Source organism: Exophiala oligosperma (assembly GCF_000835515.1).
Source record: "Exophiala oligosperma strain CBS 72588 unplaced genomic scaffold supercont1.1, whole genome shotgun sequence".
NCBI classification, from domain to species: Eukaryota; Fungi; Ascomycota; class Eurotiomycetes; order Chaetothyriales; family Herpotrichiellaceae; genus Exophiala; species Exophiala oligosperma.
The window spans coordinates 1,189,192-1,319,646 of record NW_015622818.1 but is presented as its reverse complement, the minus strand read 5'-3'; the positions used below and the strand labels follow the sequence as shown (position 1 = coordinate 1,319,646).

Genomic DNA, 130,455 nt, shown 5'->3' with positions numbered 1-130,455 from the left:
CCTTTCGTTGGTGGCATATGTCGCATGCTTTCCTCGATCTATTGACTGCCGACATCTCGCCAGCATGCTCCGGGAATGCCGAAGATGAATATCTAGACGAGCGAAGGGTACGACAAAAGCCGAAGATATTTCTCTAGCTCTCGACAACCTCCGCTAAACCCCGCAAGTGGCAATACCCGATTCAGCCGGGGAAGGAGATTTTGACCGTGTCATTACAACTGGTACGATATACGGTATCATCTAATACGCTGAATACCCACCTCAGCCATGAGGCTTCAATGCCCAGCTAGGCCGATCTACAGTCAATTTACTCTGTGGAATGATACCGTAGCCCTCTTCCTCATACGCTACTGACGAGTGCCGTTTATCTCCGACATTCATACAGGTACCATGTGTCCGTCTATGCTTTGAGCTGCCGAAATCTCCGGGGTACGGGGACCCCAGTGAGGGACATTATGCCGGACCGAATAGGTATTGTTATTAAGTGTATCCCTGATCCCAAAGCAATTTTTTCCTCCAGACGTGATTTCGTTGAACTCCCTTTACGTTCTGCTTTCGTGTCACAGTACTATGTCTTTCTCCAGGGAAGCTCGCGCTCACTTAGAGCAGGAGGGTGTGTACATTGGGGGCTGGAGTCTGCGCAATGTCCTCTTTCCTAGGCAAGAGACTTCAGAAAATCAGGGTATTGCCTTGTGACCATGCATAGACAGTCTCTAGCTAATCAGTCTGTAGCCAGTACGCAAGCCGTACTCGGGCAGATGCATGGCTTGGAAAGAGATTGGACAGCGGCACAAGAAAAGGCATTGGTTCGCAAGCTCGATTTACACATCATGATCCCTTGCTGTGAGTTGAGAACATTTCGACTGGTATAGTCCTCGCTGACCTGTCCTCTTGAAGGCATCATCTATGTCCTTGCTTACCTCGACCGTTCCAATCTTTCAAACGTCAAGATCCTCCAGAAGGACACACCTGATTCTTTCGAAGAGAGCCTGGGCCTCCAAGGCCTAGACTTCAACTGGGTAGGTCCAAATTGACACTCTTTCAGGGATGACACTCATGCTGTTACAGGCGGTGTCCATCAGTTACTTCACGCTCACGGCAATGCTCATACCTTCGGCATTATTGATGAAGAAGATATCGGCAAAACTATACTTTCCACTGTGCATGGTCATTTGTAAGTACCTCGTCTCTTAAGCGTCGGCATGGCACACTGATGTGATGGACTAGGGGGTATGATTGTAATGACCATGTCTGCTTGCAAAAGTGCCCCTGGCTTGTTCACTGCACGGTTCTTCCTTGGTCTCCCAGAGTCGGGTATTTGGCCTTGTGGAATCATGTATTTCTCGTTCTGGGTACGCTCTCATTAGCCCTCCCTGCCTCGACTTCGCGTGTGAAGGGTTTCCTAACATGCTGTCTTTACAGTATAAGCCCCATGAGCGCGCCCACCGCATCGGCGTTTTCTACAGTTCAAACTCCATCGCGCAAGCTATATCTGGAGTCCTCGCTGTGGGCATTGACAATGTGAGCAAGAGCTGCGGAGTGGAAATCCAAAAGCTGACCTTGTACCTATGATAGCTCAACGGACATCTCGGTCTCAAATCATGGCAATGGGTCTTCATCATCGAGGGAGCTCTTCCCATTGCACTGGCCATACCCATCTGGTGGGTTCTTCTCACTTTTCCGGAAGACTCCAAAAATTTGACCGATCGAGGTGAGACAGACCGCATTCGGTTACACCAATGCTGTCGGCACGTGCTTACATATAGCTACAGAACGACATATCGCAATCAACAGACTCGAGAGAGGTAGCACCCGCAAGACCGATGTCACATGGGATACAATGGCTTTCTTCAGGTACCTCAGGCAGACCCTCCGCTGCGAACGCCTTGTGGAGGAAAAAGGACAGTTACTGACAGGGGCAGAATCATGTTGCGTCCTTCGACCTACGCCTTTTTTTTCAGCTACATATGTATCGGAATAGCCGCTGTGGCACAGGCGACCTTTTTGCCTACGATATTGTATTCCGTATGTTCTCTTTGGAAGCCTTGACCCCATCCGCTGACACTCTGTCTCCTAGTTGATGAAATTTTCCGTTCAAAAGGCCAACCTCTACACCGCCATCATCAACATCGTGGCCGTTCCTATCTACTGGACGTTTCCACTGCATTCCGACTGGACCAAAGAGCGCATGTGGCATTATCTCATCCCCGTGGCGGCATCGATTCCGTGTTACGCCGTCTGGACTTATCAAGGTTACCACTCCGATACCAGCACAATCAGCAACATGTCTCTGTACGGGATGGCCTTTTTGGGACAGTTGCTACTCATGGCACAGCCTGTGATGCTCTCTTATCGCAGTTCCACCCTCTACGGGGCCGCTGAACAGGCGGTTGGAACTTCAGTGACCGTGGGAGCATTGTCCATTTCAAGTATCATCGCACCACAGGTGAGTCTGTTTTTTTTTTTTTTTTGACTCCGAGGTTTCCGAAGCCCTTCCACAAGAAGGAAAGATGCCCAGCTGCTTATTCTTGACTGCTACAGATGTATCCCAATAAAGACGCTCCGAACTATGTCCAGGGCTTCTCAGCTACTGTGGGTCTTCTGGCCGCAAGCCTTGTCATCTACGCCACCATCCCATTCTGGTTGCAACTGGAAGCTCGGCAGCGGAAACGAAAGACCGGGCATGCTCTGCCTCTGAGAAGCTTGGAGGACTCGGAGCACAGCGCCGTTTCTCCCGAGATGTTGCAACGAATGCGCGAGATGCAGGAGCTCGAGGTTCACCAGGGTCCAGAGGGGAAAGCGCCGATACAACAGCATGCCACGGAGGTTGAGTATTCTGTTCAAAACGTCTCGAGGGTGTGAAGTAATACGCTTTCGCTGTGAGTCAAAGTAGGTCGCTTCACAAAGAAAAGACCTTGAGGTAGAGATAGAAGCCATCCATGGTATTTCGATTGTTTTGATCTTCGGCGAGACGATACTTTGTGAGCTTCTAGAGTTTAAAATGTCCAATGTCTTAGTCGAGAAAAGAAAAGCACGAAGCCATTGATGTCTTGCTAGAATGAAAATGAATGTGGAACACAGTATATCCTTTATATAGATTGCCTAAGCATCACCTACAGAGGCAAAAACACCATAATGAGCACGACTTCTGCTACTGTTTAAAGCCAGTAAGCTCTAACCAGCACTACCCCACTCGAAAGTTCAAAGTAAGAGCCATGTGAGCTCACAACTTTGCTCTTACCGGTGGTTCGAGGTGATAAAATTGACAAAATTTCCTGAGACAGTCTGGATTTACAACAGTCGAGCTTATCGTCTTGGGCATCTGCCCTGTTGAGATGACCTCCTTGACCAAAGTTTCGACCTTTTTCCCGTTCGAGGTCATGGGGATTTCGTGGACCGCGAAGACGAAGCGTGGAACGTGCCTGGCGCTCAATCCTTGACGGATCGCGTTCTTGAGCGAAGCTTCAAGGGTCTCGGTGAAGAAATGTCCGTCGCGCATGACGACAAACAAAAAGACAGACTCATCACTATCGCGGCCTCGTCTCTTTCGACCCACACAGAGCGTGGTGGCGACCGTGTCGGTGAACGGCACAGCTTCCGTGATGGAATAGATTTCTGCCGAACCAAAACGTATACCTTGCGGGTTGAGTACGCCGTCACTAGTGGAGACCGGAGAGGTTGTGTTAGCATTTGGGCGTACGTGGATACAAAAACCAAAGAGGCAACAACGTACCTTCTCCCGTGGACCGTCCAGCCTTTCGTCGAAGGATTCACACTCGCCCAATCGTGTTGTGCCCAGCAGGGGAAATTGTATCGGCTGAAGTACGACGAATGGTATTTCTCGCCATTCTTGTCACCCCAAAAGTATACCGGCATCGACGGGAATGGTTTTCTGCAAATGAACTCTCCAGCTTCACCGGTTCCTTTGATCGAATGGCCATCAACGGGGTCTGCAATGTCCACGTCATGTCCGAGAATGGGCATCTGGATTTCTCCTGGGTACACCGGACCGGCGGGATCGGTGCCGCACCACGAAGTCACCAGGTCAGTTCCTCCCGTTACGCTGGTTAAGTGGACTCTCGAAGGAAAAACCCTGTAGAACCAGTGATACTGGTCGGCGGAGAGGTGTGAGCCGCCCGTCTGCACCATCCGGAGACTCGAAAGATCATACTCGGATCCGGGTCTGCAGCCTGTCGATTCGAGCTCCTTGAGGTATTTCGGAGAGACACCCCAATAGTTTACTTTATGATTCTGGACGATCCTGAGGAGGTGCTGAGGCTGTGGCCATGTCGGCGATCCATCGTACATGATGAGAGTGGTACCCATGGCCAGGTGGCCTACCATGATGTTCCAGAGTACCCACGACGTGCTCGAGTACTGGAATACCACTTCACCGGGTTTGAGAGAGTTGTGGAGCATCCCGATCTTCTTGTGTTGGAGAATGGCTGCGTGACTGTGCACGAGACATTTTGGTGGTCCCGAAGTCCCGCTGGAGTAAAGAATGTAGAGAGGTGTTGTGAATGGGAGTCTAGCGAATTCCAGCGAATCTGTGTCTTTGGACCTGCGAAGGAATTCTGATACTGGTTGGAAGGCCTCCAGATCACCTGTCGGAATGACGAATAGCATTGTTGTTGGGTCAAGCATTTTCATGATATCCGAGATCTTGCTCGTGTTGGACCGTTTTCGACCTTTGTAAGTCGAATGGCTATCAGCGAACAATATCGAGGGTTGCACTTGTTGTAGACGAGAAACACAACCCTGTAGGTATTAGTCAGTCAGTATATATGCAAGTGCGTAGACGGCGTGGATCTGCTAACATACCTCAAGTCCAAGGTCTGGGGCAATCGAAGTGAAAATGGCGCCAATACTCGCCGTGCCCAACAAGAGAGCAACAGACCAGACAGAGGTCGACACCAATGCGGCTACACGATCTCCTCGCTTGATTCCGCTTCTCAGCAGGGCGCTCCTCACTTTCCTAACGTTCTCGCGGAGTAGCGCCCACGACCAGACTTCGCCGTTGAGGCCCTGTCCTTCCCGCAGACCGACGAGAGCAGGGCCTTGCTGGTCAACGAGTGGTTGCGTCAACACGTTCTCTGCATAGTTGATGGTTGCCCCCTCAAAGAACGGCGGTACTTTCGAGATTGGCGTGTCAGGGTCGTACGCGCGATCGATCTCGACCGGCAACTCTGGCACCAGGCCAACATAGTCCCACAGATCGGACCAGAAAGCTTGTGGATCTGTAACACTCCATTCGTGAAGTTCATGAGAGTCTCTGAGATTCAGATGAAACTTGTCGTTGATGTGATTTCGGTAAATGTTCATGGGGATCTGATCTGCGGGCACATCCGGTTTCCATACCGGGTGAGGCCGCATTGAGTGTGTCTCGAATCGATCCTGCTTACAGGCAGTGTGCTCTGTTGTTGATGCCATGGCTCGAGTGTATCCTGTGGTCAACAACGTCAACCTCGAGGATCCTTGTCAGAAGAAAAGACTTACCTACTTGAAAGGCCAGGACTAACAAAGTAGGTCGAGGTTGAACTTGGGGTGGTGCAGAGACCCACCTTGATGTGCCGCATTACGCCGAAACAACCGAGACTGTCAGACACGATATCCCTTCATTCGCCGAGACAATGAGGAGAGTCTCGGTGTTCGGCGGCATAAAGGAATTAACTGTATTGCTTCTCCCATCGCCAGATGAAATCAGTGAAGATTTGTTCTACATAAGTGTCCGGGGACGATGCCTGGTACCGTGAGGTGCTAAGACAGACACTGCAACATGTCATCCCTCAAGCCTTCGACCGCTGACAACGGCTTCATCCTCACTCCAAAGCCGCTACAAAACCCTTTTACATCCGACGAGTCATATCAGCGCGTTCTGGAATGGTATCTTCCACGAGATGTCCTTGCAGCAATCAAGCCTCGCCTCGCCAAATTCGCGGAAGAAGCCGTCTCGGATGAGATCAACGAATTCATCTCAGACGCCGAGTCTCACCAGCCGCACTTCAAAAGTCGCAATGTATGGGGTGCTCGGTATCCATATGATCGTCTAGTGACGGCTCACGGGTGGAAGGAATTGGGTAAATGGGGATCCAGAAATGGGTAAGTGTGGTCTCAGATGCATCACTTAGGAAACGGCCAGGACTGATATTAGACTACAGGGTGATATCTCTTGGTTACGAGGAGGAGTTTAAGCAGTACCGGAGGATTGTTCAACATGCATTGTCAGTATTGAATTTGGTATATCCTGATAAACACCTTCTAACCATCTCTCAGCAACTACACATTCTCAGCATCTTCGGCGGTCTATTCGTGCCCTGTTTCCATGACCAGCGGGGCTGGGAGGCTGATCGGGAAACATCTAAACTCGGTCCCAAAAGATCATCCCTTCCATGAGTTGTATCGGCTCATCACCGCTCGAGAAGGGAACTGGATCTCATCACAGTGGATGACAGAGCGACCCGGCGGCAGCGATGTGCAGAACTCGGAAACCGTGGCCGTGTATTCTCCCTTACCGAGTAAGACTGGCAGATACGGCTCCGTCGAAGAAGGAGACTACCTCGTGTCGGGCTTCAAATTCTTCTCGTCGGCGACAGACTGCAACATGGCTTTCATGTTGGCCAAGACAGAATCCTCTGACCAGCTTAGTTTATTTGTTGCACCAACGAGAAGGACCGTCGTGGTCAATGGGAAGAAGCAGCAAGTGACCAACGGTGTGCGGATTCACCGTCTCAAAACCAAGATGGGCACGAAAGAACTTCCGACGGCAGAGTTGGAGCTTGAGAATGTCCGAGCACATCTGATCGGTCCCCTTGATAGGGGAATAGCAACAATTGCCCTCCTCCTCAACGTCACCAGAACCCACAATTTCATCACGGCGCTCTCATGCTGGCGTCGCGGTATGGCCATTGCAAAGAACTTTGCCAAAGCACGAAGCACTCTAAATCAGCCTCTGTGGACAATGCCGATGCATCTGCGCCTCCTGGCAAACATGGAAGTCAAGCAACGAGGTGCACTTCAGCTTGCCTTTTTCACCACGTCACTGCTCAGTTTTATCGACAACGGCTTCCCGGACGAACGAACCCAAAAGAATGGCGACTACGTCCCGCTACCGGATTCGCCTGAAAAGGCCGAGATTATTCTCAGGACTCTGACCGCGACTGCAAAGGCTGTGATTTGCAAGACCGGCACCCTCGCACTGCAAGAATGCCAGGAAGCCATGGGCGGTGTCGGGTACCTGGACGAGCCCGAGGAACCTGAATTCAACATCTCGCGCCTCATGCGCGACACCGCCGCCAACATGACCTGGGAAGGGACGACGAACGTGCTGAGTAGCGAGGTCGTCCGACACCTGTCGAACAAAGACGGACGTCATCTGAAGGTGTTTGGCGAATGGGTCCAGCAGGCGACGTCGCGAGTCAAGGATGCCGAGTTGAAGGACGCCCTCACACGAGCCTGGGCTGAATTTTTCCGTATGGTAGACAGCAATCGTGGAGACCTGGTGAGTGCTCTGGCAATAGGCCGACAACTCATGTTCAGCCTCGCATGGATCGTTTCCGGTGTCCTCCTGGCGCTTGATGCCGAGAGGGACAACGACGCCACCGCCTTCGAGATTGGTCGACGATGGGTCCTCGAGGGAGAAGGAAATATTGGGGAATTTCACCTACCAAACATTGTGAAGGTTCGTACGCGCATGTTGTCGGCCATCACGGTTCGGGACAGAATCAACTGGGATTGCCGACTGGTTTGGGGCGTGGACTTGCCCATAGACGCTGCGACGGGCTTTCGTGCTCCGAATGTCGATAGAATCCCAGCCAAGCTGTAAGGTACCTAAGAGTTTTGGTCGAGCAGCAAAGACTCGCGTACACGCATTGTGCTAGCTATATTCCGTGGATTTCCATGGTCAAGATCCATGTGGTACAATCGTTAATTTCTACCAAGTAGTTGGCGGCGGTGGTCCTTTACCACACTTGTTGTAATCACCCTTTCATGGTAACTCCAGGCTCCAGAGACACGTGTTCTGGTGGGCTATAGGGAACTGCGAGCTTTTTCAAGCTCTCCGAGTCTCAGACTGTTGATTGGTAAGAACTGTCGACCATTTCAAAGATGGGGGAAGATTGGCGCCTGTGGATTATTCGGTGACAACCCCCGAGGCTGCGCTAGTTATCAATACTCGAGGCTGTGATTACTCCCTACCCATACTATATATACTTGACTCCACAGATTAGAATAGATAAAGCAGCATCTCCACAAAAAGTTGTCCTTTACAGTGTCATGATACATCTCACAATGATTACGATCAGAAAAAAGTCACAACAGGTGGTTCACATGGACGACACCATATCTAATCTCAACAACGCAAGCGGATACCGTCATATCATGGATACTCGTCGCCTACGCAGTAAGTTATGGATCAATATCTGTACATGGGTATCCATAATGATACGGTATGTACTTAGGTAGGTAGCCAGTGACATATCACAACATCTAGACCTCGAAGCGACTCGTGATATAGACATACACAGACACGCATACCATCAGCGGACACGTTAGCAAAGTCAAGCGATTCCGATCCTAGTCCGAAAAGTCAGCCTTCAAACTCTGCATCCAGCATCCCAGAAATAACGACCAGCACACAAACCATGGCCGACCCCGACATTGCTATCCGTAACCTCCTCACCGCGTACGGGACCACACTCGAATCGGGAAATGTCGAAGATGCCGTGTCACTTTACACCGAGGACGGCGTGTTCATGGCACCAGGGTACTCACCCATGAGTGGGACGGAGGAATTACGTGCCGCGTACACTCGTGTGTTTTCGACCATCAGACTCAAGATCAACTTCGACATTGCTGAGATCGTCCGGGCGGGAGAGGACTGGGCGTTTGCGAGATCGACGGCTGAGGGACGAAAAGAATTCCTGAAGTTAGGTGGTGACGAATATCATAATAATCAAGAGTTGTTCATACTACGGAAAGTAAATGGAAAGTGGAAGATTGCGAGATACGCATTCTCGAGTATGAAGCCGATAGTATTGTAACGACGAGCATGGGTGATGTTCTCGCAAGGGAGGAGGAGTGGCAGCATTTGCGTTCCAAAGACCCAATGACCCTGGCCAGCACAAGAGGAATCTAATTCATTCACGGGGTGAAAGGGCTGAAGTTCACAATCTACTTGACCATACTGATAGTATATTGTAGCATTAAAAAGAAAAAGATGTTGGCAAGGTAACTCGTGGCAGACAGTCAGAGTTGAAGTCTACATCGAGTGCATGCAGCAAACGATTGGACTGAGCGTATGAAATGTCAAGGCCCATCAATCAATTAAACATGACCCCGAGTTACAGGCGAGCTAAGGGCGCCGTTCCTAGCAAGTTCTCAGCCTTTGGTGGGAAAGTATTGTGTACTGTACCCCTGGGTCTAGCTTCACCGTATTGAGAAAAGTATTCCGGCCGCCCATTGCTCCAAACTATCGAGTAGGGTAATAGTCTTATGTGATTACTTTGTTTATCACTGGAGAAGTCCGTATTGGCCAACAAGTCTCTCTTGTACTCCGTAGAATCCAAGAGCGATAGGGAGCACCGTATCTTCGTTCTACCCCATCTTTGATCCATCCTTGTCAGGCGCCCCACTCTTCAAACACTCGAGCTTCACCCATTCACCTCCCTCTCAAGGTGGAGTTGGACCTGCCTGGTTCTTTACACCTTTGACCCCAGATTTGATGATCACCGTCAAAGCCCGTGGCCTTCATCAAGCAATGCACGGTCAACGCGTATCTTTTTGAGAACCAAGCTCTCCAGGAGACTGCCATTGCCATTCCCAGTGACAGACTTGAACCTCCCCTTGCCTTCTCAAGGTCTATCAATATTGAATCGTCATCATCATCATCATGTCTGCTGCGGAAAAGAAGATGGATGAAGAGAACGGCATCGCTCCCGTCGAAGCCCCTGCCGACACTGAGATCGCCGGCGATATCAAAACCCTTGACGATGCCGCCAATCGAGAATTCTATGGCAACTCCATCACTGATTCGTACCGACTCAAGTCGGCGTTGGTCAGTCAGTGTATGGAGGAAATAGGAATGGGTCGTTACCAGTGGGAGCTATTCATCGTGACTGGTTTTGGTTGGATTACGGACAACTTGTGAGTTTTCCCGCAGCCGCCGCCGTCGCCCGCCCATCTGCAGAGGCAGGCGGACTGGGTGTGGAAGAAGAATAGAGACAGAAAGCCTGACATGAAGATACAAAAAGCTGGTCTCAAGGTATCGGGACGATTCAACCCGCTGTGAAACTCGAATTCACAGACATTACTCGAGTCAGCTTCAGTTCCATCGCCTACTATGTCGGCCTCATCTGCGGAGCGTCCTTCTGGGGTATCTCGGCCGATTTCATCGGGCGGAAGCCTGCTTTCAACGCCACCCTCCTCATCGGTGGCATCTTCGGCGTGGCCGTCGGTGGACTTGACCACTTTGTTGGGTTTTGTGTCATGTGGGCCATCCTTGGAACCGCGGCAGGAGGCAATGTCCCCGTCGATTCGATGATCTTTCTAGAATTTGTTCCTGGTTCGCATCAGCACCTCCTCACAGCTCTCTCGGCTTGGTGGAATCTGGGACAAGTGATCGTGGCCCTGGTCGGCTGGGTGTTTATCGCCAACTATAGTTGTCCTTCTGATTCCGAACCAGGGACATGCTCCAAGTCCGACAACATGGGATGGTAAGACGCTCCGGTTTGTTTTTTTCTTCCTTTTCAAAACCCCCGTCACATCACTCTGAGCACAGCACTAACAACCTCCTTCGACAGGCGATATGTCATGTTTACTCTCGGTGCCATGACGCTGGCCTTTGCGTTCATTCGAATCGTCGTCTTCAAGCTCCCCGAGTCTCCACGGTATCTGTTGTCCAAGAACCGCGACGCTGAGGCGGTCGAAGCGGTCAACTACGTGGCACGTCGCAACAAAAGACCAGAGCCTTTGACCTTGGAAATGTTCAGACAGATCGACCTCGACCTGGGCGTCGCTCTCAGCCCCGAGGAGATGGGCCAATCGCTCTCAAAGATGCAGATCCTCAAGGAAAACATCGCGGACTTCAAATCCGCCAACTTCAAGAGCCTCTTCGCCACCAGAAAGCTGGCTCGACACACCACCATCATCTGGCTCATCTGGTTGACCATCGGCATCGCCTACCCGTTGTACTTCAACTTCCTGCCGACCTATCTGGCCCAGAAATTCCAAACGAGCTCGTCTCTCGACAAGACCTACCGCGATTACTGTATCCAATCTGCCGTCGGCGTCGTGGGGCCTCTCTCCGCGGCTGTGATGGTGCAGACGCGACTTGGTCGTCGATACATGATGGCAATCTCCGCCATCATTACCGGGGTTTTCCTGTTTGCCTATACCGGTGCGAGAAATGCGGCCGCGAATCTTGCATTCTCATGCATCACTGGCCTGTGGGGTAATTTTGGTACGTTGACACCCACCATCCAGACACTGGCGCAGCATCTTCTTTTTTTTCTCCCTGAGAGAAATCCTTTACCTGAAACTCATGACTGACTCATTGCACAGAATATGCAATCATGTACGCCTTTACTCCCGAATCGTTCGCCGCACCAACTCGAGGTCTGGGCACAGGTCTCGCCGCCACACTTCTAAGATTCGGTGGCCTGGTTGCAAGTCTGATTGGTACCTATACCAACTTTACCGTGGTTCCAATATATGTGTCGGCGGGGATGTGGATGGCGGTTGGTTGTATCGCATTTGGACTGCCTTTCGAAACTCATCATCATGCTGCTGTTTGAGAGTGTAAGGTTCAATGGTCCGACTCGTGGCTTTTGCTGTCGTGCACCTGCATTTATTTTTGTACAAGGAGAGTGCTTGCTGTTCACTGCTAGCGGACGGTAGTTCGTCACCACTAGGGGTACAACAATCACCACGTAGGGAGTGTTTTTCCGTATGAAACTGTGATATAAAAGTACCTGGACACCGAAATTCTATATGCCGCTTTACCGTATTGCGCTTGCAGCTCGTGTTCACTGGCGTTAGTAGGAATTGGGTTCTAATCAGGAATTTTCTGAAAAGCATAGTATGATGGAGTTGCGGAACTTCTGTGTGCTTCGTAATGTCTGAGAAAATATGAGTACATACAACGTGCTAATAGTCCTGATTATTACCCTGGCTCCGGTTAAACCTTGTCAGATCCAATAAGTGCCGTTTTGATACATATTATCATATGTGTGTGTTCATCCCATGTCACACACACCTCCTAAGTCTTTGCAGCTTGGTATGTCAGGATGGTTCTTTGTCTCACTGCATCAATCGCCGGCGGACAGAACGCATCTTGACTTGATAGACAACAAACAACACCGTGGCGACAAAAGTCGATATCGCAATGGCAGGAAACAAGATTATTGCCGCCCAAGTCCATTGAGTTCGTGTGGCACCAATGCGGAAGAGCGACTGTGAAGGATGTTTCATGGCTTTGATGAAGGCGGCGTCATAAGAATGCCACGAAGAAGAACCGAAATGATGAAAAAGCGGGGTGGTCACGTTTCCGCTGAGATGGTGAAGATGGCGAGGTCCCCATAGAACCCGGAGAAGGGATCGGTTCGTCTTTGTGAAGAGGTGCATGGTTCTACAAGCAGGGACATCAACCTGGTCAGTCTGACGATTGGCCGTCACGAGGGGAGACAAGGGGGAATGGCATGAACGCACGAGAGAAAATGACAACCAGTGGAGAAGCTGATCGTCGCGTAAGGAAGGCCGAACCAGGAGACATCGTATTTGGGCAGATTGGCAATGACCTCTGCCAGGAACGGCATTTTTGGTTTCGATACGATGAAGCCATTGGATATTCCCGACGGGTAGGCAGCTGGCGCAACAAAGTCAAAGGCACGCAATGGCGTGAGAGGGCGAAGACACAGGAGGTCAAGGTCGAGGAAGATACCTGTTGCGGACTATCAGTCAACAAAGCAGTCCTTTGACCGGCGGTCTCTGTACCAAGATGAGAAGATTGAATAATACGTACCTCCGTAATGGTGAAGAATCATGTACCGCAGACTATCTGCCCGCTGGATATCGTAACGATAATTTTTCCAGGTCGGCCATACTCCAGGATACACGCGGCGGACAAATCTTTCGGCTCTTCCATTGTCCCAATACTCGAAGTTCCAATCCGGATGGACGGTCCTGCACGCGTGAGCTGCCAGAGCCCATGAAGGTCGCAGGTTGTCCTTTGATCCAATGAAGATGTTGTGGATGACGGCTGGCACAGGGTAGGTGATATTCTCAGGCGCTATTGCATTGTTGGAAGAAGACGTGGCAGCTGACGAAGACGAAGGCGAAGAAGTAGAAGAGCTATACTGCTCGAAGGTTACGTCGAAGTTGTCCCTGGCAGAGGAAAGGCGGAGGGAGGTGTTGCGGTTGAAGATTAGAGGCATCAATGAAAGTTTGACGCCGATCTGAATGTGGCGTTGAAAGAATAGGATGAAAAGAAAACACAGCGCGAGCAAGCGCACACGCCGACTTTTTGGTGTGTACATCGTTGTTCACCGACGACCCCTGCACGGATCAAAAACCTCAAGGATAGAAAGAAGCAGACAACAAATGGAACAATCAGGAAAACGGTCTCGCTCTGGAATAACCGAAGATGATTGTTCTCCTGCATCTTCCTTCCAGTAGAGACAGAGAGGAAGAGACTTGGAAGCAAGCAATGGAACCGAGTCACTGATCCGAGTTCCTGATGAGCTGCCGTCAGAGGCGCAAACGGGCACACGTCCTTACATGTTCCCTTGGGTTGGGGCAAAGTGAAGCCATTGGGGTCCGAGGGGTCCGACCATTGCATTCTTCGTATGTTAGGGGTACGGGATGCGTACGTGTTCTCGTATTCCGCTCGTATATTCTTCTCTTGTCGTACCCGTATTCGGTAATAGGGCCTTGGCCTAACCCAACACGGTGGTGGTAGCCTAGTGGTAGTCTAGCGCCAACTGATTGGCCCTCGGCTTTTAAGTTCATGCCAAGCTTTGATACCAAGCTTTTCTTCACCCCTGCTTATGATTTACAAGGTTTAATCTAGAACCCAGTACAGACTAGCACCAAGGAGTGTCAGTGTCTGGCCACGTAATCCTTGCAAAGACCCCCTTCGTGTTCAAAAATACCTACCTATAGCCACTCAGATGTGTGTCGTTAGCTCAAGCCATCTCCTCGGAGGGGACGACGTTTACACTTACCCCAAGGCTTCAAGAAAGTTCGAGACCAAGGGAGTGGGAAGAAGAATGTACGGTTGGACGGGACACAGACTCTTTTTTTCAGGTGACAGACCAAGAATAGTATCAATACGTGGCCTAGGGGAGATTGAAAAGCCAAAAAAATCAAACGCGTTAAAGATGACAAGCAAAAAGATTGCCTATTTGTTCCCCTTCGCCCCAAGGTGCCATGGGTGGTCTTGATGAGTGATTAACAGGGACGATGATGCCGAGATGATGGGTAGGATGGTTCTCTTCGGCCATGGGACGTCCGGGCGCCGCATTTCCACCTCGATCTCATCTATTCCACCCTTCAACACTCCCATTAATGTCTGAATAAGGGTCATAGTTTCGCGTTCAAGCATACACTTCTTGAAAGGATGACTGGGCATGTTCGCACGGAATGGGGAAAATCTCCGGAGTCTGCAGAGGTGCCTTTGGAATCTCTGTCTCCAGAACTGATGGGTGTGAAGCCCTCGTCTCCTCTGACCATAAGGGTCTCACAAGAGCCATGGCCACGCTTCGAGCGTGCTGGCTTCCTCCTCGACGCTTGCTCCTGCGGATATATATCGTAGGGACAGTCCAGACGTCACGGCGACCTCAACCACAACTGACTCGACCAATTACAGACTATGGATAGCGTCAAGCTGTGCTTTGTCCATACACAACAAGTTCATCTTGGACACGTGGAAATTCAGTAAGTGTCCCCTAACATGCCGTCTGATACTCCTCTGACTTGCACCCAGATTACCGTAAGCTCATGAGGCTCTGACCAGAGCAGTCTGCGTTTCAACGTCTCGAAGACTAATTCGCTTCAACAGCATGCTTGTTGACCACATGGCATCTAGCGTTTTCCGCTGTCATCACACATCTCATGTTATACCGTCGAATTTTACCGGGGGGTGACGAAGGCTCAGGCGTGACGAAACAAGCATACTCTACGACTATTCTCCCTGCAGCCTTGCTCCTCGGTCTCAGCATCATCTTTGGGAACAAGGCTTTCTTGTACCTCAACGTGCCTTCCATTCAAATGATCAAGGTGAGTCGGCTCGGTGACTTGTCTTGCCTCGGAGATCTAGAAAAAATTGACTAACTTGTGTGCAGACGTCCAGCCCTGCCGTGGTTCTGTTTGTCTCGTGGCTATTCAAGCTCAGTAGGCCTGGTATTCGAGTGCTGGTCCGCTTCGCCCTCCTCGTCATTGGCGGCACCATTACATCTGCGGGTGACGCTCATTTCAACATTGTTGGAGCCACATACCAAGTCTCGGCCATCTTCACACATGCGGTCCGATTGAATCTGATCCAACTCTTCGTCAAGTCTTCCGAGTCCCAAATGCACCCTCTCCGATTTTTACATTATCTCACCCCACCAGGAGCTCTGCTCACCGGTTTGGCCGCTTACGTGTTTGAACCTTCAGCATTCTCCGTCCATAACTTGGTCAAAGTGAGAGTGTATCATCTGATCCTCAACGCCGCCCTCGCCTTCACCGTGAACATTTCCATGTTTTTCCTGGTTTGTGTGCAGATCCTCGTGCTGAAGACTGTTGGCTGAGAAATTATAGATTGAAAGAACCTCAGCATTAACTGTCACCGTGTGCGGCATCCTGCGCGACATGGTGTTGATTCTGATATCAAAGATCGTATTTGGTACGTCAATCACCACTCAGCAGATCTTTGGTTATGTGATAGCTGTCATCGGATTGTTGGATCATTTTTTGGCAGCGAAATAGTCCACCTGTAGGAGGATCTCGGTCCATGATTATAATCGTAGTCCTAGAAAGGGGGGATGACGTGACAACACTTGCAGAATAAGCTGGGAGGGTATATATACCCGACTGGGATAGGTACAGACCCTGCAGCTAGCAACAACTTGGAGCCGTCATCGCTCTGTCAAAGAAGGGAGTAGAAAAAAGGAGGCAAACACCGAGGCAGAGAGCAGTTACTAAATACTCCCTATAGAGGTGGCTGGGTGTCAGTCAGTCACCGTGATAGAGCCTAGAAGGTCGATCCAATGCCGGTCTAAGTGTCTGGGAGTGGCCATAGTGTCCGTTTCACTCCGTCCTCGTATACTAAAATACCTTATACTCCTCCGTAAATACATACTAGTAATTTAGTGCCCACTGTGATATGTCTCATTGCCCTTGAATGTGGCCAACTTCACTTTCTTATTGTTTCCTCAATCTCACCTCACCATCATTGTCGTTGCCATTGCCTTAATCTCTTGTCTTTTTCTACTGTTTTAGCGACAAAACAGCTCATGTTAGAAGAAGCTATGGTGCTAACAACAAAGCCAGTCTGGCGATCTCGAATTCCTAGACTGTACAGGCGCAGGACATTACTTCTTCGCTTATTCGCCGCATATTTCATCGTTCTTCCCGTGGCACTGTGGCTGTTTCTGATCCTTACATCAGTTGCCAGATATCCTGTTCAACTACGAGACGCAGAAATGGTCTTGGTGGTAGTTGCCCATCCCGACGATGAATCCTTGTTCTTCGGTCCGACAATCTTAAGCTTGACCCAGCGCAGGGCTGCAGGCTTGGACACAGCATTGTTGGTTCTTTCTTCTGGTACATTGGCCCGTCTTCTCAAACCTTTCGCTCCTCCTAGGAGGCCCAAGAGGACTTCCCGCATCCATCCGCAATTCTCACATTTATCTGACAACAACTGACCTGCCCTACCGTGTTAGGAAATCACTATGGAAAGGGCGACATCCGTAAGAACGAAGTCAAAGGCGCCTGCGCCGTTTTGGGCATTCACAAAGACCACTGCGACGTCCTGGACATGCAAGACTTGCAGGATAATCCGGACCGCGCCTGGCCTCGTGAAACTGTCGGCGCAATCGTGAGAGAATATGTGTCCCGCTGGGATGCTGACGCTGTACGTTCTAAAAGCCCTGAGCACCACATCCAATACTCGTAACGAGATCGCTGATTAATTTCGACAGATAATCACCTTCGACGATGGAGGAGTTTCTGGGCATAAAAATCACATCGCAGTTAGCGACGGCATTCTGTACGCTCTGGCACCAAACAAATCAACCGACGCATCTTCTCGCTGACATGTGTTCTCAGGAAAATATTCTCACCTAGGAAGCCAAATATACCGGTCTACACATTGACAACAACCAATGTCGTGCGAAAATACAGTCTTCTAGGCGACCTGCCACTGACTTTCCTGAGACTGGCCATGGGCGGCATGTTTTCTGGACAAAATGGGCGTTCGGCTCTCTTCTTAAATTCATTTCCCCTGTGGTGTCGTGGAGTCGTGGCTTTTATGCGGCATTCTAGCCAAGTCAGCTGGGACAGGTACATCTACGTCGTCCTGAGTCGGTACATGTGGTTCAATGATTTGCGGCTAGCTCGAGGCCCGGATTGAGATTGAGTCCGCGTCTGCCACGAGCGTACAAAACACCTAGAACTATGCACCTTTCTTTTAGTTCTTTCGCTGATGTAATTCTATCTACGACAGTCAAGAGCAAGGATACATGATGGGAAAAGAACTTCAGCCTGCGGTCGCCGAGAGCTGTGGCACCTAATCGACCATCATAGAGATTACTGCTCCTCCTAGCAGACTCTCAAACCTGAAGGATCTAATACTGTCGCTAGAGCTATTAGCTCACCACACTGTTTGAGGTTATCACAGTTGAGGAAGGAGAGCACGCGCCGGTGCGCATGAGGATACTTTGCTCGGGTGACTATCAACGCTTACGCCTCGAAAACGCTGGCTCGCAACACGATCGAGTCGCGATCACAATCGCAAGCACGGAACTGGCTGCTCCATGTTTATGATCGTGAGGGCCGGCGCACTCTGTGGTGCTCTTGAAATCCGGAACAATTATGTCACACCAAGGGAATTTTGTACGAGCAGCTGGTGAATAAACAACATTCTCTCTTCCTCTTTCTCCATGCCCTACAGCACCACACTGCTCCTTTGTACCCCATTTCGAGGACTGTATTTGCCGGAGACCATTCCGTCAGAACTCACTAGAACCACATCACGAATCGCCCTTCATAAGGGCACAAATAATCTCCGGCGTGGCCGATGTTTGTGGGGGTCAGGAAGACTGGATGAAGAGCCCCCAGGTTTTTGGTCGATGAAGGGCCATTGGCGTTATTTGCTGACATAATGGAAACAACAGGGTCAACATCTGGGCTTAAAGTGGTAGCCTAATAGGCCAGTGGCCAGTTTATGCGACTATTTCGCCGACATCGATGGAACAGAGTACTACCCTATGACCAGACTACTGCCCGCAATGCCAATCATTGACCCCAGAGCCTAGGCTCCGACCGTCAAAAACAATGATGCCTTGAGCAGTTGAACGATGTGACACACTGAATCATAATATAAAGAGGAGAGAATACTAGCCATCCGACCACTGTCATCACCATCATTGACACAATACGTCTTTGGAAGTATACCTAGTACTGAAACAATGCCAACACTCACTGCCGACCTTCTTGCTGATCTTCAGACGCCCCATGATCTCACGATATCATCCTCAGGAGACTACGTCGCATACAACCTGCGGTCGGATTGGTGCAAAACCCCCAAGCGATGGATGTCTTCGATCTGGTTGGCAATCGTCGGCAATGAAAAGTCAGCTCGTCAATTGACATCTACGGAAAACCAATCTTTGTACGCGGCCTGCCAGTTCTCCCCCGTGGATAATTCAGTGCTTGCCGTCCTTACCGATAGAGGCAAGAAAGGGGAATCGTTCATTGGGATCAACTTGCTTCGTCTCGATAAGGATCTCGGAGCGGAAGAGATCGAATTTACCCCGTCTGGTTTGGAACAGGCCATCACCAAGTTTACCTGGAGCCCAGATGGTAGATACGTCGCCTATCTGAGTTCGGACGAGGAGAGCTCGGAGACAAAGTCTCGACATGAAAGAGGGGATGACGAGAAAGTGTATGGGGAGCACTGGGACTTGAATCGTCTCCGGATCATCGATGTTGCGTCTCGGAAGATCACGACGATTGTTTCAAAAGATTCACACATTTATGATCTGGCCTGGAGTCCCGATTCCACATCGATCGTGTATGCGGCAACGAAAACCCCCGAACTTGGTTCTCCGATGACGTACGGAAGTACTCTGGAAGTTGTCTCGTTGGCAGACAGGAACATCAGAGAATTCGTTCGCTTCCCGAATGGTCTTTCCGATCTTGGATGGAAGGGCAAATCTTTATGGTGGCGTTCGAATTACGACCTATCTCACCCCATGGGTCTAGGGTCAATGTGCGTCTACGGCATGGACTTTAACTCGAGTCAGTGGACCATGAAAGGATCCGGCAAGGACGACAGTGCCACGGGGTGGATGCTTGGTCCGTCAGTGCGGCATAGCTCCTCAGGTCTGTTCGTGGCAGTACAACATGGTTTGTCTGATGTTATCCATGAGTTACCAAACTGGAATATCGTTTACGAATCGCAAGAGAGAGACATTCGGTCTTGGGATGTATGGAAGAAGGATAACAATACCATGATCGCGTTAACCAAGAGCACATCGTCTAGCCCCGAAGAGGTCTATATCATCGTGGACGACAAAGAAGTCTGTCTCTCCGACCATGGCAGATTCATTCGAGAAGTTGGCGACATTGCTTCTGCAAAGACTATTCGTGCAACTGCACAGGATGGTACTGGGGTAGAGGGAGTTTTTGTCTTTCCATCGGACAAGAGATACAAGATGCCTCCAAGTGGATGGCCGACAGTGGTTCTTCCTCACGGCGGCCCTTCATGCAAAGTCGCCCATGGCTTTGACGTCTGCTTTGAGAATCTGGCTCCTTGGCTCACATACCATGGCTATGCCGTACTCTCACCAAACTACCGTGGCAGCACTGGTAGAGGTGAGAAATTCATATCGGATATGTTGGGACGTCCTGGGACCAAGGACTACAGTGATGTGATCGACACACTCCAATCCACCATCAATGAAGGACTGATTGACGCCGAGAGGGTCGGCATCTACGGCTGGTCCTACGGTGGTTGTCTCGCTTTCATGGCTGTGACTCGTGACCAGACGTTCCACTTTGCGGCAGCAGGCGCACTATGCGGTGGTACCGACTGGGATATTGGTGTGATGACCTCGGATACTCCTATATATGCCATCTCCCTTGGGGGCCGTGCGCCGTGGAATGTGACCCCCGATGATACCTGGAATCGCAACAGCAGCCCTGTTTGGCACATGACTACTAACAAGATCACGACGCCGGTGTTGATGTTGCAAGGTGAGGAGGATGACAGGGTACACATCACTCATGCACGTGCATTCCACCATGGTTGTCTTGCCCATGGGTACGAGTGCGAATATGTCGTCTATCCCAGAGAAGGGCATGGTATCCCACCTTGGGAAAGGGCTCATTATATCAATCGACTGGAGAGGTTACGCGATTGGTTTGCAAGGTACCTAGGCCAGACCGAAAGGATCTAGTTACATACCTGTGTGCCTTTGTGGTCACCCCTCAAGAGTCCCGCAGTATCACCGCGGATCGGCCTGTTTACAAAACAGCATGTTTGGTTCACCTCTATTCGTATCCATCAGAGTACCGTCATCCCGTGTGATTGCCAGTCATGTGAAAAGAAATCTCAAAGTCGGACATGTCCAACAACGAACCCCGCATAGCATATCAACCACCCAAAAGTTGTTGAAGATTGCACGATATAGCCAGTGATATACGTGCTTGCCGAACGACCCGTCGATCCCCTCATTGGAAAGTCCGAGATGAGTCGACGAGACTGAAGACTTTCTTTTAAGAATGTTTTGGTGTCAATTCCAATTCCATTGACTCACTCATCGATACTCGGATATGAACATACGCATCTGCAGAGTTTGACAGATTGAAACCCGATTCTTTTGCGATGGCTCCGAGCGCAACTTTACCTGCATCTTCTCACGACGACGTAGGATCCAATGCGATTGATGACCAGCCTGAAACCACGCAAACCAGAAACACCAAACCATTGACAAAGACCGGAACCTTGGATTCGACCTTTGAATTCGACGACGTCACTCCGGCCGTTGGACGAGAATATCCGACCGCCAACATCGTCGACGATTTTATGAATGCCTCCAACGCCGACGACCTGTTGCGTGACCTTGCCATCACCATCAGCGAACGGGGCGTCGTCTTTTTCCGCAAACAAGACAACCTGACCAACGACCTGCAAAAGACGTTGGTCCAAAGACTGGGCGAGTTGAGTGGGAAACCCTCGACGTCCACATTGCACGTCCACCCAATCCTCAACGGCACGGGCGAGTTTGGTCTCGAAGGGGACAACGAAGTCAGCACCATTTCTTCTTTGCAACGTAAAAAACTTTTCGGAGCCGAAGCCATCAACAAACGAAAGTACGACTCGGCCAGATGGCACAGTGACATTCAATTCGAGACTTGTCCTGCGGATTACACGAGTCTACGGTTGGTTCAGTTACCCAGGACAGGGGGGGACACTCTCTGGGCTTCCGGTTACGACATTTATGACCGTTTCAGTAAGCCCTACAAAAAGTTCTTCGAGGGTCTCACGGCGACTTTTGTGGGCGAGGGTTTCATCAAGGCAGCGGACGCGGGTAAAACCAAACTGTACGAACGACCGCGAGGATCGCCGGCCAACGTCGGGGGACACTTGTCAATGGTCCATCCAGTGGTTAGGACAAATCCAGTCACGGGCTGGAAGAGTGTTTATTCCATTGGATCTTTCCCCCACCGTATCAACGAGTTGACAAAGGAAGAAAGTGACGACCTGCTGAAGAAATTTCACGACACCATTGTCAACAATCATGATTTGCAAGTCAGGTTCAAGTGGAGGAATCCAAATGATTTAGGTGAGTTCAGAGCTTGATCGTTGTGACCACCGACCTGAGAACCGCACGCGATGCCGGTTGAGACTATAAGATTACGGGGATCCTGTTTTGCGTACGTGCATGCTTTGGTATCTATTCGCTGACAATTTACTTGACGGGATAGCAATCTGGGATAATCGTTCTGTATTCCACACGGCAACGTTTGATTACGAAGGACTAGGGGAAAGGTTTGGGAATCGTGTGGTGGGTATCGGGGAACGTCCATACTTCGATCCAAACAGTCAATCAAAGGCTGAAGCTCTCTCCTTGGATGGCTATGGTGAGTTGTAAAAGGGACGAGGACATTGGATCTGTGTTTAATGAGGATGATGGTGGTGGTGGTGGAGTGGTGTCATCATCATGGACATCGTGCATCTAGACCGCTGCTGCGCGTGAGGTGCGACTTGTCCAACCGGAGACCCTTTTTTTCTAGATAGCCTTGTTTAAAGCATACGACTTTTGAAAAAGTATATACACTTTGTGTTGTTGATCAACACGAATGTCCTCAAACCAGATTATTGTATGCTCAGCCCCAAAGTCTGAATTACCGCGCCGTAAGTCCCATCCACCCCGCCAGTCACAGAAGTTTGTAGGAACAAGAGGGGCGAATATACATTGACAGCCTTGGTACATTGTCGCTCATAACCCAGTGCTTAAAATGGTATTAGACTACCCATCAAGAACCCCTCCATCCACAACACTCCCCACCAAGGCTGAACCAAGGTTCTCAAGATCGCAGGACCGGGACAACTACCAGAAGCACCCCATGAGACTCCGAACAGGACGGCACCGATCATGAACCGCAAAGTGATACTGCTCAGAGAGGTCGTCGGTAGTTCATAACGCCTGTTGTATTTTGGAGGGCCTTTGCATTCGGGGGCGCTGTTTGGGGGTTCGGCGGTAGCGAAATTCCACCAGATGATGTTTGGGACGATAGCAAAGAGACCCACAAACCCCAAGGACGGGTCCCATGCGGTGATATCCAAAGGTCCAAAGGAGACGGAAAAGAAGGACAAGACCTTTACAGGATCGGCAAATCCTGACACCAACAAACCAAAGCCGAATGTGAACCCGACGAGTAATCGACTGGCTAGACCTGCAAGCTCGCTTTTGTTCGCAACGCGGAACACGATGCTCGGAATGAGATGTAGGCTGACGATTGATGCTGTTATCGCCAGGACGAGGTTGACGACCAAGTCTGAGTTCGGGTAGACGGGTGCGTAACAGTCGACACCGGCGGGACAGTTCGAGGACGAAAATTTGGTTGACGATGATGGCACCACATATTGGTGGGTGACATAGGCGACGACCATGAAGGTGAGTGTGGCAATCAGAGATCGAGCCGAGAGACGACTGACGCCGCACAACATGTGTCCTGAAGTACAACCATTGCAGCTCTATATTTTTTTTTCCGCCGCAAAAGGGGGTAATGAGTTAGTCTCGATGTTTTTCTTCTTTTTTTGTAGGTGTGTGTGCGACGTACCTTGGTTCCGTATCCAGTCAAAGTACCAAGTCCGACAATCCACAAAGAATCGTTCCAGTCTTGTTGAGGAACGTCATAGTGTGGTATGAGAGTTGGAAATATCGTCTTTGTAACAAACACGCTCAAGGCCATCCCTGCGATGAAGGCAGAGGTCTTGAACGTGGGGCCGGTCAGGATCCCCCGGAGTTGACCGGAGGCTCCGAGGACACACCCATTGTTGAAGAGGAGGGCGGTCGATGCTTGTTGGAGGAGAATCGCTCCCAGGGCCGACTCGACAGGTGTGAACATGGTGTGTGAGACGGTCGTATCTACAGTCTGTTGAGTATTTTCCGAAATGAAGGTTTGGTAGATTGAAAAATGGAGAGGGCTCTGCGCGTTTAAGATCGGGGACTAACTAGCCACCTGCTGAAGCTATCTTCGGGCTTTAGCTTTTACGTGATGTTGGCGTGACATTTTGTTTGGTACCTCTCAAGACCCCGAAGTGGGATTCATTTGCGGGCGGGTTGCTTGCCACTTTTGTGTGTAGGATAGGCGGTACATATTGGTGTCTCTGGAGTCGTGGTCGAAAGAGCCCAAGGATGATCTTGGAGGGTGATCTTCCACGACACTAGACATGTTTCCAAAGTCTTCGAAGGTTCGGGCCTTATCTGGAGGTCGTGAATGACGTGAAGATGCTTGAAAGCGAGGCTTGTCTTGACCAACATTAAGCGGTACCAACCACCGCTCATTCACCACCATCGCCGTCGCCAGCCTCGTCTCCACGTCAAAGTGTGCAGATTTATGCAGATCCGAAATGTAAACGGCAAACCCACCACACACAGTCAATATCTCTCCTTCGATCTCGTGGGTCTGCTTCAGGGCTAGTGAACCCAGTGCAGACGTCCTGGCCAAAGTCTATGGTACCTGTCCATCAAGGATCTTTTTTGGGTAAAGACAAAGACTGGCGTGGCTGATGTCGCTGTTGATCCAGTCTCATGTGGGCCGAACCACATGAAAGGGCAATTGTATGAAGCATGGTAGGGTAGGCTCAAGGTCGATAGCCATGTCGGGTATGAATGTCGGAACTCACTCTGTAAGTCAATCGATGAAGGACAATCCCTGCATGGTGACACCAGATGAGCACGTCGCTTGGGTGACCAACCTGCCCCTGTCAAGCGTCTGCCATCATCCATGTGGATGGGACGAGACCTTGCCTCACTGACAAATGTTGACTAGTATCCCTACGGCATTTTGACAGGCACACCCTTGAACAAAACAGCGAGTAGGTTTGGGATATGGGATTGCCAACAAACACTCACCGTGTGGAGGGATACTTACAAATGTACTCGGACTGTGTGTGGCAATGAACATGATGATAATATGAAGTTCAGTTATGCAGACATCATGTCGATTGGCAAGAATCGCCGGACCACTCGAGTGATTTCAAACCAACCGAAGGCTTCATCTAGACCTTCTTACTTCGAATTGGTGTGAACTGGTGTGGTCTGCACACAAAGTCCCAGATTGAAGGCCCAGAGACAAAAATGTCTGATGGTGGAAAGTAGTAACTTGGGACCACAATACGTACGGCTGAGACGGTGAGTCGGCGACGCTACACAGAGGATGAAAGAGCGGTTTTGAGATCACCAAGTATTTGCAAATACATAGTTATTCACTATTTCAGTTCCCATGTGACATTGGGTCAGCCGTATGTCAATCAGTGTAGCGGGTACCCGACCTGCCAGTGTGCCGTGGACTTTACTATCCCCCTTGGATGTGGAACTCGACATGAAATCCAGATCGTTCCACCCGGCTGTCTAGATCTGTCGATGGAGTTTAGTCATAATAACTCGGTGGTACAGTACGTAGGGTAGACGGTCGGCACTACACATACATGGTCTCGACTTCTCTCGAGTCACCCATCTCGGAACCAAGTTTATAGGTGCATACTCTTGTGACACCTGTTGACTTGACTGGCCCTGCCGTTAGCAATTGGGCACCTGCACAACAAAGCGTATTGGTGATGCGACAGGCAGCTCTGGTGTAACCGGCGTTGAAACTAGACCCAAGATAAGAGTAGATCCAAGTCACAAGTTCCTGGCTTGTCATGAAATTCAGGGCAGACGTCTACGAGCATACATATGGTACAGGTACAGGTCGTTCAGGCTCTTCTCCAGGAAACCACAAACCCCACTTACCAGTCAAATCTGTTTCTGCAAGACGGGCTGGGACAGTGGCAAAATCACAACATGCGTACTACTCGGACGAGTCTTGAGGGTGCGGAATTCAAGGCTCGATGAATCCCCCCAAAAATGCCATCGCTCATATCCTTCCGATAGGGGTGGTATATAATAGTATTCCTGTCATCTCGCACGTGCTGCTGCCAGGCAGACAAGGGCCATTGCTGATAAGTTATTACTAACAACGATGAGCAAACAGAAGGACAATCGTGGAGATCGATTTTCCAGTCATCAAAAGCGGTGGTGGCTTTCAGAAGCGAACCATCTGATGAACAACTCTAGTAACTAGTAGGCGTTTCACGTGAAGAAAGAAAACCCAAGTGGCCACAGCATCTACTTTAGCCTGTGATAAGATTTTAGGGACATCGAATCAACGACCTGACCTTCAAGAGATTCAGCTGTGGTGTAGCAAGCCACGAGGCTTTCCCCAGCAGCCCTCCAAAGAAAACCACAGCAGAGAGACACCGCCCAACGGCGGGGGCTTATTATGATTTGGACTAATTTTGGCGCTACAAGGCGGCAGGCAAATTCTGGAGACAATCCGAAGCATGATCGTACGTAAATGGTTCATCGTTCCCAAAGGAAAAGAAAACAGAAACAAAAGCAGGGGAAAGATTTCTGTCGGGAGTTTTGCCCATCCGTCCATTGCGAGCGCGATGGGCCGGTCGGCGGTACACGAACAGATTGCAAGTGTCTTGGCCTTAAGCGATTCGTTGGCCATGAAGTCGAATTATGATTGCACATTGCATACCAGTGCCTCTCATCGTTGCTGGTCGCGTGTAAGGTGACACGACTGAATGTGATATTGGAAGAAGAGTGAAGCTAGATGCAAAGCACCCTTCCTTCATCCCAGAAAGTGTAGGGTCTCTCTTCATCGGTCAGTCCATTGGAGAATCAATTCGTCTCCTGTACTTCGTACTGGGTACATGGTCTTCAGTTGAGGCCTCCGAGACATTTCATGTGTAGACCAACGACAAGACGTGGGCTCCTCCTCGTCGCTATCTTCTGCCTCTGTAGGTTGCACTGTACCCACAGCGGAATATTTAGCTGGAAATTCCGGCCCAGCTATCCGCATCAGAGCTGTGGTGGGATTCTTGATCGCCTCGTGAAGTTGTCATGTTGGCTTTGTGGATCTACAGTTGACAGCGGCAGCAGCAGTGACAGATGATTTGCGGCCAGGGTCGAAGTTCGAGGGGCGGACCTTGCCTGAAGAAAGTCGTCGCGAAGCTAGAATCAGGGGTTAGTGGACCTGCAGATTCCCGGCGAATCCCCCGATTTGGTTGTGGCAAGAAGCTCCAATCGCCCGGTGCTCAGGCTAGAATTTGACGATTCTCGCGTGTTGGATACGGTTTGGCCCACAGGTTTGTGCTACCAATATCCCCCGGAGCCAGCCCCATAGTTTCGTCTACGAGGTTCAAGATGCATGGCCTTCATTGGTAAGTGTTTCCGTTTTGGCCCAGGTAGGCAATAATGAAACCTGAAGACGACTCCCAAGCATCCCTCATCCAAGGATACACCCTGGAGGCTAGCCTCAACTGAAGTGAACGGCGCCAATGAACTCGTCTAGGACCCGGTTTTGAGAATCACTGGGACCACGACTGCAACTGGGATGCCGTCATTGACACGACTCGTTTTGGCACGGCCGGGACGCCTCGCAACCTCCAGTGCCTCACTGTCTCCCTGTGTTATTGTGTTCTTGACCGAGCCCAACCGTTTGACTCCGCTGCCATCCAGGGCACAGGCTTCGTTAGCATGAGAACGTGGTCGAAACCTTCCAGGTGCTCCAAGTCTCGACCAGGGCGCTAGTTCGTGGTGTAGGACAAACCAGACAAATTTCCATGTTGGCTGTGGGAGTCCGCGGGCAGAGATAAAGATATGGAGCCCCGTTTCGACGATTTGTCTCACCTGCGAGACGGGCTCGTTGTGTTCTCTCTCTCTCTCTCTGCCCTTCTCTCCGCGGCTGCGACTCTTCTTCCTGTGTGACGATTAAACGCTCCCGCGGGTGCGCAGGAGCACGAGATCAACCTCTCTCCTCCTGAGCTCTCACTGCATACTCAACCACTGTCATGGCGCCCAAGAAAGGAAAAGAGACGCTCCTGGAGCTCTGTACCATGGCGACCAACGTGGGAAACAGCATCTCGGTACGGATGCTGGAGTACCTGGGCACCGTCAAGCATCAGCCTCATGGATTCAAGGAGCTCGCCTGCGACTTTCTTGACATCTCCCGCATTCTGTGGTCCATTGAAGCGGGTCTGAATGAAGCGGGACGGTCGCAAACCAAGTTCCCTCAAGACATGGTCCAAGAGCTTGACAAGAAGTTCAGGCAAACCAACGACGACTTCATCGTGCTGAACCAGATGTTGACCAAGTTTCTGGAATACGAAAGAAAGGGACGCCTCGGTCGATTCCAGAGAGGGTGGCACAGCATGTTCTCGGATGATGAAATCCACAAGATCAGAGAATCTCTGGGGAAGAGCCGAGATGCCCTCAGGATGAGCGCGTTGGTCTTCAGGTGGTCGCTGGGAGATGCAAAAGCCGATGCCTCGGTCGGTATTGGGTATACAGGTCTTGCTGCTGTGCTCGAGCGCATGAATCCTGGCAAGATCCCGTCCATCAATTCATCGCCTCTACCACCTTCCCAGCAACAAAGTCATATTGGGCAAACGCCGCCTTCTTCTCAGGTTCCCGACCATCTGCCACCACTGCCTCCGATCTCGAGTGTAAGCGACAAGCACGCGAACTACTCGCTCTTTCCACGACTTGACGAAGACTTGAGCGCACTGGTCGGCCACAACGTGGATCCACGAACCAGCTCACTCGACCACCGCAACGGCGACGCCCACAGCATCCACAACAGCATCCACCGTAATGGTGACGTCCATAGTGTTCATCGCAATGGTGACACGCATAGCGTCAAGGCTCTCCCCAGTATTCGATCCAGCAAGTACACTGCAACTTCTGCAACCAGAGATCTTGGACCGCATTCAAGTGTAGAAACCGCCCCTACTGATGTCACGCTTGACGACCACCTCTCAGTCAAGACGGCAGACTCTTTCACACAAATCGAAGATATGATTTCTGAGATTGAGTTCAACGACAAACAATCACAAAAGGTCGTCCGCATCAAGGCTGATCCTTCTACCGTCCCTCGATGGACTCCCAAGCAAAACACTGGTGCTAACTCGGCGGCCCTGAAGAATGCCCTCGCCAGTGCGATTCAACAGAGAAAGCACAAGATGATTGAACAATTACTCGACTGTGGTGTTCCTCCGGACAGTGGAATCGATATGAATGTTCTTCGCGAAGCTGTCCTCAACCGCGATGCCGAAAGTGTTCGCCTCCTGCTACTTTTCGGCGCCGACCCTAACAGCGTTGACAAATCGTCCTCCACTGCACTCCTGGCTGCCATCGAGGCGTCCTTTGTCGACGGGACAAAGCTGCTACTCAAATACGGGGCTGATCCCAATCTGCCGGCCGGACCCAGCAATGAGGCGCCCATCGCAGCAGCCGTGGCTGAGACCAAAGTCGAGCTTGTGCAACTTCTGCTCACATACGGTGGCAATGCGAACCTCAACATTTCCGACGGCAATACTCTGCTCGACATGGCGGTCACAAAGACTTCGCCTCGACGTCTGACCGAGCTTCTCCTCATCTATGGATCTGACGCCAACGGCAAGAGCAATCGCGGCGAAACTCCACTCTTTGTCGCTATCCAAGCAGGCCGGATCGACCTGGTTCAACTCCTCTTGGACCATGGTGCGGACCCGAACCTACCAGGCCCCAAACACCCTCTTTGGCCAGCCACGTACCACCCCAAGGCCCTCCAACTCATGATTTCTCGCGGTGCCACATTCAAGCGATGTCCTGGCATTCTCGAACTCGCAACCTCGATCAATAACATCGAGTCCGTCACGATCCTCATCCGAGCCGGTGTCGACGTCAACGCGAAAAAGGATGGCGCTTACACGCCTCTCTGCACTGCGATTCGCGACAACCGCACCGAACTCGTTTCGCTGCTCCTTGCGTCCGGAGCCGACCCCAACGAACCCGCTGCTGAGTATCCCGCCTTCAAATGCGTCACGCACCACCGCACTCACCTCCTCCCTCAACTCGTCGCTGCCGGTTCCGACCTCCACAGGCCCAAGGGCATCATCGAAAAGGCCGTGGCGCACAACAACAAGGACGCGCTGATGTACCTGTTGGAGCAAGACGTCAGTGCCAACGATCGCACGCCCGAAGGGTACACTGCCCTGACCACGGCGATCCGGGACAATCGAGTCGACTTTGTGGACGTCTTGCTCGCGCACGGGGCCGACCCGGGAATCCGTGGCCAAGATTGGCCCATCTGCATGGCGGTGAAGCAGCCTGCCATCTTGAAGAAACTACTCCCCAAGGTGCACAACCCTCGTGCCATCAAGGGCGTGATGGAGATGGCGGTGACGGCCAACGAACTTGAGAGCATCAAGCTTCTCCTCGCCGCCGGCGTGAGCGTCGAGGACAAGAACGGAGGTGTGTTCTCCCCGCTGACCACGGCCATCCGCGAAGGTCGCAAGGAGATTGTCAAATTTCTGATCGACGAGGCCGGAGCCGACGTCAACGCCCCCGGTGAACATCTGCCCATCATCAAGGCCATCCGTCGGTTCCGCGGCGACACCGAGATGATCGAGATGCTCCTGGCTCGAGGCGCCGACATCAACCTCATGTACCGAGGGTGGAACGCCATCCTACAGGCCGTCGAGAATGGCGACGCCACCGTTTTGAAATGTCTGGTGGAACATGGAGGCAAGGTTGACCTCGAGGCCCAGGACGAATCTGGGAGGACCGTGATGGAAATCGTCGAGGAACGTGGTTGGGATGAGGCCGTTACGATTCTATTGGGTAATAAGGAACAGAAGAAGTAACTACGGTTGAGACTGACGAGGGTTTTTTGGGGTCTTGTTTCCTATGTTTTTTTTTGGATCTGTGTCATTGTCATTGATTGACCATGTTTCATGTACCATCAAATTTTAATGAGTTTTTGGTATGATTTTGTATGTATTGACTACTCGAGAAGCTAGCTGACATGTTTTGTTTCTGTCATGACAATGGAAATAAACAATAAAAGGTGAAGATAGAGTTGTTGATGGTTTGTACATACATGTTAAACGAGGTACAGTATCCAAGGCCCAGAGTAGCAGGAAATTTTTCATCCTCAGGCATCAAATGTCTTGTCGGTTGAGCAAAACACCACTGAATCGCTCAAAGAGGCAAGTCGGGTTACTGGATCGGGCATTCATGCAGGGATGCCTGGCCTAGAATTTTGGTTGTACAAAACCCTGGTTGACCTACGACAGTATTCGGAGTCTCGGAGGGGATCTCCAGCTATCGATGATGTAAACGATACTCGTGTCCGGACCAACTAAAAAAAAGTCATGACGATGTTCTCAACCCGTGATGCACTTCCGGGAAGAGTTCTAGGTAAGGTATGTAATTGGGAGGGAAAAGGTCGAAACCCACGGGGTCAGTCTGCTCTTGATTGAAAAAGGTGAGATGCACATGAGTGGAAACAATTCTTCTACCGACATCCACACACCAAGCAAACACCACTACATATATACATCACCACAGCACCAGAAACATCTCGCAACAATGGCATCAATACTAGGTCGAGGATCGACTGTCATGATGCGAGGATCTGTACAGACAAAGAAACAAATACCTAGGGTCGGAGACCTGAGGGTACCACGTCTACAACAACTACAACACGCACCACCCAAAAGGACCTACGCCGAAAAGGCTGCACCTTCTAGGCCAGAAGCACAGCATCAGAATAGTAGATTACCTTTGTAAGTTCTTCTTACTTGTCTTCACTTTCCTCACGCTCTGCTTTATCCCGTTCACCATCATCCGCCATCTTCATTTTGAGGGATCTAAAGGACTAACCCATACCTCCGTTGAATAGGTACGCCTTGGCGGCCGCCGTTTCCTTTGTCCCATTTTATTACATCTTCCATTCCAACAAAAGTTTCGGTTCGGAGAAGACAAAAATTCAACAGGCGAGGAGGGAAAAGGGGACCGAGTACGAGTTTCGAGACCCGAGAGACAGTCCCATCAAGACGCTAGAGCAACAGAAAAAGGCAGAGGAGAATAAGACAAAGTGAGGCATTACACCAGCAATCACGCAGGCTCACGCTCCAGCCCTAAATTCAAGTACCATGCGGACGTGAGTGGACGGGAAAACAAGGAACGAAGAAGGGGAAATGTTAGGTTGGGTTGAGAGACAAGCCGCAAGCACGATCGAAGATCCCAAGAACAGCAATAGTCAGGAACGTCGGATATTTGTACATACCGGCATCATCATATTCCAAGGTTGTCAAAAGTCAATGGAACGTCGTTTCAAAGACTTCATACACCAGTCGTGGCCATGACCGTCACAGCAATCAAAAACCACATCCCTGAACTCATAGCAACAATCGTCGCACTGCTATCGTTGTCATCGTTACCACTCTCATTTCCCCCATTACCATTACCACTACCACTTCCGTTACCACTTTCATTACCTGCAGTCGCCAAGCCTGGAAACTGACCGAGCGTATAATTATCGACCAGAATATATTTTGAAATCAAGGCCGACCCGTCAATTATACTCTGTAGTTGCTCGTCTGTACAACTGGAGCTTGAAGCAAGTGAATAACAAATATGCTCCTTGGTTTCGTGAGGAGTGTCTTTGATCGACCAAGTGTCAGGCAACTCTATGGTCGCAAAGGAATCGTTCTTCGCCGTATCTTCCTGGCCCGTCGCAATGTCAAGGTTGAAGAGCGCACGGCGCAAAATTTCATACGCAGTCTCTGGTTGATACGCAGGAACTTCGTGACCGGCCTGGAAGACACGCGAGAAGCTAAAGTTACCAAACTGTCTGACCATACCGCCGACATAACTCGAGTTGACGCTGATGTTGGCATACCCTGCGGCTGCAAAGTCAGAGGCGTGCGAGTAGTTGACGGCCAGCGAAACGGCTTCTCCCCCGATCCAATTGCACGCGTAGTCACGATCACCATACACCAAAGCAACTTTGATCCCATTGTCGATCAAGTACGAGAGATCTTTCAGGTATCCTCCTCGAGGATAATATCCAGTATCTTGAAAAGCATAATATGGCGCATTGCCTCCCGGATTCGTATAATTGAGAGGAACTCCCAATGCCACCTGCACATGTGGCTGATTGAGATAGCCGATGTGTAATTCGGTGGGAAAGGGTCAGGGTCGATGGCCGCAATGTCATAATAATTTCGGCCCGAGTACTCGACATAAGGACCTTCCATATCCCAAGTGGCATCGTTGGCTTCTGCGCAAGCATCGTTAACGGTCGAATTGTTGCCCTGGTTTCCAGGGTCTCCCTCGGCAGCCAGAGCTCTGCACGTCTCAATGAGTACTTGTACACCACCAGGCTCGGTGAAGCTTTTCATGGCTGCGTCATAGACACTTTGGTTGATCGTTTTGATGCCATAGGTATTGTTGAGCGCCATGTGAGGATAGCTAGGTTCTTGGACAAGAGTGTCAATACATCCATTGATGATGCCAAGGGTATCAAGGTGAATCTCGTACGTCTCACCGACGTCGGTCCAAGTACCATTTGCGATTTTTCAATTTTGTTCTTCGAAGAACGCAGCAAATGCTGGTCCATAATGCCCACCATAACTTTCTGTCCAGATGCTGACCCGGCCATCGTTAGGTTTATATTTAGGGAACGTCTGAAACCAGACTTGGGCCATATGCCACAGCGTTCTAGCAGAGTTTGTGGTTCCGTTGGCACTCGAGTTCAGGAGCTGTGACGGGAATGTTCCCACGAGAAACGTGCTGTTCTGTTTAGGAACTCCGCTGGTGAAGTCATCCACGATAACGTCGCCACTGGGATTAAGCAAGTCTTGTGTGCCATTGACAAGGACGTCGTAACTTAATCCCACCTGATTTGGCTGATCGATATAAAGCCTAGACATGGTCAGCGACGAAGAGTCATGCAAGATGAGACGGCACCCACATATTCACCTCATTGTTCCAGGAGTATGGATTTAGTGCTGTTGAATTGGAGTCATAATTGATATTGCATGGTCCTGTAGCATGAATGAGCAAGCCATAGATAAGTGAGGAGATCCTCCCTTGAAGAGACCGTTTTCCTGCAAAAGGCCGATCATGGAGGAACTTCCAGGGCCACCATTCATCCATATCGACAGTGGCGCATTTGCGGGATCTTTTCTTGATTCGAAGAACCAGAAGAAGGTGTTGATGGTATAGTTCTGGAAGACACCCAAATCGTCTACAACCCCTGGTGGCAGGCGTACATAGCCAGCATATGACTTGACGCCAGGAGTTGCTTCACAGATTCCATGCTGGAAGTCATCATGTCAGTGCAGTGAATAGACCATTGATGTAGTGCGTACCTCTTTGAACGAAATTGACACTCCATCCTGGGTTTTCGACTTGACTACTGTCACACCTTCAGGTGTTGGTGGAAAGAATTGAGCAGAACCCAATCCTACCAATGTCAGCAACAAACATTTGGTGGACAACCTCATATTGTTTCGTTTAAAGAATGGAAATGGGACGAGAAGTCAAAGATCATCGGCGCCTTGAGGGCGAATGCTGCCTGTGCCAACCTTATCTTCAATCTCTCTGTCTGGTCAGATCCGTGGGCTTTTCAAGTGAGACGGCGCGTTGCGATAAATAGCGATCCTACCATAACGCTTTCGTGAGATTCTTATCGCTGGTTGGAAGGGCTGTCTTGCTCGGGAATCAGATACATAATTACTCTCTGATACACGGGAATCGTCGACAGCGCTTCTTCCAAATATGCCAACGGAGGCTTTCGCCTGTTTGGATCGGCGGACATCGTTTCAGTCATGGGCACAGACAATTAGAGGGCACTTATTATAAAGCGTCGTCGTAGCTGTGAGAGTGAATACGGGACAAGGTTGAAAAGAATCGAGAACAGATGGTGGTATCAGCCCCAAAGTCTGTGAATTGCTGGCAGTCTTGGCTCTATTTAGGTGCCAATTCCATCAATCAAAGCCCTAACTCGACAACTATGGCGGAGACGTAGAGAACTACCTACTCTCAATCTAGTTCTCAAGAGTAATACGTTCTTCCCTCCAAGATATAGGCGACGAGAGGCAACGACCAGCTGAGATTCCCAAGGCCAGCAAGGCACAAAGTGAGTGACATGACTTTGTGAGTACCAAGACTAGTGTAGTTCTAGGACTTCGTTGAGCCTCCGCAGAGCCCAGTGAGCTTGACCATCACTACTGCCCGACCATAACGCCGTGGTGATGGTCAGGATATTTGCCTTGCAATTGTTGCGCTGCAGAGTTCGCCGTATCGTGCGGAAAGGAACCTCAAACCAACTCTTTCCATCTTCCAGACCATTCTACAAGGCTTGAGATGCATTGGAAGATGCATGCCGGTGTGAGTATCCCGAGAAAGGAACACAACAAAACGCATTCTCATCAGAGGCCCATGCGGGAGCATGCGCAGGGTTGACAGCAGTTGATGGCCAAGGCAGCAATCAACACCAACAAGGCAAACATGCAGACAAGCAGACAAACAAGATGCAGTCCCTCTTGCATACTCAAATAGTCCTACTTACCACTGCTACTTCTCCTTATTCCTTCTCATCATACCACAGCAGTCTCAGAATTTTTGCCAACAGGCAGACAGAAACAGATCAACAACCACAAACAACACATCCCACCTTCCAGTCACGAAATCAGCCCAGAATCGTTTCATCAAAATGTGCGGTCCTTCTGAAGAAACGATTTTTCAAAGCCTCCAAAACGTGGCCCAACCCGAAGATATCATACGAGCAATCATCGCCGGCCGCAGCCTCGAGGAAGTCAGTCACGACCTCGGCATACCAGCATGGCAAATTACCCTCCGCATCGCCAACTTTGGTTCCCACGCTGTTCAGCTCGCCGCGTTCCGTTGTGAGGACCCCATCGGCGGCGCCTGCGAGGTCCACAGCCCCGGTATAGTCCATTTCAACGAAAATCAGAGCAAGCTCGTTGCAATTCAGGCCATGGCGGGCATGATGGTCGGTATGGGGTACCCATGGGCATTGTTGATGGTTGAATGCAAGTGCGCAAGAGTCACGCTGAGATGGACGAAGACAAGGACAGTACCTGCGAAGACGAAGATCGGGATAGGGGTGCATCTGCGAAGAGCAAAAAGGCGGCCAAGGAACATGGGGCAAATGGTGCAAAGAACGAAGAAAAGGGAAAGGGAGCAACCGTCGCTGGTGAGGAAGCGGGTGTGAAGGAAAGTGGCGAATGCTGCAACTGCTGCTGAAGAGAAAAAAATCACCCACCAAGACCGAGAAGTCCCCAGCAACAGGCAAAGCCAATTCCAGTAAGCACGCTCGTGCCTCACCAGCCTGAGCTTCATCAACCCCAAGCAGAGATTAGGCACTGAATCGAGCATGCAAACAGCACTCGGCTCACCGCTTGATGGCGAAAGAGGAATGTGATGTAACTAGAATGTCAGAAACCGGAGCCGTGGAATTGTGTGTTATGTATTCATCATAGAGCCTGTATGTTCAATCAAAATGAAAGATCCCTGATCAATCTGTTTCTGGCTCCATAAATACCAAAAATGTGAGTCGTATATGTACACAAGCAGTCATACCAATATCATCAATGGGAGAGGTACCAGACCATTCAAGCAGTGGACTTTCGTCGATTAAAAGCTTTCTTCAGTCTATTTCCTGTACTCTCTTTTGCCGGCGCATCCACGACTTGGACGGTCCGGCCCTCTTGGACAGTGTCCAATCGAGCGACAGTGGCTCTTCGAGATGTTGGAGCCTTGCCACCTTGATTGCCCAGAATCTCATCGACTGTCTTTCTCCCGTAGAAGCCGTGCAATTGTTCCGTAGATTGATAATACTTCTTCTCTTCCGCCCATTCATGCAAGGCTTGTAGGTAGGCTTCTCGGGATGAGAAACCACGATAGCCTTGATCTGCAACGAGGGTATCGATCGAAGACGCGGAGAAAACGCTTGCAGGGCGAGAAGGTCGAGGAGGTGGGACGGATTTGATGGAAGGCATTGTTGCTCGGGTAGGTAAGTGACTCGTGAACAGTGCGGTCGATCTTGCGCTTGTCAAAAGGCTTGTCAAGGTTGTGCAAAGAGTACTAGTATGGCTAGAACTAGTTTGTATTCCTAGGACTCTTTCGTGAAATGGTGCTTGCTAAAGGTGTGTAACTTTAGACACATCCATCCATATGTACTTTACATACATACCTACATGGATCCGTCATAAGTCCGTACCCGGCAGCCGAGCCTGGTATGGTGATGTATGCCCATTATCAAGCCTGGTCAGAGAGGTGATGGAAATTGTGCCAGTATATTTGCTGGTATGAAGCACGTGGGTGGGATGGACGAACGACCAAGACCTCGGAGCATTAAAATGCACGAGAAGAGAGCTGTACTCCGCACTAATCCTATACGGTAGAATATAAGTCTGAAAATGCATCATCAAATCACGTGCAGTAACTAGTGGTGCTATCTCGGATCCAGCTCTTCCAGCTTCTGGCCAGGCACAAAGACACGCCACTGGTCAGTCCACACTCGGCACGGGTCAGATCATCTTCAAAATCTCATCTTCCACTTCATGCCCCTTGAAGCCCCGAGTGATGCCACCACCCCAGCTGGCCAATTAGACCTTCCCAACCAACCCACCTCCAATCAAAGAAAAGTCCCTGACCGTCTATCGCATCTTGAATTTATTCTTCCCTCTCGTCCTCTACATCCCCTGCTTCTCAACCTCACCTACGAGCTTTCTCTCACTGTTCATTCTTTTCCGGAGGTCGAACAAGCAAAACACACTCATTGTAAGGCCGTCTTGGGCAGAGTTTTCCCGGCAAGATGTATGAATCCCGCATCCTCCTATCGCATCCGTCTGTACCGTTGCTAACAACAATTCCCCCTCCAGGAATTCTACCTACGCCACCCCCGTCACTTATGGCGACTATTTCAACGACATTTCACAATATAATGTCCACCTCAATGTGTTCGAAAAGGCGTGGGCAGCGTGGTACGCCTACATGCAGAACGACGTCCTCGCCACCGGCATCATGTCCTTCGCAATGCACGAGCTTGTCTACTTTGGTCGGTGTGTACCGTTCATGATCATGGACAAGATCCCCTACTTCCGCAGATATAAGATCCAGGGCGTAAGTTGAATACCACAGACACATAACCACAAACACCCGGCTAATATTATGACAATAGCAAAAAATGCCGACCCTTTCCGAACAATGGCAATGCGCCAAACTCGTCCTCCTCTCTCATTTTACCGTCGAATTGCCACAAATCTGGCTCTTCCACCCGATGGCACAATACTTTGGTCTCTCGACTTCGGTTCCATTCCCTCACTGGACCAAGATGGCATGGCAAATTGCTTTGTTCTTCGTCCTCGAAGATGCCTGGCATTATTGGTTTCACCGACTTCTGCACACTCCTCGTCTGTACAAGATGATTCACAAGCTCCACCACCAGTACAGCGCACCTTTCGGTCTTGCTGCTGAATATGCTTCCCCTATCGAGACCATGATCCTGGCTTTCGGCACTGTCGGCATTCCCATTGTCTTCTGCGCCATTTTCAAAGATCTCCACATCATGACAATGTACCTCTGGATTGTTGGCCGTCTGTTCCAGGCAATCGACGCTCACTCTGGTTACGAATTCCCCTGGAGCTTGCACCACTTCCTTCCATTCTGGGCTGGTGCCGACCACCACGATGTCCACCACGAGAAATTCCTCGGAAACTACGCCAGCTCATTCCGATGGTGGGATGCTATGATGGCCACCGAGGCCGGTAGTGCTTCAGCCCCGAAGACCAGGGAACAGAAGGCTGCTGTTGCGAAAAAAGTTGAATAAATTTTGCTTTGCCACAAAGACAACCGAATCATCCTTGATTCTGTCAAGACGCAGCTCTTCGACCGGCTTCGTTGTATATATTTGGTCGAAACAGAAGAAATGCCTGAGAGCGTGTCAAAAAAAGGGTTGCATAAGCGGGCGTTCTTCGTGTGGTTTGGGGTTTCTTAGACTGAGGATCAGGGACCGGGTTTTGGCATAGCGTTGAATTAGCCTAGCATGCTTGCTGGCTTTTTAATGAGGAAATACATATTATTATTCTCGTCCACTTTTCGCCAGATCATGACTTTGCATTTTCACAACCGCAGTTGTCTAGGGCTTCCAGGATCTTTTGCCGGTTTTCGAATATAGAAGCTTTGCGGCTGAGTTTTACGCGTTCTGATATTTCATTCGAACCTTGTCCGGGCACTGATCCCACGACAGGCCTCGTCACGTCAATCTCTGAGAGTACCTCATTGATCTTCGCGGCCAGCCTCGTATCTCGAACACTCAGTCCTCGCGGACTATGTGTCGTACACGTGACGGTCAAGCAATTGTTCAACTGCCCTTGACCGTTGTCGCCCTCGCCGACTCGAGCGATGTGAGGGTGGTGGTTCATCTTGTCCGCTTCCTCCATGATGGCCTTTTCGACCCTGTCACGTTCCTCTGGCGACGTCAAGGCAAGGTGTCTATGGATGGCGTCTCCCAGGGGGTCAAGGACCCAGTGGCTCGTGCCAAACGATGTCGACGGCGCTGTGGCATTCCTCGTACCGGCCTTGTCCGACAGTAACGACGCAAGTGCCGCTGTGAGTTTGTCGGTCTTTGCTTTTGGCGTAGGGTGGAACTGCTGTGTGATTTCGGAACCATCCTTCAAGCGAAATGTGATCTTCTGACGATCATTCGAGATGGTGATTGGGTTTTCCATTGTAGCCGCCAAAGATAAATGGCGAAGAGGCTGGCCCAAAACCATTGAGTGTCCTCTGAAAATAAGGCCTGGTCTTATGCTGCTCGTCCACGTCGATAGGGGATGAACATGATTGCGGCCACTCCTACTCGTATCCAGACTCCGTAGCAATACTCTGTAACATCCTGACATTGGTGTGATGGTTGAGAATGACATTGGTCGGGCTTTCTTTTCTATGATCCATAAAACAACTAAAACAATTCGTCAAGAACAAGATCGTAAGGCTCCGTACCGTATTGAACTAGGAGCTTCGAGGGTCAATAAAGTCGTTCGATTACCTACATACAACAATCCCAGGTTTCCATCATGGAGGATTGGAGCATGGAGTGCTCGCATCAGTCTAAGCTCTACCAGAGAAAGTTCAAGGACGATCCTCCGGCAAGGCCACCAATAGGATTGGCGGCCTTTTCTCAGCCCTACTGTACGTACCTCTTAAGTCCAGGGAGCTTTCTCGAATTTATTTCTTCGATGATCAATTGGTGTTACTGCGTAAATCATCCCACAAGGTGCTTATTCAACTGAATCGTTGCTAGTACGCGTATGTCCTCCGTACCAGCCATCGACGATTCGTCTCCCAGGCTTTGTTTAACTACATTTTACCGGAGGAACCATGACACCCGTTCCCGTATTCCACGCGTCCAACCAAGAAAGTCTACAAGTACGTCCGGACTACAGCAGGATGACTCCAAAAGACAACCAAATGAATCAGATTGGTCATGATCACCATGTCGGCCTTGTACGTGCCCGATTCCCTCCCTTATTAGTCGCAAGGCTGGGTCGGATCCTAGTGCCTTTTTCTGCCTTGCTTTAAATACCTGAAACGCCAAACGTTGGAGGCCTCATACGGAGTAGCCAAGTACGCACCTTGCTCCCTCAGGTACAGTTATCTCAACTACCCACGGAGAAGAACTCAGCCCCCAGAATGGAGGAAAGGCCAACCCTCCGGTCAAACCTCTAACAGGTTTGTACCAGTGCCAGTCAGTATAAGCCACCCCGGGGAGGAGTTTTCGCCAAAATGCAAGGTACCCGACTCGCCGGGGGCCAATTGAGTACTTCGTCTTGATTTTTGCGTGGGGAACAATATGAAGCACGCTCTATTACTCCGTACTACGGAGCAAACTTGTAAGTACATCACTAGAGCACTTGGTGTCAACAAAACAAAGAGGGTGTGGTTTTTTGGGATATCCTTGTCTTTGCCCTCCATATCGTTCATCCTACGGCCTTCCTCGTGTGTCATTTCCTTCCTTTTTGCTTCCTTTTGGAGTTTCTTCGTCTCCTTTTTGGCGTGTATCAGGTTCCTTTTTGTTACTTCCCGTCTTGTTTTCCAAAGCAACGAAAGAATTCTAGCTTGGAGTTTTCGGCGCATTCGTCAAACACGGCGGATACACTTTGTGCCTGGCACAGATGTGCTTGATGTTGTTGTTGTTGTTGTATACCTCGAACAGAAACATCAGCAAAGACGACACAGACTCGAACAGGCGCTTGAAGATGCTCCCTGTCGAGATCTTGCTGTTTCTTTCATTGACGCCGATCACTGCCCATGTAATACCAATACCTTTCCGATCTCGAGATCTTCCGGCTCCAGTCCTACCAGGTCCAGGTACTCCTCTAGAAAGTGTCGCAAACAGTCTTCTTAGCGCCGCGACCTCGACAGATGGACTGTTCACCATCGGACCCGAAGCAACTACCCTGGCTTCTAGTCCTGACCCCCTTAAGACAGGGCCAACTTCAAGCCAGAAGACGACGGGCACTCGATTTGGAACTGATCATGCCACGGCAACAGGCACAGCGACGGGGACAGCAGCGACAAAATCTTCTTCTTCAGGAAGCGATACGGATCCAGAAGGGTCCAGCTCCATCGGCACACGAACAGGATCGGCCGCCGCGCAAAGCACTCTCCCTGGACCGAGTTCGGGTTCAGGTTCAGGTTCAGGATCAACAACCACAAACTCAGCCAATCCCACCACGACCGGCGACAGCAGGTCTTCCGGCAATGGCAATAATGGCGGCGAAGGCGGCTCGTCATCTACTTCGGGCTCAGACCCCAACTCGACTGACCCATCATCATCGAACCCGAATTCCTCTTCAGACCCTTCTTCTCCGTCATCATCGTCGACGAACCATGGCAAAACCACGAACCTATCAACCGGCGAAGTCGTCGTCGCAGTCATTCTCCCCGTCTTCGGTCTGCTAGTGGCTCTGTTTCTCCTTTTACGGTTTTGCCCGCCTTTCAACAAAAAGTACCGGGAATGGCGTCAAAAGCGTCTCAACCGGTCAGCGTACCGCCGAGCGCTTAACGACCCCCTCATGTCGTTTCACCCGCGGAGTCGGATACCGAGACCTTTCAGTTTCGGCTTCTCGACGCCCTCCACAACCCAGCAAATCGAGAGCAGACCCTTGAACGGTGCCGCGGCGGCAAGAACCAATGACTCTGGAAGTCGAAGCCAACGTCAAAATAACAAAACCAATGGGTCCACGGGTGGTGCGATCGGTGTCGCTGTGCCCATGCCCGTGTCGGGAAAGTCGAGGCACGGGCATAATAGGAGCATCAGTCACGCGAGGACCATGAGTAGTATATCGGAAGAGAGCGAGGGGCTGTACGAGGATGCGAGGAGTGAACGTGGACAATCTCCTGAGAGGAATCGTGATGAGACCAGGGATGGGGATGGTGGCGGGGATTGATCGCTGAGGACGAACATGAGATCCATAATGTCAGTGATTTTGTACCGAACCATGTCTGGTGTTTTTCTAGTCTTGTCCTTTTTGAGCGAGTGCGTTTCTGGCGTGAGTCAGTATTATTGTTATTATTATATTGGCTGTTTAAACCTGGAGAGATTCGTTCTCGCTTCTTCCCTTCAAGACGAATACATCAAAGGCCTGGCATGTGTATCAGAGTGTTCTCATCAGCATATCAAGGGGGTGCTTGATACGAGTACATGGTATAATTTCAATGTCTTGATACAGTTCACTGTATATCTACTCGTGGTGATAGTTCGGGTTATGATTCGACCACAAGTTGGTGGGAACTTTTTTGTGGTCTTGGGACAATGCAGTTCGCCGTCATTGTCCGATAGATCTTGATACTTCAAATATTTTTGTACTTTGATTTCAATATCCCCCTATAGCGTACCGCGTAACAAAGATACCTATAATTCGACCCGGACAGACTGGTCATCTCTTGTCCATACTAGGAGAGGCCAACAGACAAGCAAGCCTCCTCAACATTTATCCAACAACCATCATATTTGTTTGGACATTTCACAGGGAAAGAGTAAAACAACTCGAAATCACTTCGACTAAGTCTAAACCCATATCTATACCTACAAAATCCAAAAAATGTCATCCACAACAACAGGTGTGGACATCGACCTCGACCTCCTCCGGGACCATTTGGTTTCCATCGCACTCAGAGCGGGACGCATGATCACGGATGCCCGGCCGAGCACCAGCTCCAGCAACACCAAAAAGAACAGCGCCGACCTGGTCACCGAGACCGACCAGGCCGTCGAGGCCTTCATCTCGTCCGAGCTGCGCACCCTGTACCCGGGGTTCTCCTTCATGGGAGAAGAGACGTACCAACCCGGTCAGAAACTTGGGCCGGAACCGACGTTCGTCGTCGACCCGATCGACGGCACCACCAACTTTGTACACCGGTTTCCTTATGTTTCCGTGTCGTTGGGGTTCGCGATCGACAGGACCCCCAGCGTGGGTGTCGTGTATAACCCATTCACCGGCCGATTGTACACTGGCGTCAAGGGCAAAGGGAGTTTTGTGTTTGACGTTCCTGCCGGTCACCCCCAAGAACGACGACAGCCCCCGAGTCGCGACCAAGGTACGAAACTGCCCACGAAAGAACTCACCGCCCTGGGTGGCCTCGACGAGTGTGTCGTGGCCATCGAGTTCGGGAGCGACCGGTCGGGACGGAATTGGAAGACCAAGACCGACACGTGGGCTCGCCTGGGCCGGAGCAAGGAGGACGGGGGCGCCATGGTGCACAGCGCCCGGGCGTTGGGGAGCGCGGCCTTGAACCTCTGCGGCGTCGCCGAGGGGGTGCTGGACGCGTACTGGGAGGGCGGATGTTGGGCGTGGGACGTCTGCGCTGGGTGGGTGATCCTGACCGAGGCGGGAGGTGTCATCGTCGACGGGAACCCGAGTGGACGGTTCGACATCCCCGTCACCCACCGAAAGTATCTCGCCGTAAAAGGGGCCAAGGACGGGGAGGGCCAAAAGGAGTTGGTCAAGGAATTTTGGAGCCATATCGAAGGTGAGATGGTGTACGAGCACTGAACCAGAACCGCCATCCCCTCCACGTTGGGGTCACAGAGTATCACATGGGTTGGGCACCGCCCTGGGTTGGATCTGATACAGACTTGGAAAATTGGAACGAGAAAATCAAGTGGGAGTGAGACAGCATAGCATTGCCTGGCAGTACCACAGCGATACAGGAAGAAAATAGAGCCATAGAAATCAACATTACATCAACGACAACAGGGAGCTCTTTTGAACTTTGAACAAGTCGTGTTGTGTCTACCAAGGCCTCGTCCCTAGAGGAGTGAAAAGGCTATCCTGTAAACGGCGCATCTTCAACATTCGGATATGTTGTATCACTTTGACGCCGGGTATGCCTGCCATCTTGAAACCAGAAGGACTTCTATCCTTGCCCGACCCCAAGTTTGATAACATTACATTTTGTCGCTATGCAGAAACATGAATGACGAGAAGATGGATATGAGAAACCATCTACTTCCACAGTTTGCCCAGCGAGACTTCCTTGTCGTCGTGCTTGTTGAGTACTTTGGCCGTGGCAAGATCGAAATCTTCCTGGGTGACATGAATCCTTCGTTCTCGCAAGGCGAACATGCCTGCTTCTGTGCAGACACCCTTGAGTTCAGCGCCTGAACATCCATTCATCTTCTCTGCAATCTTCTTCAAGTCGATCCCTCTGGTCAAGTTCATGCTTCTTGAGTGGATTCTCAAAATATCGGCTCTGGCTTCGACCGTTGGCGGGGGGAATTCGATCTTTCGGTCGATGCGACCAGGCCGGAGTAACTGTCGCATGAGAATCAGTATGCATATGTCACGATGGGAGTTCTTGTACTTACTGCAGGATCTAGAATATCCAGTCGGTTAGTGGCCATGATAACTTTGATGTTTTTGGTAGGCTCGAAACCATCCAGCTGATTCAGCAATTCCAACATGGTTCTCTGTACTTCTGAATCACCTCCACTGCTTCCCTCAACACGGCTGGAACCTATACTGTCGATTTCGTCCATGAATATGATGCTAGGGGCCTGTTCTCTTGCCATGACGAAAAGTTCTCGGACCATTCGACTGCCTTCGCCGATATATTTCTGCACCAACTCGGACCCAGATACTCTGATGAATTTGCAATTGGAGTGATGCGCCACAGCACGAGCCAGGAGGGTCTTTCCGGTTCCAGGAGGACCGTAGAGTAGAACACCTTTCGGTTGGGCGATACCTAAGGATTCGAATAGTTCTGGATGGTTTAAACCAAGCTCGATGACCTCTTTGATTTCCTTGATCTGTTGATCCAGTCCACCGATCATGTCATATGTACTGTCCGGCACTTTCTCGACCATCATGAGCGACACTAGAGGATCGACCGATGAGGGGAGCATTTTCTCGAGCTTGTAGGAATCCGAGAGCAAGGAAACACGTTTTCCGACCGTCAGCTTGGAGATATCGACATTGTCTGCGATGTCGACGACTAAAATCCTGTCAGCTAAGGTGGTACCAGCGAAACAATCGACACTAACCATATTTGCCTTCTGGATGTACTTTGACCAGTACTTTTTTGGTGCCCATTACTTTCACGACCTCTCCGACATATGATCCTGGCTGTTGAAGAAGCCCCAGCTCTTCTCGTAATAGCCGTACTCTTGAGTTGTAGTCATTTCGCTGAGCTTCTAGTCTTCGGAGGACGGCTTGACCTTGGATGATTTCAAGCTTGAGTGATTCGATTTTGTTGTGATAAAAGTTGTCAAGAGCCATGATGTTTCAAGACGCGGACTCGGGTGATACGAAGAGGTATTGTCAGGATGGAGGGCGGTAGGAACAATGAGTGCGGTCGTTGATGGCGAGGGAGGAAATAGACACATTGGCCGCGTTTACAAAACGCAGCCTTGGGAACAGCCTCGTTGGCGCAGCTGCGGCGAGGCTGAGAGTGACTTACATAAGCCGATGCTTCTCTTGCAGACTTCGGGTTTTTAGGCGAGGACAAGGGCCCTTGGCGCCCTCTGTGACCCTCATGCAACCCTCCTGGAACCCGTCGATAGGCACTAACCGTACCGCCTGACATGCCCTATTGGCTTCACTTTAGGCATGCTCAAGGTCACGCTCGGGCACTGGTGTCCCACTACTTCATCTTTGCCATCTTTGGTCTTATTACAAGAACAGCGCAACACCGAACATCACTGCATAAGAAACGTATTACAACCGCTATTTGGTAAGGAATGGAGCTCAAGATAATGCGGTACGGGTACTCGGATGATAGAGACCTTTAGATAACACACTTCTACATGTCTGGTAACCTAGCTACCTACATAGGTACACTTCAGCTGGTGTCATCCTCTCTAGTGGGTGTAGGGCAGCCTGGGTGAGCCACCCCGGACCATCTCCGTCTCCATATCCATCAACAAGTGGGCCGGAGCTGCAGGCTTTTTGTGTACATTTCATGCATCATCTGTTTCTTCTGACTTGCTGATATCCTTCGCACGTGCCTCGATTGACGTGTTGTCGCTGGTTCTTCGCCGCCAGTTCAACTCCCCACAGCGCCATCGTCGCCATTACTCCTCATACCTTTCCTACCGATAGATCAACTGACTATATCTGTATCTTTATGATTATCTGATGTGCTGCAGGCCTGTCTCAGGCATTCATTTGCCTTGCTTGGACCTCGTGCCCTCGATTCGTCTCTCTCGGCCTGCCGCCTAACTCAGTACATCAGAACATCCAGTATGTCTGGAAGCGAGACACCTCTGAGGAGCCCAGCGAAAAGCCCAGTGCTCCGGTCTGTTCCAGACACGCAAGCTGAACCCACGGGCGGTTCACTTGCCCCGGACACCATTAGAAGGGACTATGGTAATTGGCAACACATAGAATTCTGCAGTGACATCTAACAGAACTGCAGGCACTCTCGGCAACGTACAGGCTACTGCCAGCCAGCGACCTCTCACTTCCCGAGTCGACGATGTCTCCGACTTCCCACCCCTTTCTCCTCAATTGACGAGACCCAAGAAACCGCCAACGATGCGAAGGTCGTCCACTCGAGCGGGAAAATTACTGCCTCACCGTGGGGAGCAATTCTCGGTTGACGACGACCCGTCAGAGGTTGAAGAGGCGAATAGTATGCAAGTTACACCCAGCATATCTCGACAACAGTCTACTGTTCGTCGAAGAACTCACCCAGCGCCTCTAGCACGTGTCGATTCTGCAGAAGAGGAACCCGAAGAGACCACCCCAGAGGAGCCTGTCGAGGCCGACCCCGAAGAGCCTGCAAATGATCCCGAAGCTGGGAATCTGGGGGACAATGAAGAGGAAGAGCTGAGTGATGCAGAGAGCTTCACTTTACGGGATAGACAATTAGCTATCAATCAAACCCACCCCTTTGGTATCAGAATATGGAAGCCTGCCTTATACAAGAAAGGGAGATCTGTCGAGAAAGCTGCGGAAGAGGACATCCATTCATCTCCGAGCCAGATCGTAAGTCCGTGGCTATGGTTCTTCAATTGCCTCTGGACTGTTTTCTTTGGCTGGTGGTTAGCTGTCACCGCGGCCATTGCAGCCCTTGCTTGCTTCATCTTCGCCTTCGACCCTAGTGCGGCTGCGTACGGCAGAGTGTTCTTGGAATTGTCCAACTATCTCTTCTGGCCCTTTGGGAAGTTTGTCAAACTTGTTCAAGACGAGAATTATGTGGAAGAAGACGAAGGCGAAGGCCGAAGCATCAGCGAATACGAACGATGGCAGAGTGGTGATCTTGAATATGGTCGACTCATGTTCGGTCCAACGCTCACTCATTCAGGCTCAATTGTCGGTCGACATCGGAACAGCATAGACTCTGCAAGTGAGACCGACAGTCTCCTGGCTCGAAGTGGTAGAAGTGACCGACAAAATACCACCATGTCTAACAAAAAGCGTCGTCTTTTCGGTCGTGGTCAGTGGACCCTGGGCCGAGTTATTTTCTTCGTCGTCTATTATTTCTATGTGGCGCCCCTCCTGCTTCTCGCCTCTGGTATCTGCTGGCTGATGGTCTTCTGGATCCCTATGGGCCGAGTTACACTCATCCTGTTCTCCAATTTACGAAAACGGCCTCTTGCACTCAAGTTCCATCGCGATGTCTCGACTGCTAGAAGCTCAACCAAGCCATCATCGATCCTTCTATGCACCTATCGTGCGGTCGGCATCAAATACTGGAAATACACTGTCGACGGGACCAACATCTTCCTCATCAATTTTCTCGCTGTGGTGGTCTTCGTCATTCTGGACTATTTCGTCCTGAAGGTGGCCTTGGGAATCAACTTCTGGCTTACCAGTCCGGCCCTGACGTTCACGCTCGCATTGATCTCCATCATTCCTTTGGCATATTTCATTGGGCAAGCAGTAGCATCGATATCTGCACAATCCTCAATGGGAATGGGGGCTGCTGTCAATGCATTCTTTTCCACTGTCGTCGAGGTTTATCTATATTGCATCGCGCTCAACGAAGGTAAAGGGGCACTGGTGGAAGGTAGTATCATTGGCAGCATTTTCGCTGGCATTCTACTCCTTCCTGGACTCTCCATGTGTTTTGGTGCCATTAAGCGAAAGACTCAACGTTTCAATGTCAGATCTGCTGGCGCCACGTCCACTATGCTACTATTTGCGACAATTGCAGCCTTTGGGCCGACGCTCTTTTACAAAATATATGGCAGCCACGAATTGATTTGCAGGTCATGCACAAACGATGACTTGGACCCGAGAGACTGTCGACAATGTTATTTCCGGCAACTTCCAGCCATCACAGACGAGTTCTACGTGAAGGCAGTCCGACCATACTGTTGGATGGCAGCTATCTTTTTGTTCTCCTCTTACATCATTGGGCTACTCTTCACTCTAAGAACACACGCTGCCATTATTTGGAGCACAGATCCAGAGGAGAAGAAGGCACCTCCTGGTGGGCAAGCTACGGATGTCAGTCCCCTGGACACCCGGCATCCCAGTGTGGTCAATTCGCAGTTTCTGAACAATCCAAACGGCTATGTACCGAGGACAGCGATCCGCGAGTCACAACTCTACAAGCGAATCCTAGGACAGTCACTTCGCTCGGCTGGTCTTCCATCTGAAAGTGATGCTCAAAATGAACGCGAGCGTCCAGTCACGCCCAAGTCAGTTCGCCATGCACGCCTTGGCGACCAAAGCGACCTCCCACACCTTGTACCACCTAAATCAAGCCATGGGACGGATCTGGCCGCAAGTCCTGAAAGTCTACCATTTGTACCTTCCTTGTCTGAAGAAGACAACAATAATTTGGTCCGACAGGTTGCAGAGATTGCAGCCACCGCAGCCACCGTTGCCGCAAGAGACGCGGTTAATCACCCACGAACTGCGGCCTACCAGGCAACTCATGCATACAAATTGGACACTGTTAAAATTCAAAGACCGAGCGTCAGCCGGAAGACAACTGTGACTGACCAAGACGCCTTTGCCACACCTGCTCTTGAGCATGCCGCTCCACATGGAGGAGCTGAAACTGGAGAACCAGGTGGACATGACGCACCAAATTGGAGTCGAACCAAATCGTCCGTCATCCTGTTGACCGCGACTGTGGCATATGCGATCGTCGCCGAAATCCTGGTCGATACGGTAGACGTCGTTCTTGAGTCAGTCGACATTGATGAGAAATTCCTCGGTATAACTCTGTTCGCGCTGGTACCCAACACCACCGAGTTCCTGAACGCCATTTCCTTTGCTATGAACGGAAACATTGCATTGAGCATGGAAATTGGCTCGGCATATGCACTGCAAGTTTGCTTGCTGCAAATCCCAGCGTTGGTGCTATTCTCAGCGGTACATGGTCGGTTCATCGATGCTGGCGATCTCATTGATCACACCTTCAACCTCATCTTTCCGCAGTGGGATATGGTGACTGTTATCCTGTGCGTGTTCTTGTTGAGTTATATGTCAGGTGAAGGGAAGAGCAACTACTTCAAAGGTAGTATCCTGGTCATGACATATCTTGTGGTCGTGATGGGATACTATTTCAGTGGGTTCACGACGCTCACGATCATGGAAGCAAACGCCTGGCAATCTGGTGGTCCCGGCCCCATGGGTGTTTCTAGTGTTAGACCGGCTCGTGAACTGTGAGCAGGGCAAAGGTCGGGTACCATACACAAGATCTTCACAGGTTTCCATGGACATAGCACCGAATAGATAGACATCGAGCGAGGGCGTTTGGTTCAACGAGGGCTTATCAAGGGTTCCCATGGGAACGAGGCTACAGGATTATAATTAGGATGGTTGGGTACGGTGCATGGCATCACATAGGAGTGAGTGTTGCATATTATTCTTATCAATACATGTTTTATTCAATCCTAGTCTTGAACATGCTTGTGATATAATTAGCTGTTGTATAATACCTGAGTAGATCTTCACTCAGCCTTCTTTGGACTGTCCCAAAGAGGAATTAGTTCTCTCTTGGACTTTCCACAAAAGGAATAGTCAACTATCATTCTCACCGTCTCTGGTCTTGTGCCTCGTCCACCATCGACCTCTTCCTTCTACTTGTCACTCATTATTTTCCCCATCCTTGTCTTTATATCAAGTCCCCTTTTAGGGAGCGAGGGGCTTCCTGAGGGGCTGTTATGTGACAAACCATGGCTTCAGATTTGACTCCTCTGTCACCATCAGAGTCAACACCACCGCAGCCCTCGACCACCACCATGTCCGTCGTCACCACGGCCTTGTCGACACTGACACCGACGGATATATTTGAGCCATCGTCATCGTCGTCACTACTGGACTTGTTCTCCAACGGCCTCATCCTGGATCACATCGTCCGCTACCTCCCGATCCGGGTGATTTTCGCACTGTGCCAGACCTGCCAGGAGTTGAGGTCGATCCTGTTGTCCACGCCCAGCGTCTTTCGGTACGCCGACGTGTCGCGGAGCCGTGGCGCCTGGGTCGTCATCCACCAACACAGCCCGCAGCAGGGGTTCGGCATCGACAACGGAGGCAACCGGTGGCGCAACGTACGCATGGACGAGGCCCTGACCGAGGACGACTTTTACTCAGGCCCCTTGAGGGGGGTGCTCTCCAAGCTCGGGAGGTTCAAGGTCCTCGCCAACGTGCAGACTCTCGTCATGGACAAGCTCGCCTCCGTGACCAACGACCTTTTGCACGAACTCGTCACGTCCCCGGACTACCACGTCCGCCTGCTCAGCGTCAGGGGTTGCCTGAACCTCAACGAGACCAAACTCCAACAACTCCTCCGGCACATCTGTCGACCCTCGCGGCCCGAAGGTACGCCTCGCCTCCAGGGCTTGTACGTGTTCCAACCTCCCCCGCGGGTTTCCCCGTCCTCCTCTTCTCCCTCACCACACACCGCCACCGCTGTAGACCACGCCGGCGACCACCGAGCCGTGCGGAACGAATCCGGCCCTCCTCCCTTCGGGTTCGCCGGCCACCTGGTCGTGAACGAGCCCAAGTCCAGCTTCGACCCGGGCGGGGATTACTGTCTGTGGTACGAGCCCAATGGCCAGGCCATCGTCACGGGCCACATGCGGCGGAGCTCGTGGGAGGAGACCCTCGCCGCGTGCTCGGGCGTCGTCAACTTTGACGCCGTCCTCTGCACGCACATGCACGCCGACATGAACGCCGTCCTCCACCCGGCCTCGAGGGAGTACCTGGACGACAACAAGCCCGGGGTCCCGCCCCTCGCGAGCGTCGCCCTGGGCCCGTCGGGGTGCGCAGGGTGCGGCCGCGCGCCGCCCGGGACGCCGGTCTGGGGGAGGTCCTCGCCGAGGGAGTTTCCCCTCCTCTGGCCTCCTCCGTGGTCAGGCAACCTCGTCGATGCCGTCCGTCCGCCGCCGCCGCCGCCGTTGCACCTCCACCACGACCCGGACAACGCCGACACCGACGGTGATAGCCATACCGAGCAGCCACTTCCGCCGCAGAGATTGATCGCCTCGTGCGCCTGGTGTCTCACCAATCGGTACTGCGAGAATTGTCACAGATGGTGGTGCAAGGATTGCTTTAACCCGTCGTCATCATCGTCGTCGTCATCGGAGACGAGGACGACCGAGCCAAACACAAAACCGAAAGCACAACCGAAAACAGAATCGGAATCAGAACCTGACTATTATACAACGGTAAGTAATACAATCGACTACCCTCAAACCAACTAAAGAATGGTTGTCCCCTTTTTCCCCTTCTTCTTCCTCCTCCTCCTCCTCCTTTTCCTCTCTCGGTTCTATCTCTTGGTGGTACCCGAGCAAAAAACGACACTAGGATCTCTTTCAGATGATCAAAACTCTCACACATTGTTTCGGTTTCCTTACAGGACCCTCGACGACGACGACAACCACACATGCCCATCCCCAAGGGCAGCCCCGCCGTCCAGCGAGACTGTTACGAATGTGGTCGACTGTGTGGCCTTTGCGCCCCTTTATCCAGGAGGACATGCAAACGTTGCAAGAGCGTGTATTGTGTGGATCACAACACGGGATGTGATGAGACGAATGTACGTATATTGCACACACACACACACACACAAATACCCGACACCCAACACCCTAAAACGTCTTCGACTCAAATCGTCTTGTCGAAGTACTTTTAACTTTCGGGTTACCTTCGCTGACATGGCTCCTTTATACACAACAATATAAAGTGCGATTGGTGTATGTTTCGTGGTGGACGAAGATACAGAGACCTTTACTGAGAGAGAGAGGAACAGAGAAAGAGAAGGCCTAGCGAGACGACGGAGCAGGTTGTTGAAACAGCAAAACAAACACCGATTCATCGATTCAAGCTTACAAAAGTATCAAGCTTGCGCCACTGAGAGTTCGCCGAATTGAGAAGTTTTGTCAGATGATTACGATGGCGAATTGTGTTTCAAACAAGGAAACGAAGACCATAAAAGAGACAAGTTCAGCCATCACGGGAGATGACTTTTGTATTCGAGATACCCACAAAATATGTCTCTTTCTACTCGGCTGTTTCGCTGTTCCCTGTCTTCTGTTTTCGCCGTGCTTGAATCCCAGGACTCCTTCCGTTCATAGCAAGACCTAATTTTCTGGTAGGTCACCATCCAGTAAACTCCCTGATCCACGATGCTATCAACCTTTGACCCCAGTAAACTTTCCCATGATCCGGCAACACACACGCACGGATGTCACGAATGTTACATCCTAGCTCCTTGTTGCGTTCATCACCAGTTTGTCAATCTGACTCTCACGACCTTGTCTCAATTTGCATTTATTCTGTCAGTACTTTGATTTTTGCCGCTATCTCATGGGTCAGTCAGATCTGAGATTCAACTCATGACAATTGTGGCGCCTACCTTGGATATCAAAACTATCACTCCACTTTCTCTCTTGGTTCTTCTTTATGGTCTCCGGTCAAAGGCTCGCGAGAAGATACTGGCTCGCGGATCTCGAGATTGTTGGTCAGCTTCCAAGTCCTGAGGGCGTGCTGCTGGTGGTTCTTCGTGACTTCTGCGAGTTGCGATCAATCCATTCGCATAAAAGTAGCCTGGGGTTCCATCCCTAAGCCGGTAAATCGAGCGAAATGACCGTAGCCAGCCAAATCTGTGCACATGATCTCGTGTATCACTTGCAGCAAGAGCAGCAGAGTCTGGAGGGCTGCCCTCAGATCTTATTGCCCGTTCTCTTGTACCAGGTCGTGTAATCGTTATATTGTCGTCACCTGGAGGCATTGGAGCCTGGCGTGGATTCAAATAGGCATTGAGGAAGGTGTTGGCCGAAAGTCCTGGCGCAGGACGTGGAGGCGAAACAACTGGACGTGCGCTGGGCGCCCTCGCCATGGGCTGATTGCTTGCTGGTCGACGTGGCGGTGTATTCCCTGCGATTCTGGCCCCATTGCCGAAAAAGTCCTCCCAAAATTGAACGTTGCGTTCAGCCTCTCGCAGCTCATCTGGTACAGACCTGGCACTGTTTCGTTGCCCCCGAGAGTTGTCACCCTGCCATAGTCGTTGGAGCCTATGGGGCAACTCTTGCAATTGTCTCCGGAGGTCTCTGCCAGCTTCAGCCGCTGGCTGTTCAGGCACCGTGGCCTGAGGCGGTCGATCTCGTTGTGGCGAGGGAACATTGATGGTGGCATAAAAGCGTGCCTCGCTACGTGCAAGGTCGCCACCAGAAGCATCTTCCCTGGTTGCTTGCGCCATCACGCGGTGCCGGTTTTGCTCTTCAGGCGTGAGCCTGAGGTGTTGGTCTGCAAAGGTGGCCACTCGGGCCGCATTACCAATGTATGGCTGTCTGAAATTGCGTCTGACTCGGACGCGATGACCACCCATGGTTTGCGTTGGCGAGCACTTGCACATGCCAATGACTGGCCACTTTCGTCCACACAAGATACAGAAAGACTGGCCACACACACATGGCATCTTTGGACAGCCATCTTCCCGTTCACAGAGGGTGCCACATGCTGGGCATCGTTTATATCCTCGCTGTTCGATCAACTCACGATCAGCAGCGGACATCTGTTCATTTGGTGCCGGGCAGTGATGCTGGTCAGCACCTTGCTTGCAACCCTTGCACGTGTCTTGACCGCAGTCGTGACACTTGACAAACTGTCCCTGGGCTTGCTGCAGTCTCTGCGTGTTGATGTAAGCAGAGCAGTACTTATTGGCACAGAAGAACTGACTGCGATCGGAGTATTGCTCGACCACGGCGTTGAAACCTTCAATAACATCAGGGTCCAGATGCTCTTGTACAGCCTCGACATCGAGGGCATGGAAGCAGCATCGTGGAGGAAATTGGCTGATGATCCGTGTGGAAGAGGTGATATGGTGGTTTAGACAAATTCTGCAGATGCTGTGTTCACATGGAAGCAAGATAAGACCTTCCGTCGACTCGTCGAAGCAAAAGACGCAGCCATGAAAGTCTACATTCTGTGCCATATTATAGTTGATAGGGGCTTGAAGATATCTTCGAATGTATGCTGTGTAGCCAGGGCTCGTGCGAATTATTCTGTGAGCTGGTGCGGCCATCTCATGTGTATCGTTGCGTTCAATTTGAATTAGAGCAGTAACAGCTCCAATATCATCTCTTAAATCTCTCTGACGATCTTGATAAGTCACCTGAAGATTTGGGATCCGCACCTGAGTCGTCTCTCCAGTAGCAAAGTCGATCAAATCTTGCGCGACTTCTCGAGACATGGTGTCTAGCCGAGTGAGTACGACAGTCTGTGGATGCAATCCTGGATCTCTGGGAGCATGAGAGAAATCATGAGCATATTGAGTGTCCTGATGATTGGTACGGTGGGGAGATACCATGCTGCCGATATCCAATGCTATCGAAGTGTTCTCTTGGTCAGATGTCATGTTGTGAACAGTAGATCCTGCCAATGAATTCACAGAATCAGATGCCATGCCATCACCAATGGGTTCTGTCAATGTCTCCATTCGTTCAGATACCATACTGTTGGCAGTGTGAACTGATGACGGGTCAGAAGTCTCCAAGGGGGCATTCTCTTGGTCAGATACCACGTTTTTAGCATCGCCGTCCCTCGATGTCTCCTCATGGTCAGGTGCCATGTCGAGGGCACCAATGCCTATCGATGATGGACCTGGAGCCTCGGAACGTTTTTTCTCTAGATCAGATGGTCCAGTGGTATGGGCAGCAGTGCTTGCCAATTCATTCTCTTGAGCAGATGACATGTTGCTGACAGAAGTTTCTGGCGGCGACGAGTCCGGCATCTCGAAAGGATTGCTCTTTGATTCAGATGCCATACTGTCGGGTATCTTGATAGAGGAAGGAGATAGAGGTCTTGGAGGACGAGATAGACGTGAGAGAGGTGGTTTTCCTCCGCAGGAGGGAAGTGAGTTTGTGGGATTTGATTATGAGGTGTCAATTCAATGTCAAGAACTGATGGATGGTTGGTTTGCTTCGAAAAGCGAAGGACTTGGGCACTTCTATCGATAGTACAATAGGATAGCCGTGGAGATAGAGATAGAGGGGGATGAAATCAAAGAGAAAACCCTCTCAATCACGATGAGTATGATGATGAAAGAGATGGAGGACTTGTCAATGATAGAGGAGGGAAATGAAGTGTGTGGAAGATGAGAGAGGGACAAAAGCAAATCCTTTTTTTGCTGGTCTTGCGTGGAAGAGAATTAACAACCAAATTCGCCGAGCCATGAATAGGGCAAGTGTTGATACCTTTGCATCAGTGTGAGAAGCCAATATCTCCCATTCACAAGACAATCGCAGCCTCGGGGCCACATTGATTGACAAATACCTTTCTGTTTTGAGTCGATGTTGTTGCAAGACTGTCTTCGGACGAGAAGATCTGTTGCTTCACGATTCAGTCATCTTTCTCACCTTCATCCTCCTCCTTCGGTGCGGGCGCCCTCCTGTCTGCTCCCTCATTCTCCCTCGTCACCTCCTCCTGCTTGACTTGGGACGACAAGGTATTGTATGACACATCATACTGCAGTAACAAGAACAATGACCTGGATAGAAGGGTCTCACAGCCTCCATTGTCTCGATCTTCTCCACGACTTCTTCTTCGGACGATAACGCATGAATGTGTCTCGTCAAACCACCACTATACACTGGCAGTCAGAAGGAAGGACTTGGACCAGGAGCACCCAGGATCCATTTCACAATCGCCGTGCAGCGTATCTTTGATAAAGCCAGGTAGGTTCACTTGTCACATCTGAGGGCATCAGACCAGTGCGTGGGATCGTCTCGAATCTTTTCGAACCACAGCCACGAGGAAAGTCTAGCTGGCATTGTACCTGAGTCCCTTGGCACCATGACCAGCAGCTCCACGTCACCACTGGGTTCGGAACAGTTATTTTTTATATATTCTTTCCCGATGGGACAAGATTTGAGTTGCATGTCTGTCCGAGAATGTTGAAGCAAGAAAGATGGTCGTCGGCCGGCTAAACATCGGATGTTGCATTGTTGTGAAGATCCTTCGGCCTCAACAACAGCAGCGACCAGGGTGAAAGAAAGGCCGCCTTTGTCATCACAAAGGCTGAGCACATACTGCCATTGTATGATTGTCAAAGAAAATATATCCTAGAGAAGGACTGAGATGTGTCGGTATAGTCGTAACTACTCGGTGGAAGGGGAACATGGACAGAGGTTCCAGTTTTGAAAGATGGCCCCTTGGACATATACTCGCCGTCAAAGGGATTTTCCCAGAACCAGGCGTCTTGGATCGAAAGGCCCAGCTAGCAAGCAATGCGAACCGTATGGTCGGCGAGCGACCAGGGCACGAGGAGGCAAACATGGCCATCGTTCACCCTACTGAGGACAAAGACACGACACATTGAAAGCGAGTGGTGAATGAATATGCAAGAGCAGCAAAAAAACTACGAAGCCGGCAGTGATAATGACGAAGGCCACAAGGCTGGTCGATGGGAAGCTGGACAAGCTGTGAATTTGTGCTGCTGGGTTGATTTTCAGACCGACTTCTTGATGATTTTCTACAAGCCCATTGCTTTTTCGTTTTCTGCTGCTGCTCTCCCATCACAGCCTTCATCCATTCACCAGCTTCTTCCACCATCTACCACCTCGTCGCTGATTGCGATCTCCCCGCGCGTTCCCCGTCGTCCAGATACTGGCATCATTCAGGTCGAAACTTGGACACCGACCATCTCCTGCTTCCCCTGTCATCTTTAGCCAGCTACTTCACTACACCATCCGAAATGGCCACCAAGGACACTCCAAACACTACGGACAAGATGTCAAACCTCTTTGAGGCATCATCTGAGGTACCTTGCCCTTCGTTTTGTCTCCCGTTGATGTGTGTCGCATCACTGACGATATCTTGTAGGCAACATCAGCGAGTACTTCGCCCAATGAAAGCTTCACGACCAACACCGATCCGTCTGGATCCAGTACTCCTCTGTCCTCCCTCACCGATCTCGCCCTGACCCAATTTGAGCCGACGGGCACTGAAGTGAACGATGGCACCCTGAAGTTGAACAAAACCCTCGATCACAAGTTGTCCAACTACCTTGAGTCGGAGACCATTGACAATGCGAAAGAAATCACGAAGGAGCTTCCACCGGCGTACAAGCGTCGATTCGCGTTTGACTGTGCATTCGGCTTCACCGGATCCTTTGACGAACCGGAGGCACCACCAAAGACCAAGGGGGCGTTCCTGGACGCTCTGATCGCCGAGATGGATCTGGTCGGAAAGGTGCAGGCCGGACTGCAAGCTTACCAACACGCCATCAATTCACGCAAGCACCACACTTTCCAACCCGACTTCCTCATCGGTCAGAACACGGCCACCATCATCACCCTCGACCAGCTCGATCAAATCTCGGCTCACCTCGAGGAAGTCAAGGAGGAGGTGGACAGGATGGAACGGGACGACGCGGACATCAAGGACGAGCTCTTTGACGCGTTCCGTCACGCTCAACCGTGGGTCGCGAGGACCAGGGCCATCCTCGTCCACTCGCACGTCTTTTACAAGATCAACTTTGTCCTTGCCAGTGACAAGAATGCGACCAAGGCTTAGACAGGAATCGGGACATGAGCATGACGCGGTGTGATTGTTGATACTGCGGAATAGATGGAATCATGGTTGATGCAAGGACACACAATGAGGCTCGGGAATTGGATGAAATGTATTTGGAACCACGGAAAAGATCGATCGATCAAATTGCAAACCCATCATAACAGACCGCCACTTGACTCCCACTTGGTGCCTATTGTAGGTAGGTAGACAGACAGACAGACAGAATCCTGCCACGCTGGCAATGGCAATGGCACGTTGTGCGTTGTACTCTCTAAAATGATATGGTATCCTCCCGTGGTCCCCATATTATGGCCACATTACACTCGCGCAAAGCCAAGTCAAAACAAGACCACCAATGCAGGTCGTTATTCCTTCGCTCCTTCGGTAAAGCATGACGAATTGAGAAGACGAGGTTCAAAGGATTTTCAAAAACAAAAACGGAAAAAAAAAGAAAACGGGTGCCCAAATAGTGATTTCGGAGACCGTCGTTCCCGAACATGCATGAGTTAGTTAGTACTGTACCCGAAATGCCTAGTTCATGTGCCGGGTGTTGGCCAGCGTAAAGCCTTCTCTATCATGACTTGGCCAAGGTACGGAGTACCCAAGGGGGCCGATTCGAAGGATTTCTTAGCAATACATTTGTGTTCACCGGTTTTTTCTCTTTTTGGGATGCATGGACGGGTCTGGATGGACGTTTGGAGACTTCAAGGATTTAATACTGCGTTGTCGTTGACTCAGTCTTTGTCCGCCGTGCAAGAATTTTTTGGGTCTGTACACTACTCGGTAGTACATCTCCATGAGAAGAGATGATGAAAGAAAAGTGTTTGATTAAATCTGACCATTTGGAATGGACAAGAGGAAGTGACGGTGACGGGTGATAAACATGGCTCAGGTCCCCACCAAACTGTACAGTGGCGTCTGACCTTTACGAGTAGTATTGTAGGAGGCTCAAGAAAATCAAGGGTCGATGGTGCCCGTAAACACCCTTCCTTGGATCATGATCTACCTTGGATCATTGACAGATGATGGGGATCACCCACTGTATGTAATAAATCAGGCATATTGTACCACCAGCACATGCCCCGAGGGGTTGGATCGAGGGGGTATGAACGACAAGTAAAAATAACAATTAAACAGTCTCTACATCCTTGTCTTATTATATGCCTCGCCGTCTGTTGTCTACAAGTCATTGTGACGAACAAAACTCGCTTCCAGCATCTCTCTCTCTCTCTCTCTCTCTCACTCTCACTCTCTCACACACACTCTCTCTCTTTCTCTCATCGCCCACCGCCCATTGTCGCCATCGAGTCCCCATCTCCCCTTCTGTTCGGTTGGGAATAGGATAGAATGGTTTAGTTAGTTGGTAGTGGTATTTTCCCTTCACCGCCAGATTGTGTGAATCATCAATCACCAATGATCCTCGTATCGTACAAGTCCCGTGGGTCAAGGGAGTTTCCTAAAATGCGCCACCATCACCATTTTCTGTGATTCTGTTTCGATTTCCTTCGAACCACTTGTTACCTTTTTGTACAGCAAGACACTAAAAGAAGAAGCCCCCAAAAAGTGTCCCGTCCGCGCACGTACATACACCACACCACCACCACACGGCACGGGCGCCTTTACTTCTGATCCAGCAGCGGGCCGTCACTTTACCGTTCACACCTTTTTTTCTACCTTTCTATTCGGTGACAGTCCCGTGCGGTGGTGGGTGGTGGGTGCGGAATAAATGGAAACAACAACAACAAAAAAAAAGAAGAATTCGGTGAGGCACTGAAGGGGGGTTTATTTGATTGGATTTTGATGGTGCTTCTCAATCTTTATTTCATAGAGTTCGTGAGCCCGACAGCACTTACAATCACACTGCCCCGTCACTCGATATCACCCATTTTCTTCTTTGTGTCAAAAAATGTCGTGTCGTCACAGAGATGAACACCCCCCTCCCCCCTAAAAACCACCCGTCATCTCCCAAGTTGGAAGGGGGGACCTATGTACACGATATGCAGAATATAGCACATGCAGTAGTCACTTTGTCTAGGGTGATTTTAGTACGACCCAACTCAGCAGGTCGCAGGGACAGTTCACTCGATGACCCTCCGAGGCACATACCTTACATAGAACCACCTACCTGACTTGATTGTAACAGGACCGTATCGTTACCGACGAAGAAATTCCAAGAAAATGAGGGGCGCCCTGGGTGGGTACTGGTTTTGTTTACTCGGGTAAGAGTGGTTCAGTCATTTACTGCAAGTCGTAGAGGGGTAAGATTGCGTTCTTGGGTTCGAACGAGGGGGGAGGAGGAGGAGGAGGAGGAGGAGGAGGGAAAACGAAACGAAACGAAACGGACAAGGCAAAGCAAGGGAGGAAAGGAGGGGCAAAAATGTAAATAGCCACGTAACAAGATGGTTTCTTTCTGTGTATATATAAACATGACCGTCTTTCGATTTTCCATTTCACAACCCTTTCTTTCTCCCTCTCTCTTCTCTTCCCGTACACAAAAACACACAATAACCCAACTTGCCAGACTTTTTTACCCGTCTTGACTCCAACTCCAATTCTTTTTCGACACACACACACATCACCCTTCACCTACCAACACAACAGAACCAAAAAAAAATGGCTGACGAGGCTACCAAGCAAAAGCTCAGAGCTACCTTTGACAAGCTCACCCCAGAAGACTTTGCTTCCGTCGCCGGTAACAAGGACGCCCTCGCCGACAAGGTGGCCGAGAAGTACTCCATCTCAAAGGACGAGGCCGTCAAGCAGGTCAACGAGGCCTTTGCCAAATAAAATCAACACGACTTCAACTCCCCCCCCCCCCCCCCCCCCCCCCCCCCGGGCCTATTTCCCCCCCCCCCCCCCCGCCCCCCCAAAAAAGGGTGCTGTACCTTTTTTGTTCCCCCCCTTTTTTTTCCAGTCAAGGTCACATCACCTTTCGTCCCAACCCAACCACACACCTCCTCACTTTACTACCGAACATCCCCCAACGACTCACGAGGCCACACCCCAAAATGTCACCGAAAAGTCCGAGTTTCAAACAGAGACATGTCATTCGTTCTTTCGAAGAGCCGGTGAAATGGAAGAGGTTTTGAAGGGAAGCATGGAAACAAAACAACACAAACCTCCCTCTTTCTCTCGACAAGAGGATAGGTCTTATCAGGTGGACACTTTGTCTCTCGTGTGTGTGTGTGTGTGTGTGTGTGTGTGTGTGTGTGTGTGTGTGTGTGTGTGTGTGCGGTTTGGAATCCGAGGACGATCGTGGGGAGTGATGAGTTGGATGGGAGGGGGGAGGGGGGAGGAGGTCGACGAGACTGAGACGACTTTGGGGAAAATGATCGGGAAAATTGTCCCATAGCGAAAGGAGTCCTCCTCAAATACAATCAGTTTTATATCTATGCACCATCTCGGAAAAAAGAGTCACAACTACCCGAGTCAGCATTGATCATTTCTGGCTGTGACAAGAGAGTATGTTATGTCGTCGTTGTCCCGGAACACCACCTCTGAATCGACCAACGTCTACTTGCGATCCTCGTGGAAACCAAAGCCCGCCGCCCCTCCTTTCTCTCTCCCTCGCCTCTCCTGACTGTGATGTAATCTCGGCTCCCTCGCTTTCAACTTTTTGGCTAGCTCTTTATATGCCTCTTCTCGTCGCTACCTACTCCATAGACGTCTATTCTCTTTGACACACCATCGTTTCCTCGAAAGATGTTCACCGAGGAGAAGGGGGAAAAAAAAGAGTACCTACATCTGTACGGAATATTATAGCCGTCTACTATCCCCTTGTATACATACACATTGGTTTTTCCACTTACCTTGTGGTACAGTTGTCGAACCTCATCGTTCCTTCGGGGTGGCATGAATTGTTCTCCCTAGAAACCCCCCAGAACAAAAAGTGGGTTTTCCTATCATATACACTTTTCATACAAAGGCTTTGTCTTGGCCCAACCCAACGCGCCCTCACTCTCTCTGGCTCTCTCCGTGGTCTATTTCCTCATAGTTGCTCTAACTGTCAATCCTGTGAAAGGGAGCAAAAGAGCTCTTACAAGGTAGGGTAAGGAAAGAAGCCTTCACTTTCGTATTCTCACAATAGAGCACAGTTACAGGAGCAAGAAAGTGTCTCTTCCTCCACAACGACGTCGTCGTCCCCCCCAAAAATTCCTAGACATCTTCTTCATCGTCCAGTCCATCCCCGAGTAATTCGTCATCCTCCACCACCTGAGAGTAGTCCTGCCCACGTCGAGCGAACGCATCCCTCGACCGGTACGGCGCGCCGTATCCGGCACTGGCACCTCGCCCGAGTCCAAATCGTCCGCCGCCGCCGCCACCACCGACTGGCATGTATCCCTTTGCACTTCTCCAGATACTTATGACGAGCAAAGGCGTCGCCTTGACCACGGCCACTATCCCCGACACAATGGCCACAGGGACGCTGATCCAAGGCGACTCGCCCGGTGCGGTCGAGGCGGCCATACTTTCACCCAGTCTGATTTGGCCAAAGCCGCCGAAGCCGGCTGTCCATTTCGTATACACCCAGTAACCAATTCCTGCCGCCGCTGCAAGCGGGACGGTGATGGCGAAGAAGAGAGCAGCCCCACCGATACCATGCTTCTTCTTGTACTCTTCTTCGTGGCCCTTGCAAGGTTTGCTCTCGACCTTATCTAGTTCTTGTCCGCCTTGACACGTCGTAAGAGGAATTCGTCTGTAACCGGTGGGATACCAAAACTCGACCTGATCCGGGTTCTTGCGGCAATTTTCTGCATGGTCAGGTGGATCGAAGCCCGGCACCAGAGCGCACGTTCCGTCCGCTTTGGGCTGGAAGTTGTAGTCGCACTCGAAATCTTGTCGCGTACAGCTACAGTTTTGAGCGATGTTGTGGATGTGGGTGATCATCTTGCCGTTATAGCACTGCGCATCTGTACGCTTGCGGTGGTATTGAGCCACATGACCAAAAAGGCAGTTGGAATCTTGCATGGGGTGCTTTGGCTCCCAAAGACTGTAGTCCTCGTTCTCGGGCTTCTGCTCATCGAGCTCACAAGGTCTCTGGCGTTCCTTGAGGCCACTGAAATCCACGGCAACCGTGAAGATACCTCGCTTGGCATTGCTGCCGACCTCGCGACCCCAGAGGAGGAAGTTGAGAGAATTGTCCGATGGAACGGTGGTGATGGCGTCAATTTGCATCTCGACGTTGGGTGAAAATTCAAACTCTTTCCACGACTGGCCCTCGTCCAAAGTGTAGTAAAGACTCTTCGTCGGTTGAGATTCCTTGACAATGACGATGATACTACCTTGATCACCATATTCCCACATGTAGCTTCCCTTCATCACAGAAGACCATGTAATGCCAGCATCGCGCGTGATGAATGTGTCGGTCTTCTCATCGTCTTTCCTCAGCAGCCGATCTCCAACGTTGCCCACAGCCATCATCAAACCAACTGCACTAGGGCTGGAGAAAGTTGCAGACTTGTCCGATCGTTCGGTGTAGCTGTGGATATGTAATGAGCACTTGTCAGTGGCTTTGTTGTCTGCCTTGACACATTTGTAGTCATTCCCTAGGGCGTCCTTCTTGGGCGGTGGGAGTAGTGTCCACTCTGCACCATCGTTGTGCGTGATCATGGACTTCAGTTTCTTCTTTCCACCGTCGTTGACCTCATCAAGATTGGACACTACATTTGTCATTGCCACACCTTCAAGACCTTGCATCTTCTCAAAGTCAACATACCCTTCGGTGTCTCTGTTGACAGCGTCGAGTGTGAAAACGTAGGACGTGCCGTTGCTGTTTGACTTGATTATGGCACCATACTCTCGGTCGGGAAGCGCATTGACAGTAACATGCAAGAAGACGGCGTGGGTTGAACTATCCAGCACGGTATATGCTTGCTGATGAGCAACTTGGAAGTTCTTGGGGAACTCGGCCGGGGCGAAAGTATGTCCATCAACACTGGCATCGACTTTGAGACCTTGGCTGTCCTCGGTCTTTGCCGCAACGATGATAAATTCAGACATTGTTGCAAAGTCTAGAATGTCAGGGAAGTGAACCTCTGACTTGCCGAAAAAGTTCTCGCTGGACAACAGCATCAGGGCCTTTTCTGGATCTTCGTCCTGATACTGTTCACAGTATATGAGTTGATCAGAATCCGGTCGACTCTCTCGTGTGATAAATTCACATTTCCTTGCATATCGAACCATGGTCTCCCAATTGTCGCCACGGTCTTTTGAGAAGAAGATGTTGGTATGATCGTCCTTGCCAACAGACCCGGACCAGAGCAGCCAATCTTTGTATTCCGGGTGGAATCTTAGCGTTGGTAGCCTCAAGGTGCTCGGCCGTTCCGGTGCCTCAAATTTGTCGAATCTGTCTCCTCTATCGATGGTATAATGCACCGTCTTGGAGCCCGTTAGGAAAAAGACCACATCGTGATGATTAGGGTTGGGAGCAATTGCTGTGATGGGCTCTCCTTTCAGAATCCGCTCCCAAGTTCTCCCGTGGTCGTGCGTCAGGAAAATATGTTGTTCACTTGTACGCATGATGAGGGTCTCATCGCTTCCAGTGGCCTTGTCGGCTCGCTCAAGGTAGTACCATTCAGAGAATCGATCAGCATCGAAGTTGGTCTTTTCGATCTCGATATCGCCACTGGCCGGCTTCTTGCTTGTGTCAGAGCAGGGTCTCTCGACCTCTTTGTCCAGTTGTTCTCCTCCATCATGGATGCACTCATTCCCCGGTATTAAGCGCCAACCGGAAGGACCCTTGAACGTATCCTTATCACCTTTACACTCGCCTTTCGGTACCGGGATTGGAGCAGCAGGCAGACATTTAGTGCGATCATCTGCATCCCGGAGGAAGTTGTAATCGCATTCAAAGTCCGCCATGGTGCATTTGCAGGGTTCGAATTCAGGTACAGGGTCTTTGAACTCCTCATCGACGAAGCACTCCGCTTCTGCCTTTCTACGGCGGTAGAATTGCTTGTGTCCCATGACGCATGTCGGCTTTCCATCCTCATCAACGCGAGCCGGCCATCGCTCAAAGTCTGATTCCTTGCAGGTGCGCTCATGTAGGCCGTCAAAGTCAATTTTGAATATCAACCATTCCGTCTTGGAACCAGATCCTTTTGAGCCCAGAAGAGAAAATTTGAGGGTGGTAGAGTCGGAAAGAGTAGTCAGGAATTTCACGCGCACCTTTTCTCCTAGGTCCGCCTTTTTCCACGTCTTACCATGATCAAGAGAGTATCTGATGTGACTCGTGGCATCTTCATCGTCGACAGCCACGATGACGGCACCTTGATTGCCAAACTCATATAGGTGCGCACCGTCCAGCCCTTTGTACCAGGTGACACCTGCATCGTCCGAGACATAAAGGTCACCATCGTTGTATGGCTTTAGGAACTTGCCAGTGTTACCCACGCCCATGACAATACCAGGGGCCGGGCTGGAAAACACTCTCCCGCCTTGTTTTGCATCGGTCACGGAATGCAAGTTGAGTCTCTTGTCTTTGACCTTCAGATCCTGGAACGTTCGTCCATCATCAAAACTTATTTGTGAATAGATGTTCTTCTCAACAAGAATGGAATTCTGGACCTCTTTGAAGTTCTCCACCACATTGACAAGTACGATACCTTGTATGTTTGAAACCTTTTCGAAATCCACTCGTCCGTAGATATTTCGATTCGTGTGATCAATGTTACGGGTAAAGTAGGTTCCGTTCGAATTCGAGGTGAACAGGTAACCGATAGGGTTTGCAGGCCTTGAGTCGAGGACGTCGACTTGCATGCTGTAGTTTGTGCTTTCGAGGATGGTGTAGGCATCCTCGTTGATGCGATGCTGGCCGAACTCTGCACGATGCCATTGTGATCCATCTTTGGTGACATAGAGAGCGAGCTCATCGGTACCTGCAGACTTTGCAGCTGCAACCAAGAATCCCTTGACAGAGGCCATACTAATAATACCAGTGACGGCTCGGCCATGGTCGAGGGCCGGCTCGATTTCGTCTTCGTCAAAGAAGGTGTCCGACACAAGGAGCCGGTTGTCTTTGGGCCATGGAGAGTATAAGCCCTCGACAATACAAAAGACTCGGTTCTGAAGCTCGACAGCAACGTCTTCCGCGAATTCGGGGGTTCCTAGCGCCCATTGGCACCCTCTCGTCTGACTGCTCATCTTCTTGACCGTCTTGAAATCGTCCTCTGTCACCAAGGCGACCTCGGAGCAGGAAAGACCCGCGCACTGCTCGCCGTTCCAGATGACTCGTTTCGCATCTTGGCCGTGAAAGCTGAGAGGTGATGGGCGGAAGAGCGCAAGGCTGGCGCCATTGGTGTTGAACTCCCTCCATGTTTCACCCTGGTCGGTCGTTATCCAGTGTTCAGATCCCAGGCCGAGGATGTACGCGCGCTGATTGTCCCAAGGGTGGGATACCAGATCCCAAGCATTCCCAGATTGGCCGCCTCCTTTGACCTCCTTCCAGGTCTCACCCGCATCCGCACTCCGCCAGATGGTGTTAGCATCTCGGTCTTGGGCAAGGATTATATCGCTATCGTCAAAGTAGAATACATTTTCGAGGGCATGCTCGAATTTGGTGGAGGAAATGGTAGGGCCATCCTTTTTGGCTTGTGCAGGCTGCGACGAGGAGAGGACAAGGAGAAGGGCTAACGACGAGGCGACGGCTCGCCGACAGAAGGACCGGAGTATCATCTTTGTTTACCACATTGAGCGGGATTAGATGAGCGATGTGATAAATCCAAAGACAAGAACAATTGGCGAAATGAAATGGACAAGCTGTTGTTTCGAGTTGTGCCTGTTGCCAAATGGATCTCGACACACGGCATTAAGTTATTAGCACAGCATTAATATTATTCGGGGCCAGAAAAGTTGCGCGGCTCGTCAAGTCAGCGGCCGCAGTCGTTAGCGTGCGTCATCTGCCAATTATTGGAACGCGTATCAGAGAACATGCCATATGGTGGCCTGGTGAGGCCGATGAACCTATTACAGTCTCTCTGTCCAGCCATAAGGTACCTTGATAAGAACTTATACCAGGAGATAGTACAGAATATCTTGCACGGGCAGATGGTCAGTACTGTACCTACTCTGTTCGCTCTTTTATGAAAGTCACACATTCCTCACCAACATCACCAGCCAAATCACAATTGCAGACAATACAGTAATAGCTACCTTAGTATTTTGGATACATCGCCTTCATCATTTGCTCGTACACCAAGAGTCTAGACTTTCTACCACTTGACCATTATGAACAATAGTGTCATTGAGACACTCTGATGAGAAGAAACTGCTCTGTGTTGCTGCCCATACTCGTGTTCTATCTTCACACCTGGGCCTCCTGTAGCTGAATACTAAAATTACGCCCCCTATCTTCCCAGTAACCTGGTGGACCTGAAAAGGCTTCCACGTTCACCCATCATTATCCCCGTAAACTCCTTCGCTCAATGACAAGTCTGACGCACTCATGCGCTTGCCGGCGCTTCATGCAATTCGACAGCCGAACAACAAACAATCAAGGATATCAATGCTTATCTCATTCTCAGTCTTCTGAAGAACCTCTTCATTTTCGATTCTGAAGGCGGTAACGTGTCCCAGATGGATACCGGGCTAGGCTGTGCCACGAGTTCAGGTCGCTCCAACGGTATGGCATTGATGTTATTCCGATGCTCTTGCTGGGGTTCATCAGGAGAACGTAAGTCTGGTCGTGTCAATGTCATGCGCAGTGTCATTTCTCTGTCCGTTGTGGATCCACGAGCATATGTCTCTGCTCGTCTCCGCATGAAGGACGGTCTTCGCAGGCTGATGCCGCCATCTCCGTCGGTACTGAGCTTGGTAGAAGGGGGAGGAGGGGGAGCTCGGTGCATGTGGAACACGGCTTCTTCTGGAGTTCTTGGGTCAAACAAGGTGTCAGGATGGTCATCTTCATTATCACTGTCACCCCCGGACAATGACGGTGTGTCGTCGTGGAAGAAGGTCCGGTTTGGCTCGTGTCTGGGGTGAGGGCTTGTCATCGGTCGCATGCAATCCCAGCGGTTTCTCTCTTCAACCGAGGGGAACCCGAACTCGATGGCCTCGTCAAACTTTTGTGGAGAGGCAAGGTATACTCTCAGCTTCATACGTGCCGCAGGATCCTGGTAGTGAGTTGCTCGAGGATCAAGCGAGGATAATGATGTTTGAGACCGGAGGTGTTTGAGAGAAAAGGACGGGGATTTAATGCTCGAGGCCTTGGAGGGAAGGGCAGGCGCTTCTGAGCTTGAGTCAAAGATTGGCCGGGCAGAGGATGTTGACGCTCGACCACGTCGTATCGAAAGACTTGACAATGATGCAGTGCGCTTTTGAAGAGTGGTACGCTTCACGGGCTCTGATATCGAAGCTGTCCTTCGGTTGGTCTCGGCGATGGCTGCATGATAGTCGTCAATCTTCAGGTCGAGGTCTGGTTCGTCTTCTAGCCACCGAAAGCCCTCTGTCGAGTATTCACCCATATCCACGGCTGAATCTACCTCCTCTTCGCATTTAGAATCTTCCTCAACCACGATTGTGTCTTCGTCAGAGGCCCGACGTTGGAAGTTTGGGAGGTGGGAGGGATGCGAACTGCGCCGGCGGAGGGTTTCGTCGGCAGCGTCTAGGATGAACGAGGTCCTCTCTCGCGCGTAGAAAGAGCACTCTTCTGGCGAAAACAATCTTCTCTGGACCGCTGGTGGAAGTGAGGAGAACCAAAGAGCAGTGGGTTGACTGAGGTGGTTTCTCAACCTCGTGGCCGACAACTTTCTCTTGCGCAATTTGTTTCCGCTTAACAGCAAGCCCGGCTGTACCAGCGTGTCGGTTAGGACTGTGAGATTGAGGCAATCGAGGCTGGAAGGTTTTGTAGCAGACCAGAATGCCTTCGAAGGGAGGATCGACAACCGAGAAGGAGGAGGTGAAAGACTGCTGGCATTATTGGCATCTTGAGCTAGTCTGAGACGTTCTAAACTGCTAAAATACTGGTGCAACAGACACGTTAGCGGAGGGCCCTGGAGCATCAGCGATCGACAGAGGTAGTCAAACGGTTGCGGGAAACGAGAGTGGCATGGGCGCATGCTTGACTGGTCGGACAGGCACAAAGGCAGCTTAGTGGTGGAGATCGCCAACTAGCCGCATGCTGGTGCCCCTGGATTCGGCACGGTCCAGGAAAGTCGGCAGGGTCACGGGTGCCTAGGGTATCTAGGGTACGTAGGGGAATGGGCATGTCAAGCCTATTCAGGCAGGGAGCAACACGCCTAAACCCCCTACAGTACCCCCATGGCAAGACTGGGTGGCCCGAGTCGACCTCCGAACTGGACCTGCATTCCACACCGTCGCTGTTATGACGTGGACCCGGTTGCCATGCCACACGTTGACGGATGGATTTTCGCACGGACAAGGCAGACTTCCAGTTTTGCCAGTGGAGAAGGGGGAAGGATCTATGCTGACGGCCGACATATTCCTCAAGGGATGAGGAGGGAAAGGATGCTGACGCGGGCAGGGGACCTGTGCGGGAGGAACCCCATGTCCGCCGAACAGGTGAAGAGACAGAGACCGAAGGATTGGACTCACCTTTCGTCGGAGAGCGGGCGGCAATGACTCGTAAGCCACGTCGTCTTTGCTGTAGGCATGAGAATTGCGTCGAGAACTCGGCATGTCGGAGATGATTATTGGTGGTAACGAGTCAATAAAACACAAGGGCTAACACCAATTGGGGCACCCTCGCATGGCTTTTTGTTTCTTGTTCGCTAGGACGCTCCTTTGGCGATTGACTGGCTGCAATTTAAGCGCCTTCGGTAAAAAAGACGCCTCTCAGGGAAAGAGGGACTGATTGTTGGTCTGATGAGTGGTCGGCGTAGTGTAGGTGTAGGTGTGTGTGTGTGTGGCAATATGTACCTAAGGAAGGAGGCCCTAGTGGTACTTCGTCGTATCGCCTGGCTTAGTTTTGGGAGTGGGTAGTTGGGAGGCAAACATAGGAGCTCGTAGGGGATTTGAAGGGAATATTAGAAATCAGTCGCAGTCCGTATACTCGCGGTCGTGCTATAAAGACAATGTAATAAGAAAAGAAAGGGCCGTGCGAGAAGTAAAGGAATGAAAGGAGTGAAGTGAGAGACACTTGTAGTTGGCAGTGCTAGACAAGATGCCGGTGCTGTCATGCGATATATGTACGGAGTACAGTATGGAGTACAGCATCTACCTAACGTACATACGGACATGCCAGGGGGAGGATGATGCTACGGATACTCCGTACAGTCATGAATTAACGGATTGAAGCCTGCCATCTCCATCGCAGAGATTAAAAAGAAAGTACGGAGTACGATTACATGGGTTGGGCCTGGCAAGCACTCTTCAGTTCCTTTGTGGCGCATCACTTCGTCGCCTGGCTGCATGCTCCTGTGGTTCCTTCAACAGTACACTATTCGTCGACTTTGAAACGGTTCAGGGCATAGCTGTTCATGTTCTTCGGATGGCGTCGTGTGGTTCTCGTCGAGTTCATGCCGACGCGCGACATCCCCGCCGTATCCCTGCCGAGGAGGCGGACCAGGGTTAGCAAATGAACTGGTCTGGAACCACAGTGGCTGCCCATCTTCGGCTGCTGAGTTCTGGACCACTTGTTTATCGAGGTCCTGCCTAAAAATCAGGTTCACAACGACAACAACCACCGCATCACAGCAAACACGGTTGTGGTACAAGAACAGCATCTGCATTGAAGATCTTTGAGGAGGTGGCAGGCAGATCGGACCTGTCACTCTATCAGTGGTGCATTTCATCAGGGGAATTTTGACAGCGCCATGGCGTCTGCTTTGTCCCTGGGGCTTGCAGTCGGGCTTCCTCCGAACTTGTACCTGCATTACTAGGATGGTGCTTATTTTGTCTCTACAAGACATCCATGGCTGAGTGTACCTACATAGGTATGCAACGCGTCGGTCTCATCGATAGATGTGACAAGTGCCCCGGCTATACTCCGTGGTAGACGTAGGAATTGACCGTAAACGTGCGAGCGACTTGTTATTCCCCGGGCTCATGATATGAAGTCCGAAGGGGGGTATCTCATTGGATATCTCTACCGATTGACGTGAGACAGTCCCCCGTTCCAACGGTTGTGCGACGGTCTGGAAGAACAGTCTGACCCTGTCGGTACAATTCCCGCAGACCCAAATGAGAGCCACGGGTTCAATGTCGGACTGCTACTGATTGGCAACTCTCTTGGGCTGCGTGCCACCACATTTCAGGTCGCAACTGTCCTTGCGATACGGGATACACCACGAATGGTGAGCATCGACTGGCAGATTAGGGCTCACCTTTGACATACATATGCAGGGGTTCCCATCCGGATTACTGCCTGACCCTGTGCCCTATATTTACGTATCATGCAGCCTACTATACTCGCTCAATCTCAGGAGACAATAAACCATTGCTGATGCCGCTGTCACCTGCAATAGGTACTGCAGTAATGCATTGATAGTGTGAGATATCTTGACTTGGCGGACCTCGGTACCAAGTACGGATGTCGACTCACGAACAAATTATGGATTCGCCCTTGTCTCGGATGCCTGCCTAGAATCCCGCTGCGATGTTGCAAAGAACACCAGTTTGTAGGTCAGCAGGATCTGGCATGTCCGTACAGTACTCGTACTCGTATGCAGCATGGGCATCTCAGCTGAGTCAGGCCCAGGTCGCTGCGAGCATTCTCACCGACGGGAGGTGATCAAACTCCAAAGCCACGTCTCATGTCGAAATAAGGAGGACCAGCCGACTGAAGCAGCCCTTGTAACATTTCGCTTTCTTCACTTCCCCATGGCCTAGCTTATAGATGACCATGTCGAAATCAATCCCATCGATTATTTGGCGAAGCTGAAGCATCGAAACTGCGAAGACAAAAATAAAAATAAAAAAGACTGCAACGGTGGGAATCGCATCGTGTCCCTAGTTGCCGAACACGAGGAGCTCAGCCTCAGCCTCGACCACGAGCTGTTACTCTACTGACGAGTCTTGGGTTCTGGTCGCTTTTGGTGTGTAGCTGAAGGGAAGAAAAAGAGTGACGACGATCCCTGCTAATCTGGTGAATCGTCATCATGTCTCTCGGTTGGTGGGCACAGGACCAATGGGTGGTGTGAAGAGCGGCAACAGGGGCGTCTCGTGGTGTCTTGGGGGGGTGCCCTGGTGCCCGTCGAGGCCTGGCGCAGTCCCCAGTCCCCGGGACAGTCCAATGTCCAGTCTCCCTGAAGCCCCCCAATCTTCAGCAACTTGACCTCATCTCGTTAGTCGCCGCCACTAACGCCTAATTTGGGAGCTAAGGTTTCTGGTCGTCGCGCAACACGCATCTTTTTTTGCTCAGCGTCAACACTGCCCGCCGCCATCGCCTGAGACTCCTGAGGATATTTTTGGTCATAAACACCTTCGTTTGGGTTGTATATAGGAATTTTCTTGTACTCCGTACCAGTAGTACTGTATATTATTATACGATCGCTACCGCCGCGCAACTTTGTGTGTCCAACTCAATCCAGTCTCTAGACGCGTCCACATTCCTCCCACTCAACATGCGCTTCTTCTCCACCGCAGTCGCAGCGCTTTGCGCAGCTGTCGTTGCAGCTCAGAACAACGCCATCAGCGTCCCTGGAGGCCAAAGCACTCTCGACGTCACAGCTGGTAAGCCTCTTACCATCGACTGGACCAATCCCTCGAGCGGAACCGTCACGATCAAGCTGCAACAAGACCCCATTACCCCTAATGGTGGTATTACACTCGCTTGTAAGTTCATCACTGGATCCCAAATACACTGGGATCAAGAAGCACTCACTCACCTGTCCTACAGCTGGCGTACCTGCGTCCGATGGCACCGCGACTCTCGATATCCCCCCGGCCAACGAAGTGAACTCCCACCTTTATACCATTGAAATCATCGACGACACCGATGCCTCCAACATCAACTTCTCCCCCAACTTCGGTATCGAAGGTGCCACCGGCACTGGAGTTGCATCTGCTTCGACCGCATCGAGCACCGGCACCGCTAGTACAGGATCTCTGACGGCTTCTGCCAGCAATTCTACCAGCACCGCTTCCTCGACCGGCTCAACTGAATCCTCCGCAGCCACGACCTCGGGCTCGAGCTCAAGTTCTGAATCGTCGTCAGCAAGCGCAACCTCATCCTCATCCTCACGCAGCTCGGCCACATCGTCATCTGCCTCTCCCAGCCAGACAACCACTGCTCCAGACTCCAACAGCGGTGCAACTGGCCTCAAAGTGCAAAGCGGTCTCCTCGCCATGGTCGTCGGAGCCATTGCAGTCTTGTAAATGCAACAATATTCTCACATTTTGTCCTTCCAACATGTCAAAAATACCCCTGAATGATCTCAAGACCATTATTCCGAGTCCCAAAAAAATCCCTTGTTTATATAATGTTTCTTCAGTTCATTGTACGTCTTGATCGGTATGCTGTCACACTTCCTCACTGTACGTGTGCCAGACTTTGCTCCTTCTGTGGATTCATTTTTGCACATGTTTGATTTCAATCTCGGGCAGTGTCAACCTCGTAGCATGACACGGAAATCGAGGAAGAGGGGGACATTCTGCGATATACGTTGTGGTCTCTTTTTTGTTGCAAGACGCAGCAATCAGGCTGCTAGAGGCATAGCGACGGTGGTCTTGTTGGATCTATCTCGGTTTTCCTTGGAATATCTGTATTGCAGGCAGCATATGTAGGTGAATAAACTAGCTCCCATTTCGAGTTGTTCTGAACCTGCTTCCGGGGCTGATGACGCTTGGTCCTTTGTTATACTGACCGATATCCCGTGTTGATGAGAGGATCCAGACTGATGGACTTTCACATCAAGCTTGACACAATTGTTGAGGCAATGGAAAAACAAGGTAGGCTTTGCGGGAAACCAAGTCAAAACACCCCAAGGGCACTGATTTGTATGTCTGGAGCAAGTACAGGGAACAGAGGTTCCAATTGTCACGACCACCTGGAATGCATCACTTGGCCACCAAACACATGGACCAGTTGTCATAGTCACACCGTTGCGGTTTTCCTTGGTCATCATCAAAACACTCATGTTTTGTTTATCAACAGGCGCCGTATCACAAAACTTGCGCCAGGGGCTCTCTTTCTTCTTCGAACCCGGACCGATTCGTTATCTTGCGTACAAAGGAGGTCGAATCATTCCAGGCGCCGTGTCATACGCCCACCTAGTTGGAGAACTCTGCATCAAGCATCGACTGGCTCGGGTGCAGCAGGCGATATCTCAAGCTTGTCCCCTTGCGAGTACTCGGTGCGACAAGCGATGCGAGCCGTACATGGCGCACAGCGACACAAACGATTCATGTGTGAGTCACAACTGTCCTGCCGGGCGGTTGAGACAATCTCCACTGAAATCCCTGGTCATCACCCAGAGCGAGACAGGTGTACACGTCTTTCAAGTTCGACAGCGCATGTTCATTTCTACAGACTCGACTTACACCTTAGCGCCCTAAAACTTCCCAACCCCACAGGAATTCATGCACATCATTTCAGCATCTAGATCAAACGGGTAATTGGAGACCTTGACCCATGTGACGAGAAAGTGAAACAACAATACTTGTTATCTTCACGAACGAGCTTTTTACTCAGCGGCATCAAAAGGATCGGATCCGAAGCCGACCACTTCTTCGGTCGCCATCCATCCCTGTACGCCGTCATGCAGCACTTTGCAAGGATTTGGAAATAGCCGAACGGGCAAGCAGGCGGACAAGCAAGGAAGTCAACCGAGCTTCTTCCTCGTTGTTGTTGTTGCCACCACCGGTCCTCCCACATGCCCAACTGCAGTTGTAGTGTGGTCGACGGGGACTGCGGGTCCGACTGGAGAAGAATGAAGAACAGCGTCAACCAAAACCCCCAACAACTACTGACGAAGTGTCTCGCCACCGGACCTTTCGACTACATCGACCGTGTCGACCCGAAACGAAGGAGTCTTAATAGGAAGGTGCACAATCTGCCGTGGTAGTCAAATGGACATGGCCAGTTCCGTAAGGAGTAGGCCCATAGTTCTTTTACTGCGCGAGCTTTGTGGGAACACATCCCACAAAATCACACAAGGCTGGGTATTGTAGGTTGGTCTAAGGTAGGTTGGTCTAAGGTAGGTTGGTCTAAGGTAGGTTGGTCTAAGGTAGGTTGGTCTAAGGTAGGTTGGTCTAAGGTAGGTAGGTAGCATTGCACTTTTAAGCCAATGTCTACCATCCAGAGGAACGAGGTTTGGAACCGTACTGCGTAAGGCCCCTTGTACATTCAAATCTTGTAGTCGTTTAACCATGGATCATCGAGGAGCTCACGAGCAGTAAGCCGGTCATTTGGATCCCATCGCAACATTGACCTGATAAAGTTGAGAAACTGCTCCTTCTTTTCGCCTTCCAACCGCTCTTCTCTAGCATCGAGTGATAGTTTGTCGCTTAGGTCAAATCCGGTTATCAGGCGGCCTGTTTGGAACAAAAAGTTGAAAAATCTCAGCAATTCAATTCGCACCAAACAAACAGACAGGCAATTAAAAAACAAAAGAACCCTACCTGATCGGTCAAAATACTTCCAGCTTGTCTCGCTCTTTTCTAAAAATTCTCGAGGGGGCGGGCCAAGGTATGCTGCCATTTCTGAGGTGTGATATTTATTTGAAAGCTTGTTCGTGGCGGGATCGTAAGCATCGAACAGATGTTTGTCGTAGAAGAGATCCAGATCTAAAAGCAGAGACTTGGTAAGCAACTTGTTATTTGATTCAACGTTACACAGGATATACCATACCATGGCGCCAACGTTCCAAATGTCAACTGGGTAGTTCCAGTCCATGTCCAACAAGACCTCCGGTGCTCTGTAAATCTCTGGTTGAATATCGTCGTCGGCATTTCCCCCTTCGAATCGGGCCAGCCCAAAGTCGCTCAAGACGGGAAGTCCGATCGCTTTTGGCCTGTCTATGAGCCGAGAGTGATAAATCGTGCGGTCCGGATAGATATTTCGAGGGCTAGGGTTGGCCATCTCGTTTGCCTCAAAAGCTTGCAGAACCGAATCGTCGTCGAGACCAAGCATAATGTTGCTTGCTTTGATATCTACGTATACATCAGCTTGAGACTCAATTTTGGTGTAGAAAAACTGTAGGCTATCTTCCATACCTGTATGCACCAGGTGACATTCACTGTGCAGATAGTCTATCGCTCGAAGGACACAAGAAAGCACCTGTCTGAGGAGCTCTTCCGTGAGTTTGTGCCTGCTGTGTCGGTATTGTAACATCCCGAGACTTTGCCAAAGAGGACGGTGCACGAGACATTGGTATGCATTGCCATCGGGTCCTTCGGCCTCGAAGCTATCAAGGCACGTTCGAACATATTTCCGTCCTGGATGGTCAGATTCAATTGTGTTTAGGTATTTGTAGGTTGTCACCTCGTGCTCCGAGGTCGAACTCAGACCTCGGGCATAGATCTTGAGGACGACATAGTTTTGTTTCCTATATGTTCGACAGGTGTGGTTAGGCTAGGCGTTCTTTCATCTTTTTTTTTACCCAAGGAGAAGAAAACAAACTCCAAATCCCTGGCGAGCCAAACCGTCGAACCGGCACCAAATCCGAGCTTCCCAACAACCCTGTACCTTGAAGCGAGAACCTCACCAATGTAGACTGGGTAAAAGTTCGAACGGCTGTAGAATGGTAAAGTCTCCTCCTCGATTTTTCTGACGTTAACTTCTTGTTTGTCTTCTTCCCTAATTTGGGAATAGCTTCTTCTGAGTTGGGAAGAGCACCACCGTAGACGCTTCCGTGGCGAACATTTCATAGAGAGTGGGGTCTGGCGGCACCATCGTGTAGTCGCCCTCTGCATGAGGGTTCGGGTTCTGCGGTCGTTGCGTGCCTTGAAACTACAAAAAGTATTAGTCAATGTTTCTTTCCGAATTCAGTTCACGGACGAGGGCCCGGGCCGAACAAAGGCCGCTGTTTCCTCCCTTGATGTGAATCTTCCCTTGTACAGTATGTACTGAAGTACCCCTCCCGTATTTCTCCGGGGTCGGAATGTTGGAATGCGGGTGAAATCGTAGTTTCACCTTTACGAGTACGAGTACGAGTATGGAGAGCAGGTGGGTCATCAGGTGACATGACATCATACACGTTTCGCCCTTCTTGCATCACACCTTTTTGTCGCCGGAACATCACCTCAACCTCCCTGTTTGTGTCACGGAAGTAACTGTATGTACTGTATTAGATACGTACGGAGTCGTTCGTACGAATCGTAAAGTACCGAGTACAGTAGATTGGTACGAGTATCAGTACAACCAACGCCACCACGACGGATTCGGAGAGAAAGACGACTTTACCGGCCTCCATTGACAATATTGATCTTTGATCCGTCTCTCGTGTTGTTGCCCTTTTCACCTTTGACCAAGTACCAGGCCAAGGTAAAGACCTCACAAGGTATCCGAGTACGAGTACTATTGTGTATGTACACCGACACTTTTACAACCTCACGCGCGGCACACACGAGAGAAACCTCGCTTCCTTTTCCCCATCCTGTCAAAGAGCTGTCAACCTACATCTGAGATGTCAAAAGACGTCAAAAAAAAGATGGTACAGACAAATCGTTCTGGTTGGATGAGAACAATACTATAACGTGATTCATTGTACTCGTGGCTGTACAATAACCTCACATACCGATGTCAATTGACGTTTTTATGACGACTTCCCATTGTCATTCTCAAAAGAACAACACACTTTCTCTGTTGGCCCCCTCCCCCCCTTTTTCCCTCTTCCCCGTCCGCCCCCAAGATCGTAACCACCTGGGTACAAAATCTAACTATTACCCCGGATTCGAAATTGGGATCTTGTAGCATTGACCACCACCACCACCACCACGTCAAAGTCACGTACCTCTTTTTCCTGAGCACGGATATACTCGTACTGTACTACGTACCGGGTACTCGACAGGACAACTCTATGTCATTCCGTCGTCATCGTTCATGTACTATCAGCATATTTTTACCAAGTACAGATATCTCCTGGAAAATCCTTACGTAACCTTTTACAGAGGGTCGACGAGCCTTCTTTTTCTTTTTAACCTGGTGGTTGATCAATATGTATAATTGCCAGTACGGAATAAATCGGTGGGGAACATGTAGACGTCCTCCGTAGAGCATACCACTCATCCTAGGCCTTAACCACCACAACCGATAAACTTCAATCAACCTTGAAAAAGTGACTCCCTGCGCTTCTATATGGACGCCGTCTATATCTGCTGGGAATGTTGTCAGATCATCCACCCCTCAAGCAACCTGTCCCTAACCCTTCCATCATATATACAGCTGATGCCCTCCCACAAGTCAGGTGTCTACCATTCCGAGTACCGACAAAACCCATAGGATATGTGACTTTTTCCCGCCCAGATTCATGAGGCTGCATTGCCATGTTGCAGGACATCTTTGAATAGAAGTGACGCGTAATGAGCCCTCACTTGAAAAACATGCAGTAAACCTCCAAAAAAGCGCCCACGCTATGTATCGTGCCCAAACAGCAAAATAAACATTCCACCTGGCTGGTCGTTATATTCAGCGCCGATTCCATCCCACATTCCAGACCACATGCGCAATATCTCTGAACGTATTCACCGCGTACATTGCCTGTCCGAAGAGCGTATTGTTCATCACCGCCTCTTCGTCATTCTCATCATAGGGCATAAACATGCCAGACTCCGTTCGTCTCATATGTGGATGGTCGTTATTCTCGTCATCATCGTCATCGTAGGGGGACCTGTCTCCCCCTAAAGATGACTGAGGCTGCCATGGTTCATCATTAATTTCGGGATCATCGTCAATTAAGAAGTTTTGGTAAGGCTTGGAAGGTCTGAGAGTCTCTTGGGACGGCGAAGGGGACAACTTTCGGCCACTGGGCCATAATCCAACCTGGCCATTGGCTCCCTCCTTGGGTTCAGGGGTGTCACTCCGATATTTCAATGTAGTCGACGGAAGCGGTACTATTGTCTTGGAGTCATTGCTGAAGCTGCCACGAGGGGTTGCCCTATTGCTAGCACTGCCTGACATTCGAGATGGAGCCATCATTAAGCCAAAGTCGTCGTCGTCATCTTCTTCTTCAAAGCTCGCTGCTTCGTCTTCATCGGATTTGTCATCCTCTTCAGAGTCGACCGCCTGTACTTGTCGTACTTCCTCGTCGAAGAGAACGTGCTTGCACTCGGATGGAGTCGGGATATCTCCAAATCCAAATGACGATCGAGGTCCGGTGAAGCCAGGCGTTTCCTGTTCGGCAGGGGTGGTAATTACCGAGCTAGTGGGATACCGAGGCAAAGTGAACTCTGAATTGCCTCTTCTAAGGATAGGGCGACTATGGCCAGGACTCGCTTGCTGAATCCTTATGATGTCGCTGGCCCTTTGAAGGAGAGACTGTTGCGACCTAGACCTTTCGAGGATGGCAGCTGAAGCCGACTTCTTCTTAAGAATCGGCTTCTTGGAGATGAACGAGGATGAATGTGACAACCGGCTGGGTGGAGGGGATGTCTGTTCCGTGGACGGCGATGTACTTCGGATGGTCTGTAACGGACCGTACAACCAGGTCACATCACAATCCTTGAGCCAATTGAGCGTCTCAGGCGAGATTGTTTTGAGGCGATTCTTGGCCTTCATCCACGACCTCCACGAGGCATTTTCCAGCCGGGTGCCATTCGTTAATGACCGCCTCCGGTGAGAGACATAGCTCCATGACTTCCAGATATCCTCTTCCTTCCACTCGTGTGACAAATAGTCCACGTGCCTTGTAGGCTCAGGCTTCACAGCATGGTCGTCCTTGGTCTTGGTCGGCAGTGATAAGTCGTCGTCAGTAGGGGCAGGACTGGGCACTTGTGATGTGATGTCCTCTTGTTCTGCCGGGCTTTGGTAGGACTTGTGCGGTATGAGGGAGTTTTCAAAGGCAGGAAATGCCATGTCATCCTCTTCCGTAATGTCGTCCTCAACAGTATCTCTCTCCAACGAAAGGCAGCTGGCCGGCGTCGAAGAGTAGGAATCCCGCCTGGACGAACTCGTGTATGTCAGCTGAGGGGAAGACGGTGCGGTTGAGGGTGTAGAATCTGGAAACATCCTGGAAAAGTCATGAGGCGAGTAAGAGGGAGTCTGCTTGGATGTTGTCTCGCCGTAGGATAGAGACTTGTTCACAGCCTCAAGATCTGAATATGAGGCTGATTGGAGGGGGCTGGATGAGAAAGGTGAGGCTCCTGGGAGAGGAGCCTGCAGGATTGTAGTCATGAGAAGCGACTCATGGGTTGCAATTCTTGCAATTCGAGATGTCGAGGTCGGAAAAAAGTGCTCAAGGAGCAGGACAACCGCGACTATGGAGGATTGGGGGCGCCGTGGCTAGAGATAGGTGAGCTATGTTGTGTTTGTCTGTGTAGTGCCGTGTTTGGCCTATTCCCAAAATCCCGTCTTGCTTGTCTACTTGGTTACAATATGAGAATGCAGGTGCCCAAGGATGTGCGACAAGATACCGGCTTGTGACGAGGTGGGGGATTTTGAGGAAACGCCGGCGGTCGAAGATTTTCCAATGATCTGCGCTCGGGGGAGTCTAAGGTAGCGATCGAGGATCGTGGACTCTGGGAGGATGTGAGGGTGAAAAGGGACGAGATTATACTCGTAGGAACGTAACGACTGGCAGGATTGATCTGTGGGAGAGAAAGGCGGAGTGGAGGTGGTGGTTTGGGATCGAGAAGCGGGTGGAGGTTTGTGGTGCAGATGCTTCTACTGTAATGCGGTGGAGTCACTGAGGAGGGAGGGATCGAGGGAGGAGAAGGAGGAGGATGAGGAGGAAGAGGCGCCGAGCACGAAAACGCGAGAAAATCCAATCCCAAAAAGATGATGGCAAGAGGAGCCGCTTCCCGAACGGCCGTGCAGGAAAAGCACAGACGGAAAATCTCTCTGCACTGCAAGCTACTGCTCGGGGACCCTGGATGAGGTGAATTAGCTGCATGCTTCCATCCTCGTAGGCGAACCTGTCAATCCAGGGCTCGTGGGATTCAATCGACTTCTTTCTCGCTTGGCAAGCGTGGGGAGAGGGTGAAAAAAAGTTGTGGCGTTGATGCAGGCCACACTAAGAACTAAGAACAGGCCTGGATGGACGGCTACGGGTCGAGGCAAATACTAGTACCGAGTATGGAGTTCCTCGTAACGATGGCGTTAGAACACTCCTTACTAGCGGGTGCACTGTCGACGTAACAATTGTAAGCTGAGACAATGATGGACCCTGCCCAGGTGGTTGATGTGAGACGTATGTGTGTGTGTGCACGGAAAGGAAGAGACGGAAACAATAACAGGTACTCCGTACACAATGTATTATGGATTCGGCAGGGAAATAAACCATCGTCGTCATCAAGTTGGCTGGGAGCGAGAAAATCAGCGAGACAAAAATTCGTGGCGAAGATTGCCATCCAGAGACAAGACAAAAATCAATCAAATAATATTGATAGTTAGTGATGCTGATGCAGATGCAGATGATGCCACATCCCTGGTTGTATTTTTCTTGACAGGAGGCGGGCAACAGAGTACCTCCTTATTACTGTACATACAGTACTCGCGTCCCCGTAGGGTGAGCATGATATATCACGTCTGACCATATTGTTGCTGCCTTGCCTAGGTATTACGGTACCCAATGCCACAATCTATTCAATCAAATTACACCGTCAGGCAAAACATCCCATTGGCATTTTATGGCCCCAGGCGCCTGCGATTAACCAAGCGTTAGGGGCATCGTCATGCTCCATAGGCACAGTCGATCATGCCTAGAAGGCTCGAAACACAGGCCGTTGTTCGTTGCAGCAAAGGCCAGAACTCGCGGGGAGCACCGCCAATAGTTCTTTGCTTCCAGCGCCGTCGAGTAACTCGGTATCGGTACCCAAAAGGACAGACTCCATGCCCAAAAATTGCGAAAATCAAACACACCACCAGTTTCTTCACCAAACATACCCTACCTACCAAGGTACTTATCGCTTTTGAGCGTTTGAAGGATCACCAAGACATGCAAAAGAGCCTAGAATAGCAAATACTCCCGGATTCACCCTCCTACTGGCAAGCGTTGCACATGCAAGTCACCCTTGCTGCTCGTAATCACCAGCCTTTCTAACTCGTCCTTCGCCATGCATCCCACGTTTACTATCCAACCCTGCACGCCACAAATAGCCTTGGATTCGACAGCCTTTGCCCCGTAATTGTTTACGAATAGATGCTTCTCATGTTGCATTCGAAAGCTGTCAACTCGATCAAAGAGTATCCGTAGAGGTAAGTTTAACTACCAAGGCTCCGGACGGCCATGGCTCAGTTTCCTCGATATGACCATGTGTGTCGCATCGGTCTGTTGTTCACCGAAAGTCAAGATCTCCGCCGCGAGTATCCTCTGATCCATCAGTCAATCGCGCTTGAGCATGACCCTCGCCCTTCATCCGTCGCAGGATAGATACTCGTATCCACGAAAATTTCCTCCTTATCCACCCGGATGGCATGCCACTCTGCATCGCAACCTGAGCCACAGTCGCCCTCGCCACCCGAAACTTTCCTTGCCAATGAACAGTTCCTTGTGTCGGAAAGCTCCTGGCTCGCGAGCCCGTGTTCTAATCTCAGGCCACGGAACACAAGCATAAGATTACTGGATATCGTTCGCCGTCCAACGACGCAGTTGGTGGTGTGGACACGACGCTCTCAAGAAGAGTCTACTGCAGACCGTGCATCGTCATCACAACGGCGCATAGGGATGGAAATCTACTTTTGCAGTCAAGAGAATGCCCATGGCTGTGCGGAGCTGTGGCTTCAATAGATGAGCCTCCCTTGTCCACCTCATGCACATGCTGTCTTAGAGTTTTGTCCCGTGCAATCACCTGCACGGCAGTGCCATCGTGCCGTGATCCTTGATAACGTGCTCGAACTGGAGGCCCTGCTGCACTGTTATCATCCGTGCTATCCTGGTGAGAGGATGGCTCAGCGGCGGGTTCAAGGCTGCAGTGTTCGTCAGCGTCGAACCAGCAATCCTTCTCCGTTGAGCCTGACTGGCCAACACGGGCGTCAACTGTAACTTGACCTGATGCAGGGAAGTCCACTATGCTTGCCAGCCTGGCATTGTGTGGATAACGAGGCCCGAAAATGTCAAGCACATGTTGGAACCTATTTACTATGCATATCAATAGCAAAACGTGCCCCGCTGATAAGACCCAAAGCCTGCCCGTGGGCGGGAGATCGGCCCTGATGACACGGGGATATCATGGTGCGGCAGCTATCTCTGCACGTATGAGTGCTGATCCAATGCGGACATCGCTATCGTTGACGTGCACGATAACGCAGCGGTTATTGTTGTACATGAGTACATGCATCGAGCCATCTCCTAGCTTCTTGGCTCAAGACAGAGAGTAAACAACAACATGCAAGACGTAGGTCAACAACGGCTACAATCACGGCTGGCAGCAAGCCGTGTTGATGCTGTCTGGAATGCTTTCCTGGGACCTCACAATGAGCAACTCTCTTTCAGACCACCAAAACAGTCGTTCCCGGGGTCCTCGTTTCTCAGCTTACCAAACTTTATATCTAGGTAAGAGACTAGCTTTCCCGACGGATTTAGTCTCCGGATTACAACTCCTCTTAAGCGTGTTGAAGGGATCTGTCCATCGTAAGATGGACATTCATTTTATTGAGATTGCAAACTTAGGTAACGTCTATCTTGGATTGGATCAATGAAATCTAGCTCCTGCTGCAATCGTGTGCAAGAACAGGCATACCGGAACACACATCTCTGTGGCCACGGGCGATACAATCATGATTTCTTTGCTCAGATAGGTAATTCTAGAGTCGAGTGTTGGTCGTTGATCGACTACCATAGCTTGCTCACTGCACGATTGTCACACAAACAACTCTCAACAAAAGACCACGGTGACAGGAAGTTTGGCAGGTTCTGATTGACAGCGAAGCAGACGATCCGCTCTCAATGCACTCCACTAACTCCCCTGCCATGATATCTCCATCACCCGTCAACTCATCGTAGACGATCTGGCCTTGGTCCGTAAGCTGTATGCGAAAGACCAAACCCTGACTAGCACCGGCAACCACGGGACGAAGTTTACCATAGGAGCGTGCGCACAAGGAAATGGCAGTCGCCAACGGTCGATCGCGGTGGTTCGAGTATAGACGTCGACTTCCAAGCTCGTTGCGCCCCAGAGTTTGCCAATGTCGCCGCTCAACTGTCATGGAAACTGATGCGATGGGTCGAAAGTATGATCCCCATGCAACGGCCAGTGTTAAGCGATGGCTCGCAATATGTTTGTTGAAAGATCAGAATACGAGCTTGCTAGGTAAGTCAGTTTGTACTAGTGACGATATGAGCGTCGTGGTATCCCTGAAACCTGAGCTGTGCCGACAATGGCCAAATGGAAGCGACGAATGATGGACCTCTTCGGGCATTCGAGGGAGTCAAAACATTGATGTTCTGTCACCCCCGCTCTTTGGGCTGTCGGCGCGTAGATGGCTGGGCTCCAGGGTAGCGAGCATACAGCTGAGACAGCTGTGGGATGATACGAAGCTGGGTCGGTCGACATCTTCACATGCTGGTGAGCAGGTTAATCAAACTGGCCCATATCGGCCCACCATCGTCGTTGTAACGTGATGTCAGGGAGACGAAAAGACTTAGGTACATACCTGTGGATGAAGGTGCATGGTCGAGACTCGACGAGCACAGTGGACCTTGACACAACTTTGAGACCGAGTTTCCAAAAGCATTTGCAGCCATGTCCTCCGGAATTCCCCGTGGATGTTCCCCATCTTCACGCAGGATAGACAGCATCAATGAGCAGAGCAATCAAGGTTGGATAACACGGGGTTAAGCCTCTCCCCAGAAGGGGGCGGAGGATATGGGCAGTAAGACCACTCGCAGATGCAATACGCACACCATGCTCGCAAGTGAGGGGAACCTTGATAGATGATGACAGAGAAGCCTTGTACACAGCGCAGAGCGACACGAGGTTGTTTTGCTGTCCGAGGGGGAGAGGCACTGTCTCAACCGTCCTTACTGGAAAGGAGACCTTGTTGACCACCCTCCGGCGTTCCCACCCTACACTGGCGAGACTTCCCTCTCTGTTCTAGACTCGGCAGCCCTCATCCTGGTGCCATTCCTCCCTTGTCGTGCGTGATGCCCAATGTGTTCTCTGCGCATTGCACGTGAAAATATGCAAGTCACTTCGTGTTAGTCAGAAGCGGAAGCGAAACCAAAGTCGGTTGCGTCCAGCCGACATTTTCCCGGAGAGAGAGGGGCTTGGCAGGCGACTTCACCGGCCTCGCCACATGCGCAGTTGAACACAAGTCTACGGCGAATTGTGAGCGGAGGTCGAGAGTACGCTGGACGACCGACGACAGCCACATGAAACCATACCCTACACGCGGCTTGACACTTTCCAGGGGTGTTACTTGATCAGACATAATCAATTCAGGCTATTGTGCCCACAATGTCGGCAGAGGTCGCAGAGCATCCCTCTGGCCCTCCGGCGCGGCACGTTGTCTATTGCGGAGGTATGCATTTGCTGTGCGTGCCTGAGACTCTGATACTGGTGGCTAACATGGCGTACGGATAGTGTGCAGTCTCCCACCAGAGGTATGGCATTTCCATCGCGAGTTGGGGAACAGACGCTAATATTGTGGACGGGCAGTATTGCGAATTTGGCGGCACGGTGAAAAAGTGCGAGGAATGGCTGCACAAGAACCACCCTGATATGCACCAGAAGTTGTACTCGGAAGGTTCGTGGCTCAACGGCCCCAAAGACGACTACGGTACTGACCAAGCGAAAAGAGGCATTAAGCGCGAATCTTTCTGCCCTGTCGGTCGAAGCACAGAAACGAGCGGAGAAGGATGCGGCGAAAAAGACAGCAAAGGCTGCAGCGGCCGAACAGCGCGAGGCAGAGAGAAAGGCGGAAGCAGTGGTGCTGATCAAACGGGTTGAGCGGAACAAGAGAAAATATGTCACGGTGGTATCGGGACTCGAAGACCACGGCCTTGACCTGAAAAAGGTGGCCAAAGAGTTGGGAAAGAAATTTGCAACAGGGAGTAGTGTAACAAAGACAGCCAGCGGCGGAGAAGAAATCACAGTACAGGGGGATGTTAGTGATGATCTTTATGACTGGTTGACCGAGAAATACCCCGCGATACCTGAGGACAATATCGACATGAAGGACGAGACGAAGAAGAAGGGAGGCAATTAACCATTTTCGGGTGTGATATGACCAATACCGATGTCAACGGCCCAAGTGATTATATACCACCTGTTTGAAGTGAAGGCTGGAAATACTTTTATGAAAGTGCCAATAAGAGAATTGGATCCCATACGGAGTACTTCAGACGAGCAGAGATCATGTCTCTGGTTTATCTTCACTTCACCTCGCATTTCATCTTGCAGGATACATATCATGAATTACTGCCTAATCATATCTCGTCGACTTCGTCTGCGTCGCTTCATTCAGTCACGTTGATTTTCCGTCCACTTGGTTAGGTCAGAAGAGATGGCTTCAAGTGAGTCTGTTTTGGAAGAAGACGCCGACTGGGTATCGTACAACAGCACTTCATCTAGCAGTGATGACTCTCGAGACACGACATTGCTCCCGACGTCGACAAGCACTCACACGAGCAAAAGTGACAGAAGTTCCTTGTTGACGTCATACTGCAAGGAGCGTCGGCGAGCATCGGCCAAGTCGACGACACCCTTCAATTTCTCCACGCGAAACGCCAACAGCGGCATTAGCCGAATTACTGGGCTCTTTAGGCATGGGACCAGCACGAGTAACCGTACGAGTTTGACCATTAGGCACTCAGGGACGCCCGCCGACGCCCCCAGGTACAGCATCGAGGGCTCCCCAAACAGTGCTCGCGGGAGACTTAGCAGCAGACCCTGGCCGTTCCTGGCACACAATTTGACCTGGAACAGCCACGCTCCAACACACACCTCTCTCCCTCCACCTCCTCACTCCTCTTCAAAACGACCCTCGGCACAATGCGATCCAGGACAGAGGCCTCTAAAGTCGTCTCGACATGACAGAGTCCAAGAGACGGAGGAAGAAAACCCGCTGCACCCTGCCCCTGCCCTGATCAGCACGCCCCTTCTACCTCGAGCGCATGTCCAGGCCGATCTATTCACCATGGACATTCCCAACCAAGCGCAGAGCCCGAATCTGTCGAATCTCCTGACCGGCCTCTTTAGCCATGAAGATGCCAGTCGAAAGATGGCGGCATTCAAGCTGCAGTCGCTGATCAACGACCCGTCCTTCGCCGAACACTTTGTCGTCTCGGGCGGTCTTCCTCGACTGCGCAGTCTGATTCTCGAGAGCAATGGAAACACGTTGGCGTACAGCTTGGCGAGCTTCGCTCGGCTACTGGAAGTCGACCAGGGATGGGAGGCCGTCAACGATCAAGTGGTAGAAAAGGCAAGACGCCCGCCATACATACAAGAGGGAGCGAAAACGAAGAACTGACAGCAGCAGGTCGTGGAGTTGGTCGTATGTCAGCCGTTGGTGAACATTCTGCGAGGCGCCATGGCGATCTTGGTCTCGGTCGTGTCGCGGCCGTACCATGCGGACCGATCATCACAAACCAGCACGTCGAATAACAGCACGGGGGGCTTCCAGGCCCTCAAGCCCGCGATTGCGGTTTATCCACAGTTCTTGGAAATGCTGGTGACAAGGTTATCATCCGCGGATCATGCTCTGTGCGCGAATGCGCTACAGCTGATCAACTCGCTAATGAGAGATGCTATAACGAATGACAACGAGACGGAGTGGCCGAAGTTTATAAAACGTATCCAAGATCTTGGGGTCATCAAGGCTGTCTATGTGCTCATGCAGAGTTCGGCCTTGCAGGACTTGGCTCATCCGCTGCTGGAATTCCAGGCTCTTACTAAAATCCTACTTAGGAGATGGAGGGATGTACCAGTTGACCTGGTGAAGCCGGAACACAGACGAACGATCAAGGCCATTCACCTGTCAAGCAACCCCGAGAAGCCGTCAGAGAATGACGAATCAAACGGAGAGTCCAAGCCGAAGCACAACCCGCACAAGTGGCGGCGACTAGGATTCTCTTGCGAGAACCCTGAGCCAGACTTTGCTGACATAGGATTCCTTGGAATGATGGACCTGTCCGACTATGTGCGCAAACACCAGGATGAGTTTCAGAACATCCTGCTTGAGCAGGCGGTAAGCCCTGAGGAAAAACGATGTCCGTTAGCTCGGGCGAGCTTGCTCTTGACAGCAATTCTGTTCGAGCATTTTGAGGTGGACAAGATGGATCTGGAAGACTCCAAGAGCTATCTGGCTTTAGAAAGCCGAACAAACGTCGACAAAGTCTTCAAACCTCTGCTTTTACACTGGAGTAGGCTTCATGTTGCCGGTCTACATGCATTTCTACGGTTGTGGAAGGCCACAGGAGCCGAAGCAGACGACTTTGTCAAGATTACCGAGTTGGTCCGGATATTGGTCGAGAGTGTGGTTGGTGGAGCCGATCGCACGAAAGGAATCGAAGAAATCGAAAAGGAGATGGCAGCTTTTGAGTATAGGAAACTCCGAGAACTTCAGATGGAATTGTTGGAGTTGACTTACGACGACGTTTGGGGCCAACATCTTCGTGGTGTGAAGGAAGAATTGCAGACGGAGGCTCTACAATTCGTCAAAGAACAAAGGATACGATGTTTGCTTGTCGGAGCATGGTTTCCTCATGGTGGTAACTATTCTGATCAGGAGACCGGAGGTCCGGTCACTGCGGACAGTCTTCTCCAGAACTCGTCGCATGGCTACCGTTTTATCAGGCTCTCTGAAAACCGTAAGTACCTGCACTGGGGGACCTTTGACGAGAAAGAGGAGGAGGCACCTGCTATTTCAAGTCTGCGAGACAAGATCGATCTGTCGATTGTGTCTTCGGTCGTGTCCAACGTGACAGCCAATGACCGGTCTTCGATCGCATCAGATTCGACCTTGAAGGAGTTGACACACGACAAGTTCACCACGACAAAGGTCACTATTCATGGCTTTTTGCCAAAGTCACGCGGTGGACATTCTCGAGCCTCTTCGAAAGCTTCCTCGGGCCGGAGTGTGAGCAAAGAGACTGTTCTGCTCACGTTCCAGCCGAACAGTCATGCTGTGGCTTCTGAATGGTTAGATGGTCTGCTCATGCTGCTCGATCAACAACCCATCACCGCCGAAACCAACAGATTGATCCACATGATGAGTGACTATGGATTGAAAGTTCGGCTACTGAATGTCCGCTTCAATGATGAGGAGGGGATTGTTGAAGGCATGGATGGAATGGACGGCCCTGAAATTCCTAGCAGAGAAGGACTGGATGAAGAATATTTCTATGAGATTTGAGTTAAAGTCGCGTACAGCTTGCACCCTCACGAGAAAGGGGTTCAACTGGTATGAAGATGAGAGATTCCGACCAATCTGATGGTGTACAGGCATCTAGGTTGTCGTCAAGAGGAGAAGGGGCTGCCTCTACCATGTTTGTGGTCAAATCAGCGAAAGGTGTCATGATGAGTACTGGATTTTTCAAATTTCTTTATTAGCACGACCTACGGATACACCGTGAGATACCCCCTGCTTGTTATAGGACAATTCAATCCGATTGAGATTTCAAGAGGTAACACTGTTACGCCACATGTTCTTTGGCCTGTCAGGTTTACAATGTCTATTATGATGGTGTCCACTGAAAGGGGAAGCCCATGCCCAGCACGTGCGCAGACTGAAGCCTGTATTTGGTGCTTTTGCAGCCGAGAGAATCTCAAGCCCATCAATCATTTCCACTTTCTCGCCGCCTCTCGCTTTTTCTCCATGGCGACAAATTGCCATTCGATCGTCTCCTACTGGATGCTAAGAGGCCAATGAAATCGGATGAGAAGCACAGTAGCGATACACTGGAAGCTGCCCTCGTGCTCAAATCTGACGGTTTGGATGTCTGCCAACTGGGAATCTAGATCCGAACGAGATCGATTCTTGGACCAAGAAACCACAGCAAAGATGTAAAGTCAGACGATCTACTGTCTTCCGTACTACAGCCTCCAATGGGCTGAATAAGCCTGGGCCTAGTTGTCTTGTGGGCAAAGTGAACGGACTACACTACGTACTATCCCCACTGGCGTTATCGAAGCCTGTTTGTCGGACCTGCTCTGTATGGGGCAGCACACGAACGACCCATGTTCCCAATGGCAGCCTCGGTGGCGCGTGTACCCTGTGGCAGGAGCGCTGATATAGCTGATGGATCCCGGCCGACGCTGGAGCACCCTTATTCCTCCTCCGTCTCTCCTTGTGGCTTTTGACGTTTATTGACACAACTTGAACAGTGTCCCAGGAAGACGAGGAGCAAAAGAAGAGAAAACATGTCTGAAGACCCGAAGAAGATCATATCCGACGATGTAGAGGCCGGCGATCGATTTCATGGAGAGGCCACGACCAAACATGAACACGACGACAACCCGAACCTCGACCACCATGGCCTGGCGCATCGCGTGCGCAACAGTATGTCCGTTCAGACCCTCGACAATGACACGAAGGAGGGTCAGATCTTTTCGATGAATGACGTCGATCCAGCTCTCGATGCGAAAATGAGGCTGGTCAACAATGTAGGAATTTTGCACTCGGACACCAGCATCGAAGGCACAGATCATGTACTGACGAGTTTCGATTGCTAGGCCATCGATGAGATCGGCTGGACAAACATGCATCTCAAGTTGTTCTTCTTGAACGGCTTCGGGTATGCCGCTGACTCTCTGATCCTACTCCTACAGTCTGTCACGGCAGGGCAAGCGGCGTTGGAGTTCCAGCCGAGTTTTTCAAAGGGACTTACCGTCGCCGCGTACACTGGCATGCTGGTGGGAGCGTTGTTTTGGGGCCTGAGTGCGTACTACAACTACCGACCAGTCGCCGTTGTGCGAGTTGCGATCGAGCAAGGGGGAGTGTATGGCGAAGCTGACTGGGAAACGATATAGGTGCCGATGTGATCGGAAGACGGTTCGCGTTCAATGTATCGCTCTTTACTTGTTCGGTCTTCGCCATTTGCGCGGGTGCAGCTCCGAACTGGATCGTCCTAGGCTTGTTCACCAGCCTCGCGGCGTTCGGATCTGGAGGTAATTTGATCCTGGACACGACCGTGTTTTTGGAATTCTTGCCTGGTGACAAGCAGTGGTTGCTTACTCTCATGGCATGTTGGTGGGGCCTTGCTCCAGTGGTTGCAGCGGCTTTTGCCTGGCCTTTCTTATCCATTGATCGGTACTATTGTAAAGATGCAGCCACTTGCACTTACGATAACAATATGGTGGGTAGCCTCCGAGCTTGACCTCCTAAGGATGACCCGGGGAGGGGTGACGTTCTAACAATCAGTAACAGGGATGGCGATATGTCTGGTACTCGAATGGGGCTTTGGTTTTTGTGCTCAGTATCCTCCGAGTGACGGTCATTCGACTCAAGGAAACACCCAAATATTTGCTCGCGAAAGGTCAGGACCAAGAGGTTGTGGACACGTTCAAGGCCATTGCGACAAAGTACAACAGGCCATGCTCCTTGACCATTCACGAGCTCGATGAATGCGGTCCAATCAAGTCGACTTATGGCAAGACGAGGTATGGGTTTTCGGAGTTCATGGCACATCTTCGAGGCTTGTTTGCGACGAAGAAGCTTGGGTTTTCGACCTTTTTGATCTGGTTGTCTTGGACACTGATCGGTGAGCTGTTTTGGCATTTTCTGTGCATGGACGATTGTGCAATGTGTTAATGCGATGTAACAGGTCTTGCTTATCCCCTGTTCTATGTCTTTTTGCCTGATTTCCTCAAGAGTAGAGGCGCCGACACCGGTGAAAGTAGCCCTTACTATGTCTGGCGAGATTATATGATCACGAACGTCGTGGGAATCTTCGGTCCTGTCGCCGCAGGATTCATGTGCAACTGGGAATATTTGGGTCGAAGATATACCATGGTCATCGGAGCGTTGCTGTCCATGGCCTTCTTCTTTGCCTATTCGGCGGTACGAACAGCAGCCCAAAACCTGGGATTTACCTGTGCCATTTACTTTACCGTCAACATCTATTATGGTACGCTTTACGCGTACACTCCCGAGGTGAGATTAAAAGTGCGTGTACTCGAGGCATGCGGAGGCTGATCTCTTGTTTTTCAGAGTCTCCCGTCCGCACATCGTGCGACCGGAAACGGGATTGCTGTCGGCTGCAACAGAGTCATGGGCCTTATCAGTGCATTCGTCGCAACATATGCAAATACTGCGACCAGTGCTCCCATTTACATCTGCGCTGCACTGTATATCGCAATGGTAGGTCAAGTCAAGTGCTCGTCTGTGAAGGGGTTTGTAGCACTGACAATTTTACCCCTTAGGTGATCGTGGCGATCATGATGCCTTTTGAACCCTATGGTAAACGATCCATGTGACGGGGAGGCATGCACAAGAGCAAGCTTGTATCTTGGGAGCTGAACGTGATAGCTCTTCTCATGCCCTTCTAAGAGTATCAGTACTCTTGAACGTCTCGTACTCTCGCTTAGATATATACCGAATCAGTACCCGGTTTCTCCACGGCGGAAGTCACCGCCTGTCCAGGGGCATCGAGCACCACTCGGACCTCTCTCCTCACACACTATCATTCGCCGTTGATATGAACGACCTTCCCAAACCGGCAATGGAAGATCGTTCGGCATATTTCTCTGACCAACGACACGACGGTTGAGTACGAGTGACTCCGTGTCTCCAGGGAATTGATCGACATACTATCTCGCCTCTCGTCATCGCACATCTCCACACAGACCTCGTGCAACCAAACCTGCCACTTGGGCGATAACCACGCCGGAGTCTGTGTGTCCTTGCATCCTGATTCGAAGCACAGTTATCACTCCTGTTGTCCGACGAATGTCCCTCCTCCGGGGGAGCTTATCCTTACCCTTGTCGTTCCTCAATGCAACCACAACAACCAACTACCCTGAATATGGTTCGCGGGGTGGCGACCATTGGCGACTTCAATCGTTCGAGATAGCAATAATGTGCGGTGAGAGCTCCGTCATTCCGTGACGTTTGACTTGTCCTTTCGGTTATCTTCATGCAGCGGCTTTCTTGAACCTACTGTTGCACAAACATATGTACAAGAGATAAGTCGCTTAACAAGGACGGATAGTCTCTTGACCTTGTAATAAGCACCTCGGCCCTTTTCTCTCTGTGTGTGTGCACACTTCCACCATCGAAGGTCATTCCCATCGAACTCGTTGTCAAACCAGAACTGCGGCACGCCACGTGTCAAAACGCAGTTCAGGTTAACTTCCAAGCGAACATGGCCGACTTTCAAGAAGATATCAAAGCTGTCCCCGTCCAGAACCTTCCTGGTGTCCGCTCTGTGTCGCCGGTTGACGAGAAACGTGGATCCACCGCCTCAACCGCCGCGGCGGCCCAAAAGATCCTCGAGCACGGTCAAGATGCCGACGAGGCAATGAAGGCGTACGCTTCCGGCGAAGTCGTCGAGGTCACCGAAGCCGATAACAAGCGACTCTTGCGCATCATCGACTGGCATCTAATGCCCCTGCTGTGTCTCATTTACGGTCTGAATTATCTCGACAAGACAACCTTGTCCTACGCCAGCATAATGGGCATCAAAAAGGACATCAATCTCCAGGGCGACGATTACCAATGGCTCGGTAGCATGTTTTACTTTGGCTACCTGGCATGGGAGTATCCCACGAATCGACTCCTTCAGAGACTGCCACTGGCAAAGTATTCCGCGTTTTGTGTCGTCGCTTGGGGAGCCGTTTTGGCGTTATTCGCCACCGTTTCCAATTTTGGAGGAGCTGTTGCTATCCGATGTAAGTTCTTCTTTGGGGTTGGCTAAACCAACATGATACTTGTCATTGGTGCTGTTGTCGTTGACAAAAACGCTAACGTATGTTGTCATTATCTCGACAGTCTTCCTGGGCGTCTTCGAAGCTGCCGTCACACCGGGATTCGCATTGTTCACTTCTCAATGGTACACCAAGAAAGAACAAGGCACTCGGACCGGAATATGGTTCAGTTTCAACGGGTTCGGACAAATCTTTGGAGGTCTCGTCGCGTACGGCATCGCCGTCGGTGCCCGCAAGCATGGTACCGCCATCGCACCTTGGAAGATCGTCTTCTTGGTCAATGGATGCTTGACCGCCTTTCTGGGCATCATTTTCTTCTTCGTGATGCCGGACAATCAACTCAACGCACGCTGGCTGAAGCCCAAGGATCGGGTGTTGGCCATTGAACGAGTCCGGGTCAATCAGCAAGGCATCGGTAACAAACATTTCAAGTTGTATCAGTTGAAAGAGGCGCTCCTGGACCCATTGACTTGGGCATTTGTGTTTTATGCGGTCAGTTTCTTTTTTGACTGAACGAGTTCTGGTCTTCTCGGCTGATGATATTCATGAACAGTTGACAGCCGATATTCCAAACGGCGGAATCAGCAATTTCTTCTCGCAATTGGTAGGTGTTGTTCCCGTGGCAACAAACACCCCTTGTCGCCTGCCATGGCCTGCCGTGGTCTGCAGAGTGTTGAGAAAAGTATTCTGACTAGTGACAAACTTGCACAGATCGTTTCGTTCGGTTACACCGCCGAAGAGTCCCTGTTGTACGGCACGCCAGGTGGAGCCGTCGAGGTCGTCTCCCTCATGTTTTGTGGGTGGTTGGGCGACAAACTCGGACAACGCATCTTGGTCTCGATGAGCGGGTTGACCATTGCACTCCTCGGGATGATCCTCATCGTGGCTCTGCCGCTGGACAACAATTCTGGTCGCCTGGCGGGCTATTATCTCACTCAGGCCTCGCCGACCCCCTTTGTCGCCTTGCTCAGTTTGATCGCCACCAATGTCGCCGGGTACACCAAAAAGACCACCGTTGCGGCATTGTATTTGATCGGATACTGCGTCGGTAATATTGTAAGTACTTTTTTTCTCTTGGGGACAAGGGATATCGACAAAATTCCCTCTAGAGCATGCATTTGTTGACTCTTTTTTCTTGCGCGCTCGTCCACACGCACAGATCGGTCCACAAACTTTCAGACCAAAAGATGCACCGAGATACGAACCCGCCGAGATCACAATCATCGTCTGTTGGGGTCTGTGTTTGATTGACCTCGCCTTCATCTGGTGGTATTGTAGACGTCAGAACAAGCTCAAGGCCAGAATCAGGTCGGAACCGGGTTATGTCAAGTTGGAAAACCAAGAGTGAGTTTTTCCGGCTTTTTCTTCTTTCTGTTCTCGAGTGGCAACAAAACAAAAGAAAAAAGGACTGACGTTTTGACCCTGTTTGATAGATGGCTCGATTTGACCGACAAGGAGAACCCCGAGTTCACTTATAGCTTGTGAGAATGAAACGGTTTGGTACGGAGATGGAGTACTACGAGTATCGTTGATATTCGAGATTGTCCACGTCAGGAGTCAAGATATTCTTTTGATATTGCAGCGGCTACCAATTTGCCTCTATTTCCGAGTAAGAGGTTGTTGTTGCATGGGACCACGCCGAGTATCCAGATCAATCTAAAGGTTAGATGTCTATCTGAGATTGGAACGCCTTGATTCATTGGTAATCAAAGCTAAGCTACTTTCCCCCTTTCACCATTTCTCCTCTTTTCCATTCCAAGTCGAATTTCCTCCCATTCCGCGCCAGAAATGTACTTCTTCATCAAGGGATTCATCCCCCGTAATCTTGCAATCGCCACACACAAGGTCTGAAATTGATATGGGATCCACCATCGTAACGGACCCAAGAACCAAGCAGAAGGGAACCAAATCATTGCCGTTGCCGATGCGTGTCTGTTTGATGTGACCGTCAGTTTAAGGAGCTCTTATACAGTATGGACATCCTCTTTTCTTTTCTTGGTGATCCACCGCTGAATTTGATTGATGCTGCATGTTGGGCCTTTTGGAGGGAAACGGGTAAAGAAGAAGAGGAAAGGGGGGGGGAGAAAGAAACAACATACTGAATAAGCATGACTTGCAAAATACTCAACCGTTCCTTCCCCTCGGCCACATCACTCACGTACATCAACAGGTTCTGAAAAAACAACCGGTCCATCTTGTCGTCCATGTCGTTTGGGTTTGGATGAGCCCACAGCAGGATCGTCGTGTCTTCTTGCGGGTTCGGGTCGGGCCAAAACGTATGGGGCGTCCAGGGGTCCATGGTGTGTGGTGCGTTCTCACCCGTCGTGGATGGCGTGTGGATCGTGTCGATGGTCAAGTAGGTCGACGTCGTCCCCACGGAACCACTGAGGACGCTGAAGGATTCGTATTGTTGGAAATGTATGTGTAGAGGGGGTGACTTCGTTCACGAGTGAGTCAGTAAGTGGAATAGGTGAGTCCTTTTGTGAGCACGCGCTTGGAGCCATGAAATGGTGTTAGAGTTAACCGGGCGAGGAAGGGAGGAAGAGGAGAGGGTAGTAGAAGGGATATGACGAACCTGACTATGACCTTTACCGAGTTTACACATGGGATGGTCGTGTTTGTATGTGGCGCGCATTAGGACACTGTATGATGTATAATTAGCAACAAAGGTATCAACCGATGAAACGAACGGTGAGTGTGGGTGTGTGCGTGTGAGTGACTGAGAGATGTCGAGCTTCGAGGGATTTGGAGGAAGAGGTAAACAAACTGACGAAGCATTCCTCGAGGGCTTCGGCTTCAGAAACTCCAATATGAATGATCCATGATATAAAGAGTATGGTCCACCTATGACGGGTTCTGGATCTGGATCTCCTGCTCCCGCCGCCATGTCAAGTTTTGCCGGGGAGGCCGTACTCGTGTTGTTGTATCAAGACTTGTTCGGATGTACGGTATGATACAACCAAAGAAAGGCTGCCGCTGAAAAGGGGTTGGGTTTGGGTTAACTCACCTGGGCAGTAGTACACTGGACGTACTGCAACTATATATGTCTTACCAAGTTTGGGCCCCTCTGGATGGATATCGGTCCATCCTTCGGCAGCGTCACTCATCCAACGTAGAGTCGTGTAGTACCACTTTAACATTACTCATCGCTTCGTCGCTCTTTGTCCGGCATGGCAGAAGTTCGACCCCAAAGTGTCCTCTAAATGGTCAAGCACGAGTAGACCAAGTGGCTCCTTTCGTGCTTACGAACTTTACCTAAGTGCCCTCCTATACCTTAACATGGTGTGGCGTGGTAAAAGGTCACAGAACGGTCCAGACTAGTTCGGGCTTTCGGTGTCCCAATGTTGCCAATGAATAGCTTGTAATTAATCGGGGGCCGTGTTGTAATGTGGCTATACTCCAGAACTTCGGTGAGTGTGAGTGAGTGTAAACACGTGTTCAACAAAGAGGGAATGTGGTACGGAGTAACAAGGAAGCAACTTACGGTTATGCATCGAGTACTTCTTCAGAACAAGTACTAAGCACTTACGACTACAAAGGTAGGTCAAGTAACCAACACTTGTTCAAGTACTCTGGAGGTCCCCTTTGGGGTTTACTGCTGACCGATGACTGTGGTATCCGCCATCTGGGGCTTATGGCACGGACATACGCCGTTCAAGATGCTACGAACAAGACACTAAAATAAATGCGATGGGTATGTCCAAGCGAGTGATTTATCCAGCACCCGTGAACTTTGGGGAACTGGACAGCTGAAAAAGGACCAGAGGAATAAAAATTGATATTGCAAATGGACATCTCAACACACCTGTACTCCACCTCCATGAAAATGACATCTCGATTTCTAGTGAAGAAGTAAAGTAAATATCAAACCCCACAGACCTACTCAATTTCAAGCATCAATCTTGCCATCTCATCCACGGTCCCCTCAACTTGATCAATTGACAACATATCATTCGGAGCAAATACTCCAATACCAAGATATCCATCGGTGACCTTCGCTTCAATGTCGATAGCAGGCTGAATTAAAAGTCAGCCTTTTTTTGGGTGCAGAGAATCAAAACAAACAGCAGGACACTTACCAAACACCAATTCACTACCTCTCGCGATGCAGGACCATCTCCATCACCATCCACAAACGGAGAAGGACTGCCCAATTCCGGCAAGCTATCCCTTCCTCCCGAGTCGACATTGGCGTGCGTCACTCGGACTTGCCGGTTGACTCCTTGGGCATTGCTGTCCACATCCCCAGGCTCCTCGTCGTCGTCCTCGCCAGGTAACGACAAGAAGTTGACATAGGTATCAACCCTGGTACCTGTCCATTCGGATATTTCTCTCATGCTCACACCGGAATTTTCCATGCTCGTGATATTGGCAAGATCATTTTGCACTTGTTTCGCGATTTCAACAGTTGTCGTTCCAGCGTCAAATTGAACTCTCAGGGGGACAATGTTGAAAGTCGGTGCAACAAGATTGGCTATCACTTCGACGTCCAGTGATCGATTTGCAAGATAAACACCCACGATCACATCCGAAGGTGCATTGGTCTTGATTTTGTCTTCTTCAGATCCCACGCAAATCCTAGTGTATATCCTGGCGTACGCGGCGAAGAATAGTGCTTGAAGGCTGACACCGTGGTGTTTGAGTCTGTCAGTCAGCTGAGCAACCTGCAAGACACGAGGGTTGAATCTCTCGGTTCGGGAAGAATCGAACGTGCCTCTCCCCACGAGAGGAGGACGCGAAACAATGTCCAGATAACCGCTCCAGAACTTCCTTGCTCTTTCCCGGCCCGTAATAGTCTTGATGACAAAGTCCGACAAACTGTCACGAATCCGAACCTGGAGGTTCGGATTTCGGCACAATCTCTCTAGCTCGGTGGCCATGAGTTGAAAACTCACAGCATCATAGAGGGCGTGATGAATCCGAAGAGTGAGGAGCGACCCACCACCATGCTTCTTCACATCCAACGTCCAAGGAAAGCTATAATTGCGTCGCACCTCCTTTCTGACAACAATCTGCCAAGTTCTCACATGACCATCATGGTTGTAATTCCCGAATATAGTCCTCAAAATCGGCATTCGGTCAGTCAGAACCTGAAAAGCGTCCAACACGGTTTCAGGCATGACCTCGGAGACTTCCAACCAGAATGTTGGGTAGAACAATCTGCCTTGACTTGCGTTCCACATGTCGAGCATGAAAATCTGTCCAGCAGTGCATGGTATGATCTCTTCAATGTCTATCGAGGGTATACCAACAGAACTGCGGACGGCATGTAATTCCTCGTCACTTGTTCGTGTATCAGACGGCATGTCAGATGGCCGTGTACCTCCATTTGTCGCACGTTGCACTGTCGCCGCCATGGCCTCGATAGTTTGAGCTTTGACGATCTCGCTGACTGCGAGTTTGATCCCTTCTTTTCTGAAAACGCTCGAGAGCTTGATCGCGCTGACACTGTCCAGGCCAAGATGGAATATTCCGGTGCTCTTCGTGATCAACTTGAGATCAGTGTTTGATACTTTGGCCAGAACCACCCTCAGTGTTGTTTCTATTGGACTCCAGGTCACTTCATTGCCATCGTTCTTCGCATCGTGGGTCTCGACCGGAGCTGGGTTGCCGTTGTGTAGCTTGAACACATCCTTGATCTTTGGGAGCCCACAGATGGAGACGCCTTCAGCATTTCTCTCGAGCATAGCCAAGTCTGGACGCAACATGAGTGTCGACAGTATTTTGTCGAGCAACTCCAAAATATTGTCAGCTGCGATCTTGTTGGCCACATGTTTCTGGAAGGCCACTGTCCATGTTATTCCCTGACCTTGACCTTCGAGCTCGATGTTTACAGGATAAGGCGGATTGATCGAGATATCAGTACCTTCGATCTCGTCGTACAACTGTTCGGTTGCGTCAACAGCGTCTGGTAATTTCTGAAATGTAAAGAGCGTGTCGAATACTTCTCCTCCCGCTCCTTGTTGTCGGGCGTATTGCAGGGTCTTGCGCAAGGGAAAATGTTGGTGTTCTAAAATTTGTACAGCCGTGTCATGTACTCTTTTCACAAACTGTGTTTTGGTATCACTCTCCTCAATTGTCTGGCGGAAGAGCACAGTGTTGAAAGTTGGGAACATGAGGCGTGCCGAATCGTCAGTCGTGCGTCCAGATAAAACAAGTCCGAAACATACGTCAAGTTGAGAAGTATAATATGCCAGAGCAATTGTACAGCAAGCAAGACCGAGAGATTGCAAAGTAATACCTTGCTTTTTGCAGAATTCCAGGGTATCACCCTGACTTATCTTCGATACTCTCTGTAACAAAAGGCTGGGGTTTGCTCGGTCCCGACTGTTGATGCTGTGTCGGATCAAGGTTGAACGTGTCCCTGACGCCCTCTTCTGCCAAAATGAGTGACTTTCTGGGCTTTTTGAGCTCTCCAAAACCCGTTCTAGATGCCGTTCAATAGCCACAATCTTAGTCGGCATGGTCTGTCGAGACCGATAACTGTTGAGAATCTCCTGGTGCAAGAGGTGCAACGACCATGCATCGTACAGTGCATGTGGCAGGGCGATTACAATGAATGGGACCTTGTCCTCGTCGATGACAATTCGGACATTGGTGCGTTGATCGCTGATTGCTCGACTCGTGGCATCGTTTCTAAGGTTCTGAATGATCCGCCACAGATCCTGGTTCTGCACAATTTCCACATTCACATGTTCCTCCAACACAAACTGGAAGAATGTAGCATTGTCAACTGGTGACTCATCAAGGGCGAAACGAGTCCTCAATATCGGCTGTTGTCTCGACACGTTTATCCAAGTCTCGACCAATCGATTGATGTCGACATCGGCTCTCACCTTCAGGGCCATCATGTTTAGATACTTCGAAGACTCTACCAGGAGCCCTTCCTGCAATGGCGTCACAGGTAAGCTGGTCTGTACGTTGCGTAGATTAACTCCTTGAAGGTCCAATATTCGCCGATACCGGTCTTTCTGCGAATCCAGGGATCCTGCCGATGGATTTGAGGATCCAGAGAATGGGTCTTGTGTTCCATCCTGCAGGTGTTCAGCAATGCCAGCAACCGTTGGAAATCGCATGATGGCGCTGACTGCGATCTTGAGCCCGGTGTTTCTTAGACGAGTAGCCAATTTCATGGCTTCGATGCTGTCTAGGCCCAGCTCAAAAATGGTAGGCCTCTCGAGACGGATCATCTCCTCCTCGACAGAAGCCATCTCTGCAAGCTGATGACGAATCAATTGTTGTGTCCTGTTCATGTTTTCGTCTCCGCCAGTCCTTTGAGGATCTGCCAATTCCTTGCTTCTTGTGGCTGTAGACAATGCGTCTCGTTGTTTTGGTTGGCAGAAGATATTGGGAAGCACATGGTTTACGCTCTCAAGGCTTTGCACTGTCTCGATGAAGCTGTTGAGAATCTCTTGGGTCTCAATCTCGTTGAGGTATTCCGGTTTTGCAACGATGGAAATGTTGAAGATTGTTTCCCTTTGGGTCACCTCGACATTAAGGGGATAATCTGGTCTGTTGTCTTCAGTAAGTTCTATCCATAGTTTCCCTTCATCTTGAGTTTGTCGAGGCGCCTGAAAGACAAACAAGTTGTCGAACAAGCTGAATCTTGGATCTTCTCTCAGATAATGCGTAATCCTGCGTAGAGGCGTACTCTGATATTGCATCACTTCTGCGTTCAGATTGTGACAGGCTCTGACGAGGTCGCCGAGGGTAGAACCCTCTGAAAGAGTGCTGACAGCGAAAGGAACCGTGTTGAACATGGGCCCAATCACATCTTCGAAGGTTCCACTGACGGTCGACCTTCCTGATAGTACAACACCCATCGAGGGTGGACTTTTGAAAGTCTTGTGTAAAGTGTACAGCCATGAAGCTTGGAAGAGCGCTGACGACGTGACGTTGTACTTTTGGGATAATTGTTGTATGATTCCCAGAGACACTTGAGCATCAATATGAACGAGTTTGCTTGAAGACTCATTGGCAGAATGCCTTTGATGAAGTCTCAGCGGCTCGAAATTGGACAACCTTGACCGCCAGAATTTCTCTGCATCCAACATATGACAAAGCGGACCGCTAGCCAGAGATTCGTAGAAATTCTTGGGATTTTCCTTTGAACCATGGTAGAGACTGGTGACATAATTCAGTAGCAGTGGAAGACTAATTCCATCGTAAAGCCCGTGGAATATCTGCAACACCATTTGTTGTGTCCTGGCAAGATCGACCAAGTCAACCTTCCATGGCGGTGTGGCCCCAAAGGAGTCCCAGTCTTGGGAAATCGGAGTGACAGAGGCATTTGCACCCGAATTTGCCTTTCGGTCATGATACAGGATTTTCATGTTTGGACACGTTCGAACAACCACTTGTGCGTACCCATCAGTCGTCGAGACAAAACATGTTCTTAAAATCGAAACCGATCGACATGCTGATAACCATGCTTGTCTGAGACGCTCAATGTCAACCCTTGAGTTCAGTTGGAACCGGAAGCATGTGAGATAGGTATTGTCCTCGAGCTCATTGCGGACGACCCTGGATACCATACCTTCTTGCAAGGGCGTGCAAGGCGCAATGGATTCGATCTCGTCATCCCTAATTCTGAGCGCTTCACAAATTCTTCGGAGATGAGTTTGAGAGAATGCTTCGATGCGCTTTTGTACCACTGATACCACCTCACTTTGCTCCACCGACGGTTTCTCATGGATAGCAAGAGCTAGGTCTGAGACTGTCTGGTGGCGTAGAATGTTAGCCACGTGTGCATTCTGATAGCCCTTCCTCTTCAAGGATCGAGAAAGGCCAATAGCAGAAACAGAGTCCAGGCCAAGCTCGAAGAGCCTGGAGGTTGGCTTTATCATCGATTCTGAAACTCGTAAGAAGTTAGAGAGGATTTTCACTGCTTCACCAAGCAATGCCGAGCTTTCAGGGGCAACTGCCTCCACGCCAGTCGATGGAGAAGGCCGCCCCTGAGACAAATTAGCCTCGTACATTGCTTTTAGAGCCTTACTGTCAACCTTGTTGTTCACAGAAAGTGGAATGAAATCGACCGCCAAAAACCCGTTTGGCACCATGTAGCCGGGAAGCTTGTCGGAACAACGTTCTTGTATTTTGTTGGCTAAAGTCTCGGCTTGCTCGGTCCATTGGACTTCTGGCTTTGAATTTTGAGAATGTCGCTGTCCGGTTGAGAAGAAGGTGACAAGTTGTTCCCTCTGCTGAATGGGATGCTTCAATACCATAGTTACCACATCCTTGATGCTCGTGTCTGCATTCATTGCAACATGGTTGATCTCGCCTATTTCAAGTCTCTGGCCTCGAAGCTTGACTTGATCATCGATCCTGCCCAGGAACTCGAAACTATTGTCATGCAGAATACGGACTAAATCACCTGTTCGGTATACTCTCGTCTTGAAATCATTCAGAACCACAAACTTTTCGGCTGTGAGTTCAGGTCTATTGAGATAGCCTTTGCCCACCAGAGGTCCGGAGAGGCAAAGCTCGCCGACGGCTCCTCGAAGTACAGGCCTCTGTGAATTGGGCTCAAGGACGAATGAGCCCACATTGTCCCATTGTTGGCCAATATTGGTGGGTTTTGCGTTGATGGGAACATTTTGATGTACAGTGCAACCAATGGTCACTTCACTTGGCCCGTAGAAATTGTAAAGACATCCAACATCACCCCAAATTTCCAGGATGTCTCGTGTAACTTGCTCGCCACCAACAATGAAGACACCCTTGCAAAGACTAGGCACATCTTCAGGGGTCAGTAATCGTGCAAGGCTAGGGGTAAGATCGAGATGAGTTATGTTTAGCGAATTAATGGTCCCGGGTAGATCTTCGAAGAGGAGATCCCTTGGTGCTGAGGTGACGCAGATACCTACACCCCAGCTCCAGTATTGCTCAAGCACGCTGACATCGAAATGGAACGAAGCGAATTGAAGCCACCTGGAAGTGTCGCTCCAGCGTCCCCGAAATATGCGTTGGAAAGCTAACATGGCTTGGACTGCACTGTCATGGCTGATCAGGCATCCTTTTGGTGTGCCAGTGGTTCCAGAGGTGTAGAGACAGTAGCACGTGTCCTGCATGCTCAGGTGTCTTGACAACACCGGTTTTTCAAGTGGGAGGCTTTGCCAATCCTCACTTTCAAGGGAAAGGACTTTAATATCCTCAAGAGCATCGAGCCCTGACAGGTTATTCATCGTGAGTGAGATTTTGCAATTCGAGTCTCGAAGGATGAAGTCTTTCCTCTGCCTCGGAGCGCCTGGATCTATCGCAAGATAGCCACAGCCAGCTTTCTGAATTCCTAGAATAGCGAAGTAGGCTTCAGGACATTTGTCAAAGCAGACGGCGACAAGGTCTCCAATCGAAGCACCATGGTTTCGTAAAAGGTGAGCAATCTGGTTGCCCCGGCCGTCCAGCTGTGAGTACGTCCAGCTCTGTTTCTGACAGATGGAGTCCTTAATACTGATGATGAATTCGAGAGCCACGTTACTTGGTTTCTCGCTGGCTGTTGCTTCAACGAACTCGTGCAGGAATTCAACGTCTGTTGCAATCCGCTGGTCTAGCGGAGGGACAACCGACAACAATGACTGGGGAGGTGTCGTTTGCTTTTCAGAAGCCGATGCGAGAATACCTCTCACTATACCGTCAAATTCATCAAGGATAATTCTTGCTTGCTTCGTTGGGAGGATGTTCTGGCGGAACGTGAGCTGGAGATTTACATCCGTATCTGTAGGAATGATCTCGAGTGAGACAGCATACTCTGTCAAAGTCTCCTCGCTGAATAGCTTCCAGGGGCTTGCAGTGCAACATGTAGAACTGTACTTTTGCACGACAAGAACAGTGTCGAATAGTTCCTCTTCGACTCCGATCCATCGTTTGATGGAGTTCATCGGAGTTTGCTGGTACCTCAACATCGCTGCGGAGCGTCTTGAAATGCTCTCCAGAAGATCCCACGGTTCCTGGGTTGCTTTGATGGCAAAAGGAACAGTGTTGACGCAAGGAAAAGCAACGTCGTTCTCTTTTTCCTGCTCAAAATCTCGACCTGACAAGATGACACCAAAGGCAACACGATCTTGAGCCGTATATGCTGATAGTATGCGCGACCAGGCAGCGAGTGAGACAGTCTGTATGCTTGATCCGATATCAGCACATGCAGTCTCGAATACTGTACATGACATGGAACAGTGAGAAGATATCGTGCAGACACTCTCATCGTCGGTGAAATGAATTCTCATATCTGGAAAACGAGTCGGGGACAAATCCACTGCCATCTGCTTCCAGAAGCTTTGAGATTCTTCGTTCCTACTCATAGCTAGAATCTTGGAGACCACTGGGGAGATAGCAACGGGTTCTCGAGGCCGCTGGTTCATATACAGGGCAGCGACGCTTTGTAAGATGATCTCCAGGGATCGGGCATCGTAGAGAGCATGTAGCATAGAAATATTCAGTGCAGTATTACCATTATGCGATGTCAAGTGAATTGCCCATTGTAATTTGGTCAGGTCTGACTGGTCCGGCATATGTTCTCGGTCACTCGGGTTGACCACAGATCGTGCATCGGTCCAGGGAAGCTGAATGGCTTCATGGTGGTATGTGACCATGGCAAAGGGAATCCGTGGGTCGTCCGTTTCGACAAATCCGGTCCTCAGCATCTCATGTATGCGCTGAGCTTCGGTCCACGCGATCTTCAACCTCGATACATCAATATCTTTGTCGAGCATGTAACACATGGAATTGTAGTACATGCGTTTGCGTGAGCGGAGACACTGTGACAAGATTCCCGCTTGAGTTGGTGTGCATGGTCGAACAGTTCCGATACTTGATTCATCGAGGTGATATTCTTGGGAAAGCCCCTTATGATATTTCTGGTCGAATGCTTCGAGGTCAAAGGTCAATGACTGCGTGTGCCTACCACTGTTCGTCCCGCAAACATCTGCAATGAGGCCGATGCTAGCAGCTTCCATAATATCTGCGCTCGAAACAGTATAGCCTTGTCTGCGGAGACTTGCTGCGATCTGAACAGCATTGATACTGTCGAAACCCAGATGAAAGATAGTAGTGTTCTTGTGGATTGACGCTGGCAATTCCGGTTTGAGTTCCCTCATAATGTTCACGACCAAGGTCTCCAGGTCCGAAAGCTGTTCTTGCGTAGCGTGGACCCCGTTCACCTCCATTGATACAGATTTTCTTGGACTGTCTGAGGCCGCAGTCCCAATTGATTTAGTTGATGGTAGGCTATCGACAACAACAGAGAAGTCGTGAGCTCGCGATTGAGGGTATTTTGCAGTATGTGAAAGCAGACAGTCGAATCCAGCTAGAAGCTGGTCTAAGAACTGTTCGTTGGCAACTTCCGAGTGTAGCTTTAGACATATCACATCAGTGTCGACTCCCACAATAATTTCCAAGATGAATGGGAAGGACATGTCTCCGGTCTCTTCGACAAGAGACCAGATGTGCTCGTCCAGCTTTGTTTCCCCATGCTGTAGTAATAGCAATGTGTCAAAAAGAGCTCCAGCATTCGTCGAATTTTGTCTTTGTATACGGCGAAGTGAACTTGGCTGGAATGGCATTACTCCAAGATTCGTGTCATGCAGACTCTGGACCAAGTCTGAGTTCGTGGCGTCACGACGGAGGTTGACACGGATTGGCAATGTGTTGAAACAAGGTGCAACAACCCTATTTATGTTCTTGATTGGCAAATTGCGGCCACTAAGGACGCTGCCAAACAAAACATCTCGAGTTCCCAAGAGGTATGATAATAACCGAGTCAAGCAAGCTTGAAATAATGACAACGGGGTAGAGGAAAGGTGTCGGGCAAATTCGTGAAGCTCTCTTACGGTCAAAGATGCACTGCGACTGGTAACAGCAGACTCGGGATCTTCAGACTTGTAGAGTGATGTTACATGATCTCCAAGTCTACAGACCGTACTGTTCTTGAGTAGACGGTGCCAAAATTCATCGGAGGCGTCAGGTATATACGTCGCCATATAGTCGAGATATGTGTCGAAAGCAATGGGACGCTGCAATGAGTGGCCATTATAGATAGCCTGGACTTCGCTCAAGAGTATTGACATGGCTTCTGCGTCATACAAGCAATGGTGAATTTTCAAGATCAGCTCGTGGTCTCCTGATTCCCTCCTCTGCAGTTGCAAACTCCAGGGTGGAAACCTGAGTGGTTGAGGATGATGGGTGATGTTTGACGGACCGCCATCAACGAACCAGGGAAGGGAAAAATGCTGTAGGACGACTTGCGCAACAGGATTCTCGGCTGAGTCTAGAAAGATGAACCCAGTCCTGAGAATCTGTTGTCTGGACATAGCTTGTGTCCATGCGTAATGTAGCTTCGAAAGATCGCCTCGAACATGGAAAAGTAAAGAATTCTGGTAGGCTTTGGACGCAGGTGTCAAGGACCCTATTGCCATTATCTCCTGAAGAGGCGTACAAGGGAGGATTTTCTCAACACCTAGTCTTTCCTTTGCATAAGCCTCCACAATCATGGACCTTGTCGCCATGTCGAACATTTCCTTCGGTGGCTTATTGGCTGGTGCAATCACTAGATGGCGTTGTTCAGATACAAGCAACGCCACGAGTTGACTAATGGAAGCATTTCGCAGTAATGTGGAAATCTCGACATCTGGGAAATGAGTTCTGAGGTCTCGAGCCACCTTGATCACACTGATAGAGTCCATCCCAAGTCCGTAGAATGACGTATTGCGCCGGATAGTAGAGAGCGGAACGTTGAGCGCTGCCGATACTGCATTAGCAATATGGCTTTCTTGTTCAGAAAACTCTGTCATGTCCACATGGCCTCCACTATCTCGAGAAATCATCTGCAGGTGTTCAGGGTCGGTGTCAAAGTACACCCGGGTCAGCAATCTTCGATCAACTTTGCCCTGCCTTGTCAGGGGGATCTCTTCAAGGTGAATGAGAACATCAGGTATCATATAAGTTGGAAGTATGCTTGCAAGTTGTTTGAAAAGGTGCCTAATCGACTTCACATCATCCCCTGCTTGAATAGAAGAGCGAGACGTCCAGAAAGCGACAAGGCTGGAGTTTCCGCTCTCTCTTGGAATGACCATGGAAATAGCATCTCTCACCTCGTTGCTCCTCAGCAATGAAGAGTTTATATCTCCTAGCTCGATACGCTGACCTCTCAATTTGACTTGGTCATCCTCTCGACCTAATATGTTCAACGTTCCGTCTGCAAGCAGTCTCCCAATATCTCCAGACCGGTACAGTCGTCCGAAAGTTGGATGCTCGAAAAAGCTGTTGGCTGTTAATTCAGGGTCGAGGTATCCACGGGCAACCTGCTCTCCGCCTATCCAAACCTCCCCTACGGCGCCCTTCGGGACCAATTGAAAATCCATAGGGTGCTTGTTTGTCGCGTTTTGTACGGATGAGTCTGAGTTCAACTTCTGTCTTTGGCAAATGAAAACCGAAGTGTTTGACAGCGCCGGACCCACGTTGTTAGGTGCATCCGATCGTGACACTTCCGGTCGAACATTACAAATGTTTGTTGTTTCGCTGGGCCCATACCCTTGATATAAGCCGCGTCCAGCCCAGTCTCCAAAAACTTTAGAATTCATTGGCTCTCCAGCAGTCACCAGCATTTTGATTTGTGGGACGGCATCTGGGTGGACAAGTGCGGCCACAGAAGGCGTCATGCTAAGATGAGTAACATTCAAGCTGTCAATGAATTGTGGGAAGTCTTTGAACAAGATATCGTTTGGCGCTGTGCACAAAGTCATTCCCATATGCCAGGTCCAGAAAATCTCGAATACAGACACATCAAACGCAGGGGAACACGACTGCAAGAGTCGGTCTTTACCCGGCTCAGAGGGATATATGTGCGATAATTCATTGAGATTGCTTAGGAGATTCTTGCGGGTGAGAAGGACACCTTTCGGGATGCCAGTACTTCCCGAAGTGAATATTGCGTAGGCAAGATGATCGTTGGTCACTTCGAGTACCTCAGCCGCCTGTTTTGATTGCTCCGTCGGCTTGAGAAGCTCGTGTATCATCGCTGACTGGCGTTCTTTCGTTGAAATTGCTCCAGCACCGTCCCCCAAAAGGACCAGGCAGCTCTTAGAGAGCTTCAATATTTGTCTGAGCCGCTCCGGTGGAGTTTGCGGGTCAATACACATGTAACCCGCTCCAGAGATGACGATGCCTAGGATAGCGACGTATAGATGTACTGATCTATGCGCGATCACACAGACAATATCGTCAGATTGAATTCCATAGGTAGTCCTCAAGGCAGACCCAAGCCCCTCAGCCTGAATGAGCAGCTCGTGATAGGTAAGAGTGTCTTTCTCTACCACGCCAGAGTCAGCGTCATATCGGCGCACATATTCAACTGCACGCCTTTGTGGGTCTGTCTTCGCAACATCCCTGATTGTGGTTGTCAGGTCAAAGCTTGAATCGAACTTGTTGTATTCGGCGTTAACGACTGACATCAATTCCAATTCACAGCCGTCCCACAGATGTTTCAATTCGGTATCAGGGTTTTGCACCATTTGAGAGACGATCTTGTCTAGCTGAGCAGCTAGTATCTCGGCGTGGGTCCTAGGAATCCGGTCTACATCAAAGGTCATTTGCAGGGAGACGGCTTCGTCGAAAGGCTCGAACTCCAGGACGAAGGTGTAATCCAATTTGTCCTGCGTCTTGGTAGTGCGAACGTAACGCTCGCCGGACTGGCTGTGCTCGTAGCCTTGCTGCCACAAGCACAAAGTATCGAACAATTTGGTTCCAGAGTACACATTGGCTGCCCTGTAGATATCTCGAAGCGCTAAGGCTCCGGATACCTGAGTTCTAAGACGTTGCTTCTGAACAAGATTGACTGCATCTTCCACCGTCCTCAAAGACTCCAATTGGAGTCGTAGTGGAAATGTTGACAAGCAAGGGCCAATGATGGATTCGATCCCTAGTATTGGTAGATGTCGACCAGCGGAGACCACTCCGATAATAACATCGGGATTATCGATATAACAAGACAACAAGAACGCCCAAGCCGCTTCGAACAAGGCTTCTCGGCTACAGTGAAGCTTCTTTGCTGTTATTGAAAGATGTTGATAAGGAACTGAAAGGGTTATAGTAATGGAATCTTTGCGCCTTGAATGTGACGTTGAGGTGGACAATATTGGAAATTCTAAAGGCACAATATCTTGAAGCAGATCGCGCCAATAAGTGAGATCTTCAGAAGCAAGGGCCTGTTGATGCTGGTATGAGATCAACTGCGAAAATTGTGGTCTTTTAGGTAATGGTTTGGAGTTCAAGACGGCGTTGAGATCCTCGATGACCAGATCCCATGACCAGCCATCATAAAGTGCATGATGGATGCGTACGAGAATCTGGCCATCATCACTGTCAGATTGTACGAGCTGTAGGGGGTGAAGGAGGCTCAACTCATTCACTTGCAAGTCTTTCCACAAGATCTGTGCAAATGGCATCTTGCCGTCACCCGTAGAAACGAAACCGGACCTTAGAATCTCGTTGCGTTGTGCTACTTTCTGTAATGCCCAAAAAATATCCTCGAAAGCCTTATTAGAAGAGAGACTGAGCCAAATCTGGTTGAAGTTCAACGTCTCGTCAGTTGCGGTTTCTACCAGCATTGCCAGTTGCATAGGACTGCAAGGCTGAAACCGCTCCCAGTCTTGCCCCAATTTCGAGACTTGAGAATCGTTCAACATTGCTTTCTGGAGTGTTTCCCACTCATCCGAAGTCTTGTAAGGATCCGCATCGTCGCAAATCGCCCTGCTTTCCTGTAACTTGAGGTTTGCCGCTAAGTCGGCAATATTCTCGGCTTCTGCTACCATTGCAGCGTTTAGTTGTCTATATTTCTCGCGAAGACGTGAAGCAATTTTGATGCTCTGCAAAGAGTCGAGCCCCAAAGACCAAAAAGAAGTCGATCGGCTAACTTCCCGAGCAATTTCTTGCCGTAGTACCTCCGCGATGTCGGCTTCGATTGGATCTTGGAAACTCTGCATTGGTAGAGATTCCTGGACGTAGTCTCGGTACTCTCGCTCAAGAGTCTTACGGTCGACTTTTCCAGAGGGGAGTTGAGGCAGGTCTTCCTTCAATATGACTTTTGTAGGCCGCATATAGGGAGGTAGCCATGCTTTGCATGTTGCGGACACGTCTTTGGCCTCGATGCTTGCTTGTGCCGCGCAACATAATACTAGAGCATCGTCAATGACGAGCGCAATAGCGAGTTGAACTCCATTAGTGTTTGAGGCCACTTCCTCAATCTCACCGAGCTCGACCCTCTGACCTCTGATCTTCACCTGCCCAGAACTTATCCGACCCAGGATCTCCAGAGTGCCGTCAAGACGGCATATGGCTCGATCTCCAGTTTTGTAAACAGGACCGTATCCTGGAAGGTCGACGAAGGCGTCCTTGTTTTGTTCTGGTCTGTTGAGGTACCCGGCGGCAAGTTGGCCTGCAACAGCTAGTTCACCTGGTTCTCCGATCGACGCAACAACGTTGCGGTCGGTTTCACTCAGGACATAAGTTGTCACGGTCCTCAAAGGACGCCCAATGCTCCGGGGAGATGCCACGGATGCAAGTTTGCAGGCGAGCGTGCAATGAATGGCAGCCTCCGTCGGTCCATACATGGCGTAGAGAATGCTTGGTCTCTCAGAGTCACCGCCAAACTCTGACACTACCTTCGAGGTGAGCATTTCTCCAATTGTCAGCAGCGTTTTCAAGCAAGGCGCGGCTTGTCTTGTCTGCAGAAGTGTCCCTGCTACAGTGGGGGTTAATTCAGCAGCATCGGCATCAAGACTTTGAATCGTGGCTGGGAGATCACTCAGCATACGTTCACGCTCGCAGCCGACCAAGGTTGCGCCTCGAAAGAATGGAAAGAAAACTTCGAAAATTGACACATCAAAAGTCGGTGAAGCAAACTGTAGAAACCGTTTGAAATGGGGAATATGCTCGTCGTGCGCTAATAAAGACTGAGATACTGAAAAATGCGAGACCATGACACCTTTAGGTAATCCTGTAGAGCCTGAAGTGTACATGACATAAGCAGGGCCATGAGAGTCTGCTTGGATATACTGGTCTGCGTCAGCTTCGTCGTCTTTACAAGACCTCGACCTCTGGCGTAAGTCCTCGAGTGAAATGTTCAAGCATGTAATGTCTTTCGCAACGCTGGCGGCGAATTGCGACGTCTTTGGGATAGTCAACACCAACGACGCATCAACATCCTGGAGCATGAACTTCAATCTCTCTACGGGGACATCCTGAGCAACCGGACAGAAGGCTGCGCCAGCCTTCAGAACCGCGACCCAAGCTATGTACAGCTCGGGACATTGTGGTATGAGAATTGGTATAATACTTCCTCGACTTTGATTATTCCGTTGTCGTGCTCGCAGATCATTGGACAGTATATCGGTGAGATTGCTGAATTCTCGGTACGTGAGCTGGATTCGGGATCCGTCTGCAGCGAGGAAGTCGAGAATCAACTCTTGTTCTGGTGTAATTGCAATAAGCTCATGCAGCAGCCTTGGCCCAGGTAGTATATCGCGGTCTGCATTGAGTATGGCCAAGTCACGTGGGCCGGATGAGTGGTTGGTCGGAGCTCGAGGCATGTCTGAGTCTCGGAGGCGCTACGGCACCAACTCCGGAATGAGATGAGAATCCCTGGTCGGCAGCCTTTCGAGTTTTAGCCGGAGAAGTGTTGCTAGTGCTTGGTGAAGCTGCGCCGTACTGGTTGATGAAATTTGCAGAGAAGATATGGCAACCTTCGCTTCGACGTCATAGACAGGCTCGGTGTGACGGGCATAGGATCCTAGAGGCAGGCGGTTTGTTGATAGACTGGCCTTGATTTAACGCAAATATTACGGTGGCCAGAAATATTGATGTGCGAATCGTCGAGAATATCTCGGCTGTATCGGTGATGAAAACACGGTTGTTGCGTATGTAGTCATTACGCGGTCCATCAAACGGTCGGTTTGAGCCCTTCAACAAGATTCACGGCGCCAACCACGGGCAAGTCAGGCCATCCCAACCGTAAGCATTGTGACAGCCCAGTATCAAGCCGTGATTTGTTCGTAACTGGACGGGAATAGGGACAGACTGGTTCCTCCCAAGCACATGGGAAGAGGAAATTTTGTTTCGACCGAGACTCGCATGCAATCGAGCAGCTCGAAACCCATGTTGATGCATGGAGATCCACGCCGCTAAGAGGGCGTGTGGGTTGATGAAGTGATTGTGAATGGGCCGAGATTGAGAGATTGCGACATTATCAGATAATCGGAGACAGAAAATTCTGATTATCTGATAATCGGGCGTCTTGGCCCCGCTGCTAAAGGTCCGTTCATCGGCGACACAATGGGTCGACAGCACCTCATTTCCTGTTTCTCACCGTGACTTGGGACTTTCAGGAGTCCGTTGAGACAACTCATGTGGACTGACAATCTTCGATTGCAACCAAGTTGCGACTACGCTTCTCTCCAGCAACAGCTTTGGCCGAAACACTGGTAAACGGAGGAATCCGTTTCAATGATGCGTCGATGACAATTGGCTGGTCGTACCACTACCCTCCACCGGACCTGCATCTTCTTAAGGAGCTCCTGGGCATCTTTTCTTATTCTTTTCTTGTTCCCGTAGCCAATTTCTGTCTGTAGTTTCGTTCATTTCGATAGAGAGTGTGCCTGGGATACAAATACTGCCTCGGGGGCTTTGTGTCGATGGCTCCCAGCATTATCGCAAACGACGTCAGAGTCGAAAATGGCGACCACGCGACGAGCCACACCAATGGGACCAACGTCTGGCAGCCAGTGTCTCTGCCCAAGGACGACGACAATCGTCTACTACGCGCCCCAATTCATTTGTATTCCACAAGTTTAGATGAAGTGCACGATCTTGTCTGTGTGGGATTCGGACCAGCGTCACTTGCGATTGCTGTTGCGCTCAATGACCTACTCGAGGCTCAGGGTCACGGACAAGACCTACATATCAGCCCCAAGGTGCGATTCCTTGAACGACAGAGTACGTTTAAGTGGCATGCCGGTATGCTGCTTCCGGGAGCGAGAATGCAGATTTCTTTCCTTAAAGATCTTGCCACACTTCGAGATCCCTGCAGCTATTTCACCTTTCTCAACTATCTGAAGCAGCACAACAGACTGGTCCAGTTTTCTAATCTGGGGACATTTCTGCCTTCCCGTCTGGAATTTGACGACTATCTCCAATGGGCCGCGTCACACTTTGATGATGTCGTCGAATACGGACAAGATGTTGAATCTATACATCCACGGAGACTTGCCGGCACAGATAAATACGACTGCTTCGAGGTAGTCTCGCGTAACCTCTCCACCGGACGCACCAGCACGTTCTTCGCTCGAAACGTTGTTATTGCTGCAGGTGGTCGGGCATCGAGACCTCCTCAATTCCCGACCTACCACGACAAAATTCTGCACTCGTCGGAATACAATACGAGGATCGAGCAAGTGTTGCCGGACAAGGAACGACCTTATCGTATAGCAGTCATGGGCGGCGGCCAAAGTGGCGCCGAGGTATTCAATGATCTACAGGCTCGATACCCCAATGCAAGCACCCGATTGATTTTCCGCGATACCGCCCTGCGTCCCAGCGACGACTCTCCGTTTGTGAACGAAGTCTTCAACCCAGAGGCGGTAGACACTTTCTTCGACCAGCCGGACGACTTCCGCAGCGCCACCCTGAAGAAGAACAAGGCCACGAACTATAGTGTGGTTCGACTTGAGCTGATCGAAAAATTATATGATGACCTTTACTTGCAAGGGATCAAGCAGCCGGACCGGACAATGTGGCAACACCAGGTACTGTCTTCAAGGGACATTACCGAGGTAGTGGATGACAAGGCGACTGGGGGTTTGATACTTACCTTGACCAACTTAGAGCCACTCAGCAACCGCTCGACAGAGAATTTGCCTGTTGATGCGATAATTTTGGCGACTGGCTATCGCCGCGATGCTCATATCGACATGCTCCGAGACTGCCAAAGCATTAACGCGAATCGAAACGGCCATTGGCAGCCAGGGCGGGACTATGGGTTGAAGTTGGATCCCCACAGCGTGGATGAAGGGATGGGGATATGGTTGCAGGGGTGTAACGAAGGTACTCATGGACTTTCAGATTCATTGCTATCAATTGTGTCGACAAGGGGTGGAGAGCTGGTGGACTCCATCTTTAGCAAAGAGTTGAACCTCAGTGGACATTAAATGATGTTTGGATGGTTGGTACTCCGTATGATGAAACGAATTTGCCTTTTGAGCTGTGGCTGGCCTAAAGTAGTACCTTATGGTCTCGGTCCTGCTCTGTCCTGAACCACCCTGTGATCATTGAGCTTTGGGGGTCTGCATGACTTTCCCTCTGAGGATTCGGAACAATAACATCCCATCATCTAGAACCGGTAAAGCCGCTGGCGACGCATATGCACCCAGCGACGTGCATGCAACGCACCTTTTCCCTGCCCGTAAGGATGCGGAGGGCCCAATGAGTGAGTTGCATTAGGCACTGGCGGGAAGAAACGAATCCTCTCGTACGCTTCTCATAAGCCACCTCCGCAAAAAGTGCGAGAAGGAGAAGCGGAGAAGCTTGTCACAGCCATAGTTGGTGTTACAAGTACGAGTAGTGGATAGTGGTTGGTGGTGGTGTTGATGACCATGCGTCCCGAGTCTTCGGGGTAAGGGACCTATGTAAGGCAGGCTTCATGCCCTCTCAACTCAAGTCTTGTTTATCACTCGGCTCTTTCTGAATTATATCCGTATACACAACGCATATTTCTGATTTCCTGGCGGAGGATTCCGATAAGTTTGAGCCTGAGCCTGACCCTTGGGATCCTCTTCTGCTCCAAGGATTGTGCGCCACCACGAAACTTGTGCCTCGGCATTTGAATTGCCTGCAGCCGGTCAATCCTCGTTCCATGAGCAACGCAACCGAGAAGCTCATCCATACGACTTTTTTTTTCATCAAACAAGAAAGACTCCTCCAGACGAATCGCCGCGCTCTTGGTCATCGGAGTATGCAGATATTGGTGGTCGATTGTTAAAGCACCATGAGCCTCAAACACGAGCTCGAGCACCCAAAGAAACGCCGTAGGCGTGAGATTTCCCGACGACCATTGTCGGCTCGTCTGGCATTCGATGACAGTGTCAAGGGAAATGCTGCTTTTGTACCACAGGGGCTCTGGACTCAGCTCGCAGGTGCCGACGAAGGCAAGTACTTGCTCTTTCAGTTGTCCATTCTTAAGAAGTTGTACTAATGAAACCATCGTGTACAGACCTTGTCTCTCCTGCATTCGTAGCCCTCACTCCGTGGTCCCCTTTGCACACCGAGCTGCAGGAGTCAATATGGACGATCCTGCCTGTACAAGAGAATGCCTCACAGCCTGAGCATGAGCCCGCTGGACAACCCGATGTAATCAGACTCGCTCCCACAGCTTTCGCTTGCCAGTCGCTTCTCAAAACATACACTGCCATCGATCGCGACCGTCATCCCGGACATGTCCCCAAGTCGATAGAAGTGCGTGTCATCCCGACGAAGCCTCTTACACTCGAGACGATATACGTATCGGTTGAGAAAGATCTACTTCAAAAGGTGGACGATATTCAGGCAAAATTCGGGGGTGGCTTCCAATATGGAAAGACTTCCAGAAAGTCAACTATGGCGAATGGAGTTCTGCAGAACGTCCCTGCACACATGTCTCGTATGACGGCTCTTGTGCGAGAAGCATTCTCTCAGATACCCATCGTTCACTCTGGGGATGTGTTTTCCTTGCCGCTTCCCGCCCACCCCATTACCCACGTCCGACCGGCGCCTGCCATCGTTGTGGACTGCGAGCCTGTCTCCCAAGGACGAATATCCGAGAAGACCAAAATAGTATTGATTCAGAGCGGCTCGTCTCAAGAGAAGGCCTTGAAGAAGCTAGCACCAGTGCAGCCCATTATTGAAGAGTCATTGGAAGACACCGCGGAGGACACGTCAAACGATCAGTTCTTCTCTGCCGCCGAGGACAGGCAGACAGAAACTGGATCCGATTCTGGTGACATATCTGACGAGCATTCTGAAAGTGATGACGCGGCACAAGACAACAGCGATGAGGATTCCGACTCGATGGACGACATGATTTCCCTCAGTGCACCAGGCCTGCCTCCTCAGCAGGCCGGGACCCTGTCAGCAATGACTGCTGCCACACCACGACCCGGCGGGAAAAGGGCCAGTGGGATGCATACTCCTGGGTCTCTGTACTCGAGTTTCACCTCGACCACCGCAAGAGCCGGCAACCGACCAGGAAAAGTCTTCCGAACCGAGGCTCTGCTGCGCAAAGTTCCCGTCGAACTGATGCATCCAAAACCCAGTTTAGACGAAGACGAGGAGTCCTTTGTTTTTATTGACACGAGCATCTTGGCCAAAATTGGATGTTTCTCTGGCGATTGGGTGAGGATCGAAGTGGCGAAAAATGTGAGTCTGCATGGCTTCGCACCTTCGGTCATGAAGTCTCTCAGCGGTCTCGCAGGCGAAGAGGAATCAGATTGGCGAACAGTGAGGGTTTTCGGCATCTCAGGCCTATCAAACCAGCAGCCACGATATGCGGTCGACAAGAAAGGCGACAGAAGGTCAAGTCTTTCTCAAAGAGATTTAATGATGCCTCTGTCGCCCGCCATCTACCTTTCGCCAATTTTGCTTGCCAACTTGGGTAATGCACAGTTCGTCAAAGTAGGAGCTTTACCATCACCACCCAAAACTTCACAGCTGCCACGATCTGGGACTCCCAAGTCGCCTCCCTTAGCCAAAGAGGTGCAATTCTCGAAGATTGCCGACCCGATAACGACTAATCCATCCTTACAATCCACGCTGTTCTCCTCCCTCAAACATTACCTAGAATCCAAAAAGCGCAAGTTAAAGAAGGGAGACTTGATCGCGGTACCTGTGGATCAAGAGTTGGGAAAAGTCACATCCTCCCCAGCATCGGACGAGAAGGAAGGAGATGATGAAACTATCGCAAAGCTTAACGCTCCAAGTCCAACTGGGTCTCGTCGCTTCGCATTGGCTTGGTTTTGCGTCGAGTCAATTGAGATTGAACAGAATGATGGAGCTCACGAGCGAGACGAAACTGCATGGGGAGGTGTTGCTACTCTTGATACCTCTCTTGCTCATGTCTCACAGAGCGGCAATAGTGTTCGATCCGTGTCATATTCAACTGATACTTGGACCCGGTACTGGTTTGGCATACAGAGGCTTAGGCGTGGAGTCACGCACAAGGTCGACCACATTTCCACAGCGGCCGACATTCCTCCATCGGAGAGGCTACCCTTGGAGAAGAAACTATCAGGGTTAATGTCGGCTGCTGTGAGCAATCGTGCGGTGAGCCTAGGCCTTCCCCCTCTAGTGATACTCCTTCATTCGACACAACGCCAGTCAGGCAAATCTTACATTGCCAATTCAGCTTGTTCAGCTTGTGGGATGCATACTTTTCCTATATCTGCACACGATCTGCTTTCAGAGAATGCTTCAACGACTGGTGGTGGTGATGTCAAGACCGAAGCCTTACTGAGGACGCGTGCCGAACGTGCTCTTTCTGGAGGCTATCAACAAACTGCGCTCTTAATCCAGCATATCGATGCTTTGACGGCAGATCGAATGGTGCCCACACTCCAAGAGATCATTTCCTGGTCCCGTGTCTTGATTGCGACAACATCCAAAATTGACGACATACCTCAAGGTATCCGAAGTCTATTCACCCACGAGTTTGAAGTGGCAGCACCGGACGAGGCTGCAAGAGAAGTTATTCTACGAAATACATGTGTCGCTGACTCTACGCCTCTGTCAAGCACTGTTAACCTCAAAACTGTAGCGCTTCAAACCGCTGCACTAGTGGCCGGCGACCTTCTTGATGTTGTCAATCGTGCTTCACTTGCGCGGCAATCCCGACTCCTTTCGCTTGCAGATTCTCAATCTTGTGGTCTCTCAGATATCTACCTCGCTGGAGGTGATGCCGCTGCATATCTCCTCTCTTCTGACTTTAACCGTGCGATTGCTGCTGCTCGAGCTACCTTCTCCGACGCGATTGGTGCACCTAAAATCCCGACAGTCACGTGGGCCGATGTTGGTGGTCTATCTTCGCAGAAGGATGCTATCATGGAAACAATCTCGCTTCCTCTCACACATCCAGAACTGTTTGCAAATGGCATCCGGAAACGATCTGGAATATTATTCTACGGTCCTCCTGGAACCGGAAAGACTTTACTTGCCAAGGCGATCGCCACAGAATTCAGTCTCAACTTCTTCAGCGTCAAAGGGCCTGAGCTGCTGAACATGTACATTGGTGAATCTGAAGCAAATGTTCGCCGAGTCTTTCAGCGCGCCAGGGATGCACGCCCCTGTGTCGTCTTCTTTGACGAGCTTGACTCAGTGGCTCCCAAACGTGGAAACCAAGGCGATAGTGGTGGAGTGATGGACCGGATTGTGTCACAACTTCTCGCCGAACTGGATGGGATGTCGAGCGGTGGTGGTGGTGAGGATGAAGATGGCAACTCAACGTCAAACGCAGGAGGGGTGTTTGTCATCGGTGCTACCAACAGACCTGATATTCTTGACCCAGCTTTACTCCGACCTGGCCGATTTGACAAGATGTTGTACCTCGGAGTGGCAGACTCCCATGATCAACAACTAACCATCCTCAAAGCTCTCACACGGAAATTTACACTTGCGCCAGATGTTGACCTCTTGCGTGTTGCCAGCCGACTACCTTTTACGTATACAGGTGCCGATCTGTATGCATTGTGCAGTGACGCTATGCTTAAAGCCATCACACGGAAGACACACGCCGTCGATGAAAAAGTTCAGCAGATCAGCAAAATACGTGGCGAGGCTATCAGTACAGGATACTTCTTCGACCATCTGGCCACGGATGAGGACGTGCAGGTTGTTGTGGCCGAAGAGGACTTCGTTGCTGCACAGAACGAGCTCGTTGGTAGTGTGAGCAAGAAAGAACTGGAACATTTCGAACGGATTCGTGGTTTGTTCGAGGAGCAAGACATCACCGTCGTTCCTAAAGACGGGAACGACACCAACGGCGTTCCTGCAGGGGTCAGAAAGGCAGAAGAAGCGAGATTATCCATGCGACCTCCACAGCGCCCGCCTCCCCCGATCCCAGTTGGAGAGGATCGGTCAAGTTTTGGACAGGCTACGCAACAGACGGTACCAAATAAAGGCAAAGGCAAGCAAAGAACAAACGCGTCGTCGAATGTTAGCTCTTATCCCGCAAACACAAACACATACAAGCAAGCCGCGAGAATTGGGAATCCTGACTCTGGCAATTCTTCGGACGCAGATGATGATTATGGAGTGAGCATGTCTCATTTGAACGGATCAGCTGTCAATGGCATTACGGGGGGCGACATCAAAGGCAAAGGGAAGAGTGTACGGAACGAAAACTTGACACCTACGGGGGTGCCGGATGGATTTCTCGATGATGTGGAAGGTGACGATGAGGGCTTGTATGATGACTGAAGTAATGAGGTGAAAAGATACGACCCCCTTTTTTGATGGAAGCGATGATACATTACAATAAGCTTCTCTTTTTGCCTTGTTTTGGGCGACACTGACATAGTTTGAACTGCCGAGCGGGAGAAAGAGCAACTACAATTTTTGGTCTGGGGCACATCTTACATATTCCAAGTAGAATAGTCGTGTCGTCTTGTGGGCGCAAATAAGGAGGGAGGGAAAAGCATTGAGCATGAACTATTCTACTTGAGCAGAGCACATCAGGACTATCTTGGTTATTCTTGTCATCCTTTCCTGACCGTTGTGTGTATACTCGTCTATGTGAACAGACTTGATCACAACAGCTCCCTCCTAACTTGGTCGACAAACTTGTATCCTATACTGTTAGAATTACTCCGTATTCTGTTCGACTTTGATCCACGATGAAAACTGACGAGCATCGGATTCCAAAATACTTAATTTTGCCTGGGTTCTGGTCATGGCATGCATGGAACGCCACTTTAAACGCCGTGAGAAGGCTCTACAGCCACAACCATATTCCCCATATGCCAGCAATATACTCGCCTGTTCTTGGTCAAAGGTGTGGATATCAGGCTGTCGCTGAGTCCAAGTCTCTTATTTGAAAAGACACATCATATTCAACATTCATCGCTAGTGCCGAGCGCGTCCTAGCTGTCACCTTTTGTCAAGAGCTCGTATTGCTCTCTCGAGGTGGCATGGTTTATTGGTTCTCCTCGTCTCTGAATTGTTTGCTCTGCGGTATGTATACCCTTGTCCGTAGCCTTTACTACTTATGTAAGCTAGCCGCGGGACCGAGAGAACAAAATCCCGAGCCCCCGAGCCCCCGAGCCCCCGAGCCCTCGAGAGTCCGGGGCAATACCACCGGAATTCCGCCTCTTCAGGACTTTTGCTCCTCAGTCCACCCATTCAAAGACCCGTTCGAGATTCTATCACGATCATATCCGTGGTCGATCTTGGAGAGTGTACATTGACGTCCTGATTCTACATCGGGTCAACTCGTATCAGCTGTACATTTCCAAGCTTCCTGCGCAAAACCGACCAACACGAAGCCACCCGACCATATTAACAGTGACTTGGGAACTGTCCATCTCTGCACTTTCATTTTAGCAGCACAAGACTGATGGTATGCAGGTGCCTTATGCCTCTTGATGTAGGTATGTGCCGGCCTCGAACTCTGCGACACATGATTCGTCTGCAGGCTGGCTCTAACTAGGATAATTGTTGCTGAACCAAGCGCACAGGCGCTTCCTCGGAGCCCTTTGAGAATCTATCCTGTCCTCCATGAGTCAAAGGTTGAGGAAGGGCAGAGTGGGGGAGTGTGTACATGCTGCGTAGCGTAGGGAGCCATCTGGTCTTAGAGGCGATCTGCCATGTCCCCTGGCGCCTGTCTGAAACAGATACCTAGTCGAGAGGCAGGTTTGGCCGACTACTAGGGGGCCTGATTAGGCACTCGGTGCGGTGCTCAGGGAGCGTCCCCGGAGCGCTCAGTGATGCTCAGGCAAAAGCTCAGGTTGAAGCGACCCTTTGCTCGCCCGCCAAGGATCAAGCCATATATACAAATGGCACACGGGTTTTTCCTTCTCGAGTAATAGAGGTCCTGTAGGTATCGGTGCAAAAGTCCCGTGGTCCGCCCGAAAGATCTTGCGAGGCCTTCTACTAGTTCTTTCTTGTTGGAACGGAATAAGTGTACGGAGTACCAGTCCTGGAACTTGCTGTGTGTACGGAAGAAGCAAAGCCGGCCCCGCGTAGTCTATTGTGTGGTTGCTCTCGTTCTGGCAGAGACTTGACTCGGTCATCCAAATACCTGGAATTAATGCGGAGTACAGAGTACAACAACCTGTAGTTTGTAGTTTGTGCTCTGTCGTCTGTCGTCTGTATGGGTATTCCAACTTGATGGAGACTCAATTGAACGTGATCAGACTTGTTGGTCTCCTCCGTACATGGATACGGTCCTCCGTCCTCCGTATGGTAAAACAAACTGTGAGTTACTTCGTCTACATATGACTTTGGACGTGGATGATTTCGCTTACCGAGACCGGAAACAAACTCTCTTTTCATCCCCTTCTCGGTAAAGTCTTGTAGCGTCCACGGAGTACATAGGGAGTCGAACCAAAAGGTTAGGAAAAGCGTCCCAACGTCTCCAGTCTCCACGTTTCCCACTTCTTCTACCCTCGCCAGGTCCTTGCCCAGGTATAGCGGACTACCACGTACTCCCTACTCGTACAGTACAAGTACATGAGTGAGCGTACGGAGTACGGTATTTCCCATTCTCCTCCCGTCCTCGTCACCCTGGTACGAGTCGCCATTGTAACAGTGTTGTGGTTGTTGAACTGCCGGGATTGTGATAGTGATAACAAACCATGTTTTTACTAGAGTCATCACTAAAAGTGACACGAGGTTTCTGAAAAAGAACTTGGCGATTGATGGCGCAATAATCATCTCGTGTGCTTTACCTTCTCCGTCAAGGCTGTGTGTGACAAACAACGGGGAACACTCGGCAGTTCTTACACACTACGGAGATGTCTCTTGCTGAATACTCCGTACTTGGAAGAATGTTATTTTATAGCAATCACAAAAGCATGTTTGTCCTCGACACATCGTGAGCCTAGACCCACATCCTATCTAATATGCCATAGAATATGTATATGAAACAGAAGAAAAAAAATGATAGACCAAAGGAACTTAATCATGGCCAGTCGAAGAGAAAACACCCCCCCGTCCAAACCCTGCCCAACCCAATCTTGCTTCTAATATGTCGGGAATAGAAACGCCTTCACCTGTAACATGATATGTTGTATTCTCATTTCTCCCGCTTTTTGTTGACCAAAGGAAGAGCCGCCCCGGAAGAAATATACAAGAAAAATATTAACAAGCCGTATGCTTCATTTCCCGCCGCTTCCAAACTGCCCTGAAAAGACAGAGTCATCAAAGTCCTTGTCCTTCAACAATTATGAAATAAGATGGAGCCGAAAGAGATGTCCTGGCCTGCAGTCATGACTCGTTTCGACTCAAGAAATTATAAATACAGGGAATAATAACAATGAAAGGCAAAGGTTTTGTTTGTGCTCGTATCATCTGCCGCAAGAGAGCCATTAAATGCGATTAAAGTATGTTCGTAGGTAACTCGAAAATGAAGCTCCCTTGTTGATAGAATTGTAAAGGTAAAAAGCAAGATGTGACAAATTTTGACCACCCGTTTGGTCTGTCTGTTCGTCGTAACCATGGGTATCATCGTGTATACCGGTTTGGGTGTTCTATGGTCGTAGCTCGTAGAAGGAAGGAGTCAATGTCGCGAGTCGATAGCAATGAGGGATATTTCGGGAAAGTAGAGTTGACGCATAGAACGAAAGGTCAGTGGCGTCCATCGTCAGACTGAGGGAGGCCCAGATGGTCGACCTTCAGGGGATCGTTCTACCGGTCCTTCAAGATTTGGACTCTGATCTTGTTGTATGTCGCGTGACAATGCAGTCACGGCTTGAGCTCGTTCACTTGACCTGTGCAAAAGTCTGTCAGACGGACTTTGAGCGGCATCTGTACTCCTCTCGCCGACTGACTCCCCTGGTGATGCTCTGGGAGGTGCCGCAGCCTGCGAAGAAAAAGGTTCGTAACCTTCTCCTCGTCGCCGCGACTTTCGTTTGCCACTGGACGTCTCTTCCCTTGGCTCAGTACGTTGCACCACCGGCGTTTGTAAAGTCGGCGATGTTCCCGCGAGTGATTCTGACAGCGCCACAGGAGTTTCAGAGGGCCTAGGCTTCTTTGCCGGTCGCTTTTTGGGTTCGTACGTCTGCCCGACCAAAGCAAGTCTCCTTTCGCGTTCTTCAACCTCCTCCTTCGTCGGACGGCCGCGCTTCTTACGTCGTTCTATCCCGGTGTCAGGCGCGTACGGACCGAGAATGGTGAATCCCTCGGTCGCTGTGGTAGACGCCATCGGTGATTCTGTGGAACGCGGAGGTCGGGGTTTTATGCTACGATGTGTCGGCGGCTGAGGTTCTTGCCCGGACGCTGTTCTTCCTTGAATTGCGTGAGGATCAAATTGCTGAGGCGCAAAGGGTGCAACAGCCATCGAAGAGAAGGAGCGGGCGCCGGTGCCAGCCATCATGTCTTCATACGCTTTGCGACAAGCGTTCAGGGAGCGGCCTACTGATAAGTTAGCTCTCGTGATCACCAGACGTAGGAGAGAGTCGGCGACATCTTTACGCGACATAGGCGGCAACGCAGAGAGGCATCAGCCTTTTCCAGATGCGCGTAGGGTGCCTTCCGTCGTACTACGTACCTGGCGGCAATGTAATGTCGTTCCACATAGGCATAAGAGCATGGCTGTTTATGCTGTGTAGCAGAACTGCAGGAACATCCACCCCAGCGCCCTCGAGAATGTACGTCAACAAAGCCACTTTTTCGGCATTTGACCAGGGCGCATTAAACAAATTTGACATGGGGAGAGGTGGGAGGGCAGCGCAAACCGGCTGTCTAAGTGAACGGGCTGCATGTGACTGAGTTCAAGCGAATAGTGGCCAGTATATGGCACCAACGGGTTCGTTCATTCAAGGAACAAGGGAGCCGTGAATTATATGGTAGACTCGACGTTGTGAGCGAAAGGAAAGACAGAGGGTCGGCCGGTGGTTGTCTTCTGGGGGTTCTCTCTGAGCGATAGATTGGTCGCTCTCAGCGCACGGAGTGAGAACAAAAATTCCTGGCCTTGCTCGTTCGAGGCGCAGAGGAAACGATCAGCCATTGACGAAGAGCCACTGGGCACAGGACACTGGCAGATGATCAGGAGGTGCGGATAGGCCAATGTAGGTCGCAGCTGCAAGACATGCAACGGCGCGCTGTGAGTGGTCGGGTCGCGGCCATGGAGGAGGGTTTGGGATCTGAGGGTTGTCTGAGGCAAGGTTCCGTCCGGAGGCAGCTGCTTGCAGGGCGATTCTGGGTCATGGGAGATTTCAGTCATGAGCTGTTCGGCGTTCGCAGCTGCAGAATACAAAGCTAGAGCGGCTTGGTGGATGCGGGCGTTGAAATGGTAGTGGTTGGAATGGAGCTGCACGAGGATGTCAATGGTCAAGATCCTGTCTCCTGCAGCGTCCCAGTGTCTTTCAGGCTTAGCCGGTGAGGTCTTGGTGCTGTTGGTTCATGCTGTGCAGAAATTAAATGGAGCGACTTGATGATACGCGTCTCGACAAGTTTCGAGCAGGCAAGCTTCAAGCTCCGTTCCCCTGCAGCACGCGGCAGATTGCGAGAGATTGTTCGGTCGCATATTTCGCCTGGCCAAAAGTTGCGTCGAGTACGAGCGGCTCGCGAATCGTCGCAGGGTCGTTTTTTTTTTGATAGAGGAGAGTGGGTTCGAGGGCTGCACATCTCCCAATAGCGGCGCAACCCGTCGGGGGAGCCCTGGGTCGAATGGGAGGCTGGAAAGGCGTGTTTGGGCGTTCCTCCGCCACCGAATCAAAGCCCATAACACGCCCAAGCTTCGGTGCCCCAGCTGTGATCTCTCTCCATCCTCAACCCACCCATGCATCCATCACCATCTCAATCACCACCGCCATCGATGCTTGCTGGCCAACATCTTCGCCCCGGACGCAAGATTCCCTATTGCACCTCAGCCTTGTCTATAACCGAAGACGCAACAACACGCCTTGACTCGGACATGGCAGTTGGTGGCGGGATCAAGGTGTGAAGGTTCTTAGCATCTACTTCCTCGTTCTTTATGATGACGCAGTCTCCGGGACAATAACACAAGTGTAGGTGTCGAAACTTTGGTTTTTCGACTTCCGCCTCTTCCTCCTCTACCATCGTGTCTCCCGGCCAGCAAGACACTGTCGGCTTATATAGACTCCCTCGCGCTCTGACCGCTCCTTGCCGTTAGCTTTCGGCTACGCCAATGCAAGCCAGCGCATCTCCGATGACGGTATCGGGCAGTGATGCAGGACCACATTGCGCCCTACAAGAGCTTCACATCTTTCGAAGGCGGGAGCTAAAAACATATTCGCCTCACTCTAGTCAACATTCATACAAGTCGACAGATGCGCTAACATACTCACTGACTGGACACCGCACCTTGTTGCGGTCAGGTGCCCGATGACTTGCAGTCGCTTGTTCAGCTGCACCAGTTACCATTTCCGAGTTCCGCTTCGTGAACGGAGTGTCTGCTCCCTGTCACCACTACAACCCGAACACGTGGCGGCAGCTGATGGGCTTTTTACAGAAGTTCTTATAGAGCAGCTTCACGGCCTTTTATCTAATAGAGCTATCCGACTTTTCCACGGCTAGAGTCCTTGTAATAGAGGATGCTCTAGGAACACCGTGATACAAACATGAAACAGAAGCCTTCAAGACTTGGCACCTGCTTGACATACACGAGAAAGAGAGAAACGCAATATCATCTAGTCTTGCCATTGCTGTCTGGTATGGGCAGAAAAGGTAGGTGTGGGAATGTTGGGAGGTGGAAGTGTTTCAGGCAAAATTCTGAAACATCAGACATGTCTATCTCAAAATAAGAAACACAGAAACTGACACCACTCCTTCCGACATCGGGTCAACCTACACAGCAGAAGTAGTTGGATACAGGCTTCAGAACCTCGGAACCATATGGAGGACTGCTTCATGATGGCCTTCCTTTCCTCGGCTCGAGGGGGTGAAACAGAGAGATGCGACAAGACCTGTCACTTGGCCTAAACGATTTTACAGACGCACGAGATAACAGAAATATGCAGCATAGCCGATGTACTGCATTTTATTGTGTACGATATTTCGACGGCGTTGCAGTATTTTGTATGTCTCGGATGTGATTTTCTCCCGTGCCTCTGTTCTGTTCAGGACAAGTTTGGTGCCGATGCGCAAGCTGTTGTACGGACCAGTAGGTGTCAATACATTATGTCCCTGCAGATATACTTGCTCTGTCTATGATTGTAATAGAGGCCGCAGACGCTCGCGCTGCTGAACGATCACGATCACGTGCAAGGTCCGGCAAACTTTCCCGAGGAATGTAGATAGTAAACAACTGTTACTGAGATGCCACAAGTGCTGCCACATTTTGTATTCCTTTTCGACTTGGTGGCGGTGGAAATAACGATCAGAGATCTGATTTCGAAATGTCCCAATCTGCGCCTAACGCGCCGTCCGTCGTCGTGAATTCACAAAATAGCAGACAACAGGTCCCACTCAGAGACTATCTCAACGCGCGAGTCGCACCATTCCTGAAGAAAGCCATTACCGAAAGTCTGGGTGTCGAGTATGTAGCTGCTCACAGAGCCATTGGCCCGTGGCGTTCAAAAGATTTTTCTGACCTGACTTCAACGATTAGAGCAGAGTTCCCGCTGCAATGGCTCGGAGAATGCCTGATCCATCAATCGATCCTCTATGAGGGGAACCCTGACCGAACGAACATTCGCGAGCGCTTCCAGTACAGATTCGAAGATCCCAAGCCACAGGAGCAATCTGTCCAGCAGGAGCAGCAGCAACCGCCGTCGTCAGAAGCACCACCAGCACCTGAGCCACAGGCGGCCCAGGCGGAGGTGCCTCCTCATGCGCAACCAGAGGTCGCAATGAACGACGACGTGCCCACGGGCGGCGAGGAGGCTTCAACCGTTCCTGGATCGACTGCTGAACCCACGAGCTCCGCAGCTGAGGCTCCGGTTGTGAATGGAACATCAGAGCAGGCAGATACTACGGCACAGGAGACTCCAAAAGATGATGATACAGAGATGGGAGGCACATCATGAGAACATGTAACGCATACTTTGTACGGACATATAGCGACGGCGTTTGGTGATTTGCAAAATGATTGGTAGGGAAGAAATCCAACATCGATACCCCTGGGTGGCTGGACGGATTCGCAATACTGTACGGTTCAGAACTGAAGCTGCTACTGGCATGAAGCTAAGAAGATGCCCGGAAAACACAAAAAAAGAAGATCTTGTGGCTTGCACGAGGTATGCGAGAGGGAGGCTGCTTTCTCAGAAACATGTTTTCTATGTCGCGAGGCTACAAACCAAAATCAAAATGATAATATCGTTGATCAAACCAGCCTGTGTCGTGCAAAAGTTAGCATAGAAACTCGGTGCAGACGCTCGTAACTGTGCAACGGCTTCAGGTAGGTATAAACAAATCAGAAGTCCATTTAGATCATCGAAGAAGACCAGTTATGCAACCAGTATCTTCTGACATAAGAGGTACCAGAAATATTGAATATTTTGTGTTGTTTGTCATCATGAAAAAAAATACAGAAGGAAAGGGAGAGAATCGTGACAAGGCAAAGCATACATACCGGTATCAGGTCTGAAGAAGTGTTGCGCGGGAGACAGCTGCCGAGAATTGTAAAGTGAAGCTTGCTAGGCATGTTAATGTCGCATGTAAGACTGAAGATCTATCATGGCACAATTCATTTTCGTGCTCATGTGAAGAAGTCCTTCACAACAAGATAATCTTGAAGAAGTCTTAGGGTGCAAGTCTGAAAAAGTTCCCGTGTTTCGGGGTTGGACTGCCAAGACCACCGTTCTTGGCATTCGGCACAAGTCACACCTTTTCGAACTTCTTTTCAAAGCACCTGCGGAGAATTGATCGCAACGACGAACAGATTCTCGACAATCGACAACAGCAACCATGGGTCGTCTTCACAGCAAAGGAAAGGGTATCAGCGCCTCGGCCATCCCATACTCACGATCGGTGCCCACCTGGTTCAAGAGCACCCCCGAGACCGTGGTCGAGAACATCTGCAAACTCGCCAGAAAGGGTGCCACTCCTTCGCAGATTGGCGTCGTCCTCCGAGACAGCCATGGTGTTGCCCAAGTCAAGGTCGTCACCGGTAAGGAATCATCATCGCCCCTCAGGTGCTTGGGGTTTTATGGGAACAGCTGGGGCTAACGGTTTCGCGACACAGGTAACAAGATCCTAAGAATCCTCAAGTCTAACGGTATGCGCAAACCTCAACTCGTGCCTCCTTGAAAGAGAAAAATCCGAAAAAGAAGAAGAGGAAGAACAATTTCATGGTCAAATTTTTGGCTCGGAAACAAAATCAAAATTCCCGACATGCTTTTTTTTCTCTGCCAGGTGAAATTGGCACACACCAGAGCCTCTGAATTTTGGTCTCCTGAGACTGACAGAGTGACAAATAGGTCTTGCCCCCGAAGTTCCAGAAGATCTCTACATGTTGATCAAGAAGGTATGCGAAATTTCCACATGTTGACCCGGAGGCTCTGTACATGGTGACTGACTTCTGTTCATCAGGCCGTCGCTGTCCGCAAGCACCTCGAGCGCAACCGCAAGGACAAGGACTCCAAGTTCCGTCTCATTCTCATCGAATCCAGAATCCACCGCCTGAGCAGATACTACAAGACCGTCGGTGTCTTGCAACCCAACTGGAAGTACGAGAGCGCCACCGCAAGCACCCTTGTGGCATAAACGCGTCGTTCAAAGTGATGGGATAAGTAAAAGATGTGTCTGCGTGAGCATGCGTCGACAGGCTTTGCGGTTTTAAAAGGAGCATGAGGACTGGGGAGGTTCAGAAGAAGAAGAGTAGTTCTCATACGTCCAGACTGCGCAGACCCCATCGTGGGCGATTAGCCGTAGCTGGAGAGTTGCAAGGTCAATGACTCGAAAAATCAATAGATGAGGCAGCTATGCTCAATGTTACGATTTGCATGCCACCCAATTGGTTTTATGTCGTTCCATTCCTCAACGATCGTTGAATTCGACTGCAATCCACTATTACAGGACCTCTTCTGTGTGGTAGACCTTTTGTTTCCCGTCCCTCGTGCCATTATATCATATGAAAAAGGAGCAGC

At 50.5% G+C, this 130,455-nt stretch overlaps 38 protein-coding genes across 41 annotated transcripts in view; 21 read left to right on the top strand and 17 right to left on the bottom strand.

Moving 5' to 3' along the window:
* PV06_00446 (uncharacterized protein) overlaps nt 1-66 on the bottom strand; it is a gene marked incomplete at its 5' end in the record, with an annotated part of 2,166 nt that extends 2,100 nt beyond the window's left edge. Inside the window, one exon of the mRNA XM_016400947.1 lies at nt 2-66. Coding sequence (XP_016268000.1) covers nt 2-66 — 65 coding nt within the window. The remainder of the gene's footprint in view (nt 1) is intronic.
* A 538-nt stretch (nt 67-604) lies between these two features.
* On the top strand, nt 605-2,974 carry PV06_00445. 2 transcript variants are annotated; one of them, XM_016400945.1, is made up of 11 exons: nt 605-682; nt 733-843; nt 898-1,019; nt 1,069-1,174; nt 1,228-1,352; nt 1,423-1,521; nt 1,576-1,711; nt 1,773-1,854; nt 1,923-2,025; nt 2,078-2,446; nt 2,542-2,974. In XM_016400945.1, exons 2-11 carry the CDS (start codon nt 759-761, stop codon nt 2,860-2,862), a joined length of 1,548 nt encoding a protein of 515 aa, XP_016267998.1. In that variant the 5' UTR covers nt 605-682; nt 733-758; the 3' UTR covers nt 2,863-2,974. The 2 variants fall into 2 exon arrangements, with proteins under 2 accessions (XP_016267998.1, XP_016267999.1); XM_016400946.1 differs by lacking the exons at nt 605-682; nt 733-843; nt 898-1,019; nt 1,069-1,174 and having other exon boundaries at nt 1,207-1,352.
* An 11,637-nt stretch (nt 2,975-14,611) lies between these two features.
* On the top strand, nt 14,612-17,605 carry PV06_00444 (uncharacterized protein; the record flags this gene model as incomplete). The annotated part of the gene is made up of 10 exons (XM_016400944.1): nt 14,612-14,802; nt 14,861-14,928; nt 14,978-14,983; nt 15,053-15,270; nt 15,336-15,743; nt 15,793-15,877; nt 16,642-16,797; nt 16,917-17,107; nt 17,175-17,242; nt 17,302-17,605. The coding sequence occupies 10 exons, from the start codon at nt 14,612-14,614 to the stop codon at nt 17,603-17,605; spliced, it is 1,695 nt and encodes a 564-aa protein (XP_016267997.1).
* Nucleotides 17,606-18,391: 786 nt separating this feature from the next.
* On the top strand, nt 18,392-20,654 carry PV06_00443 (uncharacterized protein; the record flags this gene model as incomplete). Its single annotated transcript, XM_016400943.1, has 1 exon — nt 18,392-20,654. The coding sequence occupies exon 1, from the start codon at nt 18,663-18,665 to the stop codon at nt 20,652-20,654; it is 1,992 nt and encodes a 663-aa protein (XP_016267996.1). The 5' UTR covers nt 18,392-18,662.
* Nucleotides 20,655-21,082: 428 nt separating this feature from the next.
* Nucleotides 21,083-22,494, top strand: PV06_00442 (uncharacterized protein; the record flags this gene model as incomplete). The annotated part of the gene is made up of 2 exons (XM_016400942.1): nt 21,083-22,043; nt 22,186-22,494. The coding sequence occupies 2 exons, from the start codon at nt 21,083-21,085 to the stop codon at nt 22,350-22,352; spliced, it is 1,128 nt and encodes a 375-aa protein (XP_016267995.1). The 3' UTR covers nt 22,353-22,494.
* On the bottom strand, nt 22,398-23,885 carry PV06_00441 (uncharacterized protein). The gene is made up of 2 exons (XM_016400941.1): nt 23,545-23,885; nt 22,398-23,458 (listed from the first exon to the last, which is right to left on the bottom strand). Exons 1-2 carry the CDS (start codon nt 23,830-23,832, stop codon nt 22,715-22,717), a joined length of 1,032 nt encoding a protein of 343 aa, XP_016267994.1. The 5' UTR covers nt 23,833-23,885; the 3' UTR covers nt 22,398-22,714.
* A 196-nt stretch (nt 23,886-24,081) lies between these two features.
* On the top strand, nt 24,082-25,171 carry PV06_00440 (uncharacterized protein). The gene is made up of 2 exons (XM_016400940.1): nt 24,082-24,616; nt 24,760-25,171. Exons 1-2 carry the CDS (start codon nt 24,551-24,553, stop codon nt 25,015-25,017), a joined length of 324 nt encoding a protein of 107 aa, XP_016267993.1. The 5' UTR covers nt 24,082-24,550; the 3' UTR covers nt 25,018-25,171.
* Nucleotides 25,172-31,106: 5,935 nt separating this feature from the next.
* PV06_00439 (uncharacterized protein) lies at nt 31,107-32,238 on the top strand. Its single transcript, XM_016400939.1, has 2 exons — nt 31,107-31,588; nt 31,705-32,238. The coding sequence occupies exons 1-2, from the start codon at nt 31,293-31,295 to the stop codon at nt 31,901-31,903; spliced, it is 495 nt and encodes a 164-aa protein (XP_016267992.1). The 5' UTR covers nt 31,107-31,292; the 3' UTR covers nt 31,904-32,238.
* Nucleotides 32,148-33,268, bottom strand: PV06_00438 (uncharacterized protein; the record flags this gene model as incomplete). The annotated part of the gene is made up of 2 exons (XM_016400938.1): nt 32,148-32,960; nt 33,050-33,268. The coding sequence occupies 2 exons, from the start codon at nt 33,266-33,268 to the stop codon at nt 32,148-32,150; spliced, it is 1,032 nt and encodes a 343-aa protein (XP_016267991.1).
* Nucleotides 33,269-33,385: 117 nt separating this feature from the next.
* Nucleotides 33,386-34,315, bottom strand: PV06_00437 (uncharacterized protein; the record flags this gene model as incomplete). The annotated part of the gene is made up of 4 exons (XM_016400937.1): nt 33,386-33,731; nt 33,781-33,853; nt 33,910-34,129; nt 34,181-34,315. The coding sequence occupies 4 exons, from the start codon at nt 34,313-34,315 to the stop codon at nt 33,386-33,388; spliced, it is 774 nt and encodes a 257-aa protein (XP_016267990.1).
* Nucleotides 34,316-36,286: 1,971 nt separating this feature from the next.
* On the bottom strand, nt 36,287-37,141 carry PV06_00436 (uncharacterized protein). The gene is made up of 2 exons (XM_016400936.1): nt 37,030-37,141; nt 36,287-36,976 (listed from the first exon to the last, which is right to left on the bottom strand). Exon 2 carries the CDS (start codon nt 36,833-36,835, stop codon nt 36,449-36,451), a length of 387 nt encoding a protein of 128 aa, XP_016267989.1. The 5' UTR covers nt 36,836-36,976; nt 37,030-37,141; the 3' UTR covers nt 36,287-36,448.
* A 260-nt stretch (nt 37,142-37,401) lies between these two features.
* On the top strand, nt 37,402-38,932 carry PV06_00435 (uncharacterized protein). The gene is made up of 3 exons (XM_016400935.1): nt 37,402-37,655; nt 37,721-37,961; nt 38,020-38,932. Coding segments are annotated over exons 1-3 (891 nt in total). The 5' UTR covers nt 37,402-37,653; the 3' UTR covers nt 38,668-38,932.
* Nucleotides 38,933-38,944: 12 nt separating this feature from the next.
* PV06_00434 (uncharacterized protein) lies at nt 38,945-39,879 on the bottom strand (the record flags this gene model as incomplete). Its single annotated transcript, XM_016400934.1, has 1 exon — nt 38,945-39,879. The coding sequence occupies exon 1, from the start codon at nt 39,761-39,763 to the stop codon at nt 38,945-38,947; it is 819 nt and encodes a 272-aa protein (XP_016267987.1). The 5' UTR covers nt 39,764-39,879.
* A 2,879-nt stretch (nt 39,880-42,758) lies between these two features.
* Nucleotides 42,759-44,079, top strand: PV06_00433 (uncharacterized protein). Its single transcript, XM_016400933.1, has one exon. The coding sequence runs from the start codon at nt 42,944-42,946 to the stop codon at nt 43,892-43,894; it is 951 nt and encodes a 316-aa protein (XP_016267986.1). The 5' UTR covers nt 42,759-42,943; the 3' UTR covers nt 43,895-44,079.
* PV06_00432 (26S protease regulatory subunit 8) lies at nt 44,076-45,701 on the bottom strand. Its single transcript, XM_016400932.1, has 3 exons — nt 45,385-45,701; nt 44,710-45,335; nt 44,076-44,656 (listed from the first exon to the last, which is right to left on the bottom strand). Exons 1-3 carry the CDS (start codon nt 45,617-45,619, stop codon nt 44,348-44,350), a joined length of 1,170 nt encoding a protein of 389 aa, XP_016267985.1. The 5' UTR covers nt 45,620-45,701; the 3' UTR covers nt 44,076-44,347.
* Nucleotides 45,702-46,335: 634 nt separating this feature from the next.
* Nucleotides 46,336-50,173, top strand: PV06_00431 (calcium/proton exchanger). Its single transcript, XM_016400931.1, has 2 exons — nt 46,336-46,708; nt 46,758-50,173. Exons 1-2 carry the CDS (start codon nt 46,585-46,587, stop codon nt 49,967-49,969), a joined length of 3,336 nt encoding a protein of 1,111 aa, XP_016267984.1. The 5' UTR covers nt 46,336-46,584; the 3' UTR covers nt 49,970-50,173.
* A 243-nt stretch (nt 50,174-50,416) lies between these two features.
* On the top strand, nt 50,417-52,806 carry PV06_00430 (uncharacterized protein). Its single transcript, XM_016400930.1, has 3 exons — nt 50,417-51,972; nt 52,164-52,343; nt 52,491-52,806. Exons 1-3 carry the CDS (start codon nt 50,479-50,481, stop codon nt 52,539-52,541), a joined length of 1,725 nt encoding a protein of 574 aa, XP_016267983.1. The 5' UTR covers nt 50,417-50,478; the 3' UTR covers nt 52,542-52,806.
* A 401-nt stretch (nt 52,807-53,207) lies between these two features.
* PV06_00429 (uncharacterized protein) lies at nt 53,208-55,571 on the bottom strand (the record flags this gene model as incomplete). The annotated part of the gene is made up of 1 exon (XM_016400929.1): nt 53,208-55,571. One exon carries the CDS (start codon nt 55,569-55,571, stop codon nt 53,208-53,210), a length of 2,364 nt encoding a protein of 787 aa, XP_016267982.1.
* A 1,713-nt stretch (nt 55,572-57,284) lies between these two features.
* PV06_00428 (uncharacterized protein) lies at nt 57,285-58,321 on the top strand (the record flags this gene model as incomplete). Its single annotated transcript, XM_016400928.1, has 2 exons — nt 57,285-57,566; nt 57,629-58,321. The coding sequence occupies exons 1-2, from the start codon at nt 57,501-57,503 to the stop codon at nt 58,319-58,321; spliced, it is 759 nt and encodes a 252-aa protein (XP_016267981.1). The 5' UTR covers nt 57,285-57,500.
* A 2,435-nt stretch (nt 58,322-60,756) lies between these two features.
* PV06_00427 (uncharacterized protein) lies at nt 60,757-61,146 on the top strand. Its single transcript, XM_016400927.1, has one exon. It carries the CDS (start codon nt 60,935-60,937, stop codon nt 61,106-61,108), a length of 174 nt encoding a protein of 57 aa, XP_016267980.1. The 5' UTR covers nt 60,757-60,934; the 3' UTR covers nt 61,109-61,146.
* A 900-nt stretch (nt 61,147-62,046) lies between these two features.
* On the bottom strand, nt 62,047-67,119 carry PV06_00426 (uncharacterized protein). Its single transcript, XM_016400926.1, has one exon. It carries the CDS (start codon nt 66,992-66,994, stop codon nt 62,477-62,479), a length of 4,518 nt encoding a protein of 1,505 aa, XP_016267979.1. The 5' UTR covers nt 66,995-67,119; the 3' UTR covers nt 62,047-62,476.
* A 315-nt stretch (nt 67,120-67,434) lies between these two features.
* PV06_00425 (uncharacterized protein) lies at nt 67,435-70,213 on the bottom strand. The gene is made up of 2 exons (XM_016400925.1): nt 69,872-70,213; nt 67,435-69,279 (listed from the first exon to the last, which is right to left on the bottom strand). Exons 1-2 carry the CDS (start codon nt 69,953-69,955, stop codon nt 67,828-67,830), a joined length of 1,536 nt encoding a protein of 511 aa, XP_016267978.1. The 5' UTR covers nt 69,956-70,213; the 3' UTR covers nt 67,435-67,827.
* Nucleotides 70,214-72,708: 2,495 nt separating this feature from the next.
* PV06_00424 (uncharacterized protein) lies at nt 72,709-74,031 on the top strand. Its single transcript, XM_016400924.1, has 2 exons — nt 72,709-73,051; nt 73,116-74,031. The coding sequence occupies exons 1-2, from the start codon at nt 72,841-72,843 to the stop codon at nt 73,592-73,594; spliced, it is 690 nt and encodes a 229-aa protein (XP_016267977.1). The 5' UTR covers nt 72,709-72,840; the 3' UTR covers nt 73,595-74,031.
* Nucleotides 74,032-75,390: 1,359 nt separating this feature from the next.
* On the bottom strand, nt 75,391-77,310 carry PV06_00423. 3 transcript variants are annotated; one of them, XM_016400923.1, is made up of 6 exons: nt 77,217-77,310; nt 76,701-77,168; nt 76,433-76,654; nt 76,068-76,369; nt 75,839-76,003; nt 75,391-75,751 (listed from the first exon to the last, which is right to left on the bottom strand). In XM_016400923.1, the coding sequence occupies exons 3-5, from the start codon at nt 76,548-76,550 to the stop codon at nt 75,878-75,880; spliced, it is 546 nt and encodes a 181-aa protein (XP_016267976.1). In that variant the 5' UTR covers nt 76,551-76,654; nt 76,701-77,168; nt 77,217-77,310; the 3' UTR covers nt 75,391-75,751; nt 75,839-75,877. The 3 variants fall into 3 exon arrangements, with proteins under 3 accessions (XP_016267976.1, XP_016267975.1, XP_016267974.1); XM_016400922.1 differs by having other exon boundaries at nt 76,433-77,168; XM_016400921.1 differs by having other exon boundaries at nt 75,391-76,003; nt 76,433-77,168.
* Nucleotides 77,311-78,312: 1,002 nt separating this feature from the next.
* Nucleotides 78,313-81,109, bottom strand: PV06_00422 (uncharacterized protein). The gene has a single exon (XM_016400920.1). The coding sequence runs from the start codon at nt 80,547-80,549 to the stop codon at nt 78,846-78,848; it is 1,704 nt and encodes a 567-aa protein (XP_016267973.1). The 5' UTR covers nt 80,550-81,109; the 3' UTR covers nt 78,313-78,845.
* Nucleotides 81,110-84,134: 3,025 nt separating this feature from the next.
* Nucleotides 84,135-85,355, bottom strand: PV06_00421 (uncharacterized protein). Its single transcript, XM_016400919.1, has 2 exons — nt 84,969-85,355; nt 84,135-84,877 (listed from the first exon to the last, which is right to left on the bottom strand). Exon 2 carries the CDS (start codon nt 84,519-84,521, stop codon nt 84,162-84,164), a length of 360 nt encoding a protein of 119 aa, XP_016267972.1. The 5' UTR covers nt 84,522-84,877; nt 84,969-85,355; the 3' UTR covers nt 84,135-84,161.
* A 416-nt stretch (nt 85,356-85,771) lies between these two features.
* PV06_00420 (translation machinery-associated protein 22) lies at nt 85,772-86,522 on the top strand (the record flags this gene model as incomplete). Its single annotated transcript, XM_016400918.1, has 4 exons — nt 85,772-85,835; nt 85,898-85,917; nt 85,973-86,060; nt 86,113-86,522. 4 exons carry the CDS (start codon nt 85,772-85,774, stop codon nt 86,520-86,522), a joined length of 582 nt encoding a protein of 193 aa, XP_016267971.1.
* A 297-nt stretch (nt 86,523-86,819) lies between these two features.
* On the top strand, nt 86,820-89,934 carry PV06_00419 (uncharacterized protein; the record flags this gene model as incomplete). Its single annotated transcript, XM_016400917.1, has 2 exons — nt 86,820-87,737; nt 87,795-89,934. 2 exons carry the CDS (start codon nt 86,820-86,822, stop codon nt 89,667-89,669), a joined length of 2,793 nt encoding a protein of 930 aa, XP_016267970.1. The 3' UTR covers nt 89,670-89,934.
* A 742-nt stretch (nt 89,935-90,676) lies between these two features.
* On the top strand, nt 90,677-92,731 carry PV06_00418 (uncharacterized protein; the record flags this gene model as incomplete). Its single annotated transcript, XM_016400916.1, has 7 exons — nt 90,677-90,919; nt 90,989-91,193; nt 91,286-91,611; nt 91,683-92,016; nt 92,080-92,408; nt 92,466-92,615; nt 92,678-92,731. 7 exons carry the CDS (start codon nt 90,677-90,679, stop codon nt 92,729-92,731), a joined length of 1,641 nt encoding a protein of 546 aa, XP_016267969.1.
* Nucleotides 92,732-93,618: 887 nt separating this feature from the next.
* Nucleotides 93,619-95,707, top strand: PV06_00417 (uncharacterized protein; the record flags this gene model as incomplete). Its single annotated transcript, XM_016400915.1, has 6 exons — nt 93,619-94,144; nt 94,245-94,672; nt 94,734-94,784; nt 94,892-95,236; nt 95,340-95,524; nt 95,614-95,707. 6 exons carry the CDS (start codon nt 93,619-93,621, stop codon nt 95,663-95,665), a joined length of 1,587 nt encoding a protein of 528 aa, XP_016267968.1. The 3' UTR covers nt 95,666-95,707.
* A 2,096-nt stretch (nt 95,708-97,803) lies between these two features.
* PV06_00416 (uncharacterized protein) lies at nt 97,804-113,389 on the bottom strand. The gene is made up of 2 exons (XM_016400914.1): nt 98,260-113,389; nt 97,804-98,197 (listed from the first exon to the last, which is right to left on the bottom strand). Exons 1-2 carry the CDS (start codon nt 112,756-112,758, stop codon nt 98,060-98,062), a joined length of 14,637 nt encoding a protein of 4,878 aa, XP_016267967.1. The 5' UTR covers nt 112,759-113,389; the 3' UTR covers nt 97,804-98,059.
* A 144-nt stretch (nt 113,390-113,533) lies between these two features.
* Nucleotides 113,534-115,920, top strand: PV06_00415 (uncharacterized protein). Its single transcript, XM_016400913.1, has one exon. It carries the CDS (start codon nt 113,860-113,862, stop codon nt 115,369-115,371), a length of 1,512 nt encoding a protein of 503 aa, XP_016267966.1. The 5' UTR covers nt 113,534-113,859; the 3' UTR covers nt 115,372-115,920.
* On the top strand, nt 115,916-120,925 carry PV06_00414 (uncharacterized protein). The gene is made up of 2 exons (XM_016400912.1): nt 115,916-116,367; nt 116,433-120,925. Exons 1-2 carry the CDS (start codon nt 116,208-116,210, stop codon nt 120,662-120,664), a joined length of 4,392 nt encoding a protein of 1,463 aa, XP_016267965.1. The 5' UTR covers nt 115,916-116,207; the 3' UTR covers nt 120,665-120,925.
* A 1,155-nt stretch (nt 120,926-122,080) lies between these two features.
* On the bottom strand, nt 122,081-122,843 carry PV06_00413 (uncharacterized protein). The gene is made up of 2 exons (XM_016400911.1): nt 122,710-122,843; nt 122,081-122,638 (listed from the first exon to the last, which is right to left on the bottom strand). The coding sequence occupies exon 2, from the start codon at nt 122,473-122,475 to the stop codon at nt 122,164-122,166; it is 312 nt and encodes a 103-aa protein (XP_016267964.1). The 5' UTR covers nt 122,476-122,638; nt 122,710-122,843; the 3' UTR covers nt 122,081-122,163.
* Nucleotides 122,844-123,226: 383 nt separating this feature from the next.
* PV06_00412 (uncharacterized protein) lies at nt 123,227-125,999 on the bottom strand. Its single transcript, XM_016400910.1, has 2 exons — nt 124,953-125,999; nt 123,227-124,816 (listed from the first exon to the last, which is right to left on the bottom strand). Exons 1-2 carry the CDS (start codon nt 125,110-125,112, stop codon nt 124,047-124,049), a joined length of 930 nt encoding a protein of 309 aa, XP_016267963.1. The 5' UTR covers nt 125,113-125,999; the 3' UTR covers nt 123,227-124,046.
* A 1,725-nt stretch (nt 126,000-127,724) lies between these two features.
* Nucleotides 127,725-128,664, top strand: PV06_00411 (uncharacterized protein). The gene is made up of 2 exons (XM_016400909.1): nt 127,725-127,904; nt 127,977-128,664. The coding sequence occupies exons 1-2, from the start codon at nt 127,765-127,767 to the stop codon at nt 128,392-128,394; spliced, it is 558 nt and encodes a 185-aa protein (XP_016267962.1). The 5' UTR covers nt 127,725-127,764; the 3' UTR covers nt 128,395-128,664.
* A 562-nt stretch (nt 128,665-129,226) lies between these two features.
* PV06_00410 (40S ribosomal protein S13) lies at nt 129,227-130,320 on the top strand. The gene is made up of 4 exons (XM_016400908.1): nt 129,227-129,476; nt 129,552-129,584; nt 129,787-129,833; nt 129,899-130,320. Exons 1-4 carry the CDS (start codon nt 129,275-129,277, stop codon nt 130,070-130,072), a joined length of 456 nt encoding a protein of 151 aa, XP_016267961.1. The 5' UTR covers nt 129,227-129,274; the 3' UTR covers nt 130,073-130,320.
* Nucleotides 130,314-130,455, bottom strand: part of PV06_00409 (uncharacterized protein) — a 1,215-nt gene continuing 1,073 nt past the window's right edge. Inside the window, exon 3 of the mRNA XM_016400907.1 lies at nt 130,314-130,455. This exon is cut by the window's right edge and continues 475 nt beyond it. The gene's annotated coding sequence lies outside the window, so the exon portion shown is untranslated.

What these genes read in the sequence shown, in the direction of transcription:
- PV06_00445 (XM_016400945.1), top strand. Translation starts at nt 759, where the DNA reads ATGCATGGCTTGGAAAGAGATTGGACAGCGGCACAAGAAAAGGCATTG. An exon ending in ACACATCATGATCCCTTGCT is followed by an intron (nt 844 to 897) that starts GTGAGTTGAGAA and finishes GTCCTCTTGAAG; the next exon opens with GCATCATCTATGTCCTTGCT. An exon ending in TGCCTACGATATTGTATTCC is followed by an intron (nt 2,026 to 2,077) that starts GTATGTTCTCTT and finishes TCTGTCTCCTAG; the next exon opens with TTGATGAAATTTTCCGTTCA.
- PV06_00441 (XM_016400941.1), bottom strand. Translation starts at nt 23,832, where the DNA reads ATGTTCACACCTGTCGAGTCGGCCCTGGGAGCGATTCTCCTCCAACAA. An exon ending in TGACTGGATACGGAACCAAG is followed by an intron (nt 23,459 to 23,544) that starts GTACGTCGCACA and finishes AAAAAAATATAG; the next exon opens with AGCTGCAATGGTTGTACTTC.
- PV06_00440 (XM_016400940.1), top strand. Translation starts at nt 24,551, where the DNA reads ATGAAGCATGGTAGGGTAGGCTCAAGGTCGATAGCCATGTCGGGTATG. An exon ending in TGAATGTCGGAACTCACTCT is followed by an intron (nt 24,617 to 24,759) that starts GTAAGTCAATCG and finishes AATGTTGACTAG; the next exon opens with TATCCCTACGGCATTTTGAC.
- PV06_00439 (XM_016400939.1), top strand. Translation starts at nt 31,293, where the DNA reads ATGCACATGAGTGGAAACAATTCTTCTACCGACATCCACACACCAAGC. An exon ending in CAGAATAGTAGATTACCTTT is followed by an intron (nt 31,589 to 31,704) that starts GTAAGTTCTTCT and finishes TCCGTTGAATAG; the next exon opens with GTACGCCTTGGCGGCCGCCG.
- PV06_00436 (XM_016400936.1), bottom strand. Translation starts at nt 36,835, where the DNA reads ATGCCTTCCATCAAATCCGTCCCACCTCCTCGACCTTCTCGCCCTGCA.
- PV06_00435 (XM_016400935.1), top strand. An exon ending in GCAGATATAAGATCCAGGGC is followed by an intron (nt 37,962 to 38,019) that starts GTAAGTTGAATA and finishes TTATGACAATAG; the next exon opens with CAAAAAATGCCGACCCTTTC.
- PV06_00433 (XM_016400933.1), top strand. Translation starts at nt 42,944, where the DNA reads ATGTCATCCACAACAACAGGTGTGGACATCGACCTCGACCTCCTCCGG.
- PV06_00432 (XM_016400932.1), bottom strand. Translation starts at nt 45,619, where the DNA reads ATGGCTCTTGACAACTTTTATCACAACAAAATCGAATCACTCAAGCTT. An exon ending in ACATCCAGAAGGCAAATATG is followed by an intron (nt 45,336 to 45,384) that starts GTTAGTGTCGAT and finishes ACAGGATTTTAG; the next exon opens with TCGTCGACATCGCAGACAAT. An exon ending in TGGATATTCTAGATCCTGCA is followed by an intron (nt 44,657 to 44,709) that starts GTAAGTACAAGA and finishes CTCATGCGACAG; the next exon opens with TTACTCCGGCCTGGTCGCAT.
- PV06_00431 (XM_016400931.1), top strand. Translation starts at nt 46,585, where the DNA reads ATGTCTGGAAGCGAGACACCTCTGAGGAGCCCAGCGAAAAGCCCAGTG. An exon ending in CACCATTAGAAGGGACTATG is followed by an intron (nt 46,709 to 46,757) that starts GTAATTGGCAAC and finishes ACAGAACTGCAG; the next exon opens with GCACTCTCGGCAACGTACAG.
- PV06_00430 (XM_016400930.1), top strand. Translation starts at nt 50,479, where the DNA reads ATGGCTTCAGATTTGACTCCTCTGTCACCATCAGAGTCAACACCACCG. An exon ending in AACCTGACTATTATACAACG is followed by an intron (nt 51,973 to 52,163) that starts GTAAGTAATACA and finishes GTTTCCTTACAG; the next exon opens with GACCCTCGACGACGACGACA. An exon ending in CGGGATGTGATGAGACGAAT is followed by an intron (nt 52,344 to 52,490) that starts GTACGTATATTG and finishes AACAATATAAAG; the next exon opens with TGCGATTGGTGTATGTTTCG.
- PV06_00427 (XM_016400927.1), top strand. Translation starts at nt 60,935, where the DNA reads ATGGCTGACGAGGCTACCAAGCAAAAGCTCAGAGCTACCTTTGACAAG.
- PV06_00426 (XM_016400926.1), bottom strand. Translation starts at nt 66,994, where the DNA reads ATGATACTCCGGTCCTTCTGTCGGCGAGCCGTCGCCTCGTCGTTAGCC.
- PV06_00425 (XM_016400925.1), bottom strand. Translation starts at nt 69,955, where the DNA reads ATGCCGAGTTCTCGACGCAATTCTCATGCCTACAGCAAAGACGACGTG. An exon ending in CGCCCGCTCTCCGACGAAAG is followed by an intron (nt 69,280 to 69,871) that starts GTGAGTCCAATC and finishes CTGTTGCACCAG; the next exon opens with TATTTTAGCAGTTTAGAACG.
- PV06_00424 (XM_016400924.1), top strand. Translation starts at nt 72,841, where the DNA reads ATGCGCTTCTTCTCCACCGCAGTCGCAGCGCTTTGCGCAGCTGTCGTT. An exon ending in TGGTGGTATTACACTCGCTT is followed by an intron (nt 73,052 to 73,115) that starts GTAAGTTCATCA and finishes CCTGTCCTACAG; the next exon opens with CTGGCGTACCTGCGTCCGAT.
- PV06_00423 (XM_016400921.1), bottom strand. Translation starts at nt 76,550, where the DNA reads ATGTTACAATACCGACACAGCAGGCACAAACTCACGGAAGAGCTCCTC. An exon ending in ATGTCACCTGGTGCATACAG is followed by an intron (nt 76,370 to 76,432) that starts GTATGGAAGATA and finishes ATGTATACGTAG; the next exon opens with ATATCAAAGCAAGCAACATT. An exon ending in TTTGGAACGTTGGCGCCATG is followed by an intron (nt 76,004 to 76,067) that starts GTATGGTATATC and finishes CTCTGCTTTTAG; the next exon opens with ATCTGGATCTCTTCTACGAC.
- PV06_00422 (XM_016400920.1), bottom strand. Translation starts at nt 80,549, where the DNA reads ATGACTACAATCCTGCAGGCTCCTCTCCCAGGAGCCTCACCTTTCTCA.
- PV06_00421 (XM_016400919.1), bottom strand. Translation starts at nt 84,521, where the DNA reads ATGACAGTTGAGCGGCGACATTGGCAAACTCTGGGGCGCAACGAGCTT.
- PV06_00416 (XM_016400914.1), bottom strand. Translation starts at nt 112,758, where the DNA reads ATGCCTCGAGCTCCGACCAACCACTCATCCGGCCCACGTGACTTGGCC. An exon ending in AGGTAGTGAATTGGTGTTTG is followed by an intron (nt 98,198 to 98,259) that starts GTAAGTGTCCTG and finishes CTTTTAATTCAG; the next exon opens with CCTGCTATCGACATTGAAGC.
- PV06_00415 (XM_016400913.1), top strand. Translation starts at nt 113,860, where the DNA reads ATGGCTCCCAGCATTATCGCAAACGACGTCAGAGTCGAAAATGGCGAC.
- PV06_00414 (XM_016400912.1), top strand. Translation starts at nt 116,208, where the DNA reads ATGAGCCTCAAACACGAGCTCGAGCACCCAAAGAAACGCCGTAGGCGT. An exon ending in GCTCGCAGGTGCCGACGAAG is followed by an intron (nt 116,368 to 116,432) that starts GCAAGTACTTGC and finishes CATCGTGTACAG; the next exon opens with ACCTTGTCTCTCCTGCATTC.
- PV06_00413 (XM_016400911.1), bottom strand. Translation starts at nt 122,475, where the DNA reads ATGACCGAGTCAAGTCTCTGCCAGAACGAGAGCAACCACACAATAGAC.
- PV06_00412 (XM_016400910.1), bottom strand. Translation starts at nt 125,112, where the DNA reads ATGTCAAATTTGTTTAATGCGCCCTGGTCAAATGCCGAAAAAGTGGCT. An exon ending in CGACATTACATTGCCGCCAG is followed by an intron (nt 124,817 to 124,952) that starts GTACGTAGTACG and finishes ACTTATCAGTAG; the next exon opens with GCCGCTCCCTGAACGCTTGT.
- PV06_00411 (XM_016400909.1), top strand. Translation starts at nt 127,765, where the DNA reads ATGTCCCAATCTGCGCCTAACGCGCCGTCCGTCGTCGTGAATTCACAA. An exon ending in ACCGAAAGTCTGGGTGTCGA is followed by an intron (nt 127,905 to 127,976) that starts GTATGTAGCTGC and finishes TTCAACGATTAG; the next exon opens with AGCAGAGTTCCCGCTGCAAT.
- PV06_00410 (XM_016400908.1), top strand. Translation starts at nt 129,275, where the DNA reads ATGGGTCGTCTTCACAGCAAAGGAAAGGGTATCAGCGCCTCGGCCATC. An exon ending in CCAAGTCAAGGTCGTCACCG is followed by an intron (nt 129,477 to 129,551) that starts GTAAGGAATCAT and finishes TTCGCGACACAG; the next exon opens with GTAACAAGATCCTAAGAATC. An exon ending in AAGAATCCTCAAGTCTAACG is followed by an intron (nt 129,585 to 129,786) that starts GTATGCGCAAAC and finishes AGTGACAAATAG; the next exon opens with GTCTTGCCCCCGAAGTTCCA.